This window comes from Mesoplodon mirus, assembly GCF_964341445.2.
Source record: "Mesoplodon mirus genome assembly, chromosome: 10".
In the NCBI taxonomy this organism is placed as follows: domain Eukaryota; kingdom Metazoa; phylum Chordata; class Mammalia; order Artiodactyla; family Ziphiidae; genus Mesoplodon; species Mesoplodon mirus.
In genome coordinates this window covers 109,693,014-109,837,192 of record NC_138986.1, presented here as the reverse complement: position 1 = coordinate 109,837,192, position 144,179 = coordinate 109,693,014, and the positions used below count along the sequence as shown (strand labels likewise).

Below are 144,179 nucleotides of genomic sequence, written 5' to 3'. Positions count from 1 at the left end.
TTACTAAATCTGACAGCCCTACTGATGATCCACAATGGAGGCAGTTGAGGAGCGGTACATGCTGGCTCTCGGACAGTCAGAAATGGCTTCAGCAGATCCAGGTATAGTATGAAATTCTTTTTGGATGTAGCTCAGAAGCCATGGCCAGCCCTTGACTGCAAGTACTGCCTTGGGTTTCCCTGAGGTGGGGTAAACCGTCCTCTTAATGGCCTTTTGGTAAGTCTGGAAGACCATATCCAAGGGGAGCCCCAAAGTCAGTTTCATCCTCACAACCATGTTTCCAATTCCTGGAATTGGCTGCATGTGACTCACAAGAGCTGAGGAGGTTTGTGGAAATTGGGAGTGTCATAGCTTGAACCCTTTGTAGGTAAAGTTTTGCTGTTGTGAGAGTTTTAACAGGAGCAATGTGAAAGACTCCAGGTCCCCAGGTAGATAGAAATAATCCTGTTCTACCTGTGTGTATGTGACAAGTCTCTAATAGTTCAGAGAGCAAGTATCTGGTCTTAGAAAGACTGATCCAAGCTTGGATGTTTCTGGCGACAAGGCAAGGTCCTGAGTTTCAAGTTCACCTTTTATGGTTGAGGAGACAATAAGGTGGTCAGAAGGGAAATCATGGAGGAGACCTTGGCTTCATCCATTGTGCAGGCTTGTATATGTGGTTCTATGTAGATTGTGTTTCAAAGGTGGAGCTTGTTTACAACTATGAACATTCTCCGATGTGCTTTTTGGACCTTCATTCCCAGAGCGAGAGCAGTGCCGAGGCTCTAGAAATGCCATGGATATTCTGAGCTGTCAGTGGCATTTCCCAGGTACTGTTCCCCTGGTGCCGCTCCTTGAAATGTCCAAAGGGATTATCATCTGTCTTGTGGCGGGTCCTAGCATTGTGAAATGAAGCTGCTGCACCTGGCTCAGAGGATTTCGGATGCGGTGGGAGGAGTAGTAGTACTACGACTATAAATTGTATCACAGCATATCTATTCCATCTTGAGAGTGGGGTTGGGGGGTTATGAAGGGGGGCTTTTATTGTACTTTTATACATTGTACCCTTGAAACTAATTCAATTTTTTTAAATTAATTAATTTATTTTGGGCTGCATTGGGTCTTTGTTGCTGCTAGCGGGCGTTCTCTAGTTGCAGTGCGCCGGGGCTCCTCTTGGCTGTGGTGCACGGGCTTCTCATTGCAGTGGCTTCTCTTGTTGCGGAGCATGGGCTCTAGGCACGCAGGCTTCCGTAGTCGTGGCACGTGGGCTCGGTTGATGTGGCACACGGGCTCTAGAGCGCAGGCTCAGTAGTTGTGGCGCGCGGGCTTAGTTACTCCATGGCACGTGGGATCTTCCCCGGCCAGGGCTCGAACCCATGTCCCCTGCATTCGCAGGCATATTCTTAACTACCGCTCCACCAGGGAAGCCCAATAATTCAGTTTTTTATAAAGAGAAGTTTCCTAATATTATTCCAAAATTTTAAAAATATGTAGTTGGATAACACTATGAAAAATTAACTGATATATTCTTTTATTATTTCTCTTTGCTCCCTGGATTTTTTTTCGTCATCCAGTCAGCTAGGCACTGTGAGCTCACTGCATTAGGAAGGTAAAGACTCAGCAGAAATGAGGGAGAAAAAAAAAAAATTCTCAGCTTTGGAATGTTCACAACGGAGGCCACAGTAAAACAGGTGAGAATTCTGTGAACAAAAAATAAATGTCGTCTCAAATGCAAAAAAGTATTCTCTGCACTGGGGGGCAGGAGAGGGAGGGAGGGAAGGACTGAAGGAGAGAGATCAGTGTGGCCAGGGACATGGAAACTGTGCTTGAGGACGATAGGCCCAGGAAGAGAATCAGAATCTGGAGAAGGTTCAGCCTGCACGTGATCATTGCCTCCAGCCAGCACCCTCATCTCAGACGTTGGGAAATTCAGAGAGAGAGTGGGAGTACGTCAGGAGGGCCACGCGCAGAGTCTGTGTGGCAGGGGTTGTGGCCGTTCCCTATTTGTGAGGAGTCCCCAGCAATTTGCAGGCCTCTTCTGGAAAATGCTGGCGGACGTCTCTAGTGCTTATGTGAAAGCTGGTTCACAAACCTTGAAAGATACAGATGTAGCTGACAGATAGATGCATAGATAGAAAAATGTCATTAAATCAAAGCTCCAGGAAAGGTTTGGAAAATGCCCTTTATTGCATAGGACGCTTCTATTGTCATATGATGTTAGACTGAGTGCCGGTCCCTTCATCCTCCTTCAGACCACGGCATTCTGTCTGCTACTCTCCAGAGGGTCCTTGCTTCTCCCTGGAAGGGATAAAGCAAATGAGGTAGAACAGGAAGAGACAAGAAGCACTCCAAGCTCTGCTGGTCAGGGTTACCCTCCAGCATTGCCTTAATGCTCAGAGCCACACACACCACAGTGAGCTTGGCTCCAGATCAACTACCACGCCACGAAGGTTCTGGAACATTTCCATATCTCGGGGGACCTCATTTCCACGTGACTCTCTTTCCTATTCCCCTTTGTCACAGAAGGCTAGGTCCAGTGGTCAGGGTGAGATCTCGGCTCAGGCCCAAGGCTCTCAGACCTCAAAGTTCTGGTCCTGCAAGGGCCCCTGTCCTCTCTTGAGACCACTCCTGGCTCTCTCTGCCGAGAAGGAGCTGCTGGCAGTACGTCCTCTAAGAGTTGAGGTCCATCGTGCAGACCCTGAGAAAACTCCTAGGAAAAGGCTCCACCTTCTTGTTTACGTCAACAGAGGTCAATGCCTTTGTTAGTGCTGGGTGTGTCCCATTTGATGCAACTGCAGAGCCATTAGGTCAACCAGCACATGTGTGCGGCCCCTTCCCTTAGACTCCTCTGGGCCCTCGTGACATAGGCTCAGAAGACTGCCAGCCTCAAGCCTTACCTCTTCCAAGGGACGGCCACACCGTCTTCCAGGATCTTCTGTCCCATGAATCTCAGTTGCTGTTTGGAACTCAAAGGAGAGAAAAGACCCTGCCTGCGGGGTCTCTTTGGGCTGGGGCCTTCCCCCGTGGGCTGCTCTCCCTCATTCTCCTTTTCTTCTTGCTTCTCTTCATCCTCCTCCTCCTCCTCCTCCTCCTCCTCCTCCTCAGGGGTGCTCTCGGATTCCACATTGCCCATCCACTGGGCCATGTTGAGATGAAAGACACGGCAGCTGAAGCCCTGCAGGACGCCGAACTTCACGTGCTGCTGGAGGATCTCCAAGGTGGGGAAGACCCGGCAGCAAGCCATGCACCTGAAGCTAGTCTCCATGGTCAGCATCCAGTCCGCTGTCTTGGCGCTGGGTCTCTCCTCGACAGCAGGTGGCCCTGATGGGCTGCCTGGCTCTGCCCTTTCCTCATACTCTTTCTCCTCCCCAGTGGGCTCACTGTCAGACAGGAGGCTTTTGGTGGACACATCAGAAGAGGGGTCAGTGGCTACTGCGCACACATCCTCAGGAAGGGTCACTTCTTCTATCGTCAGCTGCTTTTCAGGCAACTCCAAGGGTTTCTTTGTCTTCCAGGAGACAGCGACACCCTTGTTCACTTGTACCTGCATGTAGTATATTTTCATGCCCCTTTCCTCTTTGTCTGGGTGCAGATAGTTCTTACAGGGTGAAGAGGGTGAGGAGGAGACACAGTGTGATGGGGAAGCGGTCTCTCCTTCTTCCTGATCCTGGGCTAGGGGTGGTCTAGGCTGGGCAGTGTCTCGATGAAATCTCCGGATTCCTGAAAAAGGAAATGAAAATCATAATAACATGCATGGGCCATGCCGGAAGCTGAGGGAGCAGGTGTGGTAGACGAGAGAGGGACATTGGCACGACATAGCTATGTCGTGAGCTTGGTGTCTGTTGGCCGTAGGACGGAGTGGTGTATCTGGTGTCATCTGTGGGCTTTTCATGTGCGTGGGGGGGGATACTGGAGCGGTGTCTGTATACAGGGGTGTGGAGTATGGTGGTGAGGGCTGTAGTATGTGAGGGATGCGGCTGGATGCGTGTACGACGAGGAGTGTGAGTTTGGGAATATCGGTGGTGCATTCCTTGTGGAATGGGGCTGTGGTGCAGGAGAGTACTGTGGAGCACGTGCTTGGGGTTGATGTGCACTGTGAAGGGCTGTGCCTGGAGGGCGCGTGTATGTGTGAGCTGTGTACACCTGAGCTGGATGGTCCTGCTCTCAGGCTGGAGGTGTATGATGCAGAACTCTGTCCTTCTCTGGAAGCAAAGGCAAAGACAAAGCCTACATTTTCCTCTGAAGATGCTTAATCTGGTCCCTCTTCCCTCCACCTCAAGCCCAGACCTTTCCGGCCCCTGCTCCTTGACTTCCCCACCATGGTAGTAGCAGTATTCACACACATACCCCCAGACTCTGCTGGCATCCATGCCCTCGGAACAGCTCAGCCATCCTGCCCAGGCTCCTCCACAGAGCCCTCATCACCTCTGATGACCCTGGATTTCCTCTCAGCCTCCCTGGGATCTGTGTGCCTCCTGCCTCACAGCCAAGCACCCCCTCACCTGAGGAGCCCCGCGCCCTTACCAGCGTAGTTGAGCTTGCGCAGAGTAGAAGTACAGAAGAAGTATTTAGAGGCAGAGGAGACCTCCCCTGCCCCTGGGCTGCAGCCTTGGGCCACCACAGTGGATCCAAGCCGAGGGGGATCCTCTTGTGACTTCGAGATTCCTGAGGGAGGAATGAAAGGCTCAGGGTGGGTTCATCAGTCCTCTGTCCACAGATATTTACTGAGTGTGTGACACGTGTCAGGTGCAGTGAATACACACAGTTGAGAGTGTGGTTCCCAGTGGATCCTCCAGGATTTAATTCCAATCAATACTTATTCTCTCACTGTCTAGTTGGTAATGTAGGCCTCGGTGGTGACTGTGAGTGTGTGGGAAGAGTGAGTGATGTGTATCAGTTAAGTCTGTGGTAAGTGTGGGGTTGGCATGGGGAGCACAGTGCAGACGTGTCTATCTGTGTCTGTGGCCTTTGTGTGCATGGTTTCGGTTCACAAGTCAGGAATTCTGGGACATGTAACTTTTCCTCATTACATGGTGTGGCTTGTATTTATGGTGCGTGTTCATTCATTCATTCACCAAGATTCAGTAAGCAGCTACTCCTGTGTATCCGGCACTCTTGCATTGTTGTAGTCTTTGGTAACGCTGCACATTCTAGTAGGGGAAGACACACACTAAACAAAACTACAATAAATATATAATACATCAGCTGGTGGTAAGTATATAAGGGTTGCCAGACTTAGCGAACAAGAATACAAGGCACCCAGTTAAATTTCAGTTTCAGATAAATCCAGAATAATTTTTTAGTGTAACTATTCCCATGCAGTATTTGGCCTGACTTAGTTTTAGTGTAAGTAGGGCCCATACAATATGTGGGACATACGGATACTGAAAAATTACTTGTTGTTTATCTGGAATTCAAATTGAACTGGATAGACCATATTTTCTCTGGCAATCCTGACATGTGTTACTGAGACTGTGGTTTACTGTGGTTTGTACAAAGCGGGTCTGGCATTACTCAAGAATGTGTTACAAGTGTGGTGTGTATGACACGTGACTGGTTCTTACAGAGGTATTTAGAGATGGCTGAAGTTAGCTGTGTTTGTGCAAGAGTTGAGGAAATACATGTATATATAGTGTGTGTGTGTGTGTGTGTCCTATATATATAGTCTGTGTGTCTATATACATATCTCATCTCCAGCGTTTGGTGTTGGAGGAGAGGATTGTGATACAGGTGGGTTGTATGAGAACGTAGTATAGGAGGGATGCGTGTATATACCTCCATGGGCTGTGTGTGGTTTACTAAGGAAGTTATATGTGGGGTGTGTGATATTTTTGCTGTATCAGAGTGTACATGGGTGTATGAGTTACTGTCTCATAAAACACCCCTAACAAGAATTCTGTATACACTCCTAGGTACGCCGAGTGTCATCCAGGTCAAGGCAGGGTGACAAGAACTTTACGACACAGATGTTATATCTGGTAAGCACTCTACCCCCATTCATCTCGCTCTTCTCTGCACTACCACACACACACACACACACACACACACTCACACACACACACACAGGAACATAGAGCAAAATATTCTGAATGGTCAGGGGCAGTCATTGCCTTCCCTAGCCTGTCCCAGCCACTGCCTGGAAATCTGCCTGCTGTCTAGAGCTCCATTCCCAGGGCCCATCCTACAGACTCCAGGGCCCTGGGCCTGGTAGGAGCTACTGGGCTCTAATCTGGGGCAGAGGCCTCTAGCTGCAGCTCTGGGTTGACCACCCTTCTCCCAGGGCAAGCTACTCGCCTACATTTAATGCACACAGGCACCACGTGGCCTGTGGCTCTCAGAGCTCCCCGCAGGACCCTGAGGACATTTCTCACCCCCGCTCACGCGGTCTCAGTCTCTGGAAAACCCTTCCCTTCCCTTGATCTCCTTTGGGAAATTCTTCCTGTTGAAGGAATAAAACCTCCTTGCTTTCAATATGACACCATCCCTAGACAAACAATCTTCTTTCAAAGTACATTCCACTTGTCAAGATATTTTTCAACAGGGCCTTCAACTCATGGGGCTTCTCTTTCCACTTTGGTCAAAGAGGCCAAGCAACTCATGGGTCTCTCTCAGCATCCTTGCATCCTTCACATCCCCCACCTCATGACCCCAGGGAAAGATCCAAGAGAATAAGAGATAAATCGGGGACTGAGAAAAGCTGCACCTCTAGGTCTGTGCAAGCAGGATGCAGCCTGCTGTGAGTCCGACAAAGCTCCAGGCCCGGCTGCCCCAGGAGAGAGTCCTCAGACCAGCGGAGCTGACCTCCCATCTCCCAGGGGCATCTGGCCGTTCTGTGCCATCTCACACCACAGGGACCCGCCGGATAGATACGGCAGCATCAGTGAGACAAGGTCTCTCGCTCCCTGCTTCACAGGTGACACGTTCTCTGTCCTCCGCTTCCTAGAGAAGCTTCAGTTTGGCAGAAACCCATGTGCCCCAGACAAGTTGCCCCCCACATACCTCCACCGTTCTCGGCAGTTTCCTGGGACTCTTCATTTTCCAGATGTTTCCTCTTTTGTCGCCATTCCATCGTACCAACTAGAAGTCTCCCTTAGAAGATGCCTCAAGAGATGTCCAACTCCTCCTCTTCCCTACAGGTTGGTCCTTCTTGGCTGTTGGGCAATCCATTGAAATGATTCAATACAAATAAAAATGGTCAAGTCTCCTAAATGGCTGAAAAACTTGTACCACTTTGTGAACCAGCAGTACTGCCTAGTGCTCACCAGGGCTGTTATGTTTGCAAGGTTGCCAGGCGCACAGTGGAATTCTGTGACCTCACTGATGACATCAGAGCATTCGGTGGACCTAGGTTGAGCACAGTGTCTGCAGTAGCACAGGCCCCATTTTCAAGAACAATTCCTTTTTTCCAGCCGAACCTTTCCCGTGAAAGGGAAAGGTTCATACCTTATCTATTATAAATTGTATCATACCATGTCTATTATAAAATTCACATTTTGATTGGAGATCTTTTAATGTCTTTTCTAGAGAGATTTAATATGAATATTTTAAATGGTCTCCAGTTTCCCTGTGGATTATTGACATTTTAAACTCTGCACTTCAATTTTCCCTCAATACGTGTAATTTTGTCACGGCTATTTCTGTACTTAAAGATGAGGAACTATATACTTGATTTCTTCATTTTTTCCCCATCTCTTTCCAAGGTACTGCATTTGATTGTGTCTTGCGACTGAGTGAAAAATGCTAGTCCTTGAGTCCGGACATTGGGCCCTTTAGCAAGTAACTCACCCTATCTGGGCTTCAGCTTCTGTATGTGCGATCAAGAGGCTTGGACTAGCTGACTTTTCAAATGCTGTGTTTCTTTGATTCACTCTCACTTACTGATCTGCTCCTTCAGAAGAGGGTCTGTTCTCATAAAGTAACAACAGTCTTTTCCTAACCTTGGGTTGGGCGGAGTTTATCTGTTCGTACTCAGTTTGTTAGTTATATTGCCTTCTACGTATGCTTAGCTCTAAATAATTTATATGGCTCTTGTGACAATTTTTAGATCTTCTTTTTTTCTTATTTTTCTTTTACAGTTTCTAATTTGTTATCGCCAGTGTAGAGGAGCCTGATTGACTTTTAAAATTTATTGATCTTGTATGTGTGTGCCTTGTTGAACTGTCTTATTAGTTCCTGCTAGTTTATCTGTGGGTTCTCTTGGGTCTCCTAAATAAATGAACATATTAAATGTAAATAATGTGTTCTTTGGATCAAGTTTATTTTCTTGCATCTCTATATATAGAAACAATATGTTGAATTGATTTAAATATTTAAATACTTACATACCTGTTATTATAATCTAAGATTCTTTATCTTATTTTCTTTCAATCAATATTATCTTTTCAAGATTTATCCACATCAGTCCATATAGATCTAGGTCTTTGATTTTTGACTGTTTGATATTATTTCATCAAATGCGTATAGCATCATTTATTTTCCATTCAAGCATTATTGGACAATTGGATTGTTTCCCTCCCTTCTCTAGAACAAACAATGTTTCCTAGAATATCCGTGAAGATGTCTGACAGTCGAGAAAGTCCAGGCTACCCGAAGATTCCTACTTGCTTTTAGCCACCTTCCAACAGTCCATCTCCAGCCAGCAATTTGAAGCACAGATGAAATGAAACCTCCCCCAAGTGTGGAGATTTTAGGAGCTTCCTAGAAGGTGGGAGGTTCATGATAGGCATCCTGCTGGGATCCCACGGGAGTCTGAGGTGGCCTGAACCTCATCTTCCTCCCCCACCTCTCAAGAGAAATGTGGAGGAAAGAAGACTTCAAAAACTCTGAGTAGGCAGAGGGAGAGAGATTGGTGGCCGAAGCTGCAACTGAGGTCTTGGAGGGGGCTGTGAGGACGCAGAGCCTGTAGAGAGCTAGGCTCTGCCTTCTGAGCACTTCTCCCCTAAGGCTGCTCATCCTTCAGGTGATAGCAGGCATATACAGCCGACTCGGCCCACACTGTCACAGAAAGCCTTATCAGAATCTCTTCGTCTTCATACACTCTTGTGTCTGTTACTTGGTTATTGCCTTCGGTACTCCACTGATGTGAAGCACAGTCGCTAGGGGATGGAGGGCACTAGTGACCCATCTTGCCCTTGTGTCCTTAGTCCACAGCTTGAGGGTAAGGGAAGAGGCCAAATGAAGGTCAAGAAGGAAAGATGGAGTTTGAAGAGAAGACCTGAGTTAAGGGTGTCTTCTCAAGTCTTGATGAATGAAATGTAAATGAATGTAAATGAACTGATCGTTGGTTTCTTATTCACCACATTTCCGTCTAGGTTTTGATGTGATTGTCTCCCAAGGGTTTTAGCATTACTTTCATCAAGACTTCTTAAGTAGAGAAAAGAGGCTGTTTGAAGTAGATTACTTTTGTCAAGTTCTCTATCTCCTTACTCCTCTCTGGCCTGAGATAAAAAGAAAAAAATTATTTGTTGAAATCTGGTAATTTCATCAAACATATTTATTCAACGACTGACTTGCACACTTTTTCCTAGCGGTGGATTGAAAAATTGATTTTCAAAGTGAAGTTGCTGAGTACATATCAAAACATAGAACGTGCGTCCCTTTGATATAGAAATCACAGAATAGGACCTTATAATTAGGAAATTCAAATAGAAAAGGTGAGTAGCATGTCAATGTTACTAAATTTTGTAAAAGTGAAATATTCAATAGGAATGTCTTTATATTTTAAGATAGTTATGTAATAACAGGTCTGTTAAAATGATGGCTTAAACTTAATGACAGAAGCATGTAACAGTTTAATGTATTTTAGGTAGGTACATCACATACCTTAATCAAACATGTATGTGTGTGTGTTAATGCATCCTATCATCTGTAAAGGGATATTCACCCTTAGGTAAACAGTGGCAAGGTTTTCAGGGATTTTTTCCACATGTAACTTCCATATTTTAAATTTTTCATTGAGCATCAATTTTCCAGTAAAATACTGTTACTTTTATAGTAACATAGGTAGTAAAATAATGTAAAATATAATATTAAAAATTACTAAGAACATATTAATCCCTCACAGTAAGAAATCCTATCATCATGAGGTATACATATATATGGCCAAAATTAAGGAATAGACCTCTAGAAATCAGTTATAAAAAGAAAAAATGTATATGGTTATTCAAAGATACAGAATAGTAGTCAGTGTAACGGTCTATTTATAATTAATGCATTTGAAGTTTAGGATAAATCCATGCAGCCCAGAATATTCTGTTTTAATTCCAACAGTAGAAATTTACACATCCTAGTTCTCCTCATCAGGCTTCCTTACTGGGTGAATGGATGGATAGCTCGGGGTACCGGCTTGTCCTTTCAAGTGCTTGGTCTGACTGGAGAAGTAGCTGGGTCGCTCCAGACACTATGACACAGAGAACCATTAGCTGTGGGGAAAAAGGAACTTACCCCCCCAAAAAATTTTAAAATTGTTTACAAAGTAACAGTGATTGGGCAAATCCTGAAGATAGAGAGTGGAAATAGGTAAGTTTTAGAGGTAAAATTTATCAACGATTCCCTAAGGAAAAATGTGCATAGGGAAGAAACCTAGAATGATGGGAACAAGTTGTTAAGGAGGAGGTTTGCATACCATTTCCTACTTCTTAGTCATTTCACTGATGTTTAACACTTACTTGGTTAAAGGGCTTTACTCAGCAAAAGATGTATTTAATGTGAGAGGCAGGTTTCCAAGATTGGTTTCCTAGACCACACCTTCACATGTGTATGTAAAGTCCATGCTACCTCAAATTGCATTGCAGTAGATGTCAGAAATCCTAGGGCTTTCTTGTTTGGTTTGGTTTGGTAGCTATCAAACCACCAACTCTCAAGGTAATTTGTAGTTTAGTGAGTTAAGTCAAGGGCTGGAAAACTACCTCCTGTGAGCCCAACCTGGCTCATTGCCTTTAAAGCTTTATTGGAACATAAAAGCTCTTTATTGGCCCATCCATTTATTTACCATCTTTGAGTGTTTCCCATTGTGCTGACAGTGTTCAGTGGTTGTGACGAGCACTGATGGCCCACAAAACCTAAAATATTTACTTTCTGGCCCTTGAGAGAAAAAGTCTGTTGATCCCTGTGGTAAGCCCAAAAGGTTTGTCTCTGTAAGTGAAAGACCACAAGTAGAGCAGAACTTAGACTTGGTTCAGTGAGGATTCCAGAGAGGTTTCCTTTTTGATTCTCATATCTGCCCTTCTGGTTGACCTTGTTCTTTAGTTTGGTTCAAAGACAGTGGTAGCAACTAGGGACTACCTGCTTCTTTCTTCACATTCAATGAAAGAGCTGCTCTTCCATTCTTAGTGTTGAGTAGTTCACAACTCACTCCCAGTGCATGGCTTCCTCTAACCTTGACTCCCACCTATGCTAAAGACTAAATCTTTAGCTTTGTATCCAGTTCCATTGGCCTTTGTAGGGCCTTCAGTTTCAACTCCCAGTTGATAGCTTGAGCTCGAAATCTGTTTTTACCGTTGGGGATTTTCTGTCTTAGCTTTGAGCTTGGCTACATAGCAACACTTTGGGGGACTTGTTATAATCAGCATTTCTATCTTTCTTTCCTTCCTTTTTATTTATTTATTTTTTTAAGGGGATCCAAAGTCAAATTCAGTCAGTGGCTGAATGACAACACATTGATTCACAACCTTGTAGATTCTCTTATGTCCTAGGGCATCAGTGGGAAGGAGTAGAATCCTGGAAATTTGAGGTGGAAATACATCGGCAGATTCCAACAGAGCTGAGGCCTGTGACCTCTGACCTGTGACCTCTTAGATGAGCCTGCTGAGCTATTAGAAGGAAGTCTGCCTCTACTCTGAGATAGTTTCCTTGCAGGGGTCTGTGGATCCTCAAGACTTGCCTCCACTACCTCTCGTTTTTCCAGACCTAGTAATCAGACTAGAGTCCTTGAAATGGGGACGGGAGCAGGGAAGGGGTGGGTACCCACCAGGTATAAAGGATGACCATGAGGAGACACTATCTGCTAAAATAAGGAATTGTATAATTTATATCAATAGAAACCTGAGAAATAATGTGTGTGGATTTTGTAGGTATTGAAGCAGGTGGGAGTAATGTAATATTGGGTTAGGCTGGATTTGTTGATACGAGTGCATTCAACACCCATTCCAGACTCAGCGTGTTAGCTTGGCTACCTGGGAATGCCTTCAACAGTTTGCTCAAATGACTGACACCTGTACCCAAAGTTAGTGTATGCTAAAGTCAAAATGCCAGGACTTTCTAAGTATGTTGTAGCAAAATTTCTTGACGTTGGCATGACTGACATTTTGAACTGGATAGCTCTTTGTTGTTGGGAGCTGTCCTGTGCAATGTAAGATGGGCCAGTGGCACATACTCTTCCCTGCCACCCTAGTTGTAACAATAAAAAGTGCCTTGAGGGCTTCCCTGGTGGCGCAGTGATGGAGAGTCCGCCTGCCGATGCAGGGGACACGGGTTTGTGCCCCGGTCCGGGAAGATCCCACATGCCGCGGGGCAGCTGGGCCTGTGAGCCATGGCCACTGAGCCTGTGCGTCCGGAGCTTGTGCTCCACAACAGGAGAGGGCACAACAGTGAGAGGCCCGTGTACCACACACAAAAAAAAAATGTCTCAAGACACTGCCACATATTTCCTGGGAGGGGGGACCAAAAGTGTCCCCAGCTGAGAACCACCACTGTAGAAGGTTTACAAAGGCATAGGAATGCCAGACCACTGGAGTGGATTTATCACATAAGATCTGCTCACCCAAACCCCCTATGTGCCCTGGGAGGGCTCAGAGGACACTTCCTTTGCCAGAGGTTTAAGAAACGTATTGGTGAGGGGAGCGTTAGCAGTCTTGGAATGCTCTGTAGCTGCTCTTCTCTGCAGGCCAGGAATGAGAGGGAAAGTATGTCATCATAATGGGCTCCCTAAATTCAGTGAGGCTAATGGGATCGTGGGGCATCATGGGTCAAGTGGAAACACTTCATTGGCAGAGATAAAGTGAGCGTGTTTTTCACAATGAACAGCAAAATGAAAGGGCTCATTAGAATGCTTTGATACACAGAGATTTTTTATATTTGCTCATGTGCTATCTCTAGGGCTGAAATAAATGGGAAGTCTACTAATACCCTACTTGATTTGAATCAGGAGAAAAGCTCTAGGTCTGATGAACATGTCTGACCGGAATCAACATGGGAGTTGTGCTCCCTCAGCCAATTCGATAACATGAGTCAGTTCCCATTTCCAGAGCATCTTGAATGAAGGGCAGGCCGGGTCCCCTTGAGGGAGAATATACCCTGGTTTACTACCAACTATCCCGAGGGTGCTTTCTTCTCCCTGGAAGGGATAAAACAACTGAGGTAGAACAGGAAGAGACAAGAAGCACTCCAAGCTCTGCTGGTCAGGGTTACCCTCCAGCGTTGCCTTAATGCTCAGAGCCACACACACCACAGTGAGCTTGGCTCCAGATCAACTACCACGCAACGAAGTTTCTGGAACACTTCCATATTTCGGGGGACCTCATTTCCACGTGACTCTCTTTCCTATTCCCCTTTGTCACAGAAGGCTAGGTCCAGTGGTCCGGGTGAGATCTCAGCTCAGGCCCAAGGCTCTCAGACCTCAAAGTTCTGGTCCTGCAAGGGCCCCTGTCCTCTCTTGAGACCCCTCCTGGCTCTCTCTCCCAACAAGGAGCTGCTGGTGGTACGTCCTCTAAGAGTTGAGGTCCATCGTGCAGACCCTGAGAAAAATCCTAGGAAAAGGCTCCACCTTCTTGTTTAAGTCAACAGAGCTCAATTCCTTTGGAAGTGCTGGGTGTGTCCCAAGTTGATGCAACTTCACAGCCATTAGATCAACCAGCACATGTGTGCGGCTCCTTCCCTTAGACTCCTCTGGGCCCTCGTGACATAGGCTCAGAAGACTGCCAGCCTCAAGCCTTACCTCTTCCAAGACCACACCGTCTCCAGGATCTTCTGTCCCATGAATCTCAGTTGCTGTGTGGAAATCAAAAGAGAGGAAAGAGCCTGCCTACGGGGTCTCTTCGGGCTGGGGCCTTCTTGTTTCTCTTCCTCCTCCTCCTCGTCCTCCTCGTCCTCCTTGTCCTCCTCCTCGGGGTGATTTCGGATTCCACATTGCCCATCCACTGGGCCATGTTGAGATGAAAGATACGACAGCTGAAGCCCTCCAAGACGCCGCCCTTCACGTGCTGCTGGAGGACCTCCAAGGTGGGGAAGACACGGCAGCAGGCCATGCACCTGAAGCCGGTCTCCATGGTCACCATCCAGTCCGGTGTCTTGGCCCTGGGTGTCTCCTCGATGGCAGGTGACCCTGATGGGCTGCCTGGCTCTGCCCTTTCCTCATACTCTTTCTCCTCCCCAGTGGGCTCACTGTCAGACAGGAGGTTTTCGGTGGACACATCAGAGGGGTAAGTGCCTACTGTGCACGCATCCTCAGGAAGGGTCACTTCTTCTATCCTCAGCTGCTTTTCAGGCAACTCCAAGGGTTTCTTTGTCTTCCAGGAGACAGTGACACCCTTGTTCACTTGTACGTGCATGTAGTATATTTTCATGACCCTTTCCTCTTTGTCTGGGTGCAGATAGTTCTTACAGGGTGAAGAGGGTGAGGAGGAGACACAGTGTGATGGGGAAGCGGTCTCTCCTTCTTCCTGATCCTGGGCTAGGGGTGGTCTAGGCTGGGCAGTGTCTCGATGAAATCTCCGGATTCCTGAAAAAGGAAATGAAAATCATAATAACATGCATGGGCCATGCCGGAAGCTGAGGGAGCAGGTGTGGTAGACGAGAGAGGGACATTGGCACGACATAGCTATGTCGTGAGCTTGGTGTCTGTTGGCCGTAGGACGGAGTGGTGTATCGGGTGTCATCTGTGGGCTTTTAATGTGCGTGGGGGGGGATACTGGAGCGGTGTCTATATACAGGGGTGTGGAGTATGGTGGTGAGGGCTGTAGTATGTGAGGGATGCGGCTGGATGCGTGTACGACGAGGAGTGTGAGTTTGGGAATATCGGTGGTGCATTCCTTGTGGAATGGGGCTGTGGTGCAGGAGAGTACTGTGGAGCACGTGCTTGGGGTTGATGTGCACTGAGAAGGGCTGTGCCTGGAGGGCACGTGTATGTGTGAGCTGTGTACACCTGAGCTGGATGGTCCTGCTCTCAGGCTGGAGGTGGATAATGCAGAACTCTGTCCTTCTCTGGAAGCAAAGGCAAAGACAAAGCCTACATTTTCCTCTGAAGATGCTTAATCTGGTCCCTCTTCCCTCCACCTCAAGCCCAGACCTTTCCGGCCCCTGCTCCTTGACTTCCCCACCATGGTAGTAGCAGTATTCACACACACACTCCCACACTCAGCTGGCATCCATGCCCTCGGAACAGCTCAGGCATCCTGCCCAGGCTCCTCCACAGAGCCCTCATCACCTCTGATGACCCTGGATTTCCTCTCAGCCTCCCTGGGATCTGTGTGCCTCCTGCCTCACAGCCAAGCACCCCCTCACCTGAGGAGCCCCGCGCCCTTACCAGCGTAGCTGAGCTTGCGCAGAGTAGAAGTACAGAAGAAGTATTTAGAGGCAGAGGAGACCTCCCCTGCCCCTGAGCTGCAGCCTTGGGCCACCACTGTGGATCCAAGCCGAGGGGGATCCTCTTGTGACTTCGAGAGTCCTGAGGGAGGAATGAAAGGCTCAGGGTGGGTTCATCAGTCCTCTGTCCACCGATATTTACTGAGTGTGTGACACGTGTCAGGTGCAGTGAATACACACAGTTGAGAGTGTGGTTCCCAGTGGATCCTCCAGGATTTAATTCCAATCAATATTTATTCTCTCACTGTCTAGTTGGTAATGTAGGCCTCGGTGGTGACTGTGAGTGTGTGGGAAGAGTGAGTGATGTGTATCAGTTAAGTCTGTGGTAAGTGTGGGGTTGGCATGGGGAGCACAGTGCAGACGTGTCTATCTGTGTCTGTGGCCTTTGTGTGCATGGTTTCTGTTCACAAGTCAGGAATTCTGGGACATGTAACTTTTCCTCATTACATGGTGTGGCTTGTATTTATGGTGTGTGTTCATTCATTCATTCACCAAGATTCAGTAAGCAGCTACTCCTGAGTATCTGGCACTCTTCCATTGTTCTAGTCTCTGGTAATGCTGCACATTCTAGTAGTGGAAGACACAGAATAAACAAAAATACAATAAATATATAATACCTGAGCTGCTGGTAAGTATATAAGGGTTGCCAAACTAAGCGAAGAAAAATACAGGGCACCTAGTTAAATTTCAGTTTCAGATAAACCCAGCATAATTTTTTAGTGTAAGTATTCCCATGCAGTATTTGGTCTTACTTACTTTTAGTGTAAGTATGGCCCATACAATATATGGGACATACGGATACAGAAAAAATACTTGTTGTTTATCTGGAATTCAAATTGAACTGGATAGCCCATATTTTATCTGGCAACCCTGACATGGGTTACTGAGACTGTGGTTTACTGTGGTTTGTACAAAGCGGGTCTGGCATTACTCAAGAATGTGTTATAAGTGTGGTGTGTATGACACGTGACTGGTTCTTATAGAGGTACTTAGCGATGGCTGAAGTTAGCTGTTTTTGTGCGAGAGTTGAGCAGATACATATATATATAGTGTGTGTGTGTGTGTCCTATATATATAGTGTGTGTGTCTATATACATATCTCATCTCCAGCGTTTGGTGTTGGAGGAGAGGATTGTGGTACAGATGGGTTGTATGAGAACGTAGTATAGGAGGGATGCGTGTATATACCTCCATGTGCTGTGTGTGGTTTACTAAGGAAGTTATATGTGGGGTGTGTGATATTTTGGCTGTATCAGAGTGTACATGGGTGTATGAGTTTCTGTCTCATAAAACACCCCTAACAAGAATTCTGTATTCACTCTTACGTACACCGAGTGTCACCCACGTCCAACGTCCAGGCAGCGTGACAAGAACTTTACCACGCAGACTTTATATCTGATAAGCACTCTAACCCCATTCATCCTGCTCATCTCTGCACTATGACACACACACACACACACAGACACAGTCACACACACACACACACAGAAACATAGAGAAAAATATTCTGAATGGTTAGGGGCAGTCATTGCCTTCCCCCGCCTGTCCCAGCCACTGCCTGAAAATCTGCCTGCTGTCTAGACCTCCATTGCCAGGGCCCATCCTATAGTCTCCAGTGTCCTGGGCCTGGTAGGAGCTACTGGGCTCTAATCTGGGGCAGAGACCTCTAGCTGGAACTCTCGTGTGAGCACCCCCGCCCAGGGCAAGCTACTCGCCTACATTTAATGCACGCAGGCACCCCGTGGCCCGTGGCTCTGAGAGCTCCCTGCAGGACCATGAGGACATTTCTCACCCCCGCCCACATGGTCTCAGTCTCTGGAAAACTCTTCCCTTCCCTTGATCTACTTTGGGCAATTCTTCCTGTTGAAGGAATAAAACCTCCTTGCTTTCAATATGACACCATCCCTAGACAAACAATCTTCTTTCGAACTGCATTCCTTTTGTCAAGATACTTTTCCACAGGGCCTTCAACTCATGGGGCTTCTCTTTCCACTTTGGTAAAAGAGGCCAAGCAACTCATGGGTCTCTCTCAGCATCCTTGCATCCTTCACATCCCCCACCTCATGACCCCAGGGAAAGATCCAAGAGCATAAGAGAGAAATCGGGGACTGAGAAAAGCTGCACCTCTAGGTCTGTGCAAGCAGGATGCAGCCTGCTGTGAGTCCGACAAAGCTCCAGGCCCGGCAGCCCCAGGAGAGAGTGTCCAGACCAGCGGAGCTGACCTCCCATCTCCCAGGGGCATCTGGCCGTTCTGTGCCGTCTCACACCACAGGGACGATCCGGATGGCTATGGCAGCATCAGTGAGACGAGGTCTTTCGCTCCCTGCTTCACAGGTGACACGTTCTCAGTCCCCCCCATCCTAGAGAAGGTTTAGTTTGGCAGAAACCCATGTGCCCCAGCACGTTGCCCCCCACATACCTCCTCCGTTCTCGGCAGTTTCCTGGGACTCTTCATTTTCCAGATGTTTCCTCTTTTGTCGCCGTTTCATGGTACCAACTAGAAGTCTCCCTTAGAAGATGCCTCAAGAGATGTCCAACTCCTCCTCTTCCCTACAGGTTGGCCCTTGTTGGCTCTTGGGTAATCCGTTGAAATGATTCAATACAAACAAAAATAGTCAAGTCTCCTAAATGGCTGAAAAACTTGTACCACTTAGTGAACCAGCAGTACTGCCTAGTGCTCACCAGGGCTGTTATGTTTGCAAGGTTGCCAGGCGCACAGTAGGATTCTGTGACCTCAATGATGACATCAGAACATTCTGTGGACCTAGGTTGAGCACAGTGTCTGCAATAGCACAGGCCCCGTTTTCAAGAACAATTCCTGTTTCCCAGCCGAAGCTTTCCCGTGAAAGGGAAAGGTTCATACCATATCTATTATAAGTTGTATCATACCATATCTATTATAAAATGAACATTTTGATTGGAGATCTTTTAATGTCTTTTCTAGAGAGATTTAATATGAATATTTTAAATGGTCTCCAGTTTCCCTGTGGATTATTGACATTTTAAACACTGCACTTCAATTTTCCCTCAATACGTGTAATTTTGTCACAGCTATTTCTGTACTTAAAGATGAGTAACTATATAATTGATTTCTTCATTTTTTCCCATCTCTTTCCAAGGTACTGAATTTGATTGTGTCTTATGAATGAGTGAAAAATGCTAGTCCTTGAGTCAGGATATTGGGCCCTTTACCAAGTAACTCAACCTGTCTGGGCTTCAGCTTCTGTCTGTGCGATCGAGAGGCTTGGCCTAGTTGACTTTTCAAATGCTGTGTTTCTTTGATTCACTCTCACGTACTGATCTGCTACTTAGGAAGAGGGCGTGTTCTCATAAAGTAAGAACAGTCGTTTTCTAATCCTTGGGTTGGGCGGAGTTTAAGTGGTCATACTCAGTTTGTCAGTTTTATTTACTTTTACGTATGCTTAGTTCTAACTAATTTATATGGCTCTTGTGACAATTTTTAGATCTTATTTTTTTCTTACTTTCTTTTACAGTTTCTAATTTGCTATCGCCAGTATAGAGGAGCGTGATTGACTTTTAAAATTTATTGATCTTGTATGTGTGTTCCTTGTTGAACCGTCTTATTAGTTCCTGCTAGTTTATCTGTGGGTTCTTTTGGGTTTCCTAGATAAATGAACATATTAAATGTAAATAATGTGTTCATTGGATAAAGTTTATTTTCTTGCATCTATATATATAGAAGCAATATGTTGAATTGATTTAAATATTTAAATACTTACATACCTGTTATCATAATCTAAGATTCTTTATCTTATTTTCTTTCAAACAATATTATGTTTTCAAGATTTATTCACATCAGTCCATATAGATCTAGGTCTTTTATTTTTGACTGTTTGGTATTATTTCATCACATTCGTATAGCATCATTTATTTTCCATTCAAGCATTATTGAACAATTGGATTGTTTCCCTCCCTTCTCTAAAACAAGCAATGTTTCCTAGAATATCCCTGAAGATATCTGACAGTCGAGAAGGGCCAGGCTGCCCAAAGGTTCCTACTTGCTTTTAGCCACCTTTCAACAGGCCATCTCCAGCCAGCAATTTGAAGCACTGATGAAATGAAAACTCCCCCAAGTGTGGAGATCTTAGGAGCTTCCTAGAAGGTGGGAGGTTCATGATAGGCATCCTTCTGGGATCCCAGGGTAGTCTGAGCTGGCCTGAAGCTCATCTTCCTCCTTCACCTCTCAAGAGAAATGTGGAGGAAAGAAGACTTCAAAAACTGTGAGCAGGCAGAGGGAGAGATATTGGGGGCCGAAGCTGCAACTGAGGTTTTGGAGTGGGCTGTGAGGACGCAGAGCCTGTAGAGAGCCAGGCTCTGCCTTCTGAGCACTTCTCCCCTAAGGCTGCTCATCATTCAGGTGATAGCAGGCATATACAGCCAACTCGGCCCACACTGTCACAGAAAGCCTTATCAGAATATCTTCTTCTTCATCATCTCTTGTGTCTGTTACTTGGTTATTGCCTTTGGTACTCCACTGATGTGAACCACAGTTGCCATGGGATGGAAGACACTAGTGACCCATCTTGCTCTGTGGCCTCAGTCCACAGCTTGAGGGTAAGGGAAGAGGCCAAATGAAGGTCAAGAAGGAAAGATGGAGTTTGAAGAGAAGACCTGAGTTAAGGGTGTCTTCTAAGTCTTGATGACTGAAATGTAGCTCCAGTACCTGAAGTCCTGCTTGTTCTCAAGGCTGACCACGGGGCTGGGTGCACTCAGTGAAGGAATCGTATACAATTAGTATTTCCTTGCTTGCTCACACTTGCCCTCCTCTGATACACCCTCTGCAAGACTGATCTTCCCCTGAAACAACTTTCCACCTGCCACTGTCATCTCATGAACATTTGTTTTCCCTTCCTAGTGCCCCCCTAGAATGCCATTGCAGCCAATTCATAATTTGATAATCATGCTGCTTATCATAGTCTCAGCAACTTCTGATAAATTTTATTCACTTTATTCCATAGTCTTCACCCATCAATAATCTTCCTTAACTTCCTAGCTGCAGGTTAACCCATTCGGAATCATTTCTTTTTCTTTCTCTTCTTTGGCAAATCCTTTCTATCTTTTAAGGTCTTTTTCTTGTCTCTCTACCATCCTGCCTTCCTGAGCTTCTTTTTTTTCCGTTTAAGTAACCTTTCAATCTCCTTCCCCAACTTCCTCATAAACATTTAGAGTTTATTCCTCACAAGTTAGACAGCGGTTTATGAATGGGCAGGCATAATGGACTCAGAATGAGTTGGCACCACTGTGGTACCTGTCTTGCTGGGGAGCCACAGGTGAAGGGCCCGCATCAAAATAGCAGCTTTCAAACTTTTTTCCCCCCAGTGATTGATTCCTTTTACAAATATAATTTTCTCTAGAACTCCAAAGTATAAACTATATTATGAAAATACTGATTTGACAGGCAGGTAGCTGAAAATGGTAATGGACTGCTGTGTGCTCTCAGGACACTCGGCAGTTATTATTTACCCAGAAACCCATGGGAGGTATAGTAAGAAATCCCATTTCAAAATTGCATCACCAACAATGCCTTACTACTGCTTGTATTTTTTTTTTCATTTTTATATTTTGCGGTACGCAGGCCTCTCACTGCTGTGGCCTCTCCCTTTGCGGAGCACAGGCTCCGGACGCGCAGGCTCAGCGGCTATGGCTCGCGGGCCTAACCGCTCTGTGCCATGTGGGATCTTCCCAGACCGGGGCACAAATGCGCATCCCCTGCATCGGCAGGCGGACTCTCAACCACTGCGCCACCAGGGAAGCCCTTGTATTTCTTATCATAAGCATCAAAGTCAGGGAAGAAGCACACAAAACTTCTAATAAGTACTAAAAGATTTATAACTAAGTAATATTAAAACATTATCTGTTAGAAATTAGTTATTGAGTAATTGACTATGATGTGATAAGACTGGGTTCCAGGTAGATGAGTCTGAATTTTACATGGTATAGAAATTGGAGGGGCATGTTATTGTAGAAGTGGGTTACTGATAGGGGAAAACGGAATTCTCTTATTATATAAATCTTAGAGAAGGGACAGTTTACCGTGATAAACTTAGATGATATGTACTTAGCCAATTGTACCAATAGGCCAGTCTGTGCGATGTTCAAGGAACATGGATGTTCCATTCTCTGAGGTCCTATCCAGTTGCATGAAACCCAGAATGGTGTCTCATCTAACCCTTTATGATCCTGAAAACTGTTTGTCACCCTGAAAATCCAGCATGATTCCCCAACATGATTGCAAAATCTGCCATTAATCAAGCAGCCCTTGTAACCTGGCTCTAGCAGTTTCTCACTATACCACTAGCACCATCTTGCCTCATTGCCCAAAGGTTGCATGATAAGACTAGGTACTGCACATGCCCAATATGGACTGGTTTAGCATGTAGGCTTTGACAAAGGCTTTCACAGACATGAGGACTTGATTACACATCTTTAGAAATGAGAGCAAACCAGGTACTGCTGTTTTAAAAAAATGACCAGGGCCAATCTACACACTTACTAATAAATAACATATTTAAAGTAAGGTCATTTATATACACACATTTGGTAGGAGTCTTACACTGAGATTTGCAGACAAGAATGAGTTAACCAGACATGCCTTGCAAGGGGGTTCACCAAAATGTGTTAAAACCTAATATATATCACTTGTGAGTCAGTGACTCCTAGAATATTCCCACAGTGTTAAAATATACATTAAAAATAAAAAATTTGGACTAAATTATTTGTATGTAACACCTGAAACAACTATGCAGAATTTTAGGGCTTCTAGAAACATAGCTTAAAAATAAATCCTAGGGCTTCCCTGGTGGCGCAGTGGTTGAGAGTCCGCCTGCCGATGCAGGGGACACGGGTTCGTGCCCCAATCCCGGAAGATCCCACATGCCGCGGAGCGGCTGGGCCCGCGAGCCATGGCCGCGGAGCCTCTGTGTCCGGAGCCTGTGCTCCGCAGCGGGAGAGGCCACGGCAGTGAGAGGCCCGCGTACAGCAAAAAAAAAAAAAATAAAAAAAAAAAAATAAATAAATCCTAAAATGAGGTCCCTGGCTTGGAGAATTTGGATTATTGCCATTTTACCAATGGAGAAAAAGCAAACAAATCAAAAAATGACTTAGGCATGATTACATAGTAACTCAATGGCAGGCCTGAAGAGTGGAACTCAGGGTTTCTGTGCTGAAATCCAGGAATCCAATGAGCTAAACTTCCAGGAAGTAGAGTATAGCACTGAAGTTCCAGACGACAGCTATATCATTGAGTTTGGTGTAAAATAAAATTCATTTCGTTCAAGTGAGAACTGTTAGTTGCTCAAAAATAATATTGGGATATAACTTCCTATTACTTTGACTTTGCTCCTAATCCATGTCTGATGGCTTGGTAATGATAAAAAATCAAAGTGTAAAGTTATGTGCAGGAATACTCATTAGACTTGGAGGACAGAACCAGTAATGGGAAGGAATTGTAGGCTACTGTCTTAGGCTGTGAAGTCATTCATAATAAGCTTCTTATTAGCTTTTGGGCCACCATGTTGTACTGAATATCAAGCGTTAATCACCTCAGCTTGTAGACTGTAAAGTGTCTATAGGAAACAGAGTGTCATTTGATTTTCCCTAAAGTGATGCTGAAGCACATTGGCAATAGATTAACATTTTAAAGGACCATCCTTTAAAGAAATGCTTTTCCTCAAAGAGTGAAATTCAGAACAACCTATTCTAGCCTTAAAGTTCGGATGGCTCTTTGTTTGCATCCAACTTCATTCTGATGGGAAATTTTGGACAGTCCCCTTCCCTCATTGTGGAGAGTCAGGGGGAGCTCAGATAAGGTGCTTGCCTTGAAAATGCATGGTGAAGTTTGTGTAGTGAAGGAAGATGTAGGGGTGAGTATTCACTAAAGGCATTTAGTTTTCTCATTCAGAAGATAAGTTCAGATTTTCCCAAAAGGTAGGAAAAGATCTAGAAATGGAAGACAAAGCTGAGAGTAGAAGTAGGACAATGTGAGATCAGGTGGGCATGGAGCATGGAAGGATCTCTTTTTCTCTTTGTTGATTTTCAACTGGTTTATTGGCTTTATTGGTGTATTAGTTTTGGAGAGAAGGTGTGAACGTAGGCTTTGTATATGTACAATCTTCTCGTTTCCTTTTACTGAGAATCTCTGGTACAGGGTGGGATTAGGATCAGTGATAGTGGGTATGAGTCAGCAGAGGAACAGATCTCAAGAAATAGTTCAATTGAAGCATTTTAATAACGAACTAATAATTTCATAAGAAGATAGGGCATGTTTCAGCCCACAAAGGGAATATTTTATTGAAAAATACACTCTCTCCATAGTATGTGCTTGTACCCACTGGGGTAATTCTGGGAGTTAGATAATGCTTTGAAGTTAGTTGGGTGGTTTGAAGGTTTCTACCACTCTGTTCCTGAAAAGGTGTTTTTCATCTTTCTTTTGGATAATAATGCTTACAGGCTTTGTAGAGTAGATACAATGATGCAGAATAAACTCAATAGATAGAACAAATAGGTAGCTAAAATACCTCTCAATGGAAGGGGACCAAATGCATTGTGAATAACCAAGTGTTCATTTTATTCCAAGGAGGGGGTTGGGTAAATGACCCTGGTGCTGTGCCAGATGTTGCTTAACAACTGGAGCTAGTGGCGATGGAGTCTTGCTGTGTCACTTCAGAAAGGACGTGTTGACTACCATTGTCAGTCTATCTGGTGGCAGTCTTTGTCGTCATTCGCCACAGCCGAGAAGGCAGGCGTCTCACACAAAGTTGTTTAGTTGACAGATGTTTCTTGCGTGGAAGCTCCGAGTTAGCTACCTTTGTAGAGTTTCCTATCCAGCTCAAGCTGGGACTACAGGAACCATTCAGCAAATGAACACTGACTCTACCAGCTGTTCCATCTACAGCACACGGAGGCTTTTCAGCTTGTCTGAAGCCTGGTACAATTTGTCTGCACAGGTGCTGCAGGTGGAAAGGTATATTAGACTCTCATTAACGCTGGCATTTCACTAGAGGCATTCAAGCCTCCCAGAGCTGGAAAGGGTTGCACTCTTAAATGTTAGGATTCAAAGGACATTCAGATCTTAAGGAGAGAAGTAGGGACATGTAGGCAATGGCCCTCATTGTTTATAATGTCTCCTTGGTTTCTGAACTCATTCAGTGTTTTGTCCTCCCCTGCCGCTCTGGATGCTGCCGTGCCAGAATCATTAACTGATTAACCCCCCCTTTTCATTTTCATGTGAAATGATTCTAACGTTTAAGTAATGAACCCTGGTCTCACTGGTGTGCTGCTGACCTTGGGCTTGTTTTGAATTTGCTAGCTGGCTGCAGTTTACTCTTCAAGCCTTGCCTAAAGTTATCATTCTGTGATGAGATATGAAGAAAATCGGTTAGAAATGGTCCAAAAGACTGAACCAATACAGGAATGGATGATTTTTTTTCACCCAAACAGAGACGGAAGAGAGGGAAGTAGGATAACTGCATCTTGGTGGGACATGGCATGTCTGAAGTGAGTGGGAAAGGGAGACGAATATGGAAATTCTTTAGCCCTTGCAGTAGAGACTGGGGGTAGAGGGATAGCTTTAAGTTCCCTTTAGTTTATTTAAGAAATGATTTTATCCTCACATCTGAATGGTCTGAGTACAAATCCAAGTTAATTACAGTGGAACCCGTTGGACTCCTGATGTTATGGTGGGAGTCCTCTACCTGCTTTATGAGTTGGCTGCATAAGATGGGTCTTCGATTCTATTCTGTGTTTCTGTTAGAAAGGATGTTAGGATAGTGACGTATCTTAGGGGTATCAGTGCATTGTGCTGTGATACTCCTTCTTTTCTTTCCTTCTCTCCCCACCTTCTTCCTTCTCCTCAGCACATATAGAAGCCAGAAATGTCCTAACCTCTTTTTACCTTCAATTTTTAAAACATTGGCCCTGTCCCTGGCTCTGTGCCAGGTAATGTTGATTCATTACCCCATTTAATATCCTCAGCAAGCAGCAGAAGTAAGCATTATCAGCACCATGTTACAGACAGAAAATTGAGGCTCAGAGAGGTAACGACACTAATGCCAGGTCATGTAACTAATAAGTGATAAGGCTGAGATTCAGATCCATATCTCACTACAAAAGCCACCTTTCCCCCACATGACTGATGTGCATTGACTTTCAATCCGTGTTTTCTTTAAAAAACTTTGGAGAGAGACCAAGTCCTTGACTTGGGTTAGAAAGGAGTTTCATAGACCTGAATCTCAAAATGCTTAAATTACTGAAATAACAAACAGTATGAAGTCCAGACCTTCTCCACATTTGGAATCGTTGTTCTTCCCATAGTCTTGTGTCTGTTTCATCAAATATGAGTTGATTATGTTTCAATAAGAAAGGCCACTGAAACATAAAGCTGGGTGATTTAAAGTCATCTTTCGAGGCTTGACAGTCAGTGAATGTTTTATTCTCCTCTGTTGCTATGTCACAAGGACAAACGTAGATCTGATTATAAAATGCAATTGTGTTCCTCTCCGTATTCTACACAGAAAGTGTTATTAAGCCGTGGTGACCTTTACTCACAAGAAACGTGGTTGGCGAGTCACAGAAAGTGTGAGCAATTGCTCCCCCATGAAGCCCTGCTCCTGTGAATGGAGAGACGTCTTTTGGTAAAATGTAGCCATCTGGGAGGATTTAGGAAGGTTGAATACTGAGAAGTAAAGTGATGTGGGTCTTACGGATGGTTGTTGTGAAGTAGATCATTTGTCTAAATCCCAAACCCTGAAATGGCTATCTCTATGAAGTGGAACATAGCTTTTATGATATGAATATTCAGTGACCTGACATCAATAAAAAGAGGAATGAAAAGAAGAAAAGCACATAGGTCAATTACATTTTTCCCACCTGGAGAGGTCTTTGCCGCTGAAGCTTGGCATGTCTCTGGACGCAGAGCATCCTTCTGGTGTGTGCTTCAGGCATTGTGCGCAGGTGTCTGGTTCCCATTGTGCTGCCAGTGGGCTGGGGGGCCACTTGCTGATGGAGCTCATTGGCAGCTCTTTGTGTATCTTCCTGCTCCCACGAAGCATCATGTCTTTATCTTCTTCCCTCACTGCCTACCTCAGGCACAGCAGGGGGATTGGATCCTCTAGCACCACCATGAACTTGAGAGCTTTGCCTCTGCTCTTAAATCTTGCCAAAAGCTTAATTGACACGTTTTCTTGAAAATTCTTTTTTACGTTATAACTAAATCTTTTGGAGCTTTTTCCAGGTTCCTTTGTTGGAGCTTTCTCTTACTTGCTGTGAATTTGCTCTTAGTTCTCAATTCGTGGAAGTATCAAATTTGGTCTGTCTTTTATTCATGGTTAATTTTACGTTATTCATTATCCGTTGATATTGTAACTCCTTTAAGCATATTTAATGGTGGTACACGTCATGCCAAACACGTCTGAGTTTCTCAGATCCATCTGAAGCAGAGAGGATGAAAAAAAAATCAGCATCTTCACTTTTCCAGAGGAAGGGGGGCCAGACCTTCTAATATTGTAAAATGTGTGAAATCATTGCTGTCTCCAACCGCAAGATTGTTTCAGCATCCATGAGGCAATTTTATGTGTTTTTGGAATGAGATCCTTTAGTTTCTCTCTGTATTACATTTAGTGTCTGATAAACAGTCCCTACTGTCTACACTTTTGTCCTGTTAGTAGTCTAAAGACTTCATTCTCACAAACTGTACCAGTTGACTTTTATCTCCCCTGTTATAATAAGTAGTTTGATGTCTGTTATAAGTAACCTTGCCAGTAATGTTCGAGAATCATCAGGTTCACTAAAATCCCTTTGGGCTGAAATGTTTTCAGTATTCCTGCTCACCTCATTGTGTTCAACCAGCCCTTCTAAGCTTTCTTTAATGTTTCCATTGATTTCCTTCCTAAGTCACAGTCCCTATGACCAGTCCTGCCATTGCAGGTGCACTCAGAGTTCACCCTGGTGGATCACAGGTTCTCATGTCTATCAAATGAAGTGGGATGATATTGTAAAGAAGAAATACGTTAAGTCCGTATGGCTGGCATCTCATGAAACTCACTTGGCATGTGGGCTAACATGCTTTCATGATTTTATAGTCTTTGTTTTTAAAAAATGTTTGAAAACATTGTGGTAAAATATACATAACATGTAATTTACCATTTTAACCATTTTATAAAAAGGTATACACTTCAGTGGCATTCACACTGTTGTGCAACCATCACTACTATCCACTTCGAGGACTTTTTTCATCTCGTAAGATGGGAACCCGGTACTCATTAAACAATAACTCCTCTTTCCTCCCTTCCCCCAGCCCCTGGCAACTAGCATTCTACTTTCTGTCTCTATGAATTTGACTCTTCTAGGTATCGTGTATAGGTGAGGTAATATACAGTATTTGTCCTTTTGTGACTGGCTTATTTCACTTCACATACTATCCTCAAGGTTCATCCATGTTGTAGCATGTGTCAGAATTTCTTTCCTTTTTAAGGTTGCATAATACTTCACGCTAGGTGTATACCACATTTTCTTTATCCATGCATGCGTTGGTGCACAATTGGGTTGTTTCCTCCTTTTGGCTATTGTGAATACTACTGCTATGAATGTGGGTGGGCAAATATCTTTTCACATCCTTGCTTTCAATTCTTTTGGGTATATATCCAAAAGTGGAATTGTTGGATCAGATAGTAATCCTATTTTTAAATTTTTGAGGAACTGCCATACTACTTTCCACAGTGTTGCACTGTTTTATATTCCCACCAGCAGCGCACAAGAGTTCCGATTTCTCCGCATCTTCACCAATAGTTATTTTCCGTTTTTTTGATAATAACCATTCTGACGAATGGGAAGTGGTGTCTCACTGTGGTTTTGATTTGTATTTCCCTAATATTAGAGATGTAAAGCCATCTCTTCATGCGCTTATTAGATATTTGTATATTTTCTTGGAAGAAATTCCTATTCAAGTCCTTTGCCCATTTTTAAATTGAGTTGTTTGTTTGTTTTGTTATTGAGTTGTAGGAGTTCTGTTTATATTCTTGATATTAACCCTTTGTCAGACATATAATTTGCAAATATTTTGTTTCATTCCAAGAGCTGCCTTTTCACTTTGCTGATAGTACAAAAGTTGGATGCATAAAAGTTTTAAATTTTGATATAGTCCTATTTACCTATTTTTTTCTTTGGCTGCTTCTGCAGCCTTTGTCTTTTTAGATTCAATCTTTTATAGTGTTTTTATCTTGAAATAATAATCTTGGTTATTTTACTCTTTCCTCAAGATTCATGTTATAGACCTTTACTTAACCTCACTGCTAAGCATGCTTTTCATTCTCACAGACACTAAAATCTAGCCTGGAGTGTTGCTCCACGCGGAAGGTGAGTGGGCAGGCTGCAAGGGACCTTACATCCCCATGCTTTTACTTAGGCTTTCTCTAGGTTGAAGTTGTGTTATAAACAATAACGTATGATTTGGTTTGTTGGATAGCCTCAGAATTCCACTTTCTTTTCCATCCATGTATTCACTGTTCATTGGTGCTTGTATTTTCTATTTGTGCAGTTACTTTTCTATTAGTGTTATCTGAAAAATTAATGAGTATTCTAGATACCCTCATCTAGGTCAGGTTTTTTTTAACTTCTTTCTTTAAAGCACTTGAACCCCTTTTCTAACAAAAGCTTAAGTAGAAGCTCAGTACAGTGGGTAAGAGCAGTGGTTACTCAGGAGCAGGGAATGAAGATGTTCAGCTCACTGCTTTCCCTCCTCCAGCCCTTGAACCTTTCCCTTTGAACCTGGATGGAGGCTCTGTGGAGCCGAGTTTGCTCAGGACAGAAAAGCCTGTTGATAAGGCAGGAGATGAATTACAGTCATTCACTTCCCACTTCTCCAGTCCTACTTACATCAAAGCAATTCAACTTTTGTATGGTAAATGTATTTAGGAATCCATGTACTATTCAGCTTAAACTACAGGGTTCTCTCAAACTGGAAATCAAATAAACAAACATCCCCCCACCCCCTCAAAACAACCAGGTTTCTCTGCCTGAAATTGTTGTTCAGAAACCTCCAATCGACTTTACTGACCAAAACGATAACCCACACATGCCAAGGACTTGTAACCATGATACATGATACACTTCTTGGGACACCCCATTGTGCATAGTGACCCATTTTATTGATGAGTATTTCACATAGGAAGATTCAAAAGCCAGAGAAGAGTCCCCTGGTAAGGAGGCCACCTACTGAGACACAGGAAACTTAATTTTGATCCACAGACATTTTAAACTAGAAAGGAACTTGGAGATCGGTAGCCCAAGAGGCAGCAAGAGTGGTGTGTTTGGTTTGCACAGAATTTAAAAAATTAGTTGCCAGCATTAAAAAAAAAACAGCAGTGTTTATATAAACATTACAAATAAAGATAAAAATCTTGATTTTAGCCTGTCTTGGAAAAATCATAACATGTGACACTAGGCCCATGGTCCTGTATGGCACTGATGAATTACAGGAGGCCTTTAAAAACTCCCAGTGTCGGGCTTCCTTGGTGGCGCAGTGGTTGAGAGTCCGCCTGCCGATGCAGGGGACACGGGTTCGTGCCCCGGTCTGGGAAGATCCCACATGCCATGGAGCGGCTGGGCCCGTGAGCCATGGCCGCTGAGCCTGCGCCTCTGGAGCCTGTGCTCTGCAACGGGAGAGGCCACAACAGCGAGAGGCCCGCGTACCACAAAAAAAAAATTAATAAAATAAAATAAAATCCCAGTGTCCAGTCTGCATCCCAGACAAATTAAATGATATTCTCTGTGGTTAGCACTCAGACGTCAGTATATATTTAAAAAATTGTACTAAAAACACATGACAGTGATTATCATCTAAGTCATTTTAAGCGTACAGTTTAGTGTTTTAAGTGTATTCACATTGTTGTGCAACAGACTTCTAGAACTTTTTCATCTTGCAGAACTGAAGCTCGATACCCATTAAACACTAATTCCCCCACCCTCCTTCTTACAGCCCTTCCTTGGCAACCACTTTTCTACTTTCTGTTTCTATGATTTTGAGTACTCTACATACTTCATATGAGAGGAATCATACAGTATTTGTCCTTTTGTGACTGGCTTATTTTGCTTAGCATCATGTCCTGAGGATTCATCCATGTTGTAGCATTTGACAGGATTCCCTTCATTTTTTTTAAGGCTGTATAATATTTCATTGTTTGTATGTCCATTCATCTGTGAAGGAATATTTTGTTTGCTTCCACCTCCTGACTATTGTGAATAATGTTGCAGAGTGTGCAGATTTATTTCTGAGATCCTGCTTTGAATTATTTTGCATATAAACCCAGAAGTGGGATTGCTGGATCATATGGTAATTTTATTTTTAATTTTTTGAGGAACTTCTGTACTATTTTCTATAGTGGCTGCACCATTTCTCATTCCCAGCAAGAGGGCACAGGGTTCTAACCTCTCCGTGTCCTCTCCAACACTTGTTATTTCTGTTCTTTTGACAGTGGCCATCCCAATGGGTGTGAGATAATGTCTCATTGTGGCCTTGATTTGCATTTCTCTTAAGTTTAGTGATGTTGAGCATCTTTTCATATGCTTGTTGGCCATTTGTATATCTTCACTGGAGACTTGTCTATTCAAGTTCTTTGCACTTAAAAAATCAGTTATTTGTGGGTTTTTTTGTTGAGTTGTGGAAGTTCCTCAGATATTTTGGATATTAATCCCACATTAGATATAAGATTTTCAAATATTTTTTCCCATTCCAATAGGTTGCCTTGTCATTCTGTTGATTGTTTCCTTACCTGCATGGAAGTTTTAAAATTTGATGTAGTGCTATTTGTCTACTTTTGCATTGTTGTATGTGCTTTTAGTATCGTATCCCAGAAATTATTGCCAAATGTAATGTCCTAAAATTTTTACCCTATGCTTGCTTCTAGGAGTTTTATAGTTTTGGTCCTGTACTTCTTTCTTTCTTTTTTTTTTTTGCGGTACGCGGGCCTCTCATTGTTGTGGCCTGTCCTGTTGTGGAGCACAGGCTCCACATGCGCAGGCTCAGCAGCCATGGCTCATGGGCCTAGCCGCTCCGCGGCATGTGGGATCGTCCTGGACCAGGGGAACGAACCCATGTCCCCTGCATCAGCAGGTGGACTCTCAACCACTGCGCCACAGGGAACCCCTGTACTTCGTTCTTTAATTTATTCTTTTGCAAGTAGATATCCAGTTTTCCAATATCATTTGTTTAAGAGATTGTGTTTTCCCCATTGTGTATTTTTGGCACCTTTGTCAAAAATCGTTTGGCCATATAAGCAAGGGTTAATTTCTAGGCTCTCTACTCTGTTAAACTGGTCTAAATGTTTTTCTACAAGTACCATACCACTTTGATTGCTGTTGCTTTGTACTGTGTTTTGAAATCAGGAAGTGTGAGGCTTCTAACTTTGTTCTTTTACAAGATTGTTATGGCTACTTGAGGCTCCATAAGAATCATAAGATATTTTTCTGCTACTGGTATTTTGATCGGAATTGCATTCAATTTGTAGATTTCTTTGGGTAGCGTGGCCATTTTAACGATATTCCAATCCTTGAGCATGGGATGTCTTTCCATTTATATACAAATACAATCTTCCTTGATATCTTTAAGCAGTGTGTTGTAGTTTTCAATGTACAAGTTCTTCCCCTTCTTGGCTAATTTTATACCTAAGCATTTTCTCCTTCTTGATGCTGCTGTGAGATTATTTTCTTAATTCTCTTTCAGATTGATCATTGTTAACGTATAAAAATGCAACTGCATTGTGTTTGTTAATTTTGTATTCTGCAACTTTGCTAAAATTATTTCTTGGGTTCAGCAGGTTTGTTTGTGTGGGTGTGTGTGTGTGTAATCTTTAGGAATTTTTGTGCCTAATATGTCATCTGTAAACAGAGGTCATTTTACTTCTTCCTTTCAAATTTGGATGCCTTTTATTTTTTTGTGTGTCTGATTTCTCTGGCTAGGACATTTAGTACTATGTTGAATAGTAGTGATGACAGTGGGTATCTTTTCCGTCTTCCTGGTCTTAGAGGAAAAGCTTTAAATCTTTCACTGCCGAGTATGACGTTAGCTGTTGGTTTTTCATATATGGCTTTTATTATGTTGAAGTACTTTCCTTCTATTAATAGTTCACTGTGTTTTTATCAGGAAAGGGTATTAAACTTTTGTCAAATGTTTTTTCTACATCAGTTGATATAATCACGTGGTTTTGTCTTTCCTTCTGTTAATTTGCTGTATTACAATGATTGATTTTCATATGTTTCATCATCACTGCATTTCATTTGGGCATGGTATATAGTACTTTTTTTTTTTTTTTTTTTTTTGCGGTATGTGGGCCTCTCACTGTTGTGGCCTCTCCCATTGCAGAGCACAGGCTCCGGACGCACAGGCCCAGCGGCCATGGCTCACGGGCCCAGCCGCTCCGCAGCACGTGGGATCCTCCCAGACCGGGGCACGAACCCGCCTCCCCTGCATCGGCAGGCGGACGCTCAACCACCGTGCCACCAGGGAAGCCCGTATAGTACTTTTAATGTGCTGTTAAATTCAGTTCTCAAACTTTTTGGGGTTGTGAATCCCATTGAGAATCTATGAAAGACATAGACTCTCTCTCGGGTAAATGAATTTCAGCACACAGAGTATTTTAGAAATAACTTGGAAGGCTTCGTAGAGTGCCCGGAAGTTCTTCTTGGGGTCCTCTAAGGACAACTAACCTTTGTTGTCTGATTACCATGCTAAGAACTATGTGATGCATGTTACCTGAGTCATCTCAATTAATTCCAGCAATGACCTGATGAGACAGGTTCTATGTTATACTCATTCTATAAGATGAGGAAATGGAGGAAGTAAGCAGAGGAGCTGAGATGAAAACCTAGACAGTCTGGTGCCAGAGCTGGAGACCCATGGAGTTCAGTTTGAGACCCCTTGGTTTGGATAATTTGATTTGATTCTAGGCTGAATTCTAATCTGAAGGAGCATCAAGAGTATTGGACAATTATGGGGGTTCTGAGTCACCAAGGGACTCAACGGTGTGATCCATAGATCAGCAGCTTTTGACATCACCTGAGTGCTTGTTACAAATGCAAGCACTCAGTTAACACACCAGAACTCTAGAATTTTAACAAGATCCTTCAGGAGATTTGTGTGCACATTAAAGTTTGAGAAGCATTGGCTTAGGCCCTGCAGCATTAACAATTTTGACACCCTCTGAGACCATTTCAAACTTAAAATTAAATTTTTGGTAGCTTTGGGTGATGTTGCTTATTGGTTCCTGGTGAACTGACTGATAGTGATGGTTGTGGGGAAGGTGATATCGGGAGAGGTGGAGTCAGCCCTAAATGAGCGTGTGTGACAGCAACATACTTGCACCCAGTATGTCCCCCTTCTCCGAGGTCACTGTAAGATCTCTTTCGAATATTCTTTTAAAATGATAGCATTCTAGAGAAATACAGCTACACGTGGAACAACTCCTACAGAACACCGACTGAACGCTGGCAGAAGACCCCAGACCTCCCAAAAGGCTTGCCCCGCACTCCGCACCCCTCTCTCCCTCCCGGCCTGAGTGAGCCAGAGTCCCCGAAGAGGCTGCTCCTTTAATCCTGTCCTATCTGAGCGAAGAACAGACGCCCTCCGGCGACCTACACGCAGAGGCGGGGCCAAATCCAAAGCTGAGACCCAGGAGCTGTGAGAACAAAGAAGAGAAAGGGAAACCTCTCCCAGCAGCCTCAGAAGCAGCGGATTAAAGCTCCACAATCAACTTGATGTACCCTGCATCTGCGGAATACATGAATAGACAACACATCATCCCAAATTGAGGAGCCCGGAGTCAGTGCTGTGCCTCTGAGGTGGGAGAGCCAACTTCAGGACACTGGTCCACAAGAGACTTCCCAGCTCCACATAATATCAAACGGCGAAAATCTTCCAGAGATCTCCATCTCAACACCAGCACCCAGCTTCACTCAACGACCAGCAGGCTACAGTGCTGGACACCCTGAGCCAAACAACTAGCAAGACAGGAACACAACGCCACCCATTAGCAGAGAGGTGGCCTAAAATCATAAAAAGTCCACAGACACCCCAAAACACACCACCAGACGTGGACCTGCCCACCAGAAAGACAAGATCCAGCCTCATCCACCAGAACACAGGCACTAGTCCCCTCCACCAGGAAGCCTACACAACCCACTAAACCAACCTTAGCCACTGGGGACAGACACCAAAAACAACAGGAACTACGAACCTGCAGCCTGCAAAAAGGAGACCCCAAACACAGTAACATAAGCAAAATGAGAAGACAGAAAAACACACAGCAGGAGAAGGAGCAAGATAAAAACCCACCAGACCTAACAAATGAAGAGGTAATAGGCAGTCTACCTGAAAAAGAATTCAGAATAATGATGGTATAGATGATCCAAGATTCTATTTCCCAGATCCAAAATCTTGGAAATAGAATAGACAAAATGCAAGAAACAGTTAACAAGGACCTAGAAGAACTAAAGATGAATCAAGCATCGATTAAAAACACAATACATGAAATAAAAAATACTCTAGATGGGATCAATAGCAGAATAACTGAGGCAGAAGAACGGATAAGTGAGGTGGAAGATAAAATAGTGGAAATAACTGCTGCAGAGCAAAATAAAGAAAAAAGAATGAAAAGAACAGAGGACAGTCTCAGAGACCTCTGGGACAACATTAAACGCACCAACATTCGAATTATAGGGGTTCCAGAAGAAGAAGAGAAAAAGAAAGGGACTGAGAAAATATTTGAAGAGATTATAGTTGAAAACTTCCCTAATATGGGAAAGGAAATAGTTAATCAAGTCCAGGAGGCACAGAGAGTCCCATACAGAATAAATCCAAGGAGAAATACGCCAAGACACATATTAATCAAACTGTCAAAAATTAAACACAAAGAAATCATATTAAAAGCAGCAAGGCAAAAACAACAAATAACACACAAGGGAATCCCCATCAGGGTTTCTAGATTTTTTGATGATGGCCATTCTGACTGGTGTGAGATGATATCTCATTGTAGTTTTGATTTGCATTTCTCTAATGAGTAAAGATGTTGAGCATCCTTTCATGTGTTTGTTGGCACTCTGTATATCTTCTGTGGAGAAATGTCTATTTAGGTCTTCTGCCCATTTTTGGATTGGGTTGTTTGTTTTTTTGTTATTGAGCTGCATGAGCTGCTTATAAATTTTGGAGATTAATCCTTTGTCAGTTGCTTCATTTGCAAATATTTTCTCCCATTCTGAGGGTTGTCTTTTGGTCTTGTTTATGGTTTCCTTTGCTGTGCAAAAGCTTTTAAGTTTCATTAGGTCCCATGTGTTTATTTTTGTCTTTATTTCCATTTCTCTAGGAGGTGGGTCAAAAAGGATCTTGCTGTGATTTATGTCATAGAGTGTCCTGCCTATGTTTTCCTCTAAGAGTTTGATAGTGTCTGGCCTTACATTTAGGTCTTTAATCCATTTTGAGCTTATTTTTGTGTATGGTGTTAGGGAGTGATCTAATCTCATACTTTTACATGTCCCTATCCAGTTTTCCCAGCACCACTTATTGAAGAGACTGTCCTTTCTCCACTGTACATTCCTGCCTCCTTTATCAAAGATAAGGTGACCATATGTCCGTGGGTTTAACTCTGGGCTTTCTATCCTGTTCCATTGATCTATCTTTCTGTTTTTGTGCCAGTACCATACTGTCTTGATTACTGTAGCCTTGTAGTATAGTCTGAAGTCAGGGAGCCTGATTCCTCCAGCTCCATTTTTCGTTCTCAAGATTGCTTTGGCTATTCGGGGTCTTTTGTGTTTCCATACAAATTGTGAAATTTTTTGTTCTAGTTCTGTGAAAAATGCCAGTGGTAGTTTGATAGGGATTGCATTGAATCTGTAGATTGCTTTGGGTAGTAGAGTCATTTTCACAATGTTGATTCTTCCAATCCAAGAACATGGTACATCTCTCCATCTATTTGTATCATCTTTAATTTCTTTCATCAGTGTCTTATAATTTTCTGCATACAGGTCTTTTGTCTTGATTGGAGATCTTTTAATGTCTTTTCTAGAGAGATTTAATATGAATATTTTAAATGGTCTCCAGTTTCCCTGTGGATTATTGACATTTTAAACTCTGCACTTCAATTTTCCCTCAATACGTGTAATTTTGTCACGGCTCTTTCTGTACTTAAAGATGAGGAACTATATAATTGATTTCTTCATTTTTTCCCCATCTCTTTCCAAGGTACTGCATTTGATTGTGTCTTGCGACTGAGTGAAAAATGCTAGTCCTTGAGTCAGGACATTGGGCCCTTTAGCAAGTAACTCAACCTATCTGGGCTTCAGCTTCTGTATGTGCGATCAAGAGGCTTGGACTAGCTGACTTTTCAAATGCTGTGTTTCTTTGATTCACTCTCACTTACTGATCTGCTCCGTAAGAAGAGGGTCTGTTCTCATAAAGTAACAACAGTCTTTTCCTAACCTTGGGTTGGGCGGACTTTATCTGTTCGTACTCAGTTTGTTAGTTATATTGCCTTCTACGTATGCTTAGCTCTAAATAATTTATATGGCTCTTGTGACTATTTTTAGATCTTCTTTTTTTCTTATTTTCTTTTACAGTTTCTAATTTGTTATCGCCAGTGTAGAGGAGCCTGATTGACTTCTAAAATTTATTGATCTTGTATGTGTGTGCCTTGTTGAACCGTCTTATTAGTTCCTGCTAGTTTATCTGTGGGTTCTTTTGGGTCTCCCAGATAAATGAGCATATTAAATGTAAATAATGTATTCTTTGGATAAAGTTTATTTTCTTGCATCTCTATGTATAGAAGCAATATGTTGAATTGATTTAAATATTTAAATATTACATACCTGTTATCACAATCTAACATTCTTTATCTTATTTTCTTTCAATCAATATTATGTTTTCAAGATTTATCCACGTGAATCCATATAGATCTAGGTCTTTGATTTTTGACTGTTTGATATTATTTGATCACATGCATATAGCATCATTTATTTTCCATTCAAGCATTATTGGACAATTGGATTGTTTCCCTCCCTTCTCTAGAACAAACAACATTTCCTAGAATATCCCTGAAGATGTCTGACAGTCGAGAAGGGCCAGGCTGCCCGAAGGACTGCTACTTGCTTTTTGCCACGTTCCAACAGGCCGTCTCCAGCCAGCAATTTGAAGCACAGCTGAAATGAGAACTGCCCCAAATGTGAAGATCTTAGGAGCTTCCTAGAAGGTGGGAGCTTAATGATAGGCATCCTGCTGGGATCCCAGGGGAGTCTGAGCTGGCCTGAAGCTCATCTTCCTCCTCCACCTCTCAAGAGAAATGTGGAGGAAAGAAGACTTCAAAAACTGTGAGCAGGCAGAGGGAGAGATATTGGGGGCCGAAGCTGTAACTGAGGTCTTGGAGTGGGCTCTGAGGACACAGAGCCTCTAGAGAGCCAGGCTCTGCCTTCTGAGAACTTCTCCCCTAAGGCTGCTCATAATTCACGTGATACCAGCCATATAGATCCGACTTGGCCCACACTGTCACAGAAAGCCTTATCAGAATCTCTTCTTCTTCATACACTCTTGTGTCTGTTACTTGGTTATTGCCTTTGGTGCTCCACTGATGTGAACCACAGTCTCTCGGGGATGGAGGACACTAGTGATCCATCTTGCTCTGTGGCCTCAGTCCACAGCTTGAGGGTAAGTGAAGAGGCCAAATGAAGGTCAAGAAGGAACGATGGAGTTTGAAGAGAAGACCTGAGTTAAGGGTGTCTTCTCAAGTCTTGATGACTGAAATGTAGCTCCAGTACCTGAAGTCCTGCTTGTTCTCAAGGCTGACCACGGGGCTGGGTGCACTCAGTGAAGGAACCGTATACACTTAGTATTTCCTTGCTTGCTCACACTTGCCCTACTCTGATACACCCTCTGCAAGACTGATCTTCCCCTGAAACAACTTTCCACCTGCTACTGTCATCTCAGGAACATTTGCTTCCCCTTCCTAGTGCTCCCCTAGAATGCCATTGCAGCCAATTCATAATTTGATAATCATGCTGCTTAGCATATTCTCAGCAACTTCTGATAAATTTTATTCACTTTATTCCATAGTCTTCACCCATCAATAATCTTCCTTAACTTCCTAGCTGCAGGTTAACCCATTCGGAATCATTTCTTTTTCTTTCTCTTCTTTGGCAAATCCTTTCTATCTTTTAAGGTCTTTTTCTTGTCTCTCTACCATCCTGCCTTCCTGAACTTCTTTTCTTTCGTTTAAGTAACTTTTCAATCTCCTTCCCCAATTTCCTCATACACATTGAGAGTTTATTCCTCACACGTTAGACAGCGGTTTATGAATGGCCAGGCATAATGGACTCAGAATGAGTTGGCACCCCCGAGGTACCTGTCTTGCTGGGGAGCCACAGGTGAAGGGCTGTCTGCTGGACATATGTTTGCATGGAGTCAGGCTGAGTGGCCTCAGGGTGTTTACTCTGCCCTTGTGTGTGTTTCTCGCTAGTTGGTTTCCTCGCCAGCCACCTGTGACCTCCCTCCATCCAGCCCAGGGAATCCTTCTCATCACAGGGGTAGGATGTTTGTCTCGTTTTCCATCACATCCTTTCCCCAAAGTTTGGTTGTGAGTTGTTCCCATTCCAAAGACCTTTCCTCTTTGAAGAGAAAAGAGAAAATCTTTTCTCTCCTTTCCTCTCACTTCACTTCTGCTCTATTATCTCCTCCGTCCAGAATGGCCCACTGACTCACATGGGTGTAGATCCGAAGATGGCAAGAACTGCCAGCAATTCTGAGATAATAATATGGATGGATCAGGAAACCTTGAAAACCTTTATCCCGCCACATTAAAAAAATTTGCACTTCCAGTGTATTCAGAGTCTCAGTGTAGAAACACAAATGATAGAGAAATTGAATGACACTCAAGTTTTTCTTTCCTCCTTTCCTGATTTATTCTAATCCTCCATGCTAACATGATGAACTATTTGTTAGGTAAAGTTTCAGACATTTTCTACCCATGCACACTTTTCTTCTTTTCACATAAGAGTGTGAACTAGGTCACTTTCAACATGCTGTGATTCTGTGATTCACTGTCTCCCACCGTGTCATCCACTGATAAAGTCATCTGTTTCACGGAGAACTATTTCCAATAGCTAATAGCCAATGTCTGTGGAGTGCTTACTCTGTGTCGGTTTCTTGTAACTACCTTACAGATCATTTGTACAACGTACCCATGGACCAGGTACAATTATGACCCCCAAGTGACAGATAAGTGCAGATAAGTACAAATAAATACAGAGGCCAAGTGACTTGCCCAAGACACTGGAGCAAATCAAAATCCATGCCTCTGTAATCATTTTGCTCTATTGCCTCTGTCTGGGAGGCTTGATGATTTGGCAACTAAAACCTTAAATAGCATGTTCCATTTTTATACCTGTGACACAAGCGTGGGGCTGTGATATGGGGTAACTAACCTGACTACTTTTGAAAACCCTTATGCACCTGGATGAAAGTAAGCCAGGGACTGCAAGCTATAGATTTAAGGTTTCCTACCAACTTTTAAAAATAGCTTCTTGAATGCAATTTACGTAGTGTCAAGTCTAGGATGTAGTCCAAATAGTAACAGAAAAATGGAGATATGTAGAAAAATACTTAAAGTTGACAAGTATTGGGAGTGTAGTATTTTGGGGGCCAGTGTGTAGACCACAGGAAAACTTGCTGTTTCCATCCCAAAGGGAAGAGCCCTACGTTGCAACTGCCAAGGTCCCTGGGGCAGCAAGTGTGCTCACTGCTTAGTAAAGAAGCATCCTCAGTTTGATAGAATCATATGGGAGCCTTACATTTGGTTAGCAGTTCTACATTCTTGATGTAATAATATTTTCAGGGTGTGGGAGGGTATCAAGCTCTGAAAATACCCTTGGAGAGATTTGCTTATTAAGTTTGGCTTTTTCAATCTCCCTACTACTTCTTGACTAAACACCAGGCGGTTTCCTTCACTTTTCAGAACCATGTTGTTTTTCCCTTGTCTAATGAACTTTGAAATACTTTTGGATGAGCTATTAAGTTTGGGAGAAAAGAAACATCTCTTTAAAATAAGGAAGATAATAACAATGACAAGTAGAAAAAGCTCTAAAACAGAGAATATCCTCCATTCTAGCCAATGACTGGGAGTGGAAGGTACGTGCTCGCTGTCCAGGACGTAGAAATAAAAGCTGAGGAGGCGCTGAGGCGTCTCCTGGATCTCTATGAGCCTCCATCATTTCTGAAGGGTAGGGTTGACAGATAAAATATAGGCTGTTTAGATAAATATGAATGTCAGAAAAACAAGTATATTTTTAAGATAAGTATGCCCCAAATAGTTCATAGGATGTACTTATACTAAAAATAATGACTTATTATTCATGTGAAGTTCAAGTTTAACTGGGTATCCTGTACTTTTATTGACTAAATCTGACAGCCCTACTGATGATCCACAATGGAGGCAGTTGAGGAGCGGTACATGCTGGCTCTCGGACAGTCAGAAATGGCTTCAGCAGATCCAGGTACAGTATGAAATTCTTTTTGGATGTAGCTCAGAAGCCATGGCCAGCCCTTGACTGCAAGTACTGCCTCGGGTTTCCCTGAGGTGGGGTAAACCGTCCTCTTAATGGCCTTTTGGTAAGTCTGGAAGACCATATCCAAGGGGAGCCCCAAAGTCAGTTTCATCCTCACAACCATGTTTCCAATTCCTGGAATTGGCTGCATGTGACTCACAAGAGCTGAGGAGGTTTGTGGAAATTGGGAGTGTCATAGCTTGAACCCTTTGTAGGTAAAGTTTTGCTGTTGTGAGAGTTTTAACAGGAGCAATGTGAAAGACTCCAGGTCCCCAGGTAGATAGAAATAATCCTGTTCTACCTGTGTGTATGTGACAAGTCTCTAATAGTTCAGAGAGCAAGTATCTGGTCTTAGAAAGACTGATCCAAGCTTGGATGTTTCTGGCGACAAGGCAAGGTCCTGAGTTTCAAGTTCACCTTTTATGGTTGAGGAGACAATAAGGTGGTCAGAAGGGAAATCATGGAGGAGACCTTGGCTTCATCCATTGTGCAGGCTTGTATATGTGGTTCTATGTAGATTGTGTTTCAAAGGTGGAGCTTGTTTACAACTATGAACATTCTCCGATGTGCTTTTTGGACCTTCATTCCCAGAGCGAGAGCAGTGCCGAGGCTCTAGAAATGCCATGGATATTCTGAGCTGTCAGTGGCATTTCCCAGGTACTGTTCCCCTGGTGCCGCTCCTTGAAATGTCCAAAGGGATTATCATCTGTCTTGTGGCGGGTCATAGCATTGTGAAATGAAGCTGCTGCACCTGGCTCAGAGGATTTCGGATGCGGTGGGAGGAGTAGTAGTACTACGACTATAAATTGTATCACAGCATATCTATTCCATCTTGAGAGTGGGGTTGGGGGGTTATGAAGGGGGGCTTTTATTGTACTTTTATACATTGTACCCTTGAAACTAATTCAATTTTTTTAAATTAATTAATTTATTTTGGGCTGCATTGGGTCTTTGTTGCTGCTAGCGGGTGTTCTCTAGTTGCAGTGCGCCGGGGCTCCTCTTGGCTGTGGTGCACGGGCTTCTCATTGCAGTGGCTTCTCTTGTTGCGGAGCATGGGCTCTAGGCACGCAGGCTTCCGTAGTCGTGGCACGTGGGCTCGGTTGATGTGGCACACGGGCTCTAGAGCACAGGCTCAGTAGTTGTGGCGCATGGGCTTAGTTAATACGTGGCACGTGGGATCTTCCCAGACCAGGGCTCGAACCCATGTTCCCTGCATTCGCAGGCATATTCTTAACTACCGCTCCACCAGGGAAGCCCAATAATTCAGTTTTTTATAAAGAGAAGTTTCCTAATATTATTCCAAAATTTTAAAACTATGTAGTTGGATAACACTATGAAAAATTAACTGATATATTCTTTTATTATTTCTCTTTGCTCCCTGGATTTTTTTTCCTCATCCAGTCAGCTAGGCACTGTGAGCTCACTGCATTAGGAAGGTAAAGACTCAGCAGAAATGAGGGAGAAAAAAAGAAAATTCTCAGCTTTGGAATGTTCACAACGGAGGCCACAGTAAAACAGGTGAGAATTCTGTGAACAAAAAATAAATGTCGTCTCAAATGCAAAAAAGTATTCTCTGCACTGGGAGGCAGGAGAGGGAGGGAGGGAAGGACTGAAGGAGAGAGATCAGTGTGGCCAGGCACATGGAAACTGTGCTTGAGGACGATAGGCCCAGGAAGAGAATCAGAATCTGGAGAAGGTTCAGCCTGCACGTGATCATTGCCTCCAGCCAGCACCCTCATCTCAGACGTTGGGAAATTCAGAGAGAGAGTGGGAGTACGTCAGGAGGGCCACGCGCAGAGTCTGTGTGGCAGGGGTTGTGGCCGTTCCCTATTTGTGAGGAGTCCCCAGCAATTTGCAGGCCTCTTCGGGAAAATGCTGGCGGACGTCTCTAGTGCTTATGTGAAAGCTTGTTCACAAACCTTGAAAGATACAGATGTAGCTGACAGATAGATGCATAGATAGAAAAATGTCATTAAATCAAAGCTCCAGGAAAGGTTTGGAAAATGCCCTTTATTGCATAGGACGCTTCTATTGTCATATGATGTTAGACTGAGTGCCGGTCCCTTCATCCTCCTTCAGACCACGGCATTCTGTCTGCTACTCTCCCGAGGGTCCTTTCTTCTCCCTGGAAGGGATAAAGCAAATGAGGTAGAACAGGAAGAGACAAGAAGCACTCCAAGCTCTGCTGGTCAGGGTTACCCTCCAGCATTGCCTTAATGCTCAGAGCCACACACACCACAGTGAGCTTGGCTCCAGATCAACTACCACGCCACGAAGGTTCTGGAACATTTCCATATCTCGGGGGACCTCATTTCCACGTGACTCTCTTTCCTATTCCCCTTTGTCACAGAAGGCTAGGTCCAGTGGTCAGGGTGAGATCTCGGCTCAGGCCCAAGGCTCTCAGACCTCAAAGTTCTGGTCCTGCAAGGGCCCCTGTCCTCTCTTGAGACCACTCCTGGCTCTCTCTGCCGAGAAGGAGCTGCTGGCAGTACGTCCTCTAAGAGTTCAGGTCCATCGTGCAGACCCTGAGAAAACTCCTAGGAAAAGGCTCCACCTTCTTGTTTACGTCAACAGAGGTCAATGCCTTTGTTAGTGCTGGGTGTGTCCCATTTGATGCAACTGCAGAGCCATTAGGTCAACCAGCACATGTGTGCGGCCCCTTCCCTTAGACTCCTCTGGGCCCTCGTGACATAGGCTCAGAAGACTGCCAGCCTCAAGCCTTACCTCTTCCAAGGGACGGCCACACCGTCTTCCAGGATCTTCTGTCCCATGAATCTCAGTTGCTGTTTGGAACTCAAAGGAGAGAAAAGACCCTGCCTGCGGGGTCTCTTTGGGCTGGGGCCTTCCCCCGTGGGCTGCTCTCCCTCATTCTCCTTTTCTTCTTGCTTCTCTTCATCCTCCTCCTCCTCCTCCTCCTCCTCCTCCTCCTCCTCAGGGGTGCTCTCGGATTCCACATTGCCCATCCACTGGGCCATGTTGAGATGAAAGACACGGCAGCTGAAGCCCTGCAGGACGCCGAACTTCACGTGCTGCTGGAGGATCTCCAAGGTGGGGAAGACCCGGCAGCAAGCCATGCACCTGAAGCTAGTCTCCATGGTCAGCATCCAGTCCGCTGTCTTGGCGCTGGGTCTCTCCTCGACAGCAGGTGGCCCTGATGGGCTGCCTGGCTCTGCCCTTTCCTCATACTCTTTCTCCTCCCCAGTGGGCTCACTGTCAGACAGGAGGCTTTTGGTGGACACATCAGAAGAGGGGTCAGTGGCTACTGCGCACACATCCTCAGGAAGGGTCACTTCTTCTATCGTCAGCTGCTTTTCAGGCAACCCCAAGGGTTTCTTTGTCTTCCAGGAGACAGCGACACCCTTGTTCACTTGTACCTGCATGTAGTATATTTTCATGCCCCTTTCCTCTTTGTCTGGGTGCAGATAGTTCTTACAGGGTGAAGAGGGTGAGGAGGAGACACAGTGTGATGGGGAAGCGGTCTCTCCTTCTTCCTGATCCTGGGCTAGGGGTGGTCTAGGCTGGGCAGTGTCTCGATGAAATCTCCGGATTCCTGAAAAAGGAAATGAAAATCATAATAACATGCATGGGCCATGCCGGAAGCTGAGGGAGCAGGTGTGGTAGACGAGAGAGGGACATTGGCACGACATAGCTATGTCGTGAGCTTGGTGTCTGTTGGCCGTAGGACGGAGTGGTGTATCGGGTGTCATCTGTGGGCTTTTAATGTGCGTGGGGGGGGATACTGGAGCGGTGTCTATATACAGGGGTGTGGAGTATGGTGGTGAGGGCTGTAGTATGTGAGGGATGCGGCTGGATGCGTGTACGACGAGGAGTGTGAGTTTGGGAATATCGGTGGTGCATTCCTTGTGGAATGGGGCTGTGGTGCAGGAGAGTACTGTGGAGCACGTGCTTGGGGTTGATGTGCACTGAGAAGGGCTGTGCCTGGAGGGCACGTGTATGTGTGAGCTGTGTACACCTGAGCTGGATGGTCCTGCTCTCAGGCTGGAGGTGGATAATGCAGAACTTTGTCCTTCTCTGGAAGCAAAGGCAAAGACAAAGCCTACATTTTCCTCTGAAGATGCTTAATCTGGTCCCTCTTCCCTCCACCTCAAGCCCAGACCTTTCCGGCCCCTGCTCCTTGACTTCCCCACCATGGTAGTAGCAGTATTCACACACACACTCCCACACTCAGCTGGCATCCATGCCCTCGGAACAGCTCAGGCATCCTGCCCAGGCTCCTCCACAGAGCCCTCATCACCTCTGATGACCCTGGATTTCCTCTCAGCCTCCCTGGGATCTGTGTGCCTCCTGCCTCACAGCCAAGCACCCCCTCACCTGAGGAGCCCCGCGCCCTTACCAGCGTAGCTGAGCTTGCGCAGAGTAGAAGTACAGAAGAAGTATTTAGAGGCAGAGGAGACCTCCCCTGCCCCTGAGCTGCAGCCTTGGGCCACCACTGTGGATCCAAGCCGAGGGGGATCCTCTTGTGACTTCGAGAGTCCTGAGGGAGGAATGAAAGGCTCAGGGTGGGTTCATCAGTCCTCTGTCCACAGATATTTACTGAGTGTGTGACACGTGTCAGGTGCAGTGAATACACACAGTTGAGAGTGTGGTTCCCAGTGGATCCTCCAGGATTTAATTCCAATCAATACTTATTCTCTCACTGTCTAGTTGGTAATGTAGGCCTCGGTGGTGACTGTGAGTGTGTGGGAAGAGTGAGTGATGTGTATCAGTTAAGTCTGTGGTAAGTGTGGGGTTGGCATGGGGAGCACAGTGCAGACGTGTCTATGTGTGTCTGAGGCCTTTGTGTGCATGGTTTCTGTTCACAAGTCAGGAATTCTGGGACATGTAACTTTTCCTCATTACATGGTGTGGCTTGTATTTATGGTGCGTGTTCATTCATTCATTCACCAAGATTCAGTAAGCAGCTACTCCTGTGTATCCGGCACTCTTGCATTGTTGTAGTCTTTGGTAACGCTGCACATTCTAGTAGGGGAAGACACACACTAAACAAAACTACAATAAATATATAATACATCAGCTGGTGGTAAGTATATAAGGGTTGCCAGACTTAGCGAACAAGAATACAAGGCACCCAGTTAAATTTCAGTTTCAGATAAACCCAGAATAATTTTTTAGTGTAAGTATTCCCATGCAGTATTTGGCCTGACTTAGTTTTAGTGTAAGTAGGGCCCATACAATATGTGGGACATACGGATACTGAAAACTTACTTGTTGTTTATCTGGAATTCAAATTGAACTGGATAGCCCATATTTTCTCTGGCAATCCTGACATGGGTTACTGAGACTGTGGTTTCCTGTGGTTTGTACAAAGCGGGTCTGGCATTACTCAAGAATGTGTTATAAGGGTGGTGTGTATGACACGTGACTGGTTCTTACAGAGGTATTTAGAGATGGCTGAAGTTAGCTGTGTTTGTGCAAGAGTTGAGGAAATACATGTATATATAGTGTGTGTGTGTGTGTGTGTCCTATATATATAGTGTGTGTGTCTATATACATATCTCATCTCCAGCGTTTGGTGTTGGAGGAGAGGATTGTGATACAGGTGGGTTGTATGAGAACGTAGTATAGGAGGGATGCGTGTATATACCTCCATGTGCTGTGTGTGGTTTAATAAGGAAGTTATATGTGGGGTGTGTGATATTTTTGCTGTATCAGAGTGTACATGGGTGTATGAGTTACTGTCTCCTAAAACACCCCTAACAAGAATTCTGTATACACTCCTAGGTACGCCGAGTGTCAGCCAGCTCCAGGCAGGGTGACAAGAACTTTACCACACAGATGTTATATCTGGTAAGCACTCTACACCCATTCATCTCGCTCTTCTCTGCACTACCACACACACACACGCACACACACACACACACACACTCACTCTCTCTCACACACACACACAGGAACATAGAGCAAAATATTCTGAATGGTCAGGGGCAGTCATTGCCTTCCCCAGCCTGTCCCAGCCACTGCCTGGAAATCTGCCTGCTGTCTAGAGCTCCATTCCCAGGGCCCATCCTACAGTCTCCAGGGCCCTGGGCCTGGTAGGAGCTACTGGGCTCTAATCTGGGGCAGAGGCCTCTAGCTGGAGCTCTGGGGTGACCACCCCTCTCCCAGGGCAAGCTACTCGCCTACATTTAATGCACGCAGGCACCACGTGGCCCGTGGCTCTCAGAGCTCCCCGCAGGACCCTGAGGACATTTCTCACCCCCGCTCACGCGGTCTCAGTCTCTGGAAAACCCTTCCCTTCCCTTGATCTCCTTTGGGAAATTCTTCCCGTTGAAGGAATAAATCCTCCTTGCTTTCAATATGACACCATCCCTAGACAAACAATCTTCTTTCAAAGTACATTCCACTTGTCAAGATATTTTTCAACAGGGCCTTCAACTCATGGGGCTTCTCTTTCCACTTTGGTAAAAGAGGCCAAGCAACTCATGGGTCTCTCTCAGCATCCTTGCGTCCTTCACATCCCCCACCTCATGACCCCAGGGAAAGATCCAAGAGAATAAGAGAGAAATCGGGGTCTGAGAAAAGCTGCACCTCTAGGTCTGTGCAAGCAGGATGCAGCCTGCTGTGAGTCCGACAAAGCTCCAGGCCCGGCTGCCCCAGGAGAGAGTCCTCAGACCAGCGGAGCTGACCTCCCATCTCCCAGGGGGCATCTGGCCATTCTGTGCCGTCTCACACCACAGGGACCCTCTGGATAGATACGGCAGCATCAGTGAGACAAGGTCTCTCGCTCCCTGCTTCACAGGTGACACGTTCTCAGTCCCCCGCTTCCTGGAGAAGCTTCAGTTTGGCAGAAACCCATGTGCCCCAGACAAGTTGCCCCCCACATACCTCCACCGTTCTCGGCAGTTTCCTGGGACTCTTCATTTTCCAGATGTTTCCTCTTTTGTCACCGTTCCATCGTACCAACTAGAAGTCTCCCTTAGAAGATGCCTCAAGAGATGTCCAACTCCTCCTCTTCCCTACAGGTTGGCCCTTCTTGGCTCTTGGGCAATCCGTTGAAATGATTCAATACAAATAAAAATGGTCAAGTCTCCTAAATGGCTGAAAAACTTGTACCACTTAGTGAACCAGCAGTACTGCCTAGTGCTCACCAGGGCTGTTATGTTTGCAAGGTTGCCAGGCGCACAGTGGAATTCTGTGACCTCAGTGATGACATCAGAGCATTCGGTGGACCTAGGTTGAGCACAGTGTCTGCAGTAGCACACGCCCCATTTTCAAGAACAATTCCTTTTTCCCAGCCGAAGCTTTCCCGTGAAATAGAAAGGTTCATACCATATCTATTATAAATTGTATCATACCATGTCTATTATAAGATTCACATTTTGATTGGAGATCTTTTTTTTTTATTTTTTTGCTTTATAACAAATTTAATCAATTATACATATACATATGTTTCCATATCCCCTCCCTTTTGCGTCTCCCTCCCATCCTCCCTATCCCACCCCTCCAGGTGGTCACAAAGCACCGAGGTGATCTCCCTGAGCTATGCGGCTGCTTCCCACTAGCTATCTACCTTACGTTTGGTAGTGTATATATGTCCATGCCGCTCTTTCACTTTGTCACAGCTTACCCTTCCCCCTCCACATATCCTCAAGTCCATTCTCTAGTAGGTCTGTGTCTTTATTCCTGTCTTAACCCTATGTTCTTCATGACATTTTTTTTTCTTAAATTCCATATATATGTGTTAGCATACAGTATTTGTCTTTCTCTTTCTGACTTACTTCACTCTGTATGACACACTCTAGGTCTATCCACCTCATTACAAATAGCTCAATTTCATTTCTTTTTATGGCTGAGTAATATTCCATTGTATATATGTGCCACATCTTCTTTATCCATTCATCCGATGATGGACACTTAGGTTGTTTCCATCTCCGGGCTATTGTAAATAGGGCTGCTATGAACATTTTGGTACATGTCTCTTTTTGAATTATGGTTTTCTCAGGGTATATGCCTAGTAGTGGGATTGCTGGGTCATATGGTAGTTCTATTTGTAGTTTTTTAAGGAACCTCCATACCGTTCTCCACAGTGGTTGTACCAATTCACATTCCCACCAGCAGTGCAAGAGTGTTCCCTTTTTTCCACACCCTCTCCAGCATTTATTGTTTCTAGATTTTTTGATGATGGCCATTCTGACTGGTGTGAGATGATATCTCATTGTAGTTTTGATTTGCATTTCTCTAATGAGTAAAGATGTTGAGCATCCTTTCATGTGTTTGTTGGCACTCTGTATATCTTCTGTGGAGAAATGTCTATTTAGGTCTTCTGCCCATTTTTGGATTGGGTTGTTTGTTTTTTTCTTATTGAGCTGCATGAGCTGCTTATAAATTTTGGAGATTAATCCTTTGTCAGTTGCTTCATTTGCAAATATTTTCTCCCATTCTGAGGGTTGTCTTTTGGTCTTGTTTATGGTTTCCTTTGCTGTGCAAAAGCTTTTAAGTTTCATTAGGTCCCATGTGTTTATTTTTGTCTTTATTTCCATTTCTCTAGGAGGTGGGTCAAAAAGGATCTTGCTGTGATTTATGTCATAGAGTGTCCTGCCTATGTTTTCCTCTAAGAGTTTGATAGTGTCTGGCCTTACATTTAGGTCTTTAATCCATTTTGAGCTTATTTTTGTGTATGGTGTTAGGGAGTGATCTAATCTCATACTTTTACATGTCCCTATCCAGTTTTCCCAGCACCACTTATTGAAGAGACTGTCCTTTCTCCACTGTACATTCCTGCCTCCTTTATCAAAGATAAGGTGACCATATGTCCGTGGGTTTAACTCTGGGCTTTCTATCCTGTTCCATTGATCTATCTTTCTGTTTTTGTGCCAGTACCATACTGTCTTGATTACTGTAGCCTTGTAGTATAGTCTGAAGTCAGGGAGCCTGATTCCTCCAGCTCCATTTTTCGTTCTCAAGATTGCTTTGGCTATTCGGGGTCTTTTGTGTTTCCATACAAATTGTGAAATTTTTTGTTCTAGTTCTGTGAAAAATGCCAGTGGTAGTTTGATAGGGATTGCATTGAATCTGTAGATTGCTTTGGGTAGTAGAGTCATTTTCACAATGTTGATTCTTCCAATCCAAGAACATGGTACATCTCTCCATCTATTTGTATCATCTTTAATTTCTTTCATCAGTGTCTTATAATTTTCTGCATACAGGTCTTTTGTCTTGATTGGAGATCTTTTAATGTCTTTTCTAGAGAGATTTAATATGAATATTTTAAATGGTCTCCAGTTTCCCTGTGGATTATTGACATTTTAAACTCTGCACTTCAATTTTCCCTCAATACGTGTAATTTTGTCACAGCTCTTTCTGTACTTAAAGATGAGGAACTATATAATTGATTTCTTCATTTTTTCCCCATCTCTTTCCAAGGTACTGCATTTGATTGTGTCTTGCGACTGAGTGAAAAATGCTAGTCCTTGAGTCAGGACATTGGGCCCTTTAGCAAGTAACTCAACCTATCTGGGCTTCAGCTTCTGTATGTGCGATCAAGAGGCTTGGACTAGCTGACTTTTCAAATGCTGTGTTTCTTTGATTCACTCTCACTTACTGATCTGCTCCGTAAGAAGAGGGTCTGTTCTCATAAAGTAACAACAGTCTTTCCCTAACCTTGGGTTGGGCAGAGTTTATCTGTTCGTACTCAGTTTGTTAGTTATATTGCCTTCTACGTATGCTTAGCTCTAAATAATTTATATGGCTCTTGTGACTATTTTTAGATCTTCTTTTTTTCTTATTTTCTTTTACAGTTTCTAATTTGTTATCGCCAGTGTAGAGGAGCCTGATTGACTTCTAAAATTTATTGATCTTGTATGTGTGTGCCTTGTTGAACCGTCTTATTAGTTCCTGCTAGTTTATCTGTGGGTTCTTTTGGGTCTCCTAGACAAATGAGCATATTAAATGTAAATAATGTGTTCTTTGGATAAAGTTTATTTTCTTGCATCTCTATGTATAGAAGCAATATGTTGAATTGATTTAAATATTTAAATATTACATACCTGTTATCACAATCTAACATTCTTTATCTTATTTTCTTTCAATCAATATTATGTTTTCAAGATTTATCCACGTGAATCCATATAGATCTAGGTCTTTGATTTTTGACTGTTTGATATTATTTGATCACATGCATATAGCATCATTTATTTTCCATTCAAGCATTATTGGACAATTGGATTGTTTCCCTCCCTTCTCTAGAACAAACAACATTTCCTAGAATATCCCTGACGATGTCTGACAGTCGAGAAGGGCCAGGCTGCCCGAAGGACTGCTACTTGCTTTTTGCCACGTTCCAACAGGCCGTCTCCAGCCAGCAATTTGAAGCACAGCTGAAATGAGAACTGCCCCAAATGTGAAGATCTTAGGAGCTTCCTAGAAGGTGGGAGGTTAATGATAGGCATCCTGCTGGGATCCCAGGGGAGTCTGAGCTGGCCTGAAGCTCATCTTCCTCCTCCACCTCTCAAGAGAAATGTGGAGGAAAGAAGACTTCAAAAACTGTGAGCAGGCAGAGGGAGAGATATTGGGGGCCGAAGCTGTAACTGAGGTCTTGGAGTGGGCTCTGAGGACACAGAGCCTCTAGAGAGCCAGGCTCTGCCTTCTGAGAACTTCTCCCCTAAGGCTGCTCATAATTCACGTGATACCAGCCATATAGATCCGACTTGGCCCACACTGTCACAGAAAGCCTTATCAGAATCTCTTCTTCTTCATACACTCTTGTGTCTGTTACTTGGTTATTGCCTTTGGTGCTCCACTGATGTGAACCACAGTCTCTCGGGGATGGAGGACACTAGTGATCCATCTTGCTCTGTGGCCTCAGTCCACAGCTTGAGGGTAAGTGAAGAGGCCAAATGAAGGTCAAGAAGGAACGATGGAGTTTGAAGAGAAGACCTGAGTTAAGGGTGTCTTCTCAAGTCTTGATGACTGAAATGTAGCTCCAGTACCTGAAGTGCTGCTTGTTCTCAAGGCTGACCACGGGGCTGGGTGCACTCAGTGAAGGAACCATATACACTTAGTATTTCCTTGCTTGCTCACACTTGCCCTACTCTGATACACCCTCTGCAAGACTGATCTTCCCCTGAAACAACTTTCCACCTGCTACTGTCATCTCAGGAACATTTGCTTCCCCTTCCTAGTGCTCCCCTAGAATGCCATTGCAGCCAATTCATAATTTGATAATCATGCTGCTTAGCATATTCTCAGCAACTTCTGATAAATTTTATTCACTTTATTCCATAGTCTTCACCCATCAATAATCTTCCTTAACTTCCTAGCTGCAGGTTAACCCATTCGGAATCATTTCTTTTTCTTTCTCTTCTTTGGCAAATCCTTTCTATCTTTTAAGGTCTTTTTCTTGTCTCTCTACCATCCTGCCTTCCTGAACTTCTTTTCTTTCGTTTAAGTAACTTTTCAATCTCCTTCCCCAATTTCCTCATACACATTGAGAGTTTATTCCTCACACGTTAGACGGCGGTTTATGAATGGCCAGGCATAATGGACTCAGAATGAGTTGGCACCCCCGAGGTACCTGTCTTGCTGGGGAGCCACAGGTGAAGGGCTGTCTGCTGGACATATGTTTGCATGGAGTCAGGCTGAGTGGCCTCAGGGTGTTTACTCTGCCCTTGTGTGTGTTTCTCGCTAGTTGGTTTCCTCGCCAGCCACCTGTGACCTCCCTCCATCCAGCCCAGGGAATCCTTCTCATCACAGGGGTAGGATGTTTGTCTCGTTTTCCATCACATCCTTTCCCCAAAGTTTGGTTGTGAGTTGTTCCCATTCCAAAGACCTTTCCTCTTTGAAGAGAAAACAGAAAATCTTTTCTCTCCTTTCCTCTCACTTCACTTCTGCTCTATTATCTCCTCCGTCCAGAACGGCCCACTGACTCACATGGGTGTAGATCCGAAGATGGCAAGAACTGCCAGCAATTCTGAGATAATAATACGGATGGATCAGGAAAACTTGAAAACCTTTATCCCGCCACATTAAAAAAATTTGCACTTCCAGTGTATTCAGAGTCTCAGTGTAGAAACACAAATGATAGAGAAATTGAATGACACTCAAGTTTTTCTTTCCTCCTTTCCTGATTTATTCTAATCCTCCATGCTAACATGATGAACTATTTGTTAGGTAAAGTTTCAGACATTTTCTACCCATGCACACTTTTCTTCTTTTCACATAAGAGTGTGAACTAGGTCACTTTCAACATGCTGTGATTCTGTGATTCACTGTCTCCCACCGTGTCATCCACTGATAAAGTCATCTGTTTCACGGAGAACTATTTCCAATAGCTAATAGCCAATGTCTGTGGAGTGCTTACTCTGTGTCGGTTTCTTGTAACTACCTTACAGATCATTTGTACAACGTACCCATGGACCAGGTACAATTATGACCCCCAAGTGACAGATAAGTGCAGATAAGTACAAATAAATACAGAGGCCAAGTGACTTGCCCAAGACACTGGAGCAAATCAAAATCCATGCCTCTGTAATCATTTTGCTCTATTGCCTCTGTCTGGGAGGCTTGATGATTTGGCAACTAAAACCTTAAATAGCATGTTCCATTTTTATACCTGTGACACAAGCGTGGGGCTGTGATATGGGGTAACTAACCTGACTACTTTTGAAAACCCTTATGCACCTGGATGAAAGTAAGCCAGGGACTGCAAGCTATAGATTTAAGGTTTCCTACCAACTTTTAAAAATAGCTTCTTGAATGCAATTTACGTAGTGTCAAGTCTAGGATGTAGTCCAAATAGTAACAGAAAAATGGAGATATGTAGAAAAATACTTAAAGTTGACAAGTATTGGGAGTGTAGTATTTTGGGGGCCAGTGTGTAGACCACAGGAAAACTTGCTGTTTCCATCCCAAAGGGAAGAGCCCTACGTTGCAACTGCCAAGGTCCCTGGGGCAGCAGGTGTGCTCACTGCTTAGTAAAGAAGCATCCTCAGTTTGATAGAATCATATGGGAGCCTTACATTTGGTTAGCAGTTCTACATTCTTGATGTAATAATATTTTCAGGGTGTGGGAGGGTATCAAGCTCTGAAAATACCCTTGGAGAGATTTGCTTATTAAGTTTGGCTTTTTCAATCTCCCTACTACTTCTTGACTAAACACCAGGCGGTTTCCTTCACTTTTCAGAACCATGTTGTTTTTCCCTTGTCTAATGAACTTTGAAATACTTTTGGATGAGCTATTAAGTTTGGGAGAAAATAAACATCTCTTTAAAATAAGGAAGATAATAACAATGACAAGTAGAAAAAGCTCTAAAACAGAGAATATCCTCCATTCTAGCCAATGACTGGGAGTGGAAGGTACGTGCTCGCTGTCCAGGACGTAGAAATAAAAGCTGAGGAGGCGCTGAGGCGTCTCCTGGATCTCTATGAGCCTCCATCATTTCTGAAGGGTAGGGTTGACAGATAAAATATAGGCTGTTTAGATAAATATGAATGTCAGAAAAACAACAAGTATATTTTTAAGATAAGTATGCCCCAAATAGTTCATAGGATGTACTTATACTAAAAATAATGACTTATTATTCATGTGAAGTTCAAGTTTAACTGGGTATCCTGTACTTTTATTGACTAAATCTGACAGCCCTACTGATGATCCACAATGGAGGCAGTTGAGGAGCGGTACATGCTGGCTCTCGGACAGTCAGAAATGGCTTCAGCAGATCCAGGTACAGTATGAAATTCTTTTTGGATGTAGCTCAGAAGCCATGGCCAGCCCTTGACTGCAAGTACTGCCTCGGGTTTCCCTGAGGTGGGGTAAACCGTCCTCTTAATGGCCTTTTGGTAAGTCTGGAAGACCATATCCAAGGGGAGCCCCAAAGTCAGTTTCATCCTCACAACCATGTTTCCAATTCCTGGAATTGGCTGCATGTGACTCACAAGAGCTGAGGAGGTTTGTGGAAATTGGGAGTGTCATAGCTTGAACCCTTTGTAGGTAAAGTTTTGCTGTTGTGAGAGTTTTAACAGGAGCAATGTGAAAGACTCCAGGTCCCCAGGTAGATAGAAATAATCCTGTTCTACCTGTGTGTATGTGACAAGTCTCTAATAGTTCAGAGAGCAAGTATCTGGTCTTAGAAAGACTGATCCAAGCTTGGATGTTTCTGGCGACAAGGCAAGGTCCTGAGTTTCAAGTTCACCTTTTATGGTTGAGGAGACAATAAGGTGGTCAGAAGGGAAATCATGGAGGAGACCTTGGCTTCATCCATTGTGCAGGCTTGTATATGTGGTTCTATGTAGATTGTGTTTCAAAGGTGGAGCTTGTTTACAACTATGAACATTCTCCGATGTGCTTTTTGGACCTTCATTCCCAGAGCGAGAGCAGTGCCGAGGCTCTAGAAATGCCATGGATATTCTGAGCTGTCAGTGGCATTTCCCAGGTACTGTTCCCCTGGTGCCGCTCCTTGAAATGTCCAAAGGGATTATCATCTGTCTTGTGGCGGGTCCTAGCATTGTGAAATGAAGCTGCTGCACCTGGCTCAGAGGATTTCGGATGCAGTGGGAGGAGTAGTAGTACTACGACTATAAATTGTATCACAGCATATCTATTCCATCTTGAGAGTGGGGTTGGGGGGTTATGAAGGGGGGCTTTTATTGTACTTTTATACATTGTACCCTTGAAACTAATTCAATTTTTTTAAATTAATTAATTTATTTTGGGCTGCATTGGGTCTTTGTTGCTGCTAGCGGGTGTTCTCTAGTTGCAGTGCGCCGGGGCTCCTCTTGGCTGTGGTGCACGGGCTTCTCATTGCAGTGGCTTCTCTTGTTGCGGAGCATGGGCTCTAGGCACGCAGGCTTCCGTAGTCGTGGCACGTGGGCTCGGTTGATGTGGCACACGGGCTCTAGAGCGCAGGCTCAGTAGTTGTGGCGCGCGGGCTTAGTTACTCCGTGGCACGTGGGATCTTCCCAGACCAGGGCTCGAACCCATGTCCCCTGCATTCGCAGGCATATTCTTAACTACCGCTCCACCAGGGAAGCCCAATAATTCAGTTTTTTATAAAGAGAAGTTTCCTAATATTATTCCAAAATTTTAAAAATATGTAGTTGGATAACACTATGAAAAATTAACTGATATATTCTTTTATTATTTCTCTTTGCTCCCTGGATTTTTTTTCCTCATCCAGTCAGCTAGGCACTGTGAGCTCACTGCATTAGGAAGGTAAAGACTCAGCAGAAATGAGGGAGAAAAAAAGAAAATTCTCAGCTTTGGAATGTTCACAACGGAGGCCACAGTAAAACAGGTGAGAATTCTGTGAACAAAAAATAAATGTCGTCTCAAATGCAAAAAAGTATTCTCTGCACTGGGAGGCAGGAGAGGGAGGGAGGGAAGGACTGAAGGAGAGAGATCAGTGTGGCCAGGGACATGGAAACTGTGCTTGAGGACGATAGGCCCAGGAAGAGAATCAGAATCTGGAGAAGGTTCAGCCTGCACGTGATCATTGCCTCCAGCCAGCACCCTCATCTCAGACGTTGGGAAATTCAGAGAGAGAGTGGGAGTACGTCAGGAGGGCCACGCGCAGAGTCTGTGTGGCAGGGGTTGTGGCCGTTCCCTATTTGTGAGGAGTCCCCAGCAATTTGCAGGCCTCTTCTGGAAAATGCTGGCGGACGTCTCTAGTGCTTATGTGAAAGCTTGTTCACAAACCTTGAAAGATACAGATGTAGCTGACAGATAGATGCATAGATAGAAAAATGTCATTAAATCAAAGCTCCAGGAAAGGTTTGGAAAATGCCCTTTATTGCATAGGACGCTTCTATTGTCATATGATGTTAGACTGAGTGCCGGTCCCTTCATCCTCCTTCAGACCACGGCATTCTGTCTGCTACTCTCCCGAGGGTCCTTTCTTCTCCCTGGAAGGGATAAAGCAAATGAGGTAGAACAGGAAGAGACAAGAAGCACTCCAAGCTCTGCTGGTCAGGGTTACCCTCCAGCATTGCCTTAATGCTCAGAGCCACACACACCACAGTGAGCTTGGCTCCAGATCAACTACCACGCCACGAAGGTTCTGGAACATTTCCATATCTCGGGGGACCTCATTTCCACCTGACTCTCTTTCCTATTCCCCTTTGTCACAGAAGGCTAGGTCCAGTGGTCAGGGTGAGATCTCGGCTCAGGCCCAAGGCTCTCAGACCTCAAAGTTCTGGTCCTGCAAGGGCCCCTGTCCTCTCTTGAGACCACTCCTGGCTCTCTCTGCCGAGAAGGAGCTGCTGGCAGTACGTCCTCTAAGAGTTGAGGTCCATCGTGCAGACCCTGAGAAAACTCCTAGGAAAAGGCTCCACCTTCTTGTTTACGTCAACAGAGGTCAATGCCTTTGTTAGTGCTGGGTGTGTCCCATTTGATGCAACTGCAGAGCCATTAGGTCAACCAGCACATGTGTGCGGCCCCTTCCCTTAGACTCCTCTGGGCCCTCGTGACATAGGCTCAGAAGACTGCCAGCCTCAAGCCTTACCTCTTCCAAGGGACGGCCACACCGTCTTCCAGGATCTTCTGTCCCATGAATCTCAGTTGCTGTTTGGAACTCAAAGGAGAGAAAAGACCCTGCCTGCGGGGTCTCTTTGGGCTGGGGCCTTCCCCCGTGGGCTGCTCTCCCTCATTCTCCTTTTCTTCTTGCTTCTCTTCATCCTCCTCCTCCTCCTCCTCCTCCTCCTCCTCCTCCTCCTCAGGGGTGCTCTCGGATTCCACATTGCCCATCCACTGGGCCATGTTGAGATGAAAGACACGGCAGCTGAAGCCCTGCAGGACGCCGAACTTCACGTGCTGCTGGAGGATCTCCAAGGTGGGGAAGACCCGGCAGCAAGCCATGCACCTGAAGCTAGTCTCCATGGTCAGCATCCAGTCCGCTGTCTTGGCGCTGGGTCTCTCCTCGACAGCAGGTGGCCCTGATGGGCTGCCTGGCTCTGCCCTTTCCTCATACTCTTTCTCCTCCCCAGTGGGCTCACTGTCAGACAGGAGGCTTTTGGTGGACACATCAGAAGAGGGGTCAGTGGCTACTGCGCACACATCCTCAGGAAGGGTCACTTCTTCTATCGTCAGCTGCTTTTCAGGCAACCCCAAGGGTTTCTTTGTCTTCCAGGAGACAGCGACACCCTTGTTCACTTGTACCTGCATGTAGTATATTTTCATGCCCCTTTCCTCTTTGTCTGGGTGCAGATAGTTCTTACAGGGTGAAGAGGGTGAGGAGGAGACACAGTGTGATGGGGAAGCGGTCTCTCCTTCTTCCTGATCCTGGGCTAGGGGTGGTCTAGGCTGGGCAGTGTCTCGATGAAATCTCCGGATTCCTGAAAAAGGAAATGAAAATCATAATAACATGCATGGGCCATGCCGGAAGCTGAGGGAGCAGGTGTGGTAGACGAGAGAGGGACATTGGCACGACATAGCTATGTCGTGAGCTTGGTGTCTGTTGGCCGTAGGACGGAGTGGTGTATCGGGTGTCATCTGTGGGCTTTTAATGTGCGTGGGGGGGATACTGGAGCGGTGTCTATATACAGGGGTGTGGAGTATGGTGGTGAGGGCTGTAGTATGTGAGGGATGCGGCTGGATGCGTGTACGACGAGGAGTGTGAGTTTGGGAATATCGGTGGTGCATTCCTTGTGGAATGGGGCTGTGGTGCAGGAGAGTACTGTGGAGCACGTGCTTGGGGTTGATGTGCACTGAGAAGGGCTGTGCCTGGAGGGCACGTGTATGTGTGAGCTGTGTACACCTGAGCTGGATGGTCCTGCTCTCAGGCTGGAGGTGTATAATGCAGAACTCTGTCCTTCTCTGGAAGCAAAGGCAAAGACAAAGCCTACATTTTCCTCTGAAGATGCTTAATCTGGTCCCTCTTCCCTCCACCTCAAGCCCAGACCTTTCCGGCCCCTGCTCCTTGACTTCCCCACCATGGTAGTAGCAGTATTCACACACACACTCCCAGACTCAGCTGGCATCCATGCCCTCGGAACAGCTCAGGCATCCTGCCCAGGCTCCTCCACAGAGCCCTCATCACCTCTGATGACCCTGGATTTCCTCTCAGCCTCCCTGGGATCTGTGTGCCTCCTGCCTCACAGCCAAGCACCCCCTCACCTGAGGAGCCCCGCGCCCTTACCAGCGTAGCTGAGCTTGCGCAGAGTAGAAGTACAGAAGAAGTATTTAGAGGCAGAGGAGACCTCCCCTGCCCCTGAGCTGCAGCCTTGGGCCACCACTGTGGATCGAAGCCGAGGGGGATCCTCTTGTGACTTCGAGAGTCCTGAGGGAGGAATGAAAGGCTCAGGGTGGGTTCATCAGTCCTCTGTCCACCGATATTTACTGAGTGTGTGACACGTGTCAGGTGCAGTGAATACACACAGTTGAGAGTGTGGTTCCCAGTGGATCCTCCAGGATTTAATTCCAATCAATACTTATTCTCTCACTGTCTAGTTGGTAATGTAGGCCTCGGTGGTGACTGTGAGTGTGTGGGAAGAGTGAGTGATGTGTATCAGTTAAGTCTGTGGTAAGTGTGGGGTTGGCATCGGGAGCACAGTGCAGACGTGTCTATCTGTGTCTGTGGCCTTTGTGTGCATGGTTTCTGTTCACAAGTCAGGAATTCTGGGACATGTAACTTTTCCTCATTACATGGTGTGGCTTGTATTTATGGTGCGTGTTCATTCATTCATTCACCAAGATTCAGTAAGCAGCTACTCCTGTGTATCCGGCACTCTTGCATTGTTGTAGTCTTTGGTAACGCTGCACATTCTAGTAGGGGAAGACACACACTAAACAAAACTACAATAAATATATAATACATCAGCTGGTGGTAAGTATATAAGGGTTGCCAGACTTAGCGAACAAGAATACAAGGCACCCAGTTAAATTTCAGTTTCAGATAAACCCAGAATAATTTTTTAGTGTAAGTATTCCCATGCAGTATTTGGCCTGACTTAGTTTTAGTGTAAGTAGGGCCCATACAATATGTGGGACATACGGATACTGAAAACTTACTTGTTGTTTATCTGGAATTCAAATTGAACTGGATAGCCCATATTTTCTCTGGCAATCCTGACATGGGTTACTGAGACTGTGGTTTCCTGTGGTTTGTACAAAGCGGGTCTGGCATTACTCAAGAATGTGTTATAAGGGTGGTGTGTATGACACGTGACTGGTTCTTACAGAGGTATTTAGAGATGGCTGAAGTTAGCTGTGTTTGTGCAAGAGTTGAGGAAATACATGTATATATAGTGTGTGTGTGTGTGTGTGTCCTATATATATAGTGTGTGTGTCTATATACATATCTCATCTCCAGCGTTTGGTGTTGGAGGAGAGGATTGTGATACAGGTGGGTTGTATGAGAACGTAGTATAGGAGGGATGCGTGTATATACCTCCATGTGCTGTGTGTGGTTTAATAAGGAAGTTATATGTGGGGTGTGTGATATTTTTGCTGTATCAGAGTGTACATGGGTGTATGAGTTACTGTCTCCTAAAACACCCCTAACAAGAATTCTGTATACACTCCTAGGTACGCCGAGTGTCAGCCAGCTCCAGGCAGGGTGACAAGAACTTTACCACACAGATGTTATATCTGGTAAGCACTCTACCCCCATTCATCTCGCTCTTCTCTGCACTACCACACACACACACGCACACACACACACACACACACACTCACTCTCTCACACACACACACACAGGAACATAGAGCAAAATATTCTGAATGGTCAGGGGCAGTCATTGCCTTCCCCAGCCTGTCCCAGCCACTGCCTGGAAATCTGCCTGCTGTCTAGAGCTCCATTCCCAGGGCCCATCCTACAGTCTCCAGGGCCCTGGGCCTGGTAGGAGCTACTGGGCTCTAATCTGGGGCAGAGGCCTCTAGCTGGAGCTCTGGGGTGACCACCCCTCTCCCAGGGCAAGCTACTCGCTTACATTTAATGCACGCAGGCACCACGTGGCCCGTGGCTCTCAGAGCTCCCCGCAGGACCCTGAGGACATTTCTCACCCCCGCTCACGCGGTTTCAGTCTCTGGAAAACCCTTCCCTTCCCTTGATCTCCTTTGGGAAATTCTTCCTGTTGAAGGAATAAATCCTCCTTGCTTTCAATATGACACCATCCCTAGACAAACAATCTTCTTTCAAAGTGCATTCCACTTGTCAAGATATTTTTCAACAGGGCCTTCAACTCATGGGGCTTCTCTTTCCACTTTGGTAAAAGAGGCCAAGCAACTCATGGGTCTCTCTCAGCATCCTTGCGTCCTTCACATCCCCCACCTCATGACCCCAGGGAAAGATCCAAGAGAATAAGAGAGAAATCGGGGTCTGAGAAAAGCTGCACCTCTAGGTCTGTGCAAGCAGGATGCAGCCTGCTGTGAGTCCGACAAAGCTCCAGGCCCGGCTGCCCCAGGAGAGAGTCCTCAGACCAGCGGAGCTGACCTCCCATCTCCCAGGGGGCATCTGGCCATTCTGTGCCGTCTCACACCACAGGGACCCTCTGGATAGATACGGCAGCATCAGTGAGACAAGGTCTCTCGCTCCCTGCTTCACAGGTGACAAGTTCTCAGTCCCCCGCTTCCTGGAGAAGCTTCAGTTTGGCAGAAACCCATGTGCCCCAGACAAGTTGCCCCCCACATACCTCCACCGTTCTCGGCAGTTTCCTGGGACTCTTCATTTTCCAGATGTTTCCTCTTTTGTCGCCGTTCCATCGTACCAACTAGAAGTCTCCCTTAGAAGATGCCTCAAGAGATGTCCAACTCCTCCTCTTCCCTACAGGTTGGCCCTTCTTGGCTCTTGGGCAATCCGTTGAAATGATTCAATACAAATAAAAATGGTCAAGTCTCCTAAATGGCTGAAAAACTTGTACCACTTAGTGAACCAGCAGTACTGCCTAGTGCTCACCAGGGCTGTTATGTTTGCAAGGTTGCCAGGCGCACAGTGGAATTCTGTGACCTCAGTGATGACATCAGAGCATTCGGTGGACCTAGGTTGAGCACAGTGTCTGCAGTAGCACACGCCCCATTTTCAAGAACAATTCCTTTTTCCCAGCCGAAGCTTTCCCGTGAAATAGAAAGGTTCATACCATATCTATTATAAATTGTATCATACCATGTCTATTATAAAATTCACATTTTGATTGGAGATCTTTTAATGTCTTTTCTAGAGTGATTTAATATGAATATTTTAAATGGTCTCCAGTTTCCCTGTGGATTATTGACATTTTAAACTCTGCACTTCAATTTTCCCTCAATACGTGTAATTTTGTCACGGCTCTTTCTGTACTTAAAGATGAGGAACTATATAATTGATTTCTTCATTTTTTCCCCATCTCTTTCCAAGGTACTGCATTTGATTGTGTCTTGCGACTGAGTGAAAAATGCTAGTCCTTGAGTCAGGACATTGGGCCCTTTAGCAAGTAACTCAACCTATCTGGGCTTCAGCTTCTGTATGTGCGATCAAGAGGCTTGGACTAGCTGACTTTTCAAATGCTGTGTTTCTTTGATTCACTCTCACTTACTGATCTGCTCCGTAAGAAGAGGGTCTGTTCTCATAAAGTAACAACAGTCTTTTCCTAACCTTGGGTTGGGCGGAGTTTATCTGTTCGTACTCAGTTTGTTAGTTATATTGCCTTCTACGTATGCTTAGCTCTAAATAATTTATATGGCTCTTGTGACTATTTTTAGATCTTCTTTTTTTCTTATTTTCTTTTACAGTTTCTAATTTGTTATCGCCAGTGTAGAAGAGCCTGATTGACTTCTAAAATTTATTGATCTTGTATGTGTGTGCCTTGTTGAACCGTCTTATTAGTTCCTGCTAGTTTATCTGTGGGTTCTTTTGGGTCTCCTAGATAAATGAGCATATTAAATGTAAATAATGTGTTCTTTGGATAAAGTTTATTTTCTTGCATCTCTATGTATAGAAGCAATATGTTGAATTGATTTAAATATTTAAATATTACATACCTGTTATCACAATCTAACATTCTTTATCTTATTTTCTTTCAATCAATATTATGTTTTCAAGATTTATCCACGTGAATCCATATAGATCTAGGTCTTTGATTTTTGACTGTTTGATATTATTTGATCACATGCATATAGCATCATTTATTTTCCATTCAAGCATTATTGGACAATTGGATTGTTTCCCTCCCTTCTCTAGAACAAACAACATTTCCTAGAATATCCCTGAAGATGTCTGACAGTCGAGAAGGGCCAGGCTGCCCGAAGGACTGCTACTTGCTTTTTGCCACGTTCCAACAGGCCGTCTCCAGCCAGCAATTTGAAGCACAGCTGAAATGAGAACTGCCCCAAATGTGAAGATCTTAGGAGCTTCCTAGAAGGTGGGAGCTTAATGATAGGCATCCTGCTGGGATCCCAGGGGAGTCTGAGCTGGCCTGAAGCTCATCTTCCTCCTCCACCTCTCAAGAGAAATGTGGAGGAAAGAAGACTTCAAAAACTGTGAGCAGGCAGAGGGAGAGATATTGGGGGCCGAAGCTGTAACTGAGGTCTTGGAGTGGGCTCTGAGGACACAGAGCCTCTAGAGAGCCAGGCTCTGCCTTCTGAGAACTTCTCCCCTAAGGCTGCTCATAATTCACGTGATACCAGCCATATAGATCCGACTTGGCCCACACTGTCACAGAAAGCCTTATCAGAATCTCTTCTTCTTCATACACTCTTGTGTCTGTTACTTGGTTATTGCCTTTGGTGCTCCACTGATGTGAACCACAGTCTCTCGGGGATGGAGGACACTAGTGATCCATCTTGCTCTGTGGCCTCAGTCCACAGCTTGAGGGTAAGTGAAGAGGCCAAATGAAGGTCAAGAAGGAACGATGGAGTTTGAAGAGAAGACCTGAGTTAAGGGTGTCTTCTCAAGTCTTGATGACTGAAATGTAGCTCCAGTACCTGAAGTCCTGCTTGTTCTCAAGGCTGACCACGGGGCTGGGTGCACTCAGTGAAGGAACCGTATACACTTAGTATTTCCTTGCTTGCTCACACTTGCCCTACTCTGATACACCCTCTGCAAGACTGATCTTCCCCTGAAACAACTTTCCACCTGCTACTGTCATCTCAGGAACATTTGCTTCCCCTTCCTAGTGCTCCCCTAGAATGCCATTGCAGCCAATTCATAATTTGATAATCATGCTGCTTAGCATATTCTCAGCAACTTCTGATAAATTTTATTCACTTTATTCCATAGTCTTCACCCATCAATAATCTTCCTTAACTTCCTAGCTGCAGGTTAACCCATTCGGAATCATTTCTTTTTCTTTCTCTTCTTTGGCAAATCCTTTCTATCTTTTAAGGTCTTTTTCTTGTCTCTCTACCATCCTGCCTTCCTGAACTTCTTTTCTTTCGTTTAAGTAACTTTTCAATCTCCTTCCCCAATTTCCTCATACACATTGAGAGTTTATTCCTCACACGTTAGACAGCGGTTTATGAATGGCCAGGCATAATGGACTCAGAATGAGTTGGCACCCCCGAGGTACCTGTCTTGCTGGGGAGCCACAGGTGAAGGGCTGTCTGCTGGACATATGTTTGCATGGAGTCAGGCTGAGTGGCCTCAGGGTGTTTACTCTGCCCTTGTGTGTGTTTCTCGCTAGTTGGTTTCCTCGCCAGCCACCTGTGACCTCCCTCCATCCAGCCCAGGGAATCCTTCTCATCACAGGGGTAGGATGTTTGTCTCGTTTTCCATCACATCCTTTCCCCAAAGTTTGGTTGTGAGTTGTTCCCATTCCAAAGACCTTTCCTCTTTGAAGAGAAAAGAGAAAATCTTTTCTCTCCTTTCCTCTCACTTCACTTCTGCTCTATTATCTCCTCCGTCCAGAATGGCCCACTGACTCACATGGGTGTAGATCCGAAGATGGCAAGAACTGCCAGCAATTCTGAGATAATAATATGGATGGATCAGGAAAACTTGAAAACCTTTATCCCGCCACATTAAAAAAATTTGCACCTCCAGTGTATTCAGAGTCTCAGTGTAGAAACACAAATGATAGAGAAATTGAATGACACTCAAGTTTTTCTTTCCTCCTTTCCTGATTTATTCTAATCCTCCATGCTAACATGATGAACTATTTGTTAGGTAAAGTTTCAGACATTTTCTACCCATGCACACTTTTCTTCTTTTCACATAAGAGTGTGAACTAGGTCACTTTCAACATGCTGTGATTCTGTGATTCACTGTCTCCCACCGTGTCATCCACTGATAAAGTCATCTGTTTCACGGAGAACTATTTCCAATAGCTAATAGCCAATGTCTGTGGAGTGCTTACTCTGTGTCGGTTTCTTGTAACTACCTTACAGATCATTTGTACAACGTACCCATGGACCAGGTACAATTATGACCCCCAAGTGACAGATAAGTGCAGATAAGTACAAATAAATACAGAGGCCAAGTGACTTGCCCAAGACACTGGAGCAAATCAAAATCCATGCCTCTGTAATCATTTTGCTCTATTGCCTCTGTCTGGGAGGCTTGATGATTTGGCAACTAAAACCTTAAATAGCATGTTCCATTTTTATACCTGTGACACAAGCGTGGGGCTGTGATATGGGGTAACTAACCTGACTACTTTTGAAAACCCTTATGCACCTGGATGAAAGTAAGCCAGGGACTGCAAGCTATAGATTTAAGGTTTCCTACCAACTTTTAAAAATAGCTTCTTGAATGCAATTTACGTAGTGTCAAGTCTAGGATGTAGTCCAAATAGTAACAGAAAAATGGAGATATGTAGAAAAATACTTAAAGTTGACAAGTATTGGGAGTGTAGTATTTTGGGGGCCAGTGTGTAGACCACAGGAAAACTTGCTGTTTCCATCCCAAAGGGAAGAGCCCTACGTTGCAACTGCCAAGGTCCCTGGGGCAGCAAGTGTGCTCACTGCTTAGTAAAGAAGCATCCTCAGTTTGATAGAATCATATGGGAGCCTTACATTTGGTTAGCAGTTCTACATTCTTGATGTAATAATATTTTCAGGGTGTGGGAGGGTATCAAGCTCTGAAAATACCCTTGGAGAGATTTGCTTATTAAGTTTGGCTTTTTCAATCTCCCTACTACTTCTTGACTAAACACCAGGCGGTTTCCTTCACTTTTCAGAACCATGTTGTATTTCCCTTGTCTAATGAACTTTGAAATAATTTTGGATGAGCTATTAAGTTTGGGAGAAAATAAACATCTCTTTAAAATAAGGAAGATAATAACAATGACAAGTAGAAAAAGCTCTAAAACAGAGAATATCCTCCATTCTAGCCAATGACTGGGAGTAGAAGGTACGTGCTCGCTGTCCAGGACGTAGAAATAAAAGCTGAGGAGGCGCTGAGGCGTCTCCTGGATCTCTATGAGCCTCCATCATTTCTGAAGGGTAGGGTTGACAGATAAAATATAGGCTGTTTAGATAAATATGAATGTCAGAAAAACAACAAGTATATTTTTAAGATAAGTATGCCCCAAATAGTTCATAGGATGTACTTATACTAAAAATAATGACTTATTATTCATGTGAAGTTCAAGTTTAACTGGGTATCCTGTACTTTTATTTACTAAATCTGACAGCCCTACTGATGATCCACAATGGAGGCAGTTGAGGAGCGGTACATGCTGGCTCTCGGACAGTCAGAAATGGCTTCAGCAGATCCAGGTACAGTATGAAATTCTTTTTGGATGTAGCTCAGAAGCCATGGCCAGCCCTTGACTGCAAGTACTGCCTCGGGTTTCCCTGAGGTGGGGTAAACCGTCCTCTTAATGGCCTTTTGGTAAGTCTGGAAGACCATATCCAAGGGGAGCCCCAAAGTCAGTTTCATCCTCACAACCATGTTTCCAATTCCTGGAATTGGCTGCATGTGACTCACAAGAGCTGAGGAGGTTTGTGGAAATTGGGAGTGTCATAGCTTGAACCCTTGTAGGTAAAGTTTTGCTGTTGTGAGAGTTTTAACAGGAGCAATGTGAAAGACTCCAGGTCCCCAGGTAGATAGAAATAATCCTGTTCTACCTGTGTGTATGTGACAAGTCTCTAATAGTTCAGAGAGCAAGTATCTGGTCTTAGAAAGACTGATCCAAGCTTGGATGTTTCTGGCGACAAGGCAAGGTCCTGAGTTTCAAGTTCACCTTTTATGGTTGAGGAGACAATAAGGTGGTCAGAAGGGAAATCATGGAGGAGACCTTGGCTTCATCCATTGTGCAGGCTTGTATATGTGGTTCTATGTAGATTGTGTTTCAAAGGTGGAGCTTGTTTACAACTATGAACATTCTCCGATGTACTTTTTGGACCTTCATTCCCAGAGCGAGAGCAGTGCCGAGGCTCTAGAAATGCCATGGATATTCTGAGCTGTCAGTGGCATTTCCCAGGTACTGTTCCCCTGGTGCCGCTCCTTGAAATGTCCAAAGGGATTATCATCTGTCTTGTGGCGGGTCCTAGCATTGTGAAATGAAGCTGCTGCACCTGGCTCAGAGGATTTCGGATGCGGTGGGAGGAGTAGTAGTACTACGACTATAAATTGTATCACAGCATATCTATTCCATCTTGAGAGTGGGGTTGGGGGGTTATGAAGGGGGGCTTTTATTGTACTTTTATACATTGTACCCTTGAAACTAATTCAATTTTTTTAAATTAATTAATTTATTTTGGGCTGCATTGGGTCTTTGTTGCTGCTAGCGGGTGTTCTCTAGTTGCAGTGCGCCGGGGCTCCTCTTGGCTGTGGTGCACGGACTTCTCATTGCAGTGGCTTCTCTTGTTGCGGAGCATGGGCTCTAGGCACGCAGGCTTCCGTAGTCGTGGCACGTGGGCTCTGTTGATGTGGCACACGGGCTCTAGAGCGCAGGCTCAGTAGTTGTGGCGCGCGGGCTTAGTTACTCCGTGGCACGTGGGATCTTCCCAGACCAGGGCTCGAACCCATGTCCCCTGCATTCGCAGGCATATTCGTAACTACCGCCCCACCAGGGAAGCCCAATAATTCAGTTTTTTATAAAGAGAAGTTTCCTAATATTATTCCAAAATTTTAAAACTATGTAGTTGGATAACACTATGAAAAATTAACTGATATATTCTTTTATTATTTCTCTTTGCTCCCTGGATTTTTTTTCCTCATCCAGTCAGCTAGGCACTGTGAGCTCACTGCATTAGGAAGGTAAAGACTCAGCAGAAATGAGGGAGAAAAAAAGAAAATTCTCAGCTTTGGAATGTTCACAACGGAGGCCACAGTAAAACAGGTGAGAATTCTGTGAACAAAAAATAAATGTCGTCTCAAATGCAAAAAAGTATTCTCTGCACTGGGAGGCAGGAGAGGGAGGGAGGGAAGGACTGAAGGAGAGAGATCAGTGTGGCCAGGCACATGGAAACTGTGCTTGAGGACGATAGGCCCAGGAAGAGAATCAGAATCTGGAGAAGGTTCAGCCTGCACGTGATCATTGCCTCCAACCAGCACCCTCATCTCAGACGTTGGGAAATTCAGAGAGAGAGTGGGAGTACGTCAGGAGGGCCACGCACAGAGTCTGTGTGGCAGGGGTTGTGGCCGTTCCCTATTTGTGAGGAGTCCCCAGCAATTTGCAGGCCTCTTCGGGAAAATGCTGGCGGACGTCTCTAGTGCTTATGTGAAAGCTTGTTCACAAACCTTGAAAGATACAGATGTAGCTGACAGATAGATGCATAGATAGAAAAATGTCATTAAATCAAAGCTCCAGGAAAGGTTTGGAAAATGCCCTTTATTGCATAGGACGCTTCTATTGTCATATGATGTTAGACTGAGTGCCGGTCCCTTCATCCTCCTTCAGACCACGGCATTCTGTCTGCTACTCTCCCGAGGGTCCTTTCTTCTCCCTGGAAGGGATAAAGCAAATGAGGTAGAACAGGAAGAGACAAGAAGCACTCCAAGCTCTGCTGGTCAGGGTTACCCTCCAGCATTGCCTTAATGCTCAGAGCCACACACACCACAGTGAGCTTGGCTCCAGATCAACTACCACGCCACGAAGGTTCTGGAACATTTCCATATCTCGGGGGACCTCATTTCCACGTGACTCTCTTTCCTATTCCCCTTTGTCACAGAAGGCTAGGTCCAGTGGTCAGGGTGAGATCTCGGCTCAGGCCCAAGGCTCTCAGACCTCAAAGTTCTGGTCCTGCAAGGGCCCCTGTCCTCTCTTGAGACCACTCCTGGCTCTCTCTGCCGAGAAGGAGCTGCTGGCAGTACGTCCTCTAAGAGTTGAGGTCCATCGTGCAGACCCTGAGAAAACTCCTAGGAAAAGGCTCCACCTTCTTGTTTACGTCAACAGAGGTCAATGCCTTTGTTAGTGCTGGGTGTGTCCCATTTGATGCAACTGCAGAGCCATTAGGTCAACCAGCACATGTGTGCGGCCCCTTCCCTTAGACTCCTCTGGGCCCTCGTGACATAGGCTCAGAAGACTGCCAGCCTCAAGCCTTACCTCTTCCAAGGGACGGCCACACCGTCTTCCAGGATCTTCTGTCCCATGAATCTCAGTTGCTGTTTGGAACTCAAAGGAGAGAAAAGACCCTGCCTGCGGGGTCTCTTTGGGCTGGGGCCTTCCCCCGTGGGCTGCTCTCCCTCATTCTCCTTTTCTTCTTGCTTCTCTTCATCCTCCTCCTCCTCCTCCTCCTCCTCCTCCTCCTCCTCCTCCTCCTCCTCCTCCTCCTCAGGGGAGCTCTCGGATTCCACATTGCCCATCCACTGGGCCATGTTGAGATGAAAGACACGGCAGCTGAAGCCCTGCAGGACGCCGAACTTCACGTGCTGCTGGAGGATCTCCAAGGTGGGGAAGACCCGGCAGCAAGCCATGCACCTGAAGCTAGTCTCCATGGTCAGCATCCAGTCCGCTGTCTTGGCGCTGGGTCTCTCCTCGACAGCAGGTGGCCCTGATGGGCTGCCTGGCTCTGTCCTTTCCTCATACTCTTTCTCCTCCCCAGTGGGCTCACTGTCAGACAGGAGGCTTTTGGTGGACACATCAGAAGAGGGGTCAGTGGCTACTGCGCACACATCCTCAGGAAGGGTCACTTCTTCTATCGTCAGCTGCTTTTCAGGCAACCCCAAGGGTTTCTTTGTCTTCCAGGAGACAGCGACACCCTTGTTCACTTGTACCTGCATGTAGTATATTTTCATGCCCCTTTCCTCTTTGTCTGGGTGCAGATAGTTCTTACAGGGTGAAGAGGGTGAGGAGGAGACACAGTGTGATGGGGAAGCGGTCTCTCCTTCTTCCTGATCCTGGGCTAGGGGTGGTCTAGGCTGGGCAGTGTCTCGATGAAATCTCCGGATTCCTGAAAAAGGAAATGAAAATCATAATAACATGCATGGGCCATGCCGGAAGCTGAGGGAGCAGGTGTGGTAGACGAGAGAGGGACATTGGCACGACATAGCTATGTCGTGAGCTTGGTGTCTGTTGGCCGTAGGACGGAGTGGTGTATCGGGTGTCATCTGTGGGCTTTTAATGTGCGTCGGGGGGGATACTGGAGCGGTGTCTATATACAGGGGTGTGGAGTATGGTGGTGAGGGCTGCAGTATGTGAGGGATGCGGCTGGATGCGTGTACGACGAGGAGTGTGAGTTTGGGAATATCGGTGGTGCATTCCTTGTGGAATGGGGCTGTGGTGCAGGAGAGTACTGTGGAGCACGTGCTTGGGGTTGATGTGCACTGAGAAGGGCTGTGCCTGGAGGGCACGTGTATGTGTGAGCTGTGTACACCTGAGCTGGATGGTCCTGCTCTCAGGCTGGAGGTGTATAATGCAGAACTCTGTCCTTCTCTGGAAGCAAAGGCAAAGACAAAGCCTACATTTTCCTCTGAAGATGCTTAATCTGGTCCCTCTTCCCTCCACCTCAAGCCCAGACCTTTCCGACCCCTGCTCCTTGACTTCCCCACCATGGTAGTAGCAGTATTCACACACACACTCCCAGACTCAGCTGGCATCCATGCCCTCGGAACAGCTCAGGCATCCTGCCCAGGCTCCTCCACAGAGCCCTCATCACCTCTGATGACCCTGGATTTCCTCTCAGCCTCCCTGGGATCTGTGTGCCTCCTGCCTCACAGCCAAGCACCCCCTCACCTGAGGAGCCCCGCGCCCTTACCAGCGTAGCTTAGCTTGCGCAGAGTAGAAGTACAGAAGAAGTATTTAGAGGCAGAGGAGACCTCCCCTGCCCCTGGGCTGCAGCCTTGGGCCACCACTGTGGATCCAAGCCGAGGGGGATCCTCTTGTGACTTCGAGATTCCTGAGGGAGGAATGAAAGGCTCAGGGTGGGTTCATCAGTCCTCTGTCCACAGATATTTACTGAGTGTGTGACACGTGTCAGGGGCAGTGGATACACACAGTTGAGAGTGTGGTTCCCAGTGGATCCTCCAGGATTTAATTCCAATCAATACTTATTCTCTCACTGTCTAGTTGGTAATGTAGGCCTCAGTGGTGACTGTGAGTGTGTGGGAAGAGTGAGTGATGTGTATCAGTTAAGTCTGTGGTAAGTGTGGGGTTGGCATGGGGAGCACAGTGCAGACGTGTCTATCTGTGTCTGTGGCCTTTGTGTGCATGGTTTCTGTTCACAAGTCAGGAATTCTGGGACATGTAACTTTTCCTCATTACATGGTGTGGCTTGTATTTATGGTGCGTGTTCATTCATTCATTCACCAAGATTCAGTAAGCAGCTACTCCTGTGTATCCGGCACTCTTGCATTGTTGTAGTCTTTGGTAACGCTGCACATTCTAGTAGGGGAAGACACACACTAAACAAAACTACAATAAATATATAATACATCAGCTGGTGGTAAGTATATAAGGGTTGCCAGACTTAGCGAACAAGAATACAAGGCACCCAGTTAAATTTCAGTTTCAGATAAACCCAGAATAATTTTTTAGTGTAAGTATTCCCATGCAGTATTTGGCCTGACTTAGTTTTAGTGTAAGTAGGGCCCATACAATATGTGGGACATACGGATACTGAAAAATTACTTGTTGTTTATCTGGAATTCAAATTGAACTGGATAGCCCATATTTTCTCTGGCAATCCTGACATGGGTTACTGAGACTGTGGTTTCCTGTGGTTTGTACAAAGCGGGTCTGGCATTACTCAAGAATGTGTTATAAGGGTGGTGTGTATGACACGTGACTGGTTCTTACAGAGGTATTTAGAGATGGCTGAAGTTAGCTGTGTTTGTGCAAGAGTTGAGGAAATACATGTATATATAGTGTGTGTGTGTGTGTGTGTGTCCTATATATATAGTGTGTGTGTCTATATACATATCTCATCTCCAGCGTTTGGTGTTGGAGGAGAGGATTGTGATACAGGTGGGTTGTATGAGAACGTAGTATAGGAGGGATGCGTGTATATACCTCCATGTGCTGTGTGTGGTTTAATAAGGAAGTTATATGTGGGGTGTGTGATATTTTTGCTGTATCAGAGTGTACATGGGTGTATGAGTTACTGTCTCCTAAAACACCCCTAACAAGAATTCTGTATACACTCCTAGGTACGCCGAGTGTCAGCCAGCTCCAGGCAGGGTGACAAGAACTTTACCACACAGATGTTATATCTGGTAAGCACTCTACCCCCATTCATCTCGCTCTTCTCTGCACTACCACACACACACACGCACACACACACACACACACACACTCACTCTCTCACACACACACACACAGGAACATAGAGCAAAATATTCTGAATGGTCAGGGGCAGTCATTGCCTTCCCCAGCCTGTCCCAGCCACTGCCTGGAAATCTGCCTGCTGTCTAGAGCTCCATTCCCAGGGCCCATCCTACAGTCTCCAGGGCCCTGGGCCTGGTAGGAGCTACTGGGCTCTAATCTGGGGCAGAGGCCTCTAGCTGGAGCTCTGGGGTTACCACGCCTCTCCCAGGGCAGGCTACTCGCCTACATTTAATGCACGCAGGCACCACGTGGCCCGTGGCTCTCAGAGCTCCCCGCAGGACCCTGAGGCCATTTCTCACCCCCGCTCACGCGGTCTCAGTCTCTGGAAAACCCTTCCCTTCCCTTGATCTCCTTTGGGAAATTCTTCCTGTTGAAGGAATAAATCCTCCTTGCTTTCAATATGACACCATCCCTAGACAAACAATCTTCTTTCAAAGTGCATTCCACTTGTCAAGATATTTTTCAACAGGGCCTTCAACTCATGGGGCTTCTCTTTCCACTTTGGTAAAAGAGGCCAAGCAACTCATGGGTCTCTCTCAGCATCCTTGCATCCTTCACATCCCCCACCTCATGACCCCAGGGAAAGATCCAAGAGAATAAGAGAGAAATCGGGGTCTGAGAAAAGCTGCACCTCTAGGTCTGTGCAAGCAGGATGCAGCCTGCTGTGAGTCCGACAAAGCTCCAGGCCCGGCTGCCCCAGGAGAGAGTCCTCAGACCAGCGGAGCTGACCTCCCATCTCCCAGGGGGCATCTGGCCATTCTGTGCCGTCTCACACCACAGGGACCCTCTGGATAGATACGGCAGCATCAGTGAGACAAGGTCTCTCGCTCCCTGCTTCACAGGTGACACGTTCTCAGTCCCCCGCTTCCTGGAGAAGCTTCAGTTTGGCAGAAACCCATGTGCCCCAGACAAGTTGCCCCCCACATACCTCCACCGTTCTCGGCAGTTTCCTGGGACTCTTCATTTTCCAGATGTTTCCTCTTTTGTCGCCGTTCCATCGTACCAACTAGAAGTCTCCCTTAGAAGATGCCTCAAGAGATGTCCAACTCCTCCTCTTCCCTACAGGTTGGCCCTTCTTGGCTCTTGGGCAATCCGTTGAAATGATTCAATACAAATAAAAATGGTCAAGTCTCCTAAATGGCTGAAAAACTTGTACCACTTAGTGAACCAGCAGTACTGCCTAGTGCTCACCAGGGCTGTTATGTTTGCAAGGTTGCCAGGCGCACAGTGGAATTCTGTGACCTCAGTGATGACATCAGAGCATTCGGTGGACCTAGGTTGAGCACAGTGTCTGCAGTAGCACACGCCCCATTTTCAAGAACAATTCCTTTTTCCCAGCCGAAGCTTTCCCGTGAAATAGAAAGGTTCATACCATATCTATTATAAATTGTATCATACCATGTCTATTATAAAATTCACATTTTGATTGGAGATCTTTTTTTTTTTTTTTTTTTTTGCTTTATAACAAATTTAATCAGTTATACATATACATATGTTTCCATATCCCCTCCCTTTTGCGTCTCCCTCCCATCCTCCCTATCCCACCCCTCCAGGCGGTCACAAAGCACCGAGGTGATCTCCCTGAGCTATGCGGCTGCTTCCCACTAGCTATCTACCTTACGTTTGGTAGTGTATATATGTCCATGCCGCTCTTTCACTTTGTCACAGCTTACCCTTCCCCCTCCACATATCCTCAAGTCCATTCTCTAGTAGGTCTGTGTCTTTATTCCTGTCTTAACCCTATGTTCTTCATGACATTTTTTTTTCTTAAATTCCATATATATGTGTTAGCATACAGTATTTGTCTTTCTCTTTCTGACTTACTTCACTCTGTATGACACACTCTAGGTCTATCCACCTCATTACAAATAGCTCAATTTCATTTCTTTTTATGGCTGAGTAATATTCCATTGTATATATGTGCCACATCTTCTTTATCCATTCATCCGATGATGGACACTTAGGTTGTTTCCATCTCTGGGCTATTGTAAATAGGGCTGCTATGAACATTTTGGTACATGTCTCTTTTTGAATTATGGTTTTCTCAGGGTATATGCCTAGTAGTGGGATTGCTGGGTCATATGGTAGTTCTATTTGTAGTTTTTTAAGGAACCTCCATACCGTTCTCCACAGTGGTTGTACCAATTCACATTCCCACCAGCAGTGCAAGAGTGTTCCCTTTTTTCCACACCCTCTCCAGCATTTATTGTTTCTAGATTTTTTGATGATGGCCATTCTGACTGGTGTGAGATGATATCTCATTGTAGTTTTGATTTGCATTTCTCTAATGAGTAAAGATGTTGAGCATCCTTTCATGTGTTTGTTGGCACTCTGTATATCTTCTGTGGAGAAATGTCTATTTAGGTCTTCTGCCCATTTTTGGATTGGGTTGTTTGTTTTTTTCTTATTGAGCTGCATGAGCTGCTTATAAATTTTGGAGATTAATCCTTTGTCAGTTGCTTCATTTGCAAATATTTTCTCCCATTCTGAGGGTTGTCTTTTGGTCTTGTTTATGGTTTCCTTTGCTGTGCAAAAGCTTTTAAGTTTCATTAGGTCCCATGTGTTTATTTTTGTCTTTATTTCCATTTCTCTAGGAGGTGGGTCAAAAAGGATCTTGCTGTGATTTATGTCATAGAGTGTCCTGCCTATGTTTTCCTCTAAGAGTTTGATAGTGTCTGGCCTTACATTTAGGTCTTTAATCCATTTTGAGCTTATTTTTGTGTATGGTGTTAGGGAGTGATCTAATCTCATACTTTTACATGTCCCTATCCAGTTTTCCCAGCACCACTTATTGAAGAGACTGTCCTTTCTCCACTGTACATTCCTGCCTCCTTTATCAAAGATAAGGTGACCATATGTCCGTGGGTTTAACTCTGGGCTTTCTATCCTGTTCCATTGATCTATCTTTCTGTTTTTGTGCCAGTACCATACTGTCTTGATTACTGTAGCCTTGTAGTATAGTCTGAAGTCAGGGAGCCTGATTCCTCCAGCTCCATTTTTCGTTCTCAAGATTGCTTTGGCTATTCGGGGTCTTTTGTGTTTCCATACAAATTGTGAAATTTTTTGTTCTAGTTCTGTGAAAAATGCCAGTGGTAATTTGATAGGGATTGCATTGAATCTGTAGATTGCTTTGGGTAGTAGAGTCATTTTCACAATGTTGATTCTTCCAATCCAAGAACATGGTACATCTCTCCATCTATTTGTATCATCTTTAATTTCTTTCATCAGTGTCTTATAATTTTCTGCATACAGGTCTTTTGTCTTGATTGGAGATCTTTTAATGTCTTTTCTAGAGAGATTTAATATGAATATTTTAAATGGTCTCCAGTTTCCCTGTGGATTATTGACATTTTAAACTCTGCACTTCAATTTTCCCTCAATACGTGTAATTTTGTCACGGCTCTTTCTGTACTTAAAGATGAGGAACTATATAATTGACTTCTTCATTTTTTCCCCATCTCTTTCCAAGGTACTGCATTTGATTGTGTCTTGCGACTGAGTGAAAAATGCTAGTCCTTGAGTCAGGACATTGGGCCCTTTAGCAAGTAACTCAACCTATCTGGGCTTCAGCTTCTGTATGTGCGATCAAGAGGCTTGGACTAGCTGACTTTTCAAATGCTGTGTTTCTTTGATTCACTCTCACTTACTGATCTGCTCCGTAAGAAGAGGGTCTGTTCTCATAAAGTAACAACAGTCTTTTCCTAACCTTGGGTTGGGCGGAGTTTATCTGTTCATACTCAGTTTGTTAGTTATATTGCCTTCTACGTATGCTTAGCTCTAAATAATTTATATGGCTCTTGTGACTATTTTTAGATCTTCTTTTTTTCTTATTTTCTTTTACAGTTTCTAATTTGTTATCGCCAGTGTAGAAGAGCCTGATTGACTTCTAAAATTTATTGATCTTGTATGTGTGTGCCTTGTTGAACCGTCTTATTAGTTCCTGCTAGTTTATCTGTGGGTTCTTTTGGGTCTCCTAGATAAATGAGCATATTAAATGTAAATAATGTGTTCTTTGGATAAAGTTTATTTTCTTGCATCTCTATGTATAGAAGCAATATGTTGAATTGATTTAAATATTTAAATATTACATACCTGTTATCACAATCTAACATTCTTTATCTTATTTTCTTTCAATCAATATTATGTTTTCAAGATTTATCCACGTGAATCCATATAGATCTAGGTCTTTGATTTTTGACTGTTTGATATTATTTGATCACATGCATATAGCATCATTTATTTTCCATTCAAGCATTATTGGACAATTGGATTGTTTCCCTCCCTTCTCTAGAACAAACAACATTTCCTAGAATATCCCTGAAGATGTCTGACAGTCGAGAAGGGCCAGGCTGCCCGAAGGACTGCTACTTGCTTTTTGCCACGTTCCAACAGGCCGTCTCCAGCCAGCAATTTGAAGCACAGCTGAAATGAGAACTGCCCCAAATGTGAAGATCTTAGGAGCTTCCTAGAAGGTGGGAGGTTAATGATAGGCATCCTGCTGGGATCCCAGGGGAGTCTGAGCTGGCCTGAAGCTCATCTTCCTCCTCCACCTCTCAAGAGAAATGTGGAGGAAAGAAGACTTCAAAAACTGTGAGCAGGCAGAGGGAGAGATATTGGGGGCCGAAGCTGTAACTGAGGTCTTGGAGTGGGCTCTGAGGACACAGAGCCTCTAGAGAGCCAGGCTCTGCCTTCTGAGAACTTCTCCCCTAAGGCTGCTCATAATTCACGTGATACCAGCCATATAGATCCGACTTGGCCCACACTGTCACAGAAAGCCTTATCAGAATCTCTTCTTCTTCATACACTCTTGTGTCTGTTACTTGGTTATTGCCTTTGGTGCTCCACTGATGTGAACCACAGTCTCTCGGGGATGGAGGACACTAGTGATCCATCTTGCTCTGTGGCCTCAGTCCACAGCTTGAGGGTAAGTGAAGAGGCCAAATGAAGGTCAAGAAGGAACGATGGAGTTTGAAGAGAAGACCTGAGTTAAGGGTGTCTTCTCAAGTCTTGATGACTGAAATGTAGCTCCAGTACCTGAAGTCCTGCTTGTTCTCAAGGCTGACCACGGGGCTGGGTGCACTCAGTGAAGGAACCATATACACTTAGTATTTCCTTGCTTGCTCACACTTGCCCTACTCTGATACACCCTCTGCAAGACTGATCTTCCCCTGAAACAACTTTCCACCTGCTACTGTCATCTCAGGAACATTTGCTTCCCCTTCCTAGTGCTCCCCTAGAATGCCATTGCAGCCAATTCATAATTTGATAATCATGCTGCTTAGCATATTCTCAGCAACTTCTGATAAATTTTATTCACTTTATTCCATAGTCTTCACCCATCAATAATCTTCCTTAACTTCCTAGCTGCAGGTTAACCCATTCGGAATCATTTCTTTTTCTTTCTCTTCTTTGGCAAATCCTTTCTATCTTTTAAGGTCTTTTTCTTGTCTCTCTACCATCCTGCCTTCCTGAACTTCTTTTCTTTCGTTTAAGTAACTTTTCAATCTCCTTCCCCAATTTCCTCATACACATTGAGAGTTTATTCCTCACACGTTAGACAGCGGTTTATGAATGGCCAGGCATAATGGACTCAGAATGAGTTGGCACCCCCGAGGTACCTGTCTTGCTGGGGAGCCACAGGTGAAGGGCTGTCTGCTGGACATATGTTTGCATGGAGTCAGGCTGAGTGGCCTCAGGGTGTTTACTCTGCCCTTGTGTGTGTTTCTCGCTAGTTGGTTTCCTCGCCAGCCACCTGTGACCTCCCTCCATCCAGCCCAGGGAATCCTTCTCATCACAGGGGTAGGATGTTTGTCTCGTTTTCCATCACATCCTTTCCCCAAAGTTTGGTTGTGAGTTGTTCCCATTCCAAAGACCTTTCCTCTTTGAAGAGAAAAGAGAACATCTTTTCTCTCCTTTCCTCTCACTTCACTTCTGCTCTATTATCTCCTCCGTCCAGAATGGCCCACTGACTCACATGGGTGTAGATCCGAAGATGGCAAGAACTGCCAGCAATTCTGAGATAATAATATGGATGGATCAGGAAAACTTGAAAACCTTTATCCCGCCACATTAAAAAAATTTGCACTTCCAGTGTATTCAGAGTCTCAGTGTAGAAACACAAATGATAGAGAAATTGAATGACACTCAAGTTTTTCTTTCCTCCTTTCCTGATTTATTCTAATCCTCCATGCTAACATGATGAACTATTTGTTAGGTAAAGTTTCAGACATTTTCTACCCATGCACACTTTTCTTCTTTTCACATAAGAGTGTGAACTAGGTCACTTTCAACATGCTGTGATTCTGTGATTCACTGTCTCCCACCGTGTCATCCACTGATAAAGTCATCTGTTTCACGGAGAACTATTTCCAATAGCTAATAGCCAATGTCTGTGGAGTGCTTACTCTGTGTCGGTTTCTTGTAACTACCTTACAGATCATTTGTACAACGTACCCATGGACCAGGTACAATTATGACCCCCAAGTGACAGATAAGTGCAGATAAGTACAAATAAATACAGAGGCCAAGTGACTTGCCCAAGACACTGGAGCAAATCAAAATCCATGCCTCTGTAATCATTTTGCTCTATTGCCTCTGTCTGGGAGGCTTGATGATTTGGCAACTAAAACCTTAAATAGCATGTTCCATTTTTATACCTGTGACACAAGCGTGGGGCTGTGATATGGGGTAACTAACCTGACTACTTTTGAAAACCCTTATGCACCTGGATGAAAGTAAGCCAGGGACTGCAAGCTATAGATTTAAGGTTTCCTACCAACTTTTAAAAATAGCTTCTTGAATGCAATTTACGTAGTGTCAAGTCTAGGATGTAGTCCAAATAGTAACAGAAAAATGGAGATATGTAGAAAAATACTTAAAGTTGACAAGTATTGGGAGTGTAGTATTTTGGGGGCCAGTGTGTAGACCACAGGAAAACTTGCTGTTTCCATCCCAAAGGGAAGAGCCCTACGTTGCAACTGCCAAGGTCCCTGGGGCAGCAAGTGTGCTCACTGCTTAGTAAAGAAGCATCCTCAGTTTGATAGAATCATATGGGAGCCTTACATTTGGTTAGCAGTTCTACATTCTTGATGTAATAATATTTTCAGGGTGTGGGAGGGTATCAAGCTCTGAAAATACCCTTGGAGAGATTTGCTTATTAAGTTTGGCTTTTTCAATCTCCCTACTACTTCTTGACTAAACACCAGGCGGTTTCCTTCACTTTTCAGAACCATGTTGTTTTTCCCTTGTCTAATGAACTTTGAAATACTTTTGGATGAGCTATTAAGTTTGGGAGAAAAGAAACATCTCTTTAAAATAAGGAAGATAATAACAATGACAAGTAGAAAAAGCTCTAAAACAGAGAATATCCTCCATTCTAGCCAATGACTGGGAGTGGAAGGTACGTGCTCGCTGTCCAGGACGTAGAAATAAAAGCTGAGGAGGCGCTGAGGCGTCTCCTGGATCTCTATGAGCCTCCATCATTTCTGAAGGGTAGGGTTGACAGATAAAATATAGGCTGTTTAGATAAATATGAATGTCAGAAAAACAAGTATATTTTTAAGATAAGTATGCCCCAAATAGTTCATAGGATGTACTTATACTAAAAATAATGACTTATTATTCATGTGAAGTTCAAGTTTAACTGGGTATCCTGTACTTTTATTTACTAAATCTGACAGCCCTACTGATGATCCACAATGGAGGCAGTTGAGGAGCGGTACATGCTGGCTCTCGGACAGTCAGAAATGGCTTCAGCAGATCCAGGTACAGTATGAAATTCTTTTTGGATGTAGCTCAGAAGCCATGGCCAGCCCTTGACTGCAAGTACTGCCTCGGGTTTCCCTGAGGTGGGGTAAACCGTCCTCTTAATGGCCTTTTGGTAAGTCTGGAAGACCATATCCAAGGGGAGCCCCAAAGTCAGTTTCATCCTCACAACCATGTTTCCAATTCCTGGAATTGGCTGCATGTGACTCACAAGAGCTGAGGAGGTTTGTGGAAATTGGGAGTGTCATAGCTTGAACCCTTTGTAGGTAAAGTTTTGCTGTTGTGAGAGTTTTAACAGGAGCAATGTGAAAGACTCCAGGTCCCCAGGTAGATAGAAATAATCCTGTTCTACCTGTGTGTATGTGACAAGTCTCTAATAGTTCAGAGAGCAAGTATCTGGTCTTAGAAAGACTGATCCAAGCTTGGATGTTTCTGGCGACAAGGCAAGGTCCTGAGTTTCAAGTTCACCTTTTATGGTTGAGGAGACAATAAGGTGGTCAGAAGGGAAATCATGGAGGAGACCTTGGCTTCATCCATTGTGCAGGCTTGTATATGTGGTTCTATGTAGATTGTGTTTCAAAGGTGGAGCTTGTTTACAACTATGAACATTCTCCGATGTGCTTTTTGGACCTTCATTCCCAGAGCGAGAGCAGTGCCGAGGCTCTAGAAATGCCATGGATATTCTGAGCTGTCAGTGGCATTTCCCAGGTACTGTTCCCCTGGTGCCGCTCCTTGAAATGTCCAAAGGGATTATCATCTGTCTTGTGGCGGGTCCTAGCATTGTGAAATGAAGCTGCTGCACCTGGCTCAGAGGATTTCGGATGCAGTGGGAGGAGTAGTAGTACTACGACTATAAATTGTATCACAGCATATCTATTCCATCTTGAGAGTGGGGTTGGGGGGTTATGAAGGGGGGCTTTTATTGTACTTTTATACATTGTACCCTTGAAACTAATTCAGTTTTTTTAAATTAATTAATTTATTTTGGGCTGCATTGGGTCTTTGTTGCTGCTAGCGGGTGTTCTCTAGTTGCAGTGCGCCGGGGCTCCTCTTGGCTGTGGTGCACGGGCTTCTCATTGCAGTGGCTTCTCTTGTTGCGGAGCATGGGCTCTAGGCACGCAGGCTTCCGTAGTCGTGGCACGTGGGCTCGGTTGATGTGGCACACGGGCTCTAGAGCGCAGGCTCAGTAGTTGTGGCGCGCGGGCTTAGTTACTCCGTGGCACGTGGGATCTTCCCAGACCAGGGCTCGAACCCATGTCCCCTGCATTCGCAGGCATATTCTTAACTACCGCTCCACCAGGGAAGCCCAATAATTCAGTTTTTTATAAAGAGAAGTTTCCTAATATTATTCCAAAATTTTAAAACTATGTAGTTGGATAACACTATGAAAAATTAACTGATATATTCTTTTATTATTTCTCTTTGCTCCCTGGATTTTTTTTCCTCATCCAGTCAGCTAGGCACTGTGAGCTCACTGCATTAGGAAGGTAAAGACTCAGCAGAAATGAGGGGGAAAAAAAGAAAATTCTCAGCTTTGGAATGTTCACAACGGAGGCCACAGTAAAACAGGTGAGAATTCTGTGAACAAAAAATAAATGTCGTCTCAAATGCAAAAAAGTATTCTCTGCACTGGGAGGCAGGAGAGGGAGGGAGGGAAGGACTGAAGGAGAGAGATCAGTGTGGCCAGGGACATGGAAACTGTGCTTGAGGACGATAGGCCCAGGAAGAGAATCAGAATCTGGAGAAGGTTCAGCCTGCACGTGATCATTGCCTCCAGCCAGCACCCTCATCTCAGACGTTGGGAAATTCAGAGAGAGAGTGGGAGTACGTCAGGAGGGCCACGCGCAGAGTCTGTGTGGCAGGGGTTGTGGCCGTTCCCTATTTGTGAGGAGTCCCCAGCAATTTGCAGGCCTCTTCTGGAAAATGCTGGCGGACGTCTCTAGTGCTTATGTGAAAGCTTGTTCACAAACCTTGAAAGATACAGATGTAGCTGACAGATAGATGCATAGATAGAAAAATGTCATTAAATCAAAGCTCCAGGAAAGGTTTGGAAAATGCCCTTTATTGCATAGGACGCTTCTATTGTCATATGATGTTAGACTGAGTGCCGGTCCCTTCATCCTCCTTCAGACCATGGCATTCTGTCTGCTACTCTCCCGAGGGTCCTTTCTTCTCCCTGGAAGGGATAAAGCAAATGAGGTAGAACAGGAAGAGACAAGAAGCACTCCAAGCTCTGCTGGTCAGGGTTACCCTCCAGCATTGCCTTAATGCTCAGAGCCACACACACCACAGTGAGCTTGGCTCCAGATCAACTACCACGCCACGAAGGTTCTGGAACATTTCCATATCTCGGGGGACCTCATTTCCACGTGACTCTCTTTCCTATTCCCCTTTGTCACAGAAGGCTAGGTACAGTGGTCAGGGTGAGATCTCGGCTCAGGCCCAAGGCTCTCAGACCTCAAAGTTCTGGTCCTGCAAGGGCCCCTGTCCTCTCTTGAGACCACTCCTGGCTCTCTCTGCCGAGAAGGAGCTGCTGGCAGTACGTCCTCTAAGAGTTGAGGTCCATCGTGCAGACCCTGAGAAAACTCCTAGGAAAAGGCTCCACCTTCTTGTTTACGTCAACAGAGGTCAATGCCTTTGTTAGTGCTGGGTGTGTCCCATTTGATGCAACTGCAGAGCCATTAGGTCAACCAGCACATGTGTGCGGCCCCTTCCCTTAGACTCCTCTGGGCCCTCGTGACATAGGCTCAGAAGACTGCCAGCCTCAAGCCTTACCTCTTCCAAGGGACGGCCACACCGTCTTCCAGGATCTTCTGTCCCATGAATCTCAGTTGCTGTTTGGAACTCAAAGGAGAGAAAAGACCCTGCCTGCGGGGTCTCTTTGGGCTGGGGCCTTCCCCCGTGGGCTGCTCTCCCTCATTCTCCTTTTCTTCTTGCTTCTCTTCCTCCTCCTCCTCCTCCTCCTCCTCCTCCTCCTCCTCCTCCTCCTCCTCCTCAGGGGTGCTCTCGGATTCCACATTGCCCATCCACTGGGCCATGTTGAGATGAAAGACACGGCAGCTGAAGCCCTGCAGGACGCCGAACTTCACGTGCTGCTGGAGGATCTCCAAGGTGGGGAAGACCCGGCAGCAAGCCATGCACCTGAAGCTAGTCTCCATGGTCAGCATCCAGTCCGCTGTCTTGGCGCTGGGTCTCTCCTCGACAGCAGGTGGCCCTGATGGGCTGCCTGGCTCTGCCCTTTCCTCATACTCTTTCTCCTCCCCAGTGGGCTCACTGTCAGACAGGAGGCTTTTGGTGGACACATCAGAAGAGGGGTCAGTGGCTACTGCGCACACATCCTCAGGAAGGGTCACTTCTTCTATCGTCAGCTGCTTTTCAGGCAACCCCAAGGGTTTCTTTGTCTTCCAGGAGACAGCGACACCCTTGTTCACTTGTACCTGCATGTAGTATATTTTCATGCCCCTTTCCTCTTTGTCTGGGTGCAGATAGTTCTTACAGGGTGAAGAGGGTGAGGAGGAGACACAGTGTGATGGGGAAGCGGTCTCTCCTTCTTCCTGATCCTGGGCTAGGGGTGGTCTAGGCTGGGCAGTGTCTCGATGAAATCTCCGGATTCCTGAAAAAGGAAATGAAAATCATAATAACATGCATGGGCCATGCCGGAAGCTGAGGGAGCAGGTGTGGTAGACGAGAGAGGGACATTGGCACGACATAGCTATGTCGTGAGCTTGGTGTCTGTTGGCCGTAGGACGGAGTGGTGTATCGGGTGTCATCTGTGGGCTTTTAATGTGCGTGGGGGGGGATACTGGAGCGGTGTCTATATACAGGGGTGTGGAGTATGGTGGTGAGGGCTGTAGTATGTGAGGGATGCGGCTGGATGCGTGTACGACGAGGAGTGTGAGTTTGGGAATATCGGTGGTGCATTCCTTGTGGAATGGGGCTGTGGTGCAGGAGAGTACTGTGGAGCACGTGCTTGGGGTTGATGTGCACTGAGAAGGGCTGTGCCTGGAGGGCACGTGTATGTGTGAGCTGTGTACACCTGAGCTGGATGGTCCTGCTCTCAGGCTGGAGGTGGATAATGCAGAACTCTGTCCTTCTCTGGAAGCAAAGGCAAAGACAAAGCCTACATTTTCCTCTGAAGATGCTTAATCTGGTCCCTCTTCCCTCCACCTCAAGCCCAGACCTTTCCGGCCCCTGCTCCTTGACTTCCCCACCATGGTAGTAGCAGTATTCACACACACACTCCCACACTCAGCTGGCATCCATGCCCTCGGAACAGCTCAGGCATCCTGCCCAGGCTCCTCCACAGAGCCCTCATCACCTCTGATGACCCTGGATTTCCTCTCAGCCTCCCTGGGATCTGTGTGCCTCCTGCCTCACAGCCAAGCACCCCCTCACCTGAGGAGCCCCGCGCCCTTACCAGCGTAGCTGAGCTTGCGCAGAGTAGAAGTACAGAAGAAGTATTTAGAGGCAGAGGAGACCTCCCCTGCCCCTGGGCTGCAGCCTTGGGCCACCACAGTGGATCCAAGCCGAGGGGGATCCTCTTGTGACTTCGAGAGTCCTGAGGGAGGAATGAAAGGCTCAGGGTGGGTTCATCAGTCCTCTGTCCACAGATATTTACTGAGTGTGTGACACGTGTCAGGGGCAGTGGATACACACAGTTGAGAGTGTGGTTCCCAGTGGATCCTCCAGGATTTAATTCCAATCAATACTTATTCTCTCACTGTCTAGTTGGTAATGTAGGCCTCAGTGGTGACTGTGAGTGTGTGGGAAGAGTGAGTGATGTGTATCAGTTAAGTCTGTGGTAAGTGTGGGGTTGGCATGGGGAGCACAGTGCAGACGTGTCTATGTGTGTCTGTTGCCTTTGTGTGCATGGTTTCTGTTCACAAGTCAGGAATTCTGGGACATGTAACTTTTCCTCATTACATGGTGTGGCTTGTATTTATGGTGCGTGTTCATTCATTCATTCACCAAGATTCAGTAAGCAGCTACTCCTGTGTATCCGGCACTCTTGCATTGTTGTAGTCTTTGGTAACGCTGCACATTCTAGTAGGGGAAGACACACACTAAACAAAACTACAATAAATAGATAATACATCAGCTGGTGGTAAGTATATAAGGGTTGCCAGACTTAGCGAACAAGAATACAAGGCACCCAGTTAAATTTCAGTTTCAGATAAACCCAGAATAATTTTTTAGTGTAAGTATTCCCATGCAGTATTTGGCCTGACTTAGTTTTAGTGTAAGTAGGGCCCATACAATATGTGGGACATACGGATACTGAAAAATTACTTGTTGTTTATCTGGAATTCAAATTGAACTGGATAGCCCATATTTTCTCTGGCAATCCTGACATGGGTTACTGAGACTGTGGTTTCCTGTGGTTTGTACAAAGCGGGTCTGGCATTACTCAAGAATGTGTTATAAGGGTGGTGTGTATGACACGTGACTGGTTCTTACAGAGGTATTTAGAGATGGCTGAAGTTAGCTGTGTTTGTGCAAGAGTTGAGGAAATACATGTATATATAGTGTGTGTGTGTGTGTGTGTCCTATAAATATAGTCTGTGTGTCTATATACATATCTCATCTCCAGCGTTTGGTGTTGGAGGAGAGGATTGTGATACAGGTGGGTTGTATGAGAACGTAGTATAGGAGGGATGCGTGTATATACCTCCATGTGCTGTGTGTGGTTTAATAAGGAAGTTATATGTGGGGTGTGTGATATTTTTGCTGTATCAGAGTGTACATGGGTGTATGAGTTACTGTCTCATAAAACACCCCTAACAAGAATTCTGTATACACTCCTAGGTACGCCGAGTGTCAGCCAGCTCCAGGCAGGGTGACAAGAACTTTACCACACAGATGTTATATCTGGTAAGCACTCTACCCCCATTCATCTCGCTCTTCTCTGCACTACCACACACACACACGCACACACACACACACACACACACTCACTCTCTCACACACACACACACAGGAACATAGAGCAAAATATTCTGAATGGTCAGGGGCAGTCATTGCCTTCCCCAGCCTGTCCCAGCCACTGCCTGGAAATCTGCCTGCTGTCTAGAGCTCCATTCCCAGGGCCCATCCTACAGTCTCCAGGGCCCTGGGCCTGGTAGGAGCTACTGGGCTCTAATCTGGGGCAGAGGCCTCTAGCTGGAGCTCTGGGGTGACCACGCCTCTCCCAGGGCAGGCTACTCGCCTACATTTAATGCACGCAGGCACCACGTGGCCCGTGGCTCTCAGAGCTCCCCGCAGGACCCTGAGGACATTTCTCACCCCCGCTCACGCGGTCTCAGTCTCTGGAAAACCCTTCCCTTCCCTTGATCTCCTTTGGGAAATTCTTCCTGTTGAAGGAATAAATCCTCCTTGCTTTCAATATGACACCATCCCTAGACAAACAATCTTCTTTCAAAGTGCATTCCACTTGTCAAGATATTTTTCAACAGGGCCTTCAACTCATGGGGCTTCTCTTTCCACTTTGGTAAAAGAGGCCAAGCAACTCATGGGTCTCTCTCAGCATCCTTCCATCCTTCACATCCCCCACCTCATGACCCCAGGGAAAGATCGAAGAGAATAAGAGAGAAATCGGGGTCTGAGAAAAGCTGCACCTCTAGGTCTGTGCAAGCAGGATGCAGCCTGCTGTGAGTCCGACAAAGCTCCAGGCCCGGCTGCCCCAGGAGAGAGTCCTCAGACCAGCGGAGCTGACCTCCCATCTCCCAGGGGGCATCTGGCCATTCTGTGCCGTCTCACACCACAGGGACCCTCTGGATAGATACGGCAGCATCAGTGAGACAAGGTCTCTCGCTCCCTGCTTCACAGGTGACCCGTTCTCAGTCCCCCGCTTCCTGGAGAAGCTTCAGTTTGGCAGAAACCCATGTGCCCCAGACAAGTTGCCCCCCACATACCTCCACCGTTCTCGGCAGTTTCCTGGGACTCTTCATTTTCCAGATGTTTCCTCTTTTGTCGCCGTTCCATCGTACCAACTAGAAGTCTCCCTTAGAAGATGCCTCAAGAGATGTCCAACTCCTCCTCTTCCCTACAGGTTGGCCCTTCTTGGCTCTTGGGCAATCCGTTGAAATGATTCAATACAAATAAAAATGGTCAAGTCTCCTAAATGGCTGAAAAACTTGTACCACTTAGTGAACCAGCAGTACTGCCTAGTGCTCACCAGGGCTGTTATGTTTGCAAGGTTGCCAGGCGCACAGTGGAATTCTGTGACCTCAGTGATGACATCAGAGCATTCGGTGGACCTAGGTTGAGCACAGTGTCTGCAGTAGCACACGCCCCATTTTCAAGAACAATTCCTTTTTCCCAGCCGAAGCTTTCCCGTGAAATAGAAAGGTTCATACCATATCTATTATAAATTGTATCATACCATGTCTATTATAAAATTCACATTTTGATTGGAGATCTTTTTTTTTTTTTTTTTTTTTGCCTTATAACAAATTTAATCAGTTATACATATACATATGTTTCCATATCCCCTCCCTTTTGCGTCTCCCTCCCATCCTCCCTATCCCACCCCTCCAGGCGGTCACAAAGCACCGAGGTGATCTCCCTGAGCTATGCGGCTGCTTCCCACTAGCTATCTACCTTACGTTTGGTAGTGTATATATGTCCATGCCGCTCTTTCACTTTGTCACAGCTTACCCTTCCCCCTCCACATATCCTCAAGTCCATTCTCTAGTAGGTCTGTGTCTTTATTCCTGTCTTAACCCTATGTTCTTCATGACATTTTTTTTTCTTAAATTCCATATATATGTGTTAGCATACAGTATTTGTCTTTCTCTTTCTGACTTACTTCACTCTGTATGACACACTCTAGGTCTATCCACCTCATTACAAATAGCTCAATTTCATTTCTTTTTATGGCTGAGTAATATTCCATTGTATATATGTGCCACATCTTCTTTATCCATTCATCCGATGATGGACACTTAGGTTGTTTCCATCTCCGGGCTATTGTAAATAGGGCTGCTATGAACATTTTGGTACATGTCTCTTTTTGAATTATGGTTTTCTCAGGGTATATGCCTAGTAGTGGGATTGCTGGGTCATATGGTAGTTCTATTTGTAGTTTTTTAAGGAACCTCCATACCGTTCTCCACAGTGGTTGTACCAATTCACATTCCCACCAGCAGTGCAAGAGTGTTCCCTTTTTTCCACACCCTCTCCAGCATTTATTGTTTCTAGATTTTTTGATGATGGCCATTCTGACTGGTGTGAGATGATATCTCATTGTAGTTTTGATTTGCATTTCTCTAATGAGTAAAGATGTTGAGCATCCTTTCATGTGTTTGTTGGCACTCTGTATATCTTCTGTGGAGAAATGTCTATTTAGGTCTTCTGCCCATTTTTGGATTGGGTTGTTTGTTTTTTTCTTATTGAGCTGCATGAGCTGCTTATAAATTTTGGAGATTAATCCTTTGTCAGTTGCTTCATTTGCAAATATTTTCTCCCATTCTGAGGGTTGTCTTTTGGTCTTGTTTATGGTTTCCTTTGCTGTGCAAAAGCTTTTAAGTTTCATTAGGTCCCATGTGTTTATTTTTGTCTTTATTTCCATTTCTCTAGGAGGTGGGTCAAAAAGGATCTTGCTGTGATTTATGTCATAGAGTGTCCTGCCTATGTTTTCCTCTAAGAGTTTGATAGTGTCTGGCCTTACATTTAGGTCTTTAATCCATTTTGAGCTTATTTTTGTGTATGGTGTTAGGGAGTGATCTAATCTCATACTTTTACATGTCCCTATCCAGTTTTCCCAGCACCACTTATTGAAGAGACTGTCCTTTCTCCACTGTACATTCCTGCCTCCTTTATCAAAGATAAGGTGACCATATGTCCGTGGGTTTAACTCTGGGCTTTCTATCCTGTTCCATTGATCTATCTTTCTGTTTTTGTGCCAGTACCATACTGTCTTGATTACTGTAGCCTTGTAGTATAGTCTGAAGTCAGGGAGCCTGATTCCTCCAGCTCCATTTTTCGTTCTCAAGATTGCTTTGGCTATTCGGGGTCTTTTGTGTTTCCATACAAATTGTGAAATTTTTTGTTCTAGTTCTGTGAAAAATGCCAGTGGTAGTTTGATAGGGATTGCATTGAATCTGTAGATTGCTTTGGGTAGTAGAGTCATTTTCACAATGTTGATTCTTCCAATCCAAGAACATGGTACATCTCTCCATCTATTTGTATCATCTTTAATTTCTTTCATCAGTGTCTTATAATTTTCTGCATACAGGTCTTTTGTCTTGATTGGAGATCTTTTAATGTCTTTTCTAGAGAGATTTAATATGAATATTTTAAATGGTCTCCAGTTTCCCTGTGGATTATTGACATTTTAAACTCTGCACTTCAATTTTCCCTCAATACGTGTAATTTTGTCACGGCTCTTTCTGTACTTAAAGATGAGGAACTATATAATTGATTTCTTCATTTTTTCCCCATCTCTTTCCAAGGTACTGCATTTGATTGTGTCTTGCGACTGAGTGAAAAATGCTAGTCCTTGAGTCAGGACATTGGGCCCTTTAGCAAGTAACTCAACCTATCTGGGCTTCAGCTTCTGTATGTGCGATCAAGAGGCTTGGACTAGCTGACTTTTCAAATGCTGTGTTTCTTTGATTCACTCTCACTTACTGATCTGCTCCGTAAGAAGAGGGTCTGTTCTCATAAAGTAACAACAGTCTTTTCCTAACCTTGGGTTGGGCGGAGTTTATCTGTTCGTACTCAGTTTGTTAGTTATATTGCCTCCTACGTATGCTTAGCTCTAAATAATTTATATGGCTCTTGTGACTATTTTTAGATCTTCTTTTTTTCTTATTTTCTTTTACAGTTTCTAATTTGTTATCGCCAGTGTAGAGGAGCCTGATTGACTTCTAAAATTTATTGATCTTGTATGTGTGTGCCTTGTTGAACCGTCTTATTAGTTCCTGCTAGTTTATCTGTGGGTTCTTTTGGGTCTCCTAGATAAATGAGCATATTAAGTGTAAATAATGTGTTCTTTGGATAAAGTTTATTTTCTTGCATCTCTATGTATAGAAGCAATATGTTGAATTGATTTAAATATTTAAATATTACATACCTGTTATCACAATCTAACATTCTTTATCTTATTTTCTTTCAATCAATATTATGTTTTCAAGATTTATCCACGTGAATCCATATAGATCTAGGTCTTTGATTTTTGACTGTTTGATATTATTTGATCACATGCATATAGCATCATTTATTTTCCATTCAAGCATTATTGGACAATTGGATTGTTTCCCTCCCTTCTCTAGAACAAACAACATTTCCTAGAATATCCCTGAAGATGTCTGACAGTCGAGAAGGGCCAGGCTGCCCGAAGGACTGCTACTTGCTTTTTGCCACGTTCCAACAGGCCGTCTCCAGCCAGCAATTTGAAGCACAGCTGAAATGAGAACTGCCCCAAATGTGAAGATCTTAGGAGCTTCCTAGAAGGTGGGAGGTTAATGATAGGCATCCTGCTGGGATCCCAGGGGAGTCTGAGCTGGCCTGAAGCTCATCTTCCTCCTCCACCTCTCAAGAGAAATGTGGAGGAAAGAAGACTTCAAAAACTGTGAGCAGGCAGAGGGAGAGATATTGGGGGCCGAAGCTGTAACTGAGGTCTTGGAGTGGGCTCTGAGGACACAGAGCCTCTAGAGAGCCAGGCTCTGCCTTCTGAGAACTTCTCCCCTAAGGCTGCTCATAATTCACGTGATACCAGCCATATAGATCCGACTTGGCCCACACTGTCACAGAAAGCCTTATCAGAATCTCTTCTTCTTCATACACTCTTGTGTCTGTTACTTGGTTATTGCCTTTGGTGCTCCACTGATGTGAACCACAGTCTCTCGGGGATGGAGGACACTAGTGATCCATCTTGCTCTGTGGCCTCAGTCCACAGCTTGAGGGTAAGTGAAGAGGCCAAATGAAGGTCAAGAAGGAACGATGGAGTTTGAAGAGAAGACCTGAGTTAAGGGTGTCTTCTCAAGTCTTGATGACTGAAATGTAGCTCCAGTACCTGAAGTCCTGCTTGTTCTCAAGGCTGACCACGGGGCTGGGTGCACTCAGTGAAGGAACCATATACACTTAGTATTTCCTTGCTTGCTCACACTTGCCCTACTCTGATACACCCTCTGCAAGACTGATCTTCCCCTGAAACAGCTTTCCACCTGCTACTGTCATCTCAGGAACATTTGCTTCCCCTTCCTAGTGCTCCCCTAGAATGCCATTGCAGCCAATTCATAATTTGATAATCATGCTGCTTAGCATATTCTCAGCAACTTCTGATAAATTTTATTCACTTTATTCCATAGTCTTCACCCATCAATAATCTTCCTTAACTTCCTAGCTGCAGGTTAACCCATTCGGAATCATTTCTTTTTCTTTCTCTTCTTTGGCAAATCCTTTCTATCTTTTAAGGTCTTTTTCTTGTCTCTCTACCATCCTGCCTTCCTGAACTTCTTTTCTTTCGTTTAAGTAACTTTTCAATCTCCTTCCCCAATTTCCTCATACACATTGAGAGTTTATTCCTCACACGTTAGACAGCGGTTTATGAATGGCCAGGCATAATGGACTCAGAATGAGTTGGCACCCCCGAGGTACCTGTCTTGCTGGGGAGCCACAGGTGAAGGGCTGTCTGCTGGACATATGTTTGCATGGAGTCAGGCTGAGTGGCCTCAGGGTGTTTACTCTGCCCTTGTGTGTGTTTCTCGCTAGTTGGTTTCCTCGCCAGCCACCTGTGACCTCCCTCCATCCAGCCCAGGGAATCCTTCTCATCACAGGGGTAGGATGTTTGTCTCGTTTTCCATCACATCCTTTCCCCAAAGTTTGGTTGTGAGTTGTTCCCATTCCAAAGACCTTTCCTCTTTGAAGAGAAAAGAGAAAATCTTTTCTCTCATTTCCTCTCACTTCACTTCTGCTCTATTATCTCCTCCGTCCAGAATGGCCCACTGACTCACATGGGTGTAGATCCGAAGATGGCAAGAACTGCCAGCAATTCTGAGATAATAATATGGATGGATCAGGAAAACTTGAAAACATTTATCCCGCCACATTAAAAAAATTTGCACTTCCAGTGTATTCAGAGTCTCAGTGTAGAAACACAAATGATAGAGAACTTGAATGACACTCAAGTTTTTCTTTCCTCCTTTCCTGATTTATTCTAATCCTCCATGCTAACATGATGAACTATTTGTTAGGTAAAGTTTCAGACATTTTCTACCCATGCACACTTTTCTTCTTTTCACATAAGAGTGTGAACTAGGTCACTTTCAACATGCTGTGATTCTGTGATTCACTGTCTCCCACCGTGTCATCCACTGGTAAAGTCATCTGTTTCACGGAGAACTATTTCCAATAGCTAATAGCCAATGTCTGTGGAGTGCTTACTCTGTGTCGGTTTCTTGTAACTACCTTACAGATCATTTGTACAACGTACCCATGGACCAGGTACAATTATGACCCCCAAGTGACAGATAAGTGCAGATAAGTACAAATAAATACAGAGGCCAAGTGACTTGCCCAAGACACTGGAGCAAATCAAAATCCATGCCTCTGTAATCATTTTGCTCTATTGCCTCTGTCTGGGAGGCTTGATGATTTGGCAACTAAAACCTTAAATAGCATGTTCCATTTTTATACCTGTGACACAAGCGTGGGGCTGTGATATGGGGTAACTAACCTGACTACTTTTGAAAACCCTTATGCACCTGGATGAAAGTAAGCCAGGGACTGCAAGCTATAGATTTAAGGTTTCCTACCAACTTTTAAAAATAGCTTCTTGAATGCAATTTACGTAGTGTCAAGTCTAGGATGTAGTCCAAATAGTAACAGAAAAATGGAGATATGTAGAAAAATACTTAAAGTTGACAAGTATTGGGAGTGTAGTATTTTGGGGGCCAGTGTGTAGACCACAGGAAAACTTGCTGTTTCCATCCCAAAGGGAAGAGCCCTACGTTGCAACTGCCAAGGTCCCTGGGGCAGCAAGTGTGCTCACTGCTTAGTAAAGAAGCATCCTCAGTTTGATAGAATCATATGGGAGCCTTACATTTGGTTAGCAGTTCTACATTCTTGATGTAATAATATTTTCAGGGTGTGGGAGGGTATCAAGCTCTGAAAATACCCTTGGAGAGATTTGCTTATTAAGTTTGGCTTTTTCAATCTCCCTACTACTTCTTGACTAAACACCAGGCGGTTTCCTTCACTTTTCAGAACCATGTTGTTTTTCCCTTGTCTAATGAACTTTGAAATACTTTTGGATGAGCTATTAAGTTTGGGAGAAAATAAACATCTCTTTAAAATAAGGAAGATAATAACAATGACAAGTAGAAAAAGCTCTAAAACAGAGAATATCCTCCATTCTAGCCAATGACTGGGAGTGGAAGGTACGTGCTCGCTGTCCAGGACGTAGAAATAAAAGCTGAGGAGGCGCTGAGGCGTCTCCTGGATCTCTATGAGCCTCCATCATTTCTGAAGGGTAGGGTTGACAGATAAAATATAGGCTGTTTAGATAAATATGAATGTCAGAAAAACAAGTATATTTTTAAGATAAGTATGCCCCAAATAGTTCATAGGATGTACTTATACTAAAAATAATGACTTATTATTCATGTGAAGTTCAAGTTTAACTGGGTATCCTGTACTTTTATTTACTAAATCTGACAGCCCTACTGATGATCCACAATGGAGGCAGTTGAGGAGCGGTACATGCTGGCTCTCGGACAGTCAGAAATGGCTTCAGCAGATCCAGGTACAGTATGAAATTCTTTTTGGATGTAGCTCAGAAGCCATGGCCAGCCCTTGACTGCAAGTACTGCCTCGGGTTTCCCTGAGGTGGGGTAAACCGTCCTCTTAATGGCCTTTTGGTAAGTCTGGAAGACCATATCCAAGGGGAGCCCCAAAGTCAGTTTCATCCTCACAACCATGTTTCCAATTCCTGGAATTGGCTGCATGTGACTCACAAGAGCTGAGGAGGTTTGTGGAAATTGGGAGTGTCATAGCTTGAACCCTTTGTAGGTAAAGTTTTGCTGTTGTGAGAGTTTTAACAGGAGCAATGTGAAAGACTCCAGGTCCCCAGGTAGATAGAAATAATCCTGTTCTACCTGTGTGTATGTGACAAGTCTCTAATAGTTCAGAGAGCAAGTATCTGGTCTTAGAAAGGCTGATCCAAGCTTGGATGTTTCTGGCGACAAGGCAAGGTCCTGAGTTTCAAGTTCACCTTTTATGGTTGAGGAGACAATAAGGTGGTCAGAAGGGAAATCATGGAGGAGACCTTGGCTTCATCCATTGTGCAGGCTTGTATATGTGGTTCTATGTAGATTGTGTTTCAAAGGTGGAGCTTGTTTACAACTATGAACATTCTCCGATGTGCTTTTTGGACCTTCATTCCCAGAGCGAGAGCAGTGCCGAGGCTCTAGAAATGCCATGGATATTCTGAGCTGTCAGTGGCATTTCCCAGGTACTGTTCCCCTGGTGCCGCTCCTTGAAATGTCCAAAGGGATTATCATCTGTCTTGTGGCGGGTCCTAGCATTGTGAAATGAAGCTGCTGCACCTGGCTCAGAGGATTTCGGATGCAGTGGGAGGAGTAGTAGTACTACGACTATAAATTGTATCACAGCATATCTATTCCATCTTGAGAGTGGGGTTGGGGGGTTATGAAGGGGGGCTTTTATTGTACTTTTATACATTGTACCCTTGAAACTAATTCAATTTTTTAAAATTAATTAATTTATTTTGGGCTGCATTGGGTCTTTGTTGCTGCTAGCGGGTGTTCTCTAGTTGCAGTGCGCCGGGGCTCCTCTTGGCTGTGGTGCACGGGCTTCTCATTGCAGTGGCTTCTCTTGTTGCGGAGCATGGGCTCTAGGCACGCAGGCTTCCGTAGTCGTGGCACGTGGGCTCGGTTGATGTGGCACACGGGCTCTAGAGCGCAGGCTCAGTAGTTGTGGCGCGCGGGCTTAGTTACTCCGTGGCACGTGGGATCTTCCCAGACCAGGGCTCGAACCCATGTCCCCTGCATTCGCAGGCATATTCTTAACTACCGCTCCACCAGGGAAGCCCAATAATTCAGTTTTTTATAAAGAGAAGTTTCCTAATATTATTCCAAAATTTTAAAAATATGTAGTTGGATAACACTATGAAAAATTAACTGATATATTCTTTTATTATTTCTCTTTGCTCCCTGGATTTTTTTTCCTCATCCAGTCAGCTAGGCACTGTGAGCTCACTGCATTAGGAAGGTAAAGACTCAGCAGAAATGAGGGAGAAAAAAAGAAAATTCTCAGCTTTGGAATGTTGACAACGGAGGCCACAGTAAAACAGGTGAGAATTCTGTGAACAAAAAATAAATGTCGTCTCAAATGCAAAAAAGTATTCTCTGCACTGGGAGGCAGGAGAGGGAGGGAGGGAAGGACTGAAGGAGAGAGATCAGTGTGGCCAGGGACATGGAAACTGTGCTTGAGGACGATAGGCCCAGGAAGAGAATCAGAATCTGGAGAAGGTTCAGCCTGCACGTGATCATTGCCTCCAGCCAGCACCCTCATCTCAGACGTTGGGAAATTCAGAGAGAGAGTGGGAGTACGTCAGGAGGGCCACGCGCAGAGTCTGTGTGGCAGGGGTTGTGGCCGTTCCCTATTTGTGAGGAGTCCCCAGCAATTTGCAGGCCTCTTCTGGAAAATGCTGGCGGACGTCTCTAGTGCTTATGTGAAAGCTTGTTCACAAACCTTGAAAGATACAGATGTAGCTGACAGATAGATGCATAGATAGAAAAATGTCATTAAATCAAAGCTCCAGGAAAGGTTTGGAAAATGCCCTTTATTGCATAGGACGCTTCTATTGTCATATGATGTTAGACTGAGTGCCGGTCCCTTCATCCTCCTTCAGACCACGGCATTCTGTCTGCTACTCTCCCGAGGGTCCTTTCTTCTCCCTGGAAGGGATAAAGCAAATGAGGTAGAACAGGAAGAGACAAGAAGCACTCCAAGCTCTGCTGGTCAGGGTTACCCTCCAGCATTGCCTTAATGCTCAGAGCCACACACACCACAGTGAGCTTGGCTCCAGATCAACTACCACGCCACGAAGGTTCTGGAACATTTCCATATCTCGGGGGACCTCATTTCCACGTGACTCTCTTTCCTATTCCCCTTTGTCACAGAAGGCTAGGTCCAGTGGTCAGGGTGAGATCTCGGCTCAGGCCCAAGGCTCTCAGACCTCAAAGTTCTGGTCCTGCAAGGGCCCCTGTCCTCTCTTGAGACCACTCCTGGCTCTCTCTGCCGAGAAGGAGCTGCTGGCAGTACGTCCTCTAAGAGTTGAGGTCCATCGTGCAGACCCTGAGAAAACTCCTAGGAAAAGGCTCCACCTTCTTGTTTACGTCAACAGAGGTCAATGCCTTTGTTAGTGCTGGGTGTGTCCCATTTGATGCAACTGCAGAGCCATTAGGTCAACCAGCACATGTGTGCGGCCCCTTCCCTTAGACTCCTCTGGGCCCTCGTGACATAGGCTCAGAAGACTGCCAGCCTCAAGCCTTACCTCTTCCAAGGGACGGCCACACCGTCTTCCAGGATCTTCTGTCCCATGAATCTCAGTTGCTGTTTGGAACTCAAAGGAGAGAAAAGACCCTGCCTGCGGGGTCTCTTTGGGCTGGGGCCTTCCCCCGTGGGCTGCTCTCCCTCATTCTCCTTTTCTTCTTGCTTCTCTTCATCCTCCTCCTCCTCCTCCTCCTCCTCCTCCTCCTCCTCCTCCTCCTCAGGGGTGCTCTCGGATTCCACATTGCCCATCCACTGGGCCATGTTGAGATGAAAGACACGGCAGCTGAAGCCCTGCAGGACGCCGAACTTCACGTGCTGCTGGAGGATCTCCAAGGTGGAGAAGACCCGGCAGCAAGCCATGCACCTGAAGCTAGTCTCCATGGTCAGCATCCAGTCCGCTGTCTTGGCGCTGGGTCTCTCCTCGACAGCAGGTGGCCCTGATGGGCTGCCTGGCTCTGCCCTTTCCTCATACTCTTTCTCCTCCCCAGTGGGCTCACTGTCAGACAGGAGGCTTTTGGTGGACACATCAGAAGAGGGGTCAGTGGCTACTGCGCACACATCCTCAGGAAGGGTCACTTCTTCTATCGTCAGCTGCTTTTCAGGCAACCCCAAGGGTTTCTTTGTCTTCCAGGAGACAGCGACACCCTTGTTCACTTGTACCTGCATGTAGTATATTTTCATGCCCCTTTCCTCTTTGTCTGGGTGCAGATAGTTCTTACAGGGTGAAGAGGGTGAGGAGGAGACACAGTGTGATGGGGAAGCGGTCTCTCCTTCTTCCTGATCCTGGGCTAGGGGTGGTCTAGGCTGGGCAGTGTCTCGATGAAATCTCCGGATTCCTGAAAAAGGAAATGAAAATCATAATAACATGCATGGGCCATGCCGGAAGCTGAGGGAGCAGGTGTGGTAGACGAGAGAGGGACATTGGCACGACATAGCTATGTCGTGAGCTTGGTGTCTGTTGGCCGTAGGACGGAGTGGTGTATCGGGTGTCATCTGTGGGCTTTTAATGTGCGTGGGGGGGGATACTGGAGCGGTGTCTATATACAGGGGTGTGGAGTATGGTGGTGAGGGCTGTAGTATGTGAGGGATGCGGCTGGATGCGTGTACGACGAGGAGTGTGAGTTTGGGAATATCGGTGGTGCATTCCTTGTGGAATGGGGCTGTGGTGCAGGAGAGTACTGTGGAGCACGTGCTTGGGGTTGATGTGCACTGAGAAGGGCTGTGCCTGGAGGGCACGTGTATGTGTGAGCTGTGTACACCTGAGCTGGATGGTCCTGCTCTCAGGCTGGAGGTGGATAATGCAGAACTCTGTCCTTCTCTGGAAGCAAAGGCAAAGACAAAGCCTACATTTTCCTCTGAAGATGCTTAATCTGGTCCCTCTTCCCTCCACCTCAAGCCCAGACCTTTCCGGCCCCTGCTCCTTGACTTCCCCACCATGGTAGTAGCAGTATTCACACACACACTCCCACACTCAGCTGGCATCCATGCCCTCGGAACAGCTCAGGCATCCTGCCCAGGCTCCTCCACAGAGCCCTCATCACCTCTGATGACCCTGGATTTCCTCTCAGCCTCCCTGGGATCTGTGTGCCTCCTGCCTCACAGCCAAGCACCCCCTCACCTGAGGAGCCCCGCGCCCTTACCAGCGTAGCTGAGCTTGCACAGAGTAGAAGAACAGAAGAAGTATTTAGAGGCAGAGGAGACCTCCCCTGCCCCTGGGCTGCAGCCTTGGGCCACCACAGTGGATCCAAGCCGAGGGGGATCCTCTTGTGACTTCGAGAGTCCTGAGGGAGGAATGAAAGGCTCAGGGTGGGTTCATCAGTCCTCTGTCCACAGATATTTACTGACTGTGTGACACGTGTCAGGGGCAGTGGATACACACAGTTGAGAGTGTGGTTCCCAGTGGATCCTCCAGGATTTAATTCCAATCAATACTTATTCTCTCACTGTCTAGTTGGTAATGTAGGCCTCAGTGGTGACTGTGAGTGTGTGGGAAGAGTGAGTGATGTGTATCAGTTAAGTCTGTGGTAAGTGTGGGGTTGGCATGGGGAGCACAGTGCAGACGTGTCTATGTGTGTCTGTGGCCTTTGTGTGCATGGTTTCTGTTCACAAGTCAGGAATTCTGGGACATGTAACTTTTCCTCATTACATGGTGTGGCTTGTATTTATGGTGCGTGTTCATTCATTCATTCACCAAGATTCAGTAAGCAGCTACTCCTGTGTATCCGGCACTCTTGCATTGTTGTAGTCTTTGGTAACGCTGCACATTCTAGTAGGGGAAGACACACACTAAACAAAACTACCATAAATATATAATACATCAGCTGGTGGTAAGTATATAAGGGTTGCCAGACTTAGCGAACAAGAATACAAGGCACCCAGTTAAATTTCAGTTTCAGATAAACCCAGAATAATTTTTTAGTGTAAGTATTCCCATGCAGTATTTGGCCTGACTTAGTTTTAGTGTAAGTAGGGCCCATACAATATGTGGGACATACGGATACTGAAAAATTACTTGTTGTTTATCTGGAATTCAAATTGAACTGGATAGCCCATATTTTCTCTGGCAATCCTGACATGGGTTACTGAGACTGTGGTTTCCTGTGGTTTGTACAAAGCGGGTCTGGCATTACTCAAGAATGTGTTATAAGGGTGGTGTGTATGACACGTGACTGGTTCTTACAGAGGTATTTAGAGATGGCTGAAGTTAGCTGTGTTTGTGCAAGAGTTGAGGAAATACATGTATATATAGTGTGTGTGTGTGTGTGTGTCCTATATATATAGTCTGTGTGTCTATATACATATCTCATCTCCAGCGTTTGGTGTTGGAGGAGAGGATTGTGATACAGGTGGGTTGTATGAGAACGTAGTATAGGAGGGATGCGTGTATATACCTCCATGTGCTGTGTGTGGTTTAATAAGGAAGTTATATGTGGGGTGTGTGATATTTTTGCTGTATCAGAGTGTACATGGGTGTATGAGTTACTGTCTCCTAAAACACCCCTAACAAGTATTCTGTATACACTCCTAGGTACGCCGAGTGTCAGCCAGCTCCAGGCAGGTTGACAAGAACTTTACCACACAGATGTTATATCTGGTAAGCACTCTACACCCATTCATCTCGCTCTTCTCTGCACTACCACACACACACACGCACACACACACACACACACACTCACTCTCTCACACACACACACACAGGAACATAGAGCAAAATATTCTGAATGGTCAGGGGCAGTCATTGCCTTCCCCAGCCTGTCCCAGCCACTGCCTGGAAATCTGCCTGCTGTCTAGAGCTCCATTCCCAGGGCCCATCCTACAGTCTCCAGGGCCCTGGGCCTGGTAGGAGCTACTGGGCTCTAATCTGGGGCAGAGGCCTCTAGCTGGAGCTCTGGGGTGACCACCCCTCTCCCAGGGCAAGCTACTCGCCTACATTTAATGCACGCAGGCACCACGTGGCCCGTGGCTCTCAGAGCTCCCCGCAGGACCCTGAGGACATTTCTCACCCCCGCTCACGCGGTCTCAGTCTCTGGAAAACCCTTCCCTTCCCTTGATCTCCTTTGGGAAATTCTTCCTGTTGAAGGAATAAATCCTCCTTGCTTTCAATATGACACCATCCCTAGACAAACAATCTTCTTTCAAAGTGCATTCCACTTGTCAAGATATTTTTCAACAGGGCCTTCAACTCATGGGGCTTCTCTTTCCACTTTGGTAAAAGAGGCCAAGCAACTCATGGGTCTCTCTCAGCATCCTTGCATCCTTCACATCCCCCACCTCATGACCCCAGGGAAAGATCCAAGAGAATAAGAGAGAAATCGGGGTCTGAGAAAAGCTGCACCTCTAGGTCTGTGCAAGCAGGATGCAGCCTGCTGTGAGTCCGACAAAGCTCCAGGCCCGGCTGCCCCAGGAGAGAGTCCTCAGACCAGCGGAGCTGACCTCCCATCTCCCAGGGGGCATCTGGCCATTCTGTGCCGTCTCACACCACAGGGACCCTCTGGATAGATACGGCAGCATCAGTGAGACAAGGTCTCTCGCTCCCTGCTTCACAGGTGACACGTTCTCAGTCCCCCGCTTCCTGGAGAAGCTTCAGTTTGGCAGAAACCCATGTGCCCCAGACAAGTTGCCCCCCACATACCTCCACCGTTCTCGGCAGTTTCCTGGGACTCTTCATTTTCCAGATGTTTCCTCTTTTGTCGCCGTTCCATCGTACCAACTAGAAGTCTCCCTTAGAAGATGCCTCAAGAGATGTCCAACTCCTCCTCTTCCCTACAGGTTGGCCCTTCTTGGCTCTTGGGCAATCCGTTGAAATGATTCAATACAAATAAAAATGGTCAAGTCTCCTAAATGGCTGAAAAACTTGTACCACTTAGTGAACCAGCAGTACTGCCTAGTGCTCACCAGGGCTGTTATGTTTGCAAGGTTGCCAGGCGCACAGTGGAATTCTGTGACCTCAGTGATGACATCAGAGCATTCGGTGGACCTAGGTTGAGCACAGTGTCTGCAGTAGCACACGCCCCATTTTCAAGAACAATTCCTTTTTCCCAGCCGAAGCTTTCCCGTGAAATAGAAAGGTTCATACCATATCTATTATAAATTGTATCATACCATGTCTATTATAAAATTCACATTTTGATTGGAGATCTTTTTTTTTATTTTTTTTATTTTTTTGCTTTATAACAAATTTAATCAGTTATACATATACATATGTTTCCATATCCCCTCCCTTTTGCGTCTCCCTCCCATCCTCCCTATCCCACCCCTCCAGGCGGTCACAAAGCACCGAGGTGATCTCCCTGAGCTATGCGGCTGCTTCCCACTAGCTATCTACCTTACGTTTGGTAGTGTATATATGTCCATGCCGCTCTTTCACTTTGTCACAGCTTACCCTTCCCCCTCCACATATCCTCAAGTCCATTCTCTAGTAGGTCTGTGTCTTTATTCCTGTCTTAACCCTATGTTCTTCATGACATTTTTTTTTCTTAAATTCCATATATATGTGTTAGCATACAGTATTTGTCTTTCTCTTTCTGACTTACTTCACTCTGTATGACACACTCTAGGTCTATCCACCTCATTACAAATAGCTCAATTTCATTTCTTTTTATGGCTGAGTAATATTCCATTGTATATATGTGCCACATCTTCTTTATCCATTCATCCGATGATGGACACTTAGGTTGTTTCCATCTCCGGGCTATTGTAAATAGGGCTGCTATGAACATTTTGGTACATGTCTCTTTTTGAATTATGGTTTTCTCAGGGTATATGCCTAGTAGTGGGATTGCTGGGTCATATGGTAGTTCTATTTGTAGTTTTTTAAGGAACCTCCATACCGTTCTCCACAGTGGTTGTACCAATTCACATTCCCACCAGCAGTGCAAGAGTGTTCCCTTTTTTCCACACCCTCTCCAGCATTTATTGTTTCTAGATTTTTTGATGATGGCCATTCTGACTGGTGTGAGATGATATCTCATTGTAGTTTTGATTTGCATTTCTCTAATGAGTAAAGATGTTGAGCATCCTTTCATGTGTTTGTTGGCACTCTGTATATCTTCTGTGGAGAAATGTCTATTTAGGTCTTCTGCCCATTTTTGGATTGGGTTGTTTGTTTTTTTCTTATTGAGCTGCATGAGCTGCTTATAAATTTTGGAGATTAATCCTTTGTCAGTTGCTTCATTTGCAAATATTTTCTCCCATTCTGAGGGTTGTCTTTTGGTCTTGTTTATGGTTTCCTTTGCTGTGCAAAAGCTTTTAAGTTTCATTAGGTCCCATGTGTTTATTTTTGTCTTTATTTCCATTTCTCTAGGAGGTGGGTCAAAAAGGATCTTGCTGTGATTTATGTCATAGAGTGTCCTGCCTATGTTTTCCTCTAAGAGTTTGATAGTGTCTGGCCTTACATTTAGGTCTTTAATCCATTTTGAGCTTATTTTTGTGTATGGTGTTAGGGAGTGATCTAATCTCATACTTTTACATGTCCCTATCCAGTTTTCCCAGCACCACTTATTGAAGAGACTGTCCTTTCTCCACTGTACATTCCTGCCTCCTTTATCAAAGATAAGGTGACCATATGTCCGTGGGTTTAACTCTGGGCTTTCTATCCTGTTCCATTGATCTATCTTTCTGTTTTTGTGCCAGTACCATACTGTCTTGATTACTGTAGCCTTGTAGTATAGTCTGAAGTCAGGGAGCCTGATTCCTCCAGCTCCATTTTTCGTTCTCAAGATTGCTTTGGCTATTCGGGGTCTTTTGTGTTTCCATACAAATTGTGAAATTTTTTGTTCTAGTTCTGTGAAAAATGCCAGTGGTAGTTTGATAGGGATTGCATTGAATCTGTAGATTGCTTTGGGTAGTAGAGTCATTTTCACAATGTTGATTCTTCCAATCCAAGAACATGGTACATCTCTCCATCTATTTGTATCATCTTTAATTTCTTTCATCAGTGTCTTATAATTTTCTGCATACAGGTCTTTTGTCTTGATTGGAGATCTTTTAATGTCTTTTCTAGAGAGATTTAATATGAATATTTTAAATGGTCTCCAGTTTCCCTGTGGATTATTGACATTTTAAACTCTGCACTTCAATTTTCCCTCAATACGTGTAATTTTGTCACGGCTCTTTCTGTACTTAAAGATGAGGAACTATATAATTGATTTCTTCATTTTTTCCCCATCTCTTTCCAAGGTACTGCATTTGATTGTGTCTTGCGACTGAGTGAAAAATGCTAGTCCTTGAGTCAGGACATTGGGCCCTTTAGCAAGTAACTCAACCTATCTGGGCTTCAGCTTCTGTATGTGCGATCAAGAGGCTTGGACTAGCTGACTTTTCAAATGCTGTGTTTCTTTGATTCACTCTCACTTACTGATCTGCTCCTTCAGAAGAGGGTCTGTTCTCATAAAGTAACAACAGTCTTTTCCTAACCTTGGGTTGGGCGGAGTTTATCTGTTCGTACTCAGTTTGTTAGTTATATTGCCTTCTACGTATGCTTAGCTCTAAATAATTTATATGGCTCTTGTGACTATTTTTAGATCTTCTTTTTTTCTTATTTTCTTTTACAGTTTCTAATTTGTTATCGCCAGTGTAGAAGAGCCTGATTGACTTCTAAAATTTATTGATCTTGTATGTGTGTGCCTTGTTGAACCGTCTTATTAGTTCCTGCTAGTTTATCTGTGGGTTCTTTTGGGTCTCCTAGATAAATGAGCATATTAAATGTAAATAATGTGTTCTTTGGATAAAGTTTATTTTCTTGCATCTCTATGTATAGAAGCAATATGTTGAATTGATTTAAATATTTAAATATTACATACCTGTTATCACAATCTAACATTCTTTATCTTATTTTCTTTCAATCAATATTATGTTTTCAAGATTTATCCACGTGAATCCATATAGATCTAGGTCTTTGATTTTTGACTGTTTGATATTATTTGATCACATGCATATAGCATCATTTATTTTCCATTCAAGCATTATTGGACAATTGGATTGTTTCCCTCCCTTCTCTAGAACAAACAACATTTCCTAGAATATCCCTGAAGATGTCTGACAGTCGAGAAGGGCCAGGCTGCCCGAAGGACTGCTACTTGCTTTTTGCCACGTTCCAACAGGCCGTCTCCAGCCAGCAATTTGAAGCACAGCTGAAATGAGAACTGCCCCAAATGTGAAGATCTTAGGAGCTTCCTAGAAGGTGGGAGGTTAATGATAGGCATCCTGCTGGGATCCCAGGGGAGTCTGAGCTGGCCTGAAGCTCATCTTCCTCCTCCACCTCTCAAGAGAAATGTGGAGGAAAGAAGACTTCAAAAACTGTGAGCAGGCAGAGGGAGAGATATTGGGGGCCGAAGCTGTAACTGAGGTCTTGGAGTGGGCTCTGAGGACACAGAGCCTCTAGAGAGCCAGGCTCTGCCTTCTGAGAACTTCTCCCCTAAGGCTGCTCATAATTCACGTGATACCAGCCATATAGATCCGACTTGGCCCACACTGTCACAGAAAGCCTTATCAGAATCTCTTCTTCTTCATACACTCTTGTGTCTGTTACTTGGTTATTGCCTTTGGTGCTCCACTGATGTGAACCACAGTCTCTCGGGGATGGAGGACACTAGTGATCCATCTTGCTCTGTGGCCTCAGTCCACAGCTTGAGGGTAAGTGAAGAGGCCAAATGAAGGTCAAGAAGGAACGATGGAGGTTGAAGAGAAGACCTGAGTTAAGGGTGTCTTCTCAAGTCTTGATGACTGAAATGTAGCTCCAGTACCTGAAGTCCTGCTTGTTCTCAAGGCTGACCACGGGGCTGGGTGCACTCAGTGAAGGAACCGTATACACTTAGTATTTCCTTGCTTGCTCACACTTGCCCTACTCTGATACACCCTCTGCAAGACTGATCTTCCCCTGAAACAACTTTCCACCTGCTACTGTCATCTCAGGAACATTTGCTTCCCCTTCCTAGTGCTCCCCTAGAATGCCATTGCAGCCAATTCATAATTTGATAATCATGCTGCTTAGCATATTCTCAGCAACTTCTGATAAATTTTATTCACTTTATTCCATAGTCTTCACCCATCAATAATCTTCCTTAACTTCCTAGCTGCAGGTTAACCCATTCGGAATCATTTCTTTTTCTTTCTCTTCTTTGGCAAATCCTTTCTATCTTTTAAGGTCTTTTTCTTGTCTCTCTACCATCTTGCCTTCCTGAACTTCTTTTCTTTCGTTTAAGTAACTTTTCAATCTCCTTCCCCAATTTCCTCATACACATTGAGAGTTTATTCCTCACACGTTAGACAGCGGTTTATGAATGGCCAGGCATAATGGACTCAGAATGAGTTGGCACCCCCGAGGTACCTGTCTTGCTGGGGAGCCACAGGTGAAGGGCTGTCTGCTGGACATATGTTTGCATGGAGTCAGGCTGAGTGGCCTCAGGGTGTTTACTCTGCCCTTGTGTGTGTTTCTCGCTAGTTGGTTTCCTCGCCAGCCACCTGTGACCTCCCTCCATCCAGCCCAGGGAATCCTTCTCATCACAGGGGTAGGATGTTTGTCTCGTTTTCCATCACATCCTTTCCCCAAAGTTTGGTTGTGAGTTGTTCCCATTCCAAAGACCTTTCCTCTTTGAAGAGAAAAGAGAACATCTTTTCTCTCCTTTCCTCTCACTTCACTTCTGCTCTATTATCTCCTCCGTCCAGAATGGCCCACTGACTCACATGGGTGTAGATCCGAAGATGGCAAGAACTGCCAGCAATTCTGAGATAATAATATGGATGGATCAGGAAACCTTGAAAACCTTTATCCCGCCACATTAAAAAAATTTGCACTTCCAGTGTATTCAGAGTCTCAGTGTAGAAACACAAATGATAGAGAAATTGAATGACACTCAAGTTTTTCTTTCCTCCTTTCCTGATTTATTCTAATCCTCCATGCTAACATGATGAACTATTTGTTAGGTAAAGTTTCAGACATTTTCTACCCATGCACACTTTTCTTCTTTTCACATAAGAGTGTGAACTAGGTCACTTTCAACATGCTGTGATTCTGTGATTCACTGTCTCCCACCGTGTCATCCACTGGTAAAGTCATCTGTTTCACGGAGAACTATTTCCAATAGCTAATAGCCAATGTCTGTGGAGTGCTTACTCTGTGTCGGTTTCTTGTAACTACCTTACAGATCATTTGTACAACGTACCCATGGACCAGGTACAATTATGACCCCCAAGTGACAGATAAGTGCAGATAAGTACAAATAAATACAGAGGCCAAGTGACTTGCCCAAGACACTGGAGCAAATCAAAATCCATGCCTCTGTAATCATTTTGCTCTATTGCCTCTGTCTGGGAGGCTTGATGATTTGGCAACTAAAACCTTAAATAGCATGTTCCATTTTTATACCTGTGACACAAGCGTGGGGCTGTGATATGGGGTAACTAACCTGACTACTTTTGAAAACCCTTATGCACCTGGATGAAAGTAAGCCAGGGACTGCAAGCTATAGATTTAAGGTTTCCTACCAACTTTTAAAAATAGCTTCTTGAATGCAATTTACGTAGTGTCAAGTCTAGGATGTAGTCCAAATAGTAACAGAAAAATGGAGATATGTAGAAAAATACTTAAAGTTGACAAGTATTGGGAGTGTAGTATTTTGGGGGCCAGTGTGTAGACCACAGGAAAACTTGCTGTTTCCTTCCCAAAGGGAAGAGCCCTACGTTGCAACTGCCAAGGTCCCTGGGGCAGCAAGTGTGCTCACTGCCTAGTAAAGAAGCATCCTCAGTTTGATAGAATCATATGGGAGCCTTACATTTGGTTAGCAGTTCTACATTCTTGATGTAATAATATTTTCAGGGTGTGGGAGGGTATCAAGCTCTGAAAATACCCTTGGAGAGATTTGCTTATTAAGTTTGGCTTTTTCAATCTCCCTACTACTTCTTGACTAAACACCAGGCGGTTTCCTTCACTTTTCAGAACCATGTTGTTTTTCCCTTGTCTAATGAACTTTGAAATACTTTTGGATGAGCTATTAAGTTTGGGAGAAAAGAAACATCTCTTTAAAATAAGGAAGATAATAACAATGACAAGTAGAAAAAGCTCTAAAACAGAGAATATCCTCCATTCTAGCCAATGACTGGGAGTGGAAGGTACGTGCTCGCTGTCCAGGACGTAGAAATAAAAGCTGAGGAGGCGCTGAGGCGTCTCCTGGATCTCTATGAGCCTCCATCATTTCTGAAGGGTAGGGTTGACAGATAAAATATAGGCTGTTTAGATAAATATGAATGTCAGAAAAACAAGTATATTTTTAAGATAAGTATGCCCCAAATAGTTCATAGGATGTACTTATACTAAAAATAATGACTTATTATTCATGTGAAGTTCAAGTTTAACTGGGTATCCTGTACTTTTATTTACTAAATCTGACAGCCCTACTGATGATCCACAATGGAGGCAGTTGAGGAGCGGTACATGCTGGCTCTCGGACAGTCAGAAATGGCTTCAGCAGATCCAGGTACAGTATGAAATTCTTTTTGGATGTAGCTCAGAAGCCATGGCCAGCCCTTGACTGCAAGTACTGCCTCGGGTTTCCCTGAGGTGGGGTAAACCGTCCTCTTAATGGCCTTTTGGTAAGTCTGGAAGACCATATCCAAGGGGAGCCCCAAAGTCAGTTTCATCCTCACAACCATGTTTCCAATTCCTGGAATTGGCTGCATGTGACTCACAAGAGCTGAGGAGGTTTGTGGAAATTGGGAGTGTCATAGCTTGAACCCTTTGTAGGTAAAGTTTTGCTGTTGTGAGAGTTTTAACAGGAGCAATGTGAAAGACTCCAGGTCCCCAGGTAGATAGAAATAATCCTGTTCTACCTGTGTGTATGTGACAAGTCTCTAATAGTTCAGAGAGCAAGTATCTGGTCTTAGAAAGACTGATCCAAGCTTGGATGTTTCTGGTGACAAGGCAAGGTCCTGAGTTTCAAGTTCACCTTTTATGGTTGAGGAGACAATAAGGTGGTCAGAAGGGAAATCATGGAGGAGACCTTGGCTTCATCCATTGTGCAGGCTTGTATATGTGGTTCTATGTAGATTGTGTTTCAAAGGTGGAGCTTGTTTACAACTATGAACATTCTCCGATGTGCTTTTTGGACCTTCATTCCCAGAGCGAGCGCAGTGCCGAGGCTCTAGAAATGCCATGGATATTCTGAGCTGTCAGTGGCATTTCCCAGGTACTGTTCCCCTGGTGCCGCTCCTTGAAATGTCCAAAGGGATTATCATCTGTCTTGTGGCGGGTCCTAGCATTGTGAAATGAAGCTGCTGCACCTGGCTCAGAGGATTTCGGATGCAGTGGGAGGAGTAGTAGTACTACGACTATAAATTGTATCACAGCATATCTATTCCATCTTGAGAGTGGGGTTGGGGGGTTATGAAGGGGGGCTTTTATTGTACTTTTATACATTGTACCCTTGAAACTAATTCAATTTTTTAAAATTAATTAATTTATTTTGGGCTGCATTGGGTCTTTGTTGCTGCTAGCGGGTGTTCTCTAGTTGCAGTGCGCCGGGGCTCCTCTTGGCTGTGGTGCACGGGCTTCTCATTGCAGTGGCTTCTCTTGTTGCGGAGCATGGGCTCTAGGCACGCAGGCTTCCGTAGTCGTGGCACGTGGGCTCGGTTGATGTGGCACACGGGCTCTAGAGCGCAGGCTCAGTAGTTGTGGCGCGCGGGCTTAGTTACTCCGTGGCACGTGGGATCTTCCCAGACCAGGGCTCGAACCCATGTCCCCTGCATTCGCAGGCATATTCTTAACTACCGCTCCACCAGGGAAGCCCAATAATTCAGTTTTTTATAAAGAGAAGTTTCCTAATATTATTCCAAAATTTTAAAAATATGTAGTTGGATAACACTATGAAAAATTAACTGATATATTCTTTTATTATTTCTCTTTGCTCCCTGGATTTTTTTTTCCTCATCCAGTCAGCTAGGCACTGTGAGCTCACTGCATTAGGAAGGTAAAGACTCAGCAGAAATGAGGGAGAAAAAAAGAAAATTCTCAGCTTTGGAATGTTCACAACGGAGGCCACAGTAAAACAGGTGAGAATTCTGTGAACAAAAAATAAATGTCGTCTCAAATGCAAAAAAGTATTCTCTGCACTGGGAGGCAGGAGAGGGAGGGAGGGAAGGACTGAAGGAGAGAGATCAGTGTGGCCAGGGACATGGAAACTGTGCTTGAGGACGATAGGCCCAGGAAGAGAATCAGAATCTGGAGAAGGTTCAGCCTGCACGTGATCATTGCCTCCAGCCAGCACCCTCATCTCAGACGTTGGGAAATTCAGAGAGAGAGTGGGAGTACGTCAGGAGGGCCACGCGCAGAGTCTGTGTGGCAGGGGTTGTGGCCGTTCCCTATTTGTGAGGAGTCCCCAGCAATTTGCAGGCCTCTTCTGGAAAATGCTGGCGGACGTCTCTAGTGCTTATGTGAAAGCTTGTTCACAAACCTTGAAAGATACAGATGTAGCTGACAGATAGATGCATAGATAGAAAAATGTCATTAAATCAAAGCTCCAGGAAAGGTTTGGAAAATGCCCTTTATTGCATAGGACGCTTCTATTGTCATATGATGTTAGACTGAGTGCCGGTCCCTTCATCCTCCTTCAGACCATGGCATTCTGTCTGCTACTCTCTCGAGGGTCCTTGCTTCTCCCTGGAAGGGATAAAGCAAATGAGGTAGAACAGGAAGAGACAAGAAGCACTCCAAGCTCTGCTGGTCAGGGTTACCCTCCAGCATTGCCTTAATGCTCAGAGCCACACACACCACAGTGAGCTTGGCTCCAGATCAACTACCACGCCACGAAGGTTCTGGAACATTTCCATATCTCGGGGGACCTCATTTCCACGTGACTCTCTTTCCTATTCCCCTTTGTCACAGAAGGCTAGGTCCAGTGGTCAGGGTGAGATCTCGGCTCAGGCCCAAGGCTCTCAGACCTCAAAGTTCTGGTCCTGCAAGGGCCCCTGTCCTCTCTTGAGACCACTCCTGGCTCTCTCTGCCGAGAAGGAGCTGCTGGCAGTACGTCCTCTAAGAGTTGAGGTCCATCGTGCAGACCCTGAGAAAACTCCTAGGAAAAGGCTCCACCTTCTTGTTTACGTCAACAGAGGTCAATGCCTTTGTTAGTGCTGGGTGTGTCCCATTTGATGCAACTGCAGAGCCATTAGGTCAACCAGCACATGTGTGCGGCCCCTTCCCTTAGACTCCTCTGGGCCCTCGTGACATAGGCTCAGAAGACTGCCAGCCTCAAGCCTTACCTCTTCCAAGGGACGGCCACACCGTCTTCCAGGATCTTCTGTCCCATGAATCTCAGTTGCTGTTTGGAACTCAAAGGAGAGAAAAGACCCTGCCTGCGGGGTCTCTTTGGGCTGGGGCCTTCCCCCGTGGGCTGCTCTCCCTCATTCTCCTTTTCTTCTTGCTTCTCTTCATCCTCCTCCTCCTCCTCCTCCTCGTTCCCCTCCTCCTCCTCCTCGTCCTCCTCCTCAGGGGTGCTCTCGGATTCCACATTGCCCATCCACTGGGCCATGTTGAGATGAAAGACACGGCAGCTGAAGCCCTGCAGGACCCCAAATTTCACGTGCTGCTGGAGGATCTCCAAGGTGGGGAAGACCCGGCAGCAGGCCATGCACCTGAAGCCGGTCTCCATGGTCAGCATCCAGTCCGCTGTCTTTGCGCTGGGTCTCTCCTCGACGGCAGGTGGCCCTGATGGGCTGCCTGGCTCTGCTCTTTCCTCATACTCTTTCTCCTCCCCAGTGGGCTCACTGTCAGACAGGAGGCTTTCGGTGGACACATCAGAAGAGGGGTCAGTGGCTACTGCGCACACATCCTCAGGAAGGGTCACTTCTTCTATCGTCAGCTGCTTTTCAGGCAACCCCAAGGGTTTCTTTGTCTTCCAGGAGACAGCGACACCCTTGTTCACTTGTACCTGCATGTAGTATATTTTCATGCCCCTTTCCTCTTTGTCTGGGTGCAGATAGTTCTTACAGGGTGAAGAGGGTGAGGAGGAGACACAGTGTGATGGGGAAGCGGTCTCTCCTTCTTCCTGATCCTGGGCTAGGGGTGGTCTAGGCTGGGCAGTGTCTCGATGAAATCTCCGGATTCCTGAAAAAGGAAATGAAAATCATAATAACATGCATGGGCCATGCCGGAAGCTGAGGGAGCAGGTGTGGTAGACGAGAGAGGGACATTGGCACGACATAGCTATGTCGTGAGCTTGGTGTCTGTTGGCCGTAGGACGGAGTGGTGTATCGGGTGTCATCTGTGGGCTTTTAATGTGCGTGGGGGGGGATACTGGAGCGGTGTCTATATACAGGGGTGTGGAGTATGGTGGTGAGGGCTGTAGTATGTGAGGGATGCGGCTGGATGCGTGTACGACGAGGAGTGTGAGTTTGGGAATATCGGTGGTGCATTCCTTGTGGAATGGGGCTGTGGTGCAGGAGAGTACTGTGGAGCACGTGCTTGGGGTTGATGTGCACTGAGAAGGGCTGTGCCTGGAGGGCACGTGTATGTGTGAGCTGTGTACACCTGAGCTGGATGGTCCTGCTCTCAGGCTGGAGGTGGATAATGCAGAACTCTGTCCTTCTCTGGAAGCAAAGGCAAAGACAAAGCCTACATTTTCCTCTGAAGATGCTTAATCTGGTCCCTCTTCCCTCCACCTCAAGCCCAGACCTTTCCGGCCCCTGCTCCTTGACTTCCCCACCATGGTAGTAGCAGTATTCACACACACACTCCCACACTCAGCTGGCATCCATGCCCTCGGAACAGCTCAGGCATCCTGCCCAGGCTCCTCCACAGAGCCCTCATCACCTCTGATGACCCTGGATTTCCTCTCAGCCTCCCTGGGATCTGTGTGCCTCCTGCCTCACAGCCAAGCACCCCCTCACCTGAGGAGCCCCGCGCCCTTACCAGCGTAGCTGAGCTTGCGCAGAGTAGAAGTACAGAAGAAGTATTTAGAGGCAGAGGAGACCTCCCCTGCCCCTGGGCTGCAGCCTTGGGCCACCACAGTGGATCCAAGCCGAGGGGGATCCTCTTGTGACTTCGAGATTCCTGAGGGAGGAATGAAAGGCTCAGGGTGGGTTCATCAGTCCTCTGTCCACAGATATTTACTGAGTGTGTAACACGTGTCAGGGGCAGTGGATACACACAGTTGAGAGTGTGGTTCCCAGTGGATCCTCCAGGATTTAATTCCAATCAATACTTATTCTCTCACTGTCTAGTTGGTAATGTAGGCCTCAGTGGTGACTGTGAGTGTGTGGGAAGAGTGAGTGATGTGTATCAGTTAAGTCTGTGGTAAGTGTGGGGTTGGCATGGGGAGCACAGTGCAGACGTGTCTATCTGTGTCTGTGGCCTTTGTGTGCATGGTTTCTGTTCACAAGTCAGGAATTCTGGGACATGTAACTTTTCCTCATTACATGGTGTGGCTTGTATTTATGGTGCGTGTTCATTCATTCATTCACCAAGATTCAGTAAGCAGCTACTCCTGTGTATCCGGCACTCTTGCATTGTTGTAGTCTTTGGTAACGCTGCACATTCTAGTAGGGGAAGACACACACTAAACAAAACTACAATAAATATATAATACATAAGCTGGTGGTAAGTATATAAGGGTTGCCAGACTTAGCGAACAAGAATACAAGGCACCCAGTTAAATTTCAGTTTCAGATAAACCCAGAATAATTTTTTAGTGTAAGTATTCCCATGCAGTATTTGGCCTGACTTAGTTTTAGTGTAAGTAGGGCCCATACAATATGTGGGACATACGGATACTGAAAAATTACTTGTTGTTTATCTGGAATTCAAATTGAACTGGATAGCCCATATTTTCTCTGGCAATCCTGACATGGGTTACTGAGACTGTGGTTTCCTGTGGTTTGTACAAAGCGGGTCTGGCATTACTCAAGAATGTGTTATAAGGGTGGTGTGTATGACACGTGACTGGTTCTTACAGAGGTATTTAGAGATGGCTGAAGTTAGCTGTGTTTGTGCAAGAGTTGAGGAAATACATGTATATATAGTGTGTGTGTGTGTGTGTGTCCTATATATATAGTGTGTGTGTCTATATACATATCTCATCTCCAGCGTTTGGTGTTGGAGGAGAGGATTGTGATACAGGTGGGTTGTATGAGAACGTAGTATAGGAGGGATGCGTGTATATACCTCCATGTGCTGTGTGTGGTTTAATAAGGAAGTTATATGTGGGGTGTGTGATATTTTTGCTGTATCAGAGTGTACATGGGTGTATGAGTTACTGTCTCCTAAAACACCCCTAACAAGAATTCTGTATACACTCCTAGGTACGCCGAGTGTCAGCCAGCTCCAGGCAGGGTGACAAGAACTTTACCACACAGATGTTATATCTGGTAAGCACTCTACACCCATTCATCTCGCTCTTCTCTGCACTACCACACACACACACGCACACACACACACACACACACTCACTCTCTCACACACACACACACAGGAACATAGAGCAAAATATTCTGAATGGTCAGGGGCAGTCATTGCCTTCCCCAGCCTGTCCCAGCCACTGCCTGGAAATCTGCCTGCTGTCTAGAGCTCCATTCCCAGGGCCCATCCTACAGTCTCCAGGGCCCTGGGCCTGGTAGGAGCTACTGGGCTCTAATCTGGGGCAGAGGCCTCTAGCTGGAGCTCTGGGGTGACCACCCCTCTCCCAGGGCAAGCTACTCGCCTACATTTAATGCACGCAGGCACCACGTGGCCCGTGGCTCTCAGAGCTCCCCGCAGGACCCTGAGGACATTTCTCACCCCCGCTCACGCGGTCTCAGTCTCTGGAAAACCCTTCCCTTCCCTTGATCTCCTTTGGGAAATTCTTCCTGTTGAAGGAATAAATCCTCCTTGCTTTCAATATGACACCATCCCTAGACAAACAATCTTCTTTCAAAGTGCATTCCACTTGTCAAGATATTTTTCAACAGGGCCTTCAACTCATGGGGCTTCTCTTTCCACTTTGGTAAAAGAGGCCAAGCAACTCATGGGTCTCTCTCAGCATCCTTGCATCCTTCACATCCCCCACCTCATGACCCCAGGGAAAGATCCAAGAGAATAAGAGAGAAATCGGGGTCTGAGAAAAGCTGCACCTCTAGGTCTGTGCAAGCAGGATGCAGCCTGCTGTGAGTCCGACAAAGCTCCAGGCCCGGCTGCCCCAGGAGAGAGTCCTCAGACCAGCGGAGCTGACCTCCCATCTCCCAGGGGGCATCTGGCCATTCTGTGCCGTCTCACACCACAGGGACCCTCTGGATAGATACGGCAGCATCAGTGAGACAAGGTCTCTCGCTCCCTGCTTCACAGGTGACACGTTCTCAGTCCCCCGCTTCCTGGAGAAGCTTCAGTTTGGCAGAAACCCATGTGCCCCAGACAAGTTGCCCCCCACATACCTCCACCGTTCTCGGCAGTTTCCTGGGACTCTTCATTTTCCAGATGTTTCCTCTTTTGTCGCCGTTCCATCGTACCAACTAGAAGTCTCCCTTAGAAGATGCCTCAAGAGATGTCCAACTCCTCCTCTTCCCTACAGGTTGGCCCTTCTTGGCTCTTGGGCAATCCGTTGAAATGATTCAATACAAATAAAAATGGTCAAGTCTCCTAAATGGCTGAAAAACTTGTACCACTTAGTGAACCAGCAGTACTGCCTAGTGCTCACCAGGGCTGTTATGTTTGCAAGGTTGCCAGGCGCACAGTGGAATTCTGTGACCTCAGTGATGACATCAGAGCATTCGGTGGACCTAGGTTGAGCACAGTGTCTGCAGTAGCACACGCCCCATTTTCAAGAACAATTCCTTTTTCCCAGCCGAAGCTTTCCCGTGAAATAGAAAGGTTCATACCATATCTATTATAAATTGTATCATACCATGTCTATTATAAAATTCACATTTTGATTGGAGATCTTTTTTTTTTATTCTTTTTATTTTTTTGCTTTATAACAAATTTAATCAGTTATACATATACATATGTTTCCATATCCCCTCCCTTTTGCGTCTCCCTCCCATCCTCCCTATCCCACCCCTCCAGGCGGTCACAAAGCACCGAGGTGATCTCCCTGAGCTATGCGGCTGCTTCCCACTAGCTATCTACCTTACGTTTGGTAGTGTATATATGTCCATGCCGCTCTTTCACTTTGTCACAGCTTACCCTTCCCCCTCCACATATCCTCAAGTCCATTCTCTAGTAGGTCTGTGTCTTTATTCCTGTCTTAACCCTATGTTCTTCATGACATTTTTTTTTTCTTAAATTCCATATATATGTGTTAGCATACAGTATTTGTCTTTCTCTTTCTGACTTACTTCACTCTGTATGACACACTCTAGGTCTATCCACCTCATTACAAATAGCTCAATTTCATTTCTTTTTATGGCTGAGTAATATTCCATTGTATATATGTGCCACATCTTCTTTATCCATTCATCCGATGATGGACACTTAGGTTGTTTCCATCTCCGGGCTATTGTAAATAGGGCTGCTATGAACATTTTGGTACATGTCTCTTTTTGAATTATGGTTTTCTCAGGGTATATGCCTAGTAGTGGGATTGCTGGGTCATATGGTAGTTCTATTTGTAGTTTTTTAAGGAACCTCCATACCGTTCTCCACAGTGGTTGTACCAATTCACATTCCCACCAGCAGTGCAAGAGTGTTCCCTTTTTTCCACACCCTCTCCAGCATTTATTGTTTCTAGATTTTTTGATGATGGCCATTCTGACTGGTGTGAGATGATATCTCATTGTAGTTTTGATTTGCATTTCTCTAATGAGTAAAGATGTTGAGCATCCTTTCATGTGTTTGTTGGCACTCTGTATATCTTCTGTGGAGAAATGTCTATTTAGGTCTTCTGCCCATTTTTGGATTGGGTTGTTTGTTTTTTTCTTATTGAGCTGCATGAGCTGCTTATAAATTTTGGAGATTAATCCTTTGTCAGTTGCTTCATTTGCAAATATTTTCTCCCATTCTGAGGGTTGTCTTTTGGTCTTGTTTATGGTTTCCTTTGCTGTGCAAAAGCTTTTAAGTTTCATTAGGTCCCATGTGTTTATTTTTGTCTTTATTTCCATTTCTCTAGGAGGTGGGTCAAAAAGGATCTTGCTGTGATTTATGTCATAGAGTGTCCTGCCTATGTTTTCCTCTAAGAGTTTGATAGTGTCTGGCCTTACATTTAGGTCTTTAATCCATTTTGAGCTTATTTTTGTGTATGGTGTTAGGGAGTGATCTAATCTCATACTTTTACATGTCCCTATCCAGTTTTCCCAGCACCACTTATTGAAGAGACTGTCCTTTCTCCACTGTACATTCCTGCCTCCTTTATCAAAGATAAGGTGACCATATGTCCGTGGGTTTAACTCTGGGCTTTCTATCCTGTTCCATTGATCTATCTTTCTGTTTTTGTGCCAGTACCATACTGTCTTGATTACTGTAGCCTTGTAGTATAGTCTGAAGTCAGGGAGCCTGATTCCTCCAGCTCCATTTTTCGTTCTCAAGATTGCTTTGGCTATTCGGGGTCTTTTGTGTTTCCATACAAATTGTGAAATTTTTTGTTCTAGTTCTGTGAAAAATGCCAGTGGTAGTTTGATAGGGATTGCATTGAATCTGTAGATTGCTTTGGGTAGTAGAGTCATTTTCACAATGTTGATTCTTCCAATCCAAGAACATGGTACATCTCTCCATCTATTTGTATCATCTTTAATTTCTTTCATCAGTGTCTTATAATTTTCTGCATACAGGTCTTTTGTCTTGATTGGAGATCTTTTAATGTCTTTTCTAGAGAGATTTAATATGAATATTTTAAATGGTCTCCAGTTTCCCTGTGGATTATTGACATTTTAAACTCTGCACTTCAATTTTCCCTCAATACGTGTAATTTTGTCACGGCTCTTTCTGTACTTAAAGATGAGGAACTATATAATTGATTTCTTCATTTTTTCCCCATCTCTTTCCAAGGTACTGCATTTGATTGTGTCTTGCGACTGAGTGAAAAATGCTAGTCCTTGAGTCAGGACATTGGGCCCTTTAGCAAGTAACTCAACCTATCTGGGCTTCAGCTTCTGTATGTGCGATCAAGAGGCTTGGACTAGCTGACTTTTCAAATGCTGTGTTTCTTTGATTCACTCTCACTTACTGATCTGCTCCGTAAGAAGAGGGTCTGTTCTCATAAAGTAACAACAGTCTTTTCCTAACCTTGGGTTGGGCGGAGTTTATCTGTTCGTACTCAGTTTGTTAGTTATATTGCCTTCTACGTATGCTTAGCTCTAAATAATTTATATGGCTCTTGTGACTATTTTTAGATCTTCTTTTTTTCTTAGTTTCTTTTACAGTTTCTAATTTGTTATCGCCAGTGTAGAGGAGCCTGATTGACTTCTAAAATTTATTGATCTTGTATGTGTGTGCCTTGTTGAACCGTCTTATTAGTTCCTGCTAGTTTATCTGTGGGTTCTTTTGGGTCTCCTAGATAAATGAGCATATTAAATGTAAATAATGTGTTCTTTGGATAAAGTTTATTTTCTTGCATCTCTATGTATAGAAGCAATATGTTGAATTGATTTAAATATTTAAATATTACATACCTGTTATCACAATCTAACATTCTTTATCTTATTTTCTTTCAATCAATATTATGTTTTCAAGATTTATCCACGTGAATCCATATAGATCTAGGTCTTTGATTTTTGACTGTTTGATATTATTTGATCACATGCATATAGCATCATTTATTTTCCATTCAAGCATTATTGGACAATTGGATTGTTTCCCTCCCTTCTCTAGAACAAACAACATTTCCTAGAATATCCCTGAAGATGTCTGACAGTCGAGAAGGGCCAGGCTGCCCGAAGGACTGCTACTTGCTTTTTGCCACGTTCCAACAGGCCGTCTCCAGCCAGCAATTTGAAGCACAGCTGAAATGAGAACTGCCCCAAATGTGAAGATCTTAGGAGCTTCCTAGAAGGTGGGAGGTTAATGATAGGCATCCTGCTGGGATCCCAGGGGAGTCTGAGCTGGCCTGAAGCTCATCTTCCTCCTCCACCTCTCAAGAGAAATGTGGAGGAAAGAAGACTTCAAAAACTGTGAGCAGGCAGAGGGAGAGATATTGGGGGCCGAAGCTGTAACTGAGGTCTTGGAGTGGGCTCTGAGGACACAGAGCCTCTAGAGAGCCAGGCTCTGCCTTCTGAGAACTTCTCCCCTAAGGCTGCTCATAATTCACGTGATACCAGCCATATAGATCCGACTTGGCCCACACTGTCACAGAAAGCCTTATCAGAATCTCTTCTTCTTCATACACTCTTGTGTCTGTTACTTGGTTATTGCCTTTGGTGCTCCACTGATGTGAACCACAGTCTCTCGGGGATGGAGGACACTAGTGATCCATCTTGCTCTGTGGCCTCAGTCCACAGCTTGAGGGTAAGTGAAGAGGCCAAATGAAGGTCAAGAAGGAACGATGGAGTTTGAAGAGAAGACCTGAGTTAAGGGTGTCTTCTCAAGTCTTGATGACTGAAATGTAGCTCCAGTACCTGAAGTCCTGCTTGTTCTCAAGGCTGACCACGGGGCTGGGTGCACTCAGTGAAGGAACCATATACACTTAGTATTTCCTTGCTTGCTCACACTTGCCCTACTCTGATACACCCTCTGCAAGACTGATCTTCCCCTGAAACAACTTTCCACCTGCTACTGTCATCTCAGGAACATTTGCTTCCCCTTCCTAGTGCTCCCCTAGAATGCCATTGCAGCCAATTCATAATTTGATAATCATGCTGCTTAGCATATTCTCAGCAACTTCTGATAAATTTTATTCACTTTATTCCATAGTCTTCACCCATCAATAATCTTCCTTAACTTCCTAGCTGCAGGTTAACCCATTCGGAATCATTTCTTTTTCTTTCTCTTCTTTGGCAAATCCTTTCTATCTTTTAAGGTCTTTTTCTTGTCTCTCTACCATCCTGCCTTCCTGAACTTCTTTTCTTTCGTTTAAGTAACTTTTCAATCTCCTTCCCCAATTTCCTCATACACATTGAGAGTTTATTCCTCACACGTTAGACAGCGGTTTATGAATGGCCAGGCATAATGGACTCAGAATGAGTTGGCACCCCCGAGGTACCTGTCTTGCTGGGGAGCCACAGGTGAAGGGCTGTCTGCTGGACATATGTTTGCATGGAGTCAGGCTGAGTGGCCTCAGGGTGTTTACTCTGCCCTTGTGTGTGTTTCTCGCTAGTTGGTTTCCTCGCCAGCCACCTGTGACCTCCCTCCATCCAGCCCAGGGAATCCTTCTCATCACAGGGGTAGGATGTTTGTCTCGTTTTCCATCACATCCTTTCCCCAAAGTTTGGTTGTGAGTTGTTCCCATTCCAAAGACCTTTCCTCTTTGAAGAGAAAAGAGAAAATCTTTTCTCTCCTTTCCTCTCACTTCACTTCTGCTCTATTATCTCCTCCGTCCAGAATGGCCCACTGACTCACATGGGTGTAGATCCGAAGATGGCAAGAACTGCCAGCAATTCTGAGATAATAATATGGATGGATCAGGAAACCTTGAAAACCTTTATCCCGCCACATTAAAAAAATTTGCACTTCCAGTGTATTCAGAGTCTCAGTGTAGAAACACAAATGATAGAGAAATTGAATGACACTCAAGTTTTTCTTTCCTCCTTTCCTGATTTATTCTAATCCTCCATGCTAACATGATGAACTATTTGTTAGGTAAAGTTTCAGACATTTTCTACCCATGCACACTTTTCTTCTTTTCACATAAGAGTGTGAACTAGGTCACTTTCAACATGCTGTGATTCTGTGATTCACTGTCTCCCACCGTGTCATCCACTGATAAAGTCATCTGTTTCACGGAGAACTATTTCCAATAGCTAATAGCCAATGTCTGTGGAGTGCTTACTCTGTGTCGGTTTCTTGTAACTACCTTACAGATCATTTGTACAACGTACCCATGGACCAGGTACAATTATGACCCCCAAGTGACAGATAAGTGCAGATAAGTACAAATAAATACAGAGGCCAAGTGACTTGCCCAAGACACTGGAGCAAATCAAAATCCATGCCTCTGTAATCATTTTGCTCTATTGCCTCTGTCTGGGAGGCTTGATGATTTGGCAACTAAAACCTTAAATAGCATGTTCCATTTTTATACCTGTGACACAAGCGTGGGGCTGTGATATGGGGTAACTAACCTGACTACTTTTGAAAACCCTTATGCACCTGGATGAAAGTAAGCCAGGGACTGCAAGCTATAGATTTAAGGTTTCCTACCAACTTTTAAAAATAGCTTCTTGAATGCAATTTACGTAGTGTCAAGTCTAGGATGTAGTCCAAATAGTAACAGAAAAATGGAGATATGTAGAAAAATACTTAAAGTTGACAAGTATTGGGAGTGTAGTATTTTGGGGGCCAGTGTGTAGACCACAGGAAAACTTGCTGTTTCCATCCCAAAGGGAAGAGCCCTACGTTGCAACTGCCAAGGTCCCTGGGGCAGCAAGTGTGCTCACTGCTTAGTAAAGAAGCATCCTCAGTTTGATAGAATCATATGGGAGCCTTACATTTGGTTAGCAGTTCTACATTCTTGATGTAATAATATTTTCAGGGTGTGGGAGGGTATCAAGCTCTGAAAATACCCTTGGAGAGATTTGCTTATTAAGTTTGGCTTTTTCAATCTCCCTACTACTTCTTGACTAAACACCAGGCGGTTTCCTTCACTTTTCAGAACCATGTTGTTTTTCCCTTGTCTAATGAACTTTGAAATACTTTTGGATGAGCTATTAAGTTTGGGAGAAAATAAACATCTCTTTAAAATAAGGAAGATAATAACAATGACAAGTAGAAAAAGCTCTAAAACAGAGAATATCCTCCATTCTAGCCAATGACTGGGAGTGGAAGGTACGTGCTCGCTGTCCAGGACGTAGAAATAAAAGCTGAGGAGGCGCTGAGGCGTCTCCTGGATCTCTATGAGCCTCCATCATTTCTGAAGGGTAGGGTTGACACATAAAATATAGGCTGTTTAGTTAAATATGAATGTCAGAAAAACAACAAGTATATTTTTAAGATAAGTATGCCCCAAATAGTTCATAGGATGTACTTATACTAAAAATAATGACTTATTATTCATGTGAAGTTCAAGCTTAACTGGGTATCCTGTACTTTTATTTACTAAATCTGACAGCCCTACTGATGATCCACAATGGAGGCAGTTGAGGAGCGGTACATGCTGGCTCTCGGACAGTCAGAAATGGCTTCAGCAGATCCAGGTACAGTATGAAATTCTTTTTGGATGTAGCTCAGAAGCCATGGCCAGCCCTTGACTGCAAGTACTGCCTCGGGTTTCCCTGAGGTGGGGTAAACCGTCCTCTTAATGGCCTTTTGGTAAGTCTGGAAGACCATATCCAAGGGGAGCCCCAAAGTCAGTTTCATCCTCACAACCATGTTTCCAATTCCTGGAATTGGCTGCATGTGACTCACAAGAGCTGAGGAGGTTTGTGGAAATTGGGAGTGTCATAGCTTGAACCCTTGTAGGTAAAGTTTTGCTGTTGTGAGAGTTTTAACAGGAGCAATGTGAAAGACTCCAGGTCCCCAGGTAGATAGAAATAATCCTGTTCTACCTGTGTGTATGTGACAAGTCTCTAATAGTTCAGAGAGCAAGTATCTGGTCTTAGAAAGACTGATCCAAGCTTGGATGTTTCTGGCGACAAGGCAAGGTCCTGAGTTTCAAGTTCACCTTTTATGGTTGAGGAGACAATAAGGTGGTCAGAAGGGAAATCATGGAGGAGACCTTGGCTTCATCCATTGTGCAGGCTTGTATATGTGGTTCTATGTAGATTGTGTTTCAAAGGTGGAGCTTGTTTACAACTATGAACATTCTCCGATGAACTTTTTGGACCTTCATTCCCAGAGCGAGAGCAGTGCCGAAGCTCTAGAAATGCCATGGATATTCTGAGCTGTCAGTGGCATATCCCAGGTACTGTTCCCCTGGTGCCGCTCCTTGAAATGTCCAAAGGGATTATCATCTGTCTTGTGGCGGGTCCTAGCATTGTGAAATGAAGCTTTTGCACCTGGCTCAGAGGATTTCGGATGTGGTGGGAGGAGTAGTAGTACTACGACTATAAATTGTATCACAGCATATCTATTCCATCTTGAGAGTGGGGTTGGGGGGTTATGAAGGGGGGCTTTTATTGTACTTTTATACATTGTACCCTTGAAACTAATTCAATTTTTTTAAATTAATTAATTTATTTTGGGCTGCATTGGGTCTTTGTTGCTGCTAGCGGGTGTTCTCTAGTTGCAGTGCGCCGGGGCTCCTCTTGGCTGTGGTGCACGGGCTTCTCATTGCAGTGGCTTCTCTTGTTGCGGAGCATGGGCTCTAGGCACGCAGGCTTCCGTAGTCGTGGCACGTGGGCTCTGTTGATGTGGCACACGGGCTCTAGAGCGCAGGCTCAGTAGTTGTGGCGCGCGGGCTTAGTTACTACGTGGCACTTGGGATCTTCCCAGACCAGGGCTCGAACCCATGTTCCCTGCATTCGCAGGCATATTCTTAACTACCGCTCCACCAGGGAAGCCCAATAATTCAGTTTTTTATAAAGAGAAGTTTCCTAATATTATTCCAAAATTTTAAAACTATGTAGTTGGATAACACTATGAAAAATTAACTGATATATTCTTTTATTATTTCTCTTTGCTCCCTGGATTTTTTTTCCTCATCCAGTCAGCTAGGCACTGTGAGCTCACTGCATTAGGAAGGTAAAGACTCAGCAGAAATGAGGGAGAAAAAAAGAAAATTCTCAGCTTTGGAATGTTCACAACGGAGGCCACAGTAAAACAGGTGAGAATTCTGTGAACAAAAAATAAATGTCGTCTCAAATGCAAAAAAGTATTCTCTGCACTGGGAGGCAGGAGAGGGAGGGAGGGAAGGACTGAAGGAGAGAGATCAGTGTGGCCAGGCACATGGAAACTGTGCTTGAGGACGATAGGCCCAGGAAGAGAATCAGAATCTGGAGAAGGTTCAGCCTGCACGTGATCACTGCCTCCAGCCAGCACCCTCATCTCAGACGTTGGGAAATTCAGAGAGAGAGTGGGAGTACGTCAGGAGGGCCACGCGCAGAGTCTGTGTGGCAGGGGTTGTGGCCGTTCCCTATTTGTGAGGAGTCCCCAGCAATTTGCAGGCCTCTTCGGGAAAATGCTGGCGGACGTCTCTAGTGCTTATGTGAAAGCTTGTTCACAAACCTTGAAAGATACAGATGTAGCTGACAGATAGATGCATAGATAGAAAAATGTCATTAAATCAAAGCTCCAGGAAAGGTTTGGAAAATGCCCTTTATTGCATAGGACGCTTCTATTGTCATATGATGTTAGACTGAGTGCCGGTCCCTTCATCCTCCTTCAGACCACGGCATTCTGTCTGCTACTCTCCCGAGGGTCCTTTCTTCTCCCTGGAAGGGATAAAGCAAATGAGGTAGAACAGGAAGAGACAAGAAGCACTCCAAGCTCTGCTGGTCAGGGTTACCCTCCAGCATTGCCTTAATGCTCAGAGCCACACACACCACAGTGAGCTTGGCTCCAGATCAACTACCACGCCACGAAGGTTCTGGAACATTTCCATATCTCGGGGGACCTCATTTCCATGTGACTCTCTTTCCTATTCCCCTTTGTCACAGAAGGCTAGGTACAGTGGTCAGGGTGAGATCTCGGATCAGGCCCAAGGCTCTCAGACCTCAAAGTTCTGGTCCTGCAAGGGCCCCTGTCCTCTCTTGAGACCACTCCTGGCTCTCTCTGCCGAGAAGGAGCTGCTGGCAGTACGTCCTCTAAGAGTTGAGGTCCATCGTGCAGACCCTGAGAAAACTCCTAGGAAAAGGCTCCACCTTCTTGTTTACGTCAACAGAGGTCAATGCCTTTGTTAGTGCTGGGTGTGTCCCATTTGATGCAACTGCAGAGCCATTAGGTCAACCAGCACATGTGTGCGGCCCCTTCCCTTAGACTCCTCTGGGCCCTCGTGACATAGGCTCAGAAGACTGCCAGCCTCAAGCCTTACCTCTTCCAAGGGACGGCCACACCGTCTTCCAGGATCTTCTGTCCCATGAATCTCAGTCGCTGTTTGGAACTCAAAGGAGAGAAAAGACCCTGCCTGCGGGGTCTCTTTGGGCTGGGGCCTTCCCCCGTGGGCTGCTCTCCCTCATTCTCCTTTTCTTCTTGCTTCTCTTCATCCTCCTCCTCCTCCTCCTCCTCCTCCTCCTCCTCCTCCTCCTCAGGGGTGCTCTCGGATTCCACATTGCCCATCCACTGGGCCATGTTGAGATGAAAGACACGGCAGCTGAAGCCCTGCAGGACGCCGAACTTCACGTGCTGCTGGAGGATCTCCAAGGTGGGGAAGACCCGGCAGCAAGCCATGCACCTGAAGCTAGTCTCCATGGTCAGCATCCAGTCCGCTGTCTTGGCGCTGGGTCTCTCCTCGACAGCAGGTGGCCCTGATGGGCTGCCTGGCTCTGCCCTTTCCTCATACTCTTTCTCCTCCCCAGTGGGCTCACTGTCAGACAGGAGGCTTTTGGTGGACACATCAGAAGAGGGGTCAGTGGCTACTGCGCACACATCCTCAGGAAGGGTCACTTCTTCTATCGTCAGCTGCTTTTCAGGCAACCCCAAGGGTTTCTTTGTCTTCCAGGAGACAGCGACACCCTTGTTCACTTGTACCTGCATGTAGTATATTTTCATGCCCCTTTCCTCTTTGTCTGGGTGCAGATAGTTCTTACAGGGTGAAGAGGGTGAGGAGGAGACACAGTGTGATGGGGAAGCGGTCTCTCCTTCTTCCTGATCCTGGGCTAGGGGTGGTCTAGGCTGGGCAGTGTCTCGATGAAATCTCCGGATTCCTGAAAAAGGAAATGAAAATCATAATAACATGCATGGGCCATGCCGGAAGCTGAGGGAGCAGGTGTGGTAGACGAGAGAGGGACATTGGCACGACATAGCTATGTCGTGAGCTTGGTGTCTGTTGGCCGTAGGACGGAGTGGTGTATCGGGTGTCATCTGTGGGCTTTTAATGTGCGTGGGGGGGGATACTGGAGCGGTGTCTATATACAGGGGTGTGGAGTATGGTGGTGAGGGCTGTAGTATGTGAGGGATGCGGCTGGATGCGTGTACGACGAGGAGTGTGAGTTTGGGAATATCGGTGGTGCATTCCTTGTGGAATGGGGCTGTGGTGCAGGAGAGTACTGTGGAGCACGTGCTTGGGGTTGATGTGCACTGAGAAGGGCTGTGCCTGGAGGGCACGTGTATGTGTGAGCTGTGTACACCTGAGCTGGATGGTCCTGCTCTCAGGCTGGAGGTGGATAATGCAGAACTCTGTCCTTCTCTGGAAGCAAAGGCAAAGACAAAGCCTACATTTTCCTCTGAAGATGCTTAATCTGGTCCCTCTTCCCTCCACCTCAAGCCCAGACCTTTCCGGCCCCTGCTCCTTGACTTCCCCACCATGGTAGTAGCAGTATTCACACACACACTCCCAGACTCAGCTGGCATCCATGCCCTCGGAACAGCTCAGGCATCCTGCCCAGGCTGCTCCACAGAGCCCTCATCACCTCTGATGACCCTGGATTTCCTCTCAGCCTCCCTGGGATCTGTGTGCCTCCTGCCTCACAGCCAAGCACCCCCTCACCTGAGGAGCCCCGCGCCCTTACCAGCGTAGCTGAGCTTGCGCAGAGTAGAAGTACAGAAGAAGTATTTAGAGGCAGAGGAGACCTCCCCTGCCCCTGGGCTGCAGCCTTGGGCCACCACAGTGGATCCAAGCCGAGGGGGATCCTCTTGTGACTTCGAGATTCCTGAGGGAGGAATGAAAGGCTCAGGGTGGGTTCATCAGTCCTCTGTCCACAGATATTTACTGAGTGTGTAACACGTGTCAGGGGCAGTGGATACACACAGTTGAGAGTGTGGTTCCCAGTGGATCCTCCAGGATTTAATTCCAATCAATACTTATTCTCTCACTGTCTAGTTGGTAATGTAGGCCTCAGTGGTGACTGTGAGTGTGTGGGAAGAGTGAGTGATGTGTATCAGTTAAGTCTGTGGTAAGTGTGGGGTTGGCATGGGGAGCACAGTGCAGACGTGTCTATCTGTGTCTGTGGCCTTTGTGTGCATGGTTTCTGTTCACAAGTCAGGAATTCTGGGACATGTAACTTTTCCTCATTACATGGTGTGGCTTGTATTTATGGTGCGTGTTCATTCATTCATTCACCAAGATTCAGTAAGCAGCTACTCCTGTGTATCCGGCACTCTTGCATTGTTGTAGTCTTTGGTAACGCTGCACATTCTAGTAGGGGAAGACACACACTAAACAAAACTACAATAAATATATAATACATAAGCTGGTGGTAAGTATATAAGGGTTGCCAGACTTAGCGAACAAGAATACAAGGCACCCAGTTAAATTTCAGTTTCAGATAAACCCAGAATAATTTTTTAGTGTAAGTATTCCCATGCAGTATTTGGCCTGACTTAGTTTTAGTGTAAGTAGGGCCCATACAATATGTGGGACATACGGATACTGAAAAATTACTTGTTGTTTATCTGGAATTCAAATTGAACTGGATAGCCCATATTTTCTCTGGCAATCCTGACATGGGTTACTGAGACTGTGGTTTCCTGTGGTTTGTACAAAGCGGGTCTGGCATTACTCAAGAATGTGTTATAAGGGTGGTGTGTATGACACGTGACTGGTTCTTACAGAGGTATTTAGAGATGGCTGAAGTTAGCTGTGTTTGTGCAAGAGTTGAGGAAATACATGTATATATAGTGTGTGTGTGTGTGTGTGTCCTATATATATAGTGTGTGTGTCTATATACATATCTCATCTCCAGCGTTTGGTGTTGGAGGAGAGGATTGTGATACAGGTGGGTTGTATGAGAACGTAGTATAGGAGGGATGCGTGTATATACCTCCATGTGCTGTGTGTGGTTTAATAAGGAAGTTATATGTGGGGTGTGTGATATTTTTGCTGTATCAGAGTGTACATGGGTGTATGAGTTACTGTCTCCTAAAACACCCCTAACAAGAATTCTGTATACACTCCTAGGTACGCCGAGTGTCAGCCAGCTCCAGGCAGGGTGACAAGAACTTTACCACACAGATGTTATATCTGGTAAGCACTCTACACCCATTCATCTCGCTCTTCTCTGCACTACCACACACACACACGCACACACACACACACACACACTCACTCTCTCACACACACACACACAGGAACATAGAGCAAAATATTCTGAATGGTCAGGGGCAGTCATTGCCTTCCCCAGCCTGTCCCAGCCACTGCCTGGAAATCTGCCTGCTGTCTAGAGCTCCATTCCCAGGGCCCATCCTACAGTCTCCAGGGCCCTGGGCCTGGTAGGAGCTACTGGGCTCTAATCTGGGGCAGAGGCCTCTAGCTGGAGCTCTGGGGTGACCACCCCTCTCCCAGGGCAAGCTACTCGCCTACATTTAATGCACGCAGGCACCACGTGGCCCGTGGCTCTCAGAGCTCCCCGCAGGACCCTGAGGACATTTCTCACCCCCGCTCACGCGGTCTCAGTCTCTGGAAAACCCTTCCCTTCCCTTGATCTCCTTTGGGAAATTCTTCCTGTTGAAGGAATAAATCCTCCTTGCTTTCAATATGACACCATCCCTAGACAAACAATCTTCTTTCAAAGTGCATTCCACTTGTCAAGATATTTTTCAACAGGGCCTTCAACTCATGGGGCTTCTCTTTCCACTTTGGTAAAAGAGGCCAAGCAACTCATGGGTCTCTCTCAGCATCCTTGCATCCTTCACATCCCCCACCTCATGACCCCAGGGAAAGATCCAAGAGAATAAGAGAGAAATCGGGGTCTGAGAAAAGCTGCACCTCTAGGTCTGTGCAAGCAGGATGCAGCCTGCTGTGAGTCCGACAAAGCTCCAGGCCCGGCTGCCCCAGGAGAGAGTCCTCAGACCAGCGGAGCTGACCTCCCATCTCCCAGGGGGCATCTGGCCATTCTGTGCCGTCTCACACCACAGGGACCCTCTGGATAGATACGGCAGCATCAGTGAGACAAGGTCTCTCGCTCCCTGCTTCACAGGTGACACGTTCTCAGTCCCCCGCTTCCTGGAGAAGCTTCAGTTTGGCAGAAACCCATGTGCCCCAGACAAGTTGCCCCCCACATACCTCCACCGTTCTCGGCAGTTTCCTGGGACTCTTCATTTTCCAGATGTTTCCTCTTTTGTCGCCATTCCATCGTACCAACTAGAAGTCTCCCTTAGAAGATGCCTCAAGAGATGTCCAACTCCTCCTCTTCCCTACAGGTTGGCCCTTCTTGGCTCTTGGGCAATCCGTTGAAATGATTCAATACAAATAAAAATGGTCAAGTCTCCTAAATGGCTGAAAAACTTGTACCACTTAGTGAACCAGCAGTACTGCCTAGTGCTCACCAGGGCTGTTATGTTTGCAAGGTTGCCAGGCGCACAGTGGAATTCTGTGACCTCAGTGATGACATCAGAGCATTCGGTGGACCTAGGTTGAGCACAGTGTCTGCAGTAGCACACGCCCCATTTTCAAGAACAATTCCTTTTTCCCAGCCGAAGCTTTCCCGTGAAATAGAAAGGTTCATACCATATCTATTATAAATTGTATCATACCATGTCTATTATAAAATTCACATTTTGATTGGAGATCTTTTTTTTTTATTTTTTTTATTTTTTTGCTTTATAACAAATTTAATCAGTTATACATATACATATGTTTCCATATCCCCTCCCTTTTGCGTCTCCCTCCCATCCTCCCTATCCCACCCCTCCAGGCGGTCACAAAGCACCGAGGTGATCTCCCTGAGCTATGCGGCTGCTTCCCACTAGCTATCTACCTTACGTTTGGTAGTGTATATATGTCCATGCCGCTCTTTCACTTTGTCACAGCTTACCCTTCCCCCTCCACATATCCTCAAGTCCATTCTCTAGTAGGTCTGTGTCTTTATTCCTGTCTTAACCCTATGTTCTTCATGACATTTTTTTTTCTTAAATTCCATATATATGTGTTAGCATACAGTATTTGTCTTTCTCTTTCTGACTTACTTCACTCTGTATGACACACTCTAGGTCTATCCACCTCATTACAAATAGCTCAATTTCATTTCTTTTTATGGCTGAGTAATATTCCATTGTATATATGTGCCACATCTTCTTTATCCATTCATCCGATGATGGACACTTAGGTTGTTTCCATCTCCGGGCTATTGTAAATAGGGCTGCTATGAACATTTTGGTACATGTCTCTTTTTGAATTATGGTTTTCTCAGGGTATATGCCTAGTAGTGGGATTGCTGGGTCATATGGTAGTTCTATTTGTAGTTTTTTAAGGAACCTCCATACCGTTCTCCACAGTGGTTGTACCAATTCACATTCCCACCAGCAGTGCAAGAGTGTTCCCTTTTTTCCACACCCTCTCCAGCATTTATTGTTTCTAGATTTTTTGATGATGGCCATTCTGACTGGTGTGAGATGATATCTCATTGTAGTTTTGATTTGCATTTCTCTAATGAGTAAAGATGTTGAGCATCCTTTCATGTGTTTGTTGGCACTCTGTATATCTTCTGTGGAGAAATGTCTATTTAGGTCTTCTGCCCATTTTTGGATTGGGTTGTTTGTTTTTTTCTTATTGAGCTGCATGAGCTGCTTATAAATTTTGGAGATTAATCCTTTGTCAGTTGCTTCATTTGCAAATATTTTCTCCCACTCTGAGGGTTGTCTTTTGGTCTTGTTTATGGTTTCCTTTGCTGTGCAAAAGCTTTTAAGTTTCATTAGGTCCCATGTGTTTATTTTTGTCTTTATTTCCATTTCTCTAGGAGGTGGGTCAAAAAGGATCTTGCTGTGATTTATGTCATAGAGTGTCCTGCCTATGTTTTCCTCTAAGAGTTTGATAGTGTCTGGCCTTACATTTAGGTCTTTAATCCATTTTGAGCTTATTTTTGTGTATGGTGTTAGGGAGTGATCTAATCTCATACTTTTACATGTCCCTATCCAGTTTTCCCAGCACCACTTATTGAAGAGACTGTCCTTTCTCCACTGTACATTCCTGCCTCCTTTATCAAAGATAAGGTGACCATATGTCCGTGGGTTTAACTCTGGGCTTTCTATCCTGTTCCATTGATCTATCTTTCTGTTTTTGTGCCAGTACCATACTGTCTTGATTACTGTAGCCTTGTAGTATAGTCTGAAGTCAGGGAGCCTGATTCCTCCAGCTCCATTTTTCGTTCTCAAGATTGCTTTGGCTATTCGGGGTCTTTTGTGTTTCCATACAAATTGTGAAATTTTTTGTTCTAGTTCTGTGAAAAATGCCAGTGGTAGTTTGATAGGGATTGCATTGAATCTGTAGATTGCTTTGGGTAGTAGAGTCATTTTCACAATGTTGATTCTTCCAATCCAAGAACATGGTACATCTCTCCATCTATTTGTATCATCTTTAATTTCTTTCATCAGTGTCTTATAATTTTCTGCATACAGGTCTTTTGTCTTGATTGGAGATCTTTTAATGTCTTTTCTAGAGAGATTTAATATGAATATTTTAAATGGTCTCCAGTTTCCCTGTGGATTATTGACATTTTAAACTCTGCACTTCAATTTTCCCTCAATACGTGTAATTTTGTCACGGCTCTTTCTGTACTTAAAGATGAGGAACTATATAATTGATTTCTTCATTTTTTCCCCATCTCTTTCCAAGGTACTGCATTTGATTGTGTCTTGCGACTGAGTGAAAAATGCTAGTCCTTGAGTCAGGACATTGGGCCCTTTAGCAAGTAACTCAACCTATCTGGGCTTCAGCTTCTGTATGTGCGATCAAGAGGCTTGGACTAGCTGACTTTTCAAATGCTGTGTTTCTTTGATTCACTCTCACTTACTGATCTGCTCCGTAAGAAGAGGGTCTGTTCTCATAAAGTAACAACAGTCTTTTCCTAACCTTGGGTTGGGCGGAGTTTATCTGTTCGTACTCAGTTTGTTAGTTATATTGCCTTCTACGTATGCTTAGCTCTAAATAATTTATATGGCTCTTGTGACTATTTTTAGATCTTCTTTTTTTCTTATTTTCTTTTACAGTTTCTAATTTGTTATCGCCAGTGTAGAGGAGCCTGATTGACTTCTAAAATTTATTGATCTTGTATGTGTGTGCCTTGTTGAACCGTCTTATTAGTTCCTGCTAGTTTATCTGTGGGTTCTTTTGGGTCTCCTAGATAAATGAGCATATTAAGTGTAAATAATGTGTTCTTTGGATAAAGTTTATTTTCTTGCATCTCTATGTATAGAAGCAATATGTTGAATTGATTTAAATATTTAAATATTACATACCTGTTATCACAATCTAACATTCTTTATCTTATTTTCTTTCAATCAATATTATGTTTTCAAGATTTATCCACGTGAATCCATATAGATCTAGGTCTTTGATTTTTGACTGTTTGATATTATTTGATCACATGCATATAGCATCATTTATTTTCCATTCAAGCATTATTGGACAATTGGATTGTTTCCCTCCCTTCTCTAGAACAAACAACATTTCCTAGAATATCCCTGAAGATGTCTGACAGTCGAGAAGGGCCAGGCTGCCCGAAGGACTGCTACTTGCTTTTTGCCACGTTCCAACAGGCCGTCTCCAGCCAGCAATTTGAAGCACAGCTGAAATGAGAACTGCCCCAAATGTGAAGATCTTAGGAGCTTCCTAGAAGGTGGGAGGTTAATGATAGGCATCCTGCTGGGATCCCAGGGGAGTCTGAGCTGGCCTGAAGCTCATCTTCCTCCTCCACCTCTCAAGAGAAATGTGGAGGAAAGAAGACTTCAAAAACTGTGAGCAGGCAGAGGGAGAGATATTGGGGGCCGAAGCTGTAACTGAGGTCTTGGAGTGGGCTCTGAGGACACAGAGCCTCTAGAGAGCCAGGCTCTGCCTTCTGAGAACTTCTCCCCTAAGGCTGCTCATAATTCACGTGATACCAGCCATATAGATCCGACTTGGCCCACACTGTCACAGAAAGCCTTATCAGAATCTCTTCTTCTTCATACACTCTTGTGTCTGTTACTTGGTTATTGCCTTTGGTGCTCCACTGATGTGAACCACAGTCTCTCGGGGATGGAGGACACTAGTGATCCATCTTGCTCTGTGGCCTCAGTCCACAGCTTGAGGGTAAGTGAAGAGGCCAAATGAAGGTCAAGAAGGAACGATGGAGGTTGAAGAGAAGACCTGAGTTAAGGGTGTCTTCTCAAGTCTTGATGACTGAAATGTAGCTCCAGTACCTGAAGTCCTGCTTGTTCTCAAGGCTGACCACGGGGCTGGGTGCACTCAGTGAAGGAACCGTATACACTTAGTATTTCCTTGCTTGCTCACACTTGCCCTACTCTGATACACCCTCTGCAAGACTGATCTTCCCCTGAAACAACTTTCCACCTGCTACTGTCATCTCAGGAACATTTGCTTCCCCTTCCTAGTGCTCCCCTAGAATGCCATTGCAGCCAATTCATAATTTGATAATCATGCTGCTTAGCATATTCTCAGCAACTTCTGATAAATTTTATTCACTTTATTCCATAGTCTTCACCCATCAATAATCTTCCTTAACTTCCTAGCTGCAGGTTAACCCATTCGGAATCATTTCTTTTTCTTTCTCTTCTTTGGCAAATCCTTTCTATCTTTTAAGGTCTTTTTCTTGTCTCTCTACCATCCTGCCTTCCTGAACTTCTTTTCTTTCGTTTAAGTAACTTTTCAATCTCCTTCCCCAATTTCCTCATACACATTGAGAGTTTATTCCTCACACGTTAGACAGCGGTTTATGAATGGCCAGGCATAATGGACTCAGAATGAGTTGGCACCCCCGAGGTACCTGTCTTGCTGGGGAGCCACAGGTGAAGGGCTGTCTGCTGGACATATGTTTGCATGGAGTCAGGCTGAGTGGCCTCAGGGTGTTTACTCTGCCCTTGTGTGTGTTTCTCGCTAGTTGGTTTCCTCGCCAGCCACCTGTGACCTCCCTCCATCCAGCCCAGGGAATCCTTCTCATCACAGGGGTAGGATGTTTGTCTCGTTTTCCATCACATCCTTTCCCCAAAGTTTGGTTGTGAGTTGTTCCCATTCCAAAGACCTTTCCTCTTTGAAGAGAAAAGAGAAAATCTTTTCTCTCCTTTCCTCTCACTTCACTTCTGCTCTATTATCTCCTCCGTCCAGAATGGCCCACTGACTCACATGGGTGTAGATCCGAAGATGGCAAGAACTGCCAGCAATTCTGAGATAATAATATGGATGGATCAGGAAAACTTGAAAACCTTTATCCCGCCACATTAAAAAAATTTGCACTTCCAGTGTATTCAGAGTCTCAGTGTAGAAACACAAATGATAGAGAAATTGAATGACACTCAAGTTTTTCTTTCCTCCTTTCCTGATTTATTCTAATCCTCCATGCTAACATGATGAACTATTTGTTAGGTAAAGTTTCAGACATTTTCTACCCATGCACACTTTTCTTCTTTTCACATAAGAGTGTGAACTAGGTCACTTTCAACATGCTGTGATTCTGTGATTCACTGTCTCCCACCGTGTCATCCACTGATAAAGTCATCTGTTTCACGGAGAACTATTTCCAATAGCTAATAGCCAATGTCTGTGGAGTGCTTACTCTGTGTCGGTTTCTTGTAACTACCTTACAGATCATTTGTACAACGTACCCATGGACCAGGTACAATTATGACCCCCAAGTGACAGATAAGTGCAGATAAGTACAAATAAATACAGAGGCCAAGTGACTTGCCCAAGACACTGGAGCAAATCAAAATCCATGCCTCTGTAATCATTTTGCTCTATTGCCTCTGTCTGGGAGGCTTGATGATTTGGCAACTAAAACCTTAAATAGCATGTTCCATTTTTATATCTGTGACACAAGCGTGGGGCTGTGATATGGGGTAACTAACCTGACTACTTTTGAAAACCCTTATGCACCTGGATGAAAGTAAGCCAGGGACTGCAAGCTATAGATTTAAGGTTTCCTACCAACTTTTAAAAATAGCTTCTTGAATGCAATTTACGTAGTGTCAAGTCTAGGATGTAGTCCAAATAGTAACAGAAAAATGGAGATATGTAGAAAAATACTTAAAGTTGACAAGTATTGGGAGTGTAGTATTTTGGGGGCCAGTGTGTAGACCACAGGAAAACTTGCTGTTTCCATCCCAAAGGGAAGAGCCCTACGTTGCAACTGCCAAGGTCCCTGGGGCAGCAAGTGTGCTCACTGCTTAGTAAAGAAGCATGCTCAGTTTGATAGAATCATATGGGAGCCTTACATTTGGTTAGCAGTTCTACCTTCTTGATGTAATAATATTTTCAGGGTGTGGGAGGGTATCAAGCTCTGAAAATACCCTTGGAGAGATTTGCTTATTAAGTTTGGCTTTTTCAATCTCCCTACTACTTCTTGACTAAACACCAGGCGGTTTCCTTCACTTTTCAGAACCATGTTGTTTTTCCCTTGTCTAATGAACTTTGAAATACTTTTGGATGAGCTATTAAGTTTGGGAGAAAATAAACATCTCTTTAAAATAAGGAAGATAATAACAATGACAAGTAGAAAAAGCTCTAAAACAGAGAATATCCTCCATTCTAGCCAATGACTGGGAGTGGAAGGTACGTGCTCGCTGTCCAGGACGTAGAAATAAAAGCTGAGGAGGCGCTGAGGCGTCTCCTGGATCTCTATGAGCCTCCATCATTTCTGAAGGGTAGGGTTGACAGATAAAATATAGGCTGTTTAGATAAATATGAATGTCAGAAAAACAAGTATATTTTTAAGATAAGTATGCCCCAAATAGTTCATAGGATGTACTTATACTAAAAATAATGACTTATTATTCATGTGAAGTTCAAGTTTAACTGGGTATCCTGTACTTTTATTTACTAAATCTGACAGCCCTACTGATGATCCACAATGGAGGCAGTTGAGGAGCGGTACATGCTGGCTCTCGGACAGTCAGAAATGGCTTCAGCAGATCCAGGTACAGTATGAAATTCTTTTTGGATGTAGCTCAGAAGCCATGGCCAGCCCTTGACTGCAAGTACTGCCTCGGGTTTCCCTGAGGTGGGGTAAACCGTCCTCTGAATGGCCTTTTGGTAAGTCTGGAAGACCATATCCAAGGGGAGCACCAAAGTCAGTTTCATCCTCACAACCATGTTTCCAATTCCTGGAATTGGCTGCATGTGACTCACAAGAGCTGAGGAGGTTTGTGGAAATTGGGAGTGTCATAGCTTGAACCCTTTGTAGGTAAAGTTTTGCTGTTGTGAGAGTTTTAACAGGAGCAATGTGAAAGACTCCAGGTCCCCAGGTAGATAGAAATAATCCTGTTCTACCTGTGTGTATGTGACAAGTCTCTAATAGTTCAGAGAGCAAGTATCTGGTCTTAGAAAGGCTGATCCAAGCTTGGATGTTTCTGGCGACAAGGCAAGGTCCTGAGTTTCAAGTTCACCTTTTATGGTTGAGGAGACAATAAGGTGGTCAGAAGGGAAATCATGGAGGAGACCTTGGCTTCATCCATTGTGCAGGCTTGTATATGTGGTTCTATGTAGATTGTGTTTCAAAGGTGGAGCTTGTTTACAACTATGAACATTCTCCGATGTGCTTTTTGGACCTTCATTCCCAGAGCGAGAGCAGTGCCGAGGCTCTAGAAATGCCATGGATATTCTGAGCTGTCAGTGGCATTTCCCAGGTACTGTTCCCCTGGTGCCGCTCCTTGAAATGTCCAAAGGGATTATCATCTGTCTTGTGGCGGGTCCTAGCATTGTGAAATGAAGCTGCTGCACCTGGCTCAGAGGATTTCGGATGCAGTGGGAGGAGTAGTAGTACTACGACTATAAATTGTATCACAGCATATCTATTCCATCTTGAGAGTGGGGTTGGGGGGTTATGAAGGGGGGCTTTTATTGTACTTTTATACATTGTACCCTTGAAACTAATTCAATTTTTTTAAATTAATTAATTTATTTTGGGCTGCATTGGGTCTTTGTTGCTGCTAGCGGGTGTTCTCTAGTTGCAGTGCGCCGGGGCTCCTCTTGGCTGTGGTGCACGGGCTTCTCATTGCAGTGGCTTCTCTTGTTGCGGAGCATGGGCTCTAGGCACGCAGGCTTCCGTAGTCGTGGCACGTGGGCTCGGTTGATGTGGCACACGGGCTCTAGAGCGCAGGCTCAGTAGTTGTGGCGCACGGGCTTAGTTACTCCGTGGCACGTGGGATCTTCCCAGACCAGGGCTCGAACCCATGTCCCCTGCATTCGCAGGCATATTCTTAACTACCGCTCCACCAGGGAAGCCCAATAATTCAGTTTTTTATAAAGAGAAGTTTCCTAATATTATTCCAAAATTTTAAAACTATGTAGTTGGATAACACTATGAAAAATTAACTGATATATTCTTTTATTATTTCTCTTTGCTCCCTGGATTTTTTTTCCTCATCCAGTCAGCTAGGCACTGTGAGCTCACTGCATTAGGAAGGTAAAGACTCAGCAGAAATGAGGGAGAAAAAAAGAAAATTCTCAGCTTTGGAATGTTCACAACGGAGGCCACAGTAAAACAGGTGAGAATTCTGTGAACAAAAAATAAATGTCGTCTCAAATGCAAAAAAGTATTCTCTGCACTGGGAGGCAGGAGAGGGAGGGAGGGAAGGACTGAAGGAGAGAGATCAGTGTGGCCAGGGACATGGAAACTGTGCTTGAGGACGATAGGCCCAGGAAGAGAATCAGAATCTGGAGAAGGTTCAGCCTGCACGTGATCATTGCCTCCAGCCAGCACCCTCATCTCAGACGTTGGGAAATTCAGAGAGAGAGTGGGCGTACGTCAGGAGGGCCACGCGCAGAGTCTGTGTGGCAGGGGTTGTGGCCGTTCCCTATTTGTGAGGAGTCCCCAGCAATTTGCAGGCCTCTTCGGGAAAATGCTGGCGGACGTCTCTAGTGCTTATGTGAAAGCTTGTTCACAAACCTTGAAAGATACAGATGTAGCTGACAGATAGATGCATAGATAGAAAAATGTCATTAAATCAAAGCTCCAGGAAAGGTTTGGAAAATGCCCTTTATTGCATAGGACGCTTCTATTGTCATATGATGTTAGACTGAGTGCCGGTCCCTTCATCCTCCTTCAGACCACGGCATTCTGTCTGCTACTCTCCCGAGGGTCCTTTCTTCTCCCTGGAAGGGATAAAGCAAATGAGGTAGAACAGGAAGAGACAAGAAGCACTCCAAGCTCTGCTGGTCAGGGTTACCCTCCAGCATTGCCTTAATGCTCAGAGCCACACACACCACAGTGAGCTTGGCTCCAGATCAACTACCACGCCACGAAGGTTCTGGAACATTTCCATATCTCGGGGGACCTCATTTCCACGTGACTCTCTTTCCTATTCCCCTTTGTCACAGAAGGCTAGGTACAGTGGTCAGGGTGAGATCTCGGCTCAGGCCCAAGGCTCTCAGACCTCAAAGTTCTGGTCCTGCAAGGGCCCCTGTCCTCTCTTGAGACCACTCCTGGCTCTCTCTGCCGAGAAGGAGCTGCTGGCAGTACGTCCTCTAAGAGTTGAGGTCCATCGTGCAGACCCTGAGAAAACTCCTAGGAAAAGGCTCCACCTTCTTGTTTACGTCAACAGAGGTCAATGCCTTTGTTAGTGCTGGGTGTGTCCCATTTGATGCAACTGCAGAGCCATTAGGTCAACCAGCACATGTGTGCGGCCCCTTCCCTTAGACTCCTCTGGGCCCTCGTGACATAGGCTCAGAAGACTGCCAGCCTCAAGCCTTACCTCTTCCAAGGGACGGCCACACCGTCTTCCAGGATCTTCTGTCCCATGAATCTCAGTTGCTGTTTGGAACTCAAAGGAGAGAAAAGACCCTGCCTGCGGGGTCTCTTTGGGCTGGGGCCTTCCCCCGTGGGCTGCTCTCCCTCATTCTCCTTTTCTTCTTGCTTCTCTTCATCCTCCTCCTCCTCCTCCTCCTCCTCCTCCTCCTCCTCAGGGGTGCTCTCGGATTCCACATTGCCCATCCACTGGGCCATGTTGAGATGAAAGACACGGCAGCTGAAGCCCTGCAGGACGCCGAACTTCACGTGCTGCTGGAGGATCTCCAAGGTGGGGAAGACCCGGCAGCAAGCCATGCACCTGAAGCTAGTCTCCATGGTCAGCATCCAGTCCGCTGTCTTGGCGCTGGGTCTCTCCTCGACAGCAGGTGGCCCTGATGGGCTGCCTGGCTCTGCCCTTTCCTCATACTCTTTCTCCTCCCCAGTGGGCTCACTGTCAGACAGGAGGCTTTTGGTGGACACATCAGAAGAGGGGTCAGTGGCTACTGCGCACACATCCTCAGGAAGGGTCACTTCTTCTATCGTCAGCTGCTTTTCAGGCAACCCCAAGGGTTTCTTTGTCTTCCAGGAGACAGCGACACCCTTGTTCACTTGTACCTGCATGTAGTATATTTTCATGCCCCTTTCCTCTTTGTCTGGGTGCAGATAGTTCTTACAGGGTGAAGAGGGTGAGGAGGAGACACAGTGTGATGGGGAAGCGGTCTCTCCTTCTTCCTGATCCTGGGCTAGGGGTGGTCTAGGCTGGGCAGTGTCTCGATGAAATCTCCGGATTCCTGAAAAAGGAAATGAAAATCATAATAACATGCATGGGCCATGCCGGAAGCTGAGGGAGCAGGTGTGGTAGACGAGAGAGGGACATTGGCACGACATAGCTACGTCGTGAGCTTGGTGTCTGTTGGCCGTAGGACGGAGTGGTGTATCGGGTGTCATCTGTGGGCTTTTAATGTGCGTGGGGGGGGATACTGGAGCGGTGTCTATATACAGGGGTGTGGAGTATGGTGGTGAGGGCTGTAGTATGTGAGGGATGCGGCTGGATGCGTGTACGACGAGGAGTGTGAGTTTGGGAATATCGGTGGTGCATTCCTTGTGGAATGGGGCTGTGGTGCAGGAGAGTACTGTGGAGCACGTGCTTGGGGTTGATGTGCACTGAGAAGGGCTGTGCCTGGAGGGCACGTGTATGTGTGAGCTGTGTACACCTGAGCTGGATGGTCCTGCTCTCAGGCTGGAGGTGGATAATGCAGAACTCTGTCCTTCTCTGGAAGCAAAGGCAAAGACAAAGCCTACATTTTCCTCTGAAGATGCTTAATCTGGTCCCTCTTCCCTCCACCTCAAGCCCAGACCTTTCCGGCCCCTGCTCCTTGACTTCCCCACCATGGTAGTAGCAGTATTCACACACACACTCCCAGACTCAGCTGGCATCCATGCCCTCGGAACAGCTCAGGCATCCTGCCCAGGCTCCTCCACAGAGCCCTCATCACCTCTGATGACCCTGGATTTCCTCTCAGCCTCCCTGGGATCTGTGTGCCTCCTGCCTCACAGCCAAGCACCCCCTCACCTGAGGAGCCCCGCGCCCTTACCAGCGTAGCTGAGCTTGCGCAGAGTAGAAGTACAGAAGAAGTATTTAGAGGCAGAGGAGACCTCCCCTGCCCCTGAGCTGCAGCCTTGGGCCACCACTGTGGATCCAAGCCGAGGGGGATCCTCTTGTGACTTCGAGAGTCCTGAGGGAGGAATGAAAGGCTCAGGGTGGGTTCATCAGTCCTCTGTCCACCGATATTTACTGAGTGTGTGACACGTGTCAGGGGCAGTGAATACACACAGTTGAGAGTGTGGTTCCCAGTGGATCCTCCAGGATTTAATTCCAATCAATACTTATTCTCTCACTGTCTAGTTGGTAATGTAGGCCTCGGTGGTGACTGTGAGTGTGTGGGAAGAGTGAGTGATGTGTATCAGTTAAGTCTGTGGTAAGTGTGGGGTTGGCATGGGGAGCACAGTGCAGACGTGTCTATCTGTGTCTGTTGCCTTTGTGTGCATTTTTTCTGTTCACAAGTCAGGAATTCTGGGACATGTAACTTTTCCTCATTACATGGTGTGGCTTGTATTTATGGTGCGTGTTCATTCATTCATTCACCAAGATTCAGTAAGCAGCTACTCCTGTGTATCCGGCACTCTTGCATTGTTGTAGTCTTTGGTAACGCTGCACATTCTAGTAGGGGAAGACACACACTAAACAAAACTACAATAAATATATAATACATCAGCTGGTGGTAAGTATATAAGGGTTGCCAGACTTAGCGAACAAGAATACAAGGCACCCAGTTAAATTTCAGTTTCAGATAAACCCAGAATAATTTTTTAGTGTAAGTATTCCCATGCAGTATTTGGCCTGACTTAGTTTTAGTGTAAGTAGGGCCCATACAATATGTGGGACATACGGATACTGAAAAATTACTTGTTGTTTATCTGGAATTCAAATTGAACTGGATAGCCCATATTTTCTCTGGCAATCCTGACATGGGTTACTGAGACTGTGGTTTCCTGTGGTTTGTACAAAGCGGGTCTGGCATTACTCAAGAATGTGTTATAAGGGTGGTGTGTATGACACGTGACTGGTTCTTACAGAGGTATTTAGAGATGGCTGAAGTTAGCTGTGTTTGTGCAAGAGTTGAGGAAATACATGTATATATAGTGTGTGTGTGTGTGTGTGTCCTATATATATAGTCTGTGTGTCTATATACATATCTCATCTCCAGCGTTTGGTGTTGGAGGAGAGGATTGTGATACAGGTGGGTTGTATGAGAACGTAGTATAGGAGGGATGCGTGTATATACCTCCATGTGCTGTGTGTGGTTTAATAAGGAAGTTATATGTGGGGTGTGTGATATTTTTGCTGTATCAGAGTGTACATGGGTGTATGAGTTACTGTCTCATAAAACACCCCTAACAAGAATTCTGTATACACTCCTAGGTACGCCGAGTGTCAGCCAGCTCCAGGCAGGGTGACAAGAACTTTACCACACAGATGTTATATCTGGTAAGCACTCTACCCCCATTCATCTCGCTCTTCTCTGCACTACCACACACACACACGCACACACACACACACACACACTCACTCTCTCTCACACACACACACAGGAACATAGAGCAAAATATTCTGAATGGTCAGGGGCAGTCATTGCCTTCCCCAGCCTGTCCCAGCCACTGCCTGGAAATCTGCCTGCTGTCTAGAGCTCCATTCCCAGGGCCCATCCTACAGTCTCCAGGGCCCTGGGCCTGGTAGGAGCTACTGGGCTCTAATCTGGGGCAGAGGCCTCTAGCTGGAGCTCTGGGGTGACCACGCCTCTCCCAGGGCAGGCTACTCGCCTACATTTAATGCACGCAGGCACCACGTGGCCCGTGGCTCTCAGAGCTCCCCGCAGGACCCTGAGGACATTTCTCACCCCCGCTCACGCGGTCTCAGTCTCTGGAAAACCCTTCCCTTCCCTTGATCTCCTTTGGGAAATTCTTCCTGTTGAAGGAATAAATCCTCCTTGCTTTCAATATGACACCATCCCTAGACAAACAATCTTCTTTCAAAGTGCATTCCACTTGTCAAGATATTTTTCAACAGGGCCTTCAACTCATGGGGCTTCTCTTTCCACTTTGGTAAAAGAGGCCAAGCAACTCATGGGTCTCTCTCAGCATCCTTGCATCCTTCACATCCCCCACCTCATGACCCCAGGGAAAGATCCAAGAGAATAAGAGAGAAATCGGGGTCTGAGAAAAGCTGCACCTCTAGGTCTGTGCAAGCAGGATGCAGCCTGCTGTGAGTCCGACAAAGCTCCAGGCCCGGCTGCCCCAGGAGAGAGTCCTCAGACCAGCGGAGCTGACCTCCCATCTCCCAGGGGGCATCTGGCCATTCTGTGCCGTCTCACACCACAGGGACCCTCTGGATAGATACGGCAGCATCAGTGAGACAAGGTCTCTCGCTCCCTGCTTCACAGGTGACACGTTCTCAGTCCCCCGCTTCCTGGAGAAGCTTCAGTTTGGCAGAAACCCATGTGCCCCAGACAAGTTGCCCCCCACATACCTCCACCGTTCTCGGCAGTTTCCTGGGACTCTTCATTTTCCAGATGTTTCCTCTTTTGTCGCCGTTCCATCGTACCAACTAGAAGTCTCCCTTAGAAGATGCCTCAAGAGATGTCCAACTCCTCCTCTTCCCTACAGGTTGGCCCTTCTTGGCTCTTGGGCAATCCGTTGAAATGATTCAATACAAATAAAAATGGTCAAGTCTCCTAAATGGCTGAAAAACTTGTACCACTTAGTGAACCAGCAGTACTGCCTAGTGCTCACCAGGACTGTTATGTTTGCAAGGTTGCCAGGCGCACAGTGGAATTCTGTGACCTCAGTGATGACATCAGAGCATTCGGTGGACCTAGGTTGAGCACAGTGTCTGCAGTAGCACACGCCCCATTTTCAAGAACAATTCCTTTTTCCCAGCCGAAGCTTTCCCGTGAAATAGAAAGGTTCATACCATATCTATTATAAATTGTATCATACCATGTCTATTATAAAATTCACATTTTGATTGGAGATCTTTTTTTTTTTTATTTTTTTGCTTTATAACAAATTTAATCAGTTATACATATACATATGTTTCCATATCCCCTCCCTTTTGCGTCTCCCTCCCATCCTCCCTATCCCACCCCTCCAGGCGGTCACAAAGCACCGAGGTGATCTCCCTGAGCTATGCGGCTGCTTCCCACTAGCTATCTACCTTACGTTTGGTAGTGTATATATGTCCATGCCGCTCTTTCACTTTGTCACAGCTTACCCTTCCCCCTCCACATATCCTCAAGTCCATTCTCTAGTAGGTCTGTGTCTTTATTCCTGTCTTAACCCTATGTTCTTCATGACATTTTTTTTTCTTAAATTCCATATATATGTGTTAGCATACAGTATTTGTCTTTCTCTTTCTGACTTACTTCACTCTGTATGACACACTCTAGGTCTATCCACCTCATTACAAATAGCTCAATTTCATTTCTTTTTATGGCTGAGTAATATTCCATTGTATATATGTGCCACATCTTCTTTATCCATTCATCCGATGATGGACACTTAGGTTGTTTCCATCTCCGGGCTATTGTAAATAGGGCTGCTATGAACATTTTGGTACATGTCTCTTTTTGAATTATGGTTTTCTCAGGGTATATGCCTAGTAGTGGGATTGCTGGGTCATATGGTAGTTCTATTTGTAGTTTTTTAAGGAACCTCCATACCGTTCTCCACAGTGGTTGTACCAATTCACATTCCCACCAGCAGTGCAAGAGTGTTCCCTTTTTTCCACACCCTCTCCAGCATTTATTGTTTCTAGATTTTTTGATGATGGCCATTCTGACTGGTGTGAGATGATATCTCATTGTAGTTTTGATTTGCATTTCTCTAATGAGTAAAGATGTTGAGCATCCTTTCATGTGTTTGTTGGCACTCTGTATATCTTCTGTGGAGAAATGTCTATTTAGGTCTTCTGCCCATTTTTGGATTGGGTTGTTTGTTTTTTTCTTATTGAGCTGCATGAGCTGCTTATAAATTTTGGAGATTAATCCTTTGTCAGTTGCTTCATTTGCAAATATTTTCTCCCACTCTGAGGGTTGTCTTTTGGTCTTGTTTATGGTTTCCTTTGCTGTGCAAAAGCTTTTAAGTTTCATTAGGTCCCATGTGTTTATTTTTGTCTTTATTTCCATTTCTCTAGGAGGTGGGTCAAAAAGGATCTTGCTGTGATTTATGTCATAGAGTGTCCTGCCTATGTTTTCCTCTAAGAGTTTGATAGTGTCTGGCCTTACATTTAGGTCTTTAATCCATTTTGAGCTTATTTTTGTGTA

At 45.1% G+C, this 144,179-nt stretch overlaps 1 protein-coding gene across 1 annotated transcript; it reads right to left on the bottom strand.

The window, feature by feature from the left end:
* Positions 1–24,466: 24,466 nt before the first annotated feature.
* On the bottom strand, positions 24,467–85,358 carry LOC309810913 (protein FAM170A-like; the record flags this gene model as incomplete). The annotated part of the gene is made up of 3 exons (XM_082633233.1): positions 24,467–24,527; positions 57,699–58,312; positions 85,347–85,358. 3 exons carry the CDS (start codon positions 85,356–85,358, stop codon positions 24,467–24,469), a joined length of 687 nt encoding a protein of 228 aa, XP_082489359.1.
* Positions 85,359–144,179: the final 58,821 nt, after the last annotated feature.